General features: G+C 41.5%; 2 protein-coding genes and 1 long non-coding RNA gene across 11 annotated transcripts; 2 read left to right on the top strand and 1 right to left on the bottom strand.

Moving 5' to 3' along the window:
- The first annotated feature begins 1,919 nt into the window (after window positions 1–1,919).
- On the top strand, window positions 1,920–50,837 carry CRYL1 (crystallin lambda 1). Of its 2 annotated transcripts, none has more exons than XM_064645315.1 (8): window positions 1,920–2,107; window positions 4,478–4,585; window positions 12,702–12,828; window positions 25,945–26,106; window positions 30,362–30,556; window positions 38,843–38,948; window positions 46,948–47,054; window positions 48,642–50,837. In XM_064645315.1, the coding sequence occupies exons 1-8, from the start codon at window positions 1,935–1,937 to the stop codon at window positions 48,753–48,755; spliced, it is 1,092 nt and encodes a 363-aa protein (XP_064501385.1). In that variant the 5' UTR covers window positions 1,920–1,934; the 3' UTR covers window positions 48,756–50,837. The 2 variants fall into 2 exon arrangements, with proteins under 2 accessions (XP_064501385.1, XP_064501386.1); XM_064645316.1 differs by having other exon boundaries at window positions 1,965–2,084.
- Window positions 50,838–55,043: 4,206 nt separating this feature from the next.
- LOC135406803 (uncharacterized) lies at window positions 55,044–56,871 on the bottom strand. The gene is made up of 3 exons (XR_010426487.1): window positions 56,692–56,871; window positions 55,799–56,057; window positions 55,044–55,391 (listed from the first exon to the last, which is right to left on the bottom strand). It is a non-coding gene; the product is annotated as an uncharacterized LOC135406803 (long non-coding RNA).
- Window positions 56,872–79,614: 22,743 nt separating this feature from the next.
- LOC135409577 (gap junction beta-6 protein) lies at window positions 79,615–90,591 on the top strand. Of its 8 annotated transcripts, XM_064645313.1 has the most exons (4): window positions 79,615–79,893; window positions 80,326–80,402; window positions 83,537–83,671; window positions 88,804–90,591. In XM_064645313.1, the coding sequence occupies exon 4, from the start codon at window positions 88,826–88,828 to the stop codon at window positions 89,615–89,617; it is 792 nt and encodes a 263-aa protein (XP_064501383.1). In that variant the 5' UTR covers window positions 79,615–79,893; window positions 80,326–80,402; window positions 83,537–83,671; window positions 88,804–88,825; the 3' UTR covers window positions 89,618–90,591. The 8 variants fall into 8 exon arrangements, with proteins under 8 accessions (XP_064501383.1, XP_064501376.1, XP_064501377.1 ...); XM_064645306.1 differs by lacking the exon at window positions 83,537–83,671 and having other exon boundaries at window positions 79,620–79,893; XM_064645307.1 differs by lacking the exon at window positions 83,537–83,671 and having other exon boundaries at window positions 79,620–79,893; window positions 80,323–80,402.
- The last annotated feature ends 13,883 nt before the right edge of the window (window positions 90,592–104,474 follow it).

Here is a 104,474-nt window from a genome sequence, read left to right as displayed (position 1 = left end):
TGAGTTGCAGAAGAAGGAGGAGAATCATTGTCCCTTATTTGTGGAGGCTGCAAATAGTGGGCCTAAAACTCTTATGTTGTTACGTAGAAATGAAACTTGCACTTTGTTTTTAAGTCATATTTTCTTCCTTTGACTTACACTTCTGATAATTTAGTTATTTTTCTTTTCTTCTTGCAAACTTCTCTCTCCTCTTGATCTATTCAGTTTGGACTTATCAGTGTGTCTCATCGCTGTAAACAATGGGGAATATGCCTGCTGTCCTGTCATACCCTAATTATGATTAAGTAATGCATGTGGCTTTGTCACTAGTATATTAATAATAATAATAATAATATAATTAAGAATTAATTTCCACATATTTGTTTTGTTCACCCCCAGAACTTAAAGGTCCTGTAATTGCTTTTATCATGACCGTGATTAGCTCTCAAACCCCTGTGGTAACACTCCTGAAGAGTTTAACTGAGCTTTTAATTCTGCTGAATGCATTCGTATCTGTAATGGCTTTTGTCTCTTATAGTCTGTTGCTAACAACAACTTGAAGTATAAATACACATCTCAGGAGGTCAAAGAGTATTAAAGCAATTGATAAGTACTTCCAAATGGGAGTGATGGTGAAGTTGTTCCAGAAACTATGTTTCCAAAGCCCAGGAGATATTAGTTTTATGTTTTAGGAAATTAATTTTTTTCTTTGCAGTAAAAACTTGAGTTCACAAAATAAATATACATTGATTGGCTAGAGAAAGATCTTTGTGTTTAGAACATGTGTCAAGTCATGCATTTTGAATTAGTCTTCAAAGGAACAAAATTGGTACTTGCTAAAATCATAAAACACTACTTTCTATGCTTTTCTATGGAAACCCTGAGCAGCAGAACTGGCACAGCATCCTGCACTCTTCTGTCCCACTGCCCTAAATCTTCCATGGCCCAGTTACATCCACGTCGCTCCACTAACACTTCCCAGCTACTGGCATGTCTCAGCTTACGTGGATGATATTAAGGTCATGAAGTCAGAGATAGCTTGGTTTTCCACCTGCTACCTGTTGAGTGGTGTTCATGAAGCCTTTAGGGATTTATACTTTTGAGATGTCTGTCTCCTTTTTGAATGTGATTGGAATTAGCAAAGTGCCAGTGAGAGGGACAGATGTACCAAATGATTATGTGGGCCTTTAATTTTTTTTTTCTCATAAACTAGAAGAAATGATAGCCAAACAAAGGTTCACTGAGCTTCATCAGTAACTATTTATTCTGGGAACAAATGTTTTAAGTTTCAACTGATTTATTTTTTTTTCAGAAAGCCAGAAACACAGGAGAACTTGCAAGTATCTCTCAGCTATATTAAGAGTACAGTAATATAATCTTTGATAATAAGCAGGCATTTAAAATGCTAAATTTTGTTTCTTTTCAGGAACATCTGGCATGATTACAGAGCAATATGCAGATGAGTAGGAACTACGCCAAATTGGATAAGGTGAGTAATGATGAGCACGCCAACATGAACAGTACATGTTACAGAGCAGCCTGAAGAGTTGACATTGTAATGTCACATTTTGGCACAACTTTAAAAAGATTTTGTACGAAAATCAAGGACAGCAAAAAAGAAAATTAATTCAGAATTAGAGGATAAAGCATTTTTAAGAATAATAAAGCCTTGCTTAATGTGAAAAAAGCATGGAATTGCTTTCAAATTGGAACTTTGAAATTAATTTGTGCCTTTGTCAAAAGCAATGGGGTTGGATGCACTCTAGTACTGCCGCTGGCCTCTCAAGGGGGAAGAGGTGAGCTGGTCTCGGCTCAGATGAGAGCTGGCAGTGCGGGAGGATCGGGCACAGCCCTCCGTGCCCGTGTGGGGACGGGGGGGGACACCCGGCTGCCGGAGGCGGGAGCTGTGCCCGGGCCCGCCCCGCCCCTGGGCGGGGCCGCGGCGCGCGGGGCCAATGGGCGGCCGTGACCTAGCGCGCGGGGGTGGGTCGGGCGCGCGCAGGGCAGAGGTGTCCCCGGCGGCGGTGCCGGCTGCGCGTGCTGCTGCCAATCCCGCATCTCCCGGTCCCGGCCATGGAGCACTCGCAGGTTGCCATCATCGGCAGGTAACGCCTCTCCTCTCTCGCAGGTGGGGGAAGCGCCCGGCAGCGCTCGCCGCCTTTGGGGACGGATGTCCGCGGCGTGCGGAGGGGCTCGGACGCCGTCCCGGCACGGCCCGGCCTGCGGCGTGGTGGGTTTGGGGACTCAGTGGCGAGTACGGCCCTGCCTCAGATGTCACCGCTGCTACCGGCGTGGGATGTGTCGGGGAGATGCTGGGTCGAGGCAGTCGGTGGGTTTTGGCCAGCTGCGGGGTCGTACTGCTCCTGGATCTCGGGAACCAGGCGGTGATGCACCTGTTGGGCTCCTTAGAGTGCCTTTGCTTAACGCCCCGACAGCCCCGTGCTACTGTAAAACAAACAGCAAAAAAATACACAGCATCTCTACCGAAGTAAGTCATCCTTTAAGCGTGAAAGACTGGTGGCCTTTTTTATTGCAATGCTTTGTGCGCATAAGTGCAAGAGGAGTGGAGAAATCCAAGCACAGCTTTAATGTCCTGTTTGTCAACTGTGTCAAGAAACTTCTAAGTTCCTCTAAGACGCTCCTGAAGTAATGCTTAATTGCCACAAGATACAGCAATATTTCTGGCTTGTGTGGGAATGCATTGTTTCATCCTCTCGTTGTGAGCTGAACCTGAAGTTCTTGAACGATGATCTGGAGGGGAGAGAAAACACGTGCCAGACAGTAGCAGTCCGGTGTACCTTGGCATAGAAGTGTGGGCTGCAGCAAACTTCACTAGCAAGACCACTTGAAGCCTCAAGACATGAGTCTCAGTGCTGTTGTGTGACACTGACAAAAGTGGCTCTTACTGTTGGCACTTCGTAAACTTTTGTTCCCCACGAGTGTGTGTGAAGGGTTGGGAAAGCTGGGCTCTTGCTCGCTGTGGCTGCTGTGGCACTGTTGCAGTGAAGGCAGAAAATGTGTTTCTGGTAGCACCCACAGAAGTTATGTGAGCAGATCTGGTCCTTAAGACTGTCTATCACTGGACTCAAAATGACAGTACTTAAAGTTTCAAAAAGCACTGTCTTGGGGTCAAATATGCTAACATCAGGTTGTAATGATGTGGTTGTGTACAATGATGTAAGAGTGCAGGACTGATACCTACCATTGATTTATTTTGCGTTCTCTGTAATTCAAAAGAAAAAAAGCCCACGATCCTAAAAACCTGTATTGAAATAAACTTTTTTTTTCTGTTGTTTGTCAAACGCTCTTTTAAGGAAACTTTAGAGTGCAATCTAGAGAGATGATGCAAGTTTATAAAGATACTGGCAGCTCGGATTTACTTGCTTAAGGCTTAAGTGATCCAAGTTTTATAAATACTTGTTAGCCAGGAGACTACAGTAGCTTACAAACCTTGACCATACCTTACCTGTTCCATAAGTCTGCTCTGTAGCTTGCCTGAGAACTGATGAAGTCTGGACTTACTACAATGAACTTTTGTGTTTTTACTTTTAAATGTTATGTTTTTAGTGAGACTTTACTGTCTGTTTAACAAGACTAAATGCAAAGCTTGACTTTTTTTTTTTGGTCCCAATTATTTCCACTTATTCTTGCTATTTCCTGAAGCTTCCTGTTTTGATCCTTTTTTAAAATATATACTTAAACCAAAGGCTGAACATGTTCTTGTTTTCTCTTCCTTCTTTTCTCATCTGTCCTGCTGCTTTATCTTTGACTTTTGTTCCCATTTTAATCTTTTATTGATGCCCTCGCGGCCTTACATTTTCCAGTTGCCAGAGATCACTTAAGTTTATTGCTGCAAATAAGCTGATCTTGAAAATGACAGTAAATGCATGTAATTATCAAAAACCCCACTGTAACAGTCATGGATATGGAGTTCTGATCTTGTCTCTATTATGTTTTTTTTTTTTTAATTTTTTAATTTTTTTTTGTGATCTCAGGTTACTTAAACTTGTGACACCGTAATTTGGGACTTTCATTTGAAAAGGCTATACATCTAACTAAGTTAAAACCTGCATTGCTTCAAGAGACATGATAAAATTGTCATTTACTACAAGTTTCCTCTATGTAGTGCTCAGTAATGTGTTTTCACCAAAAGATGTAGGCAGGCTGTTCCTGTGTGCATCCAGCATGTTGAAGTGCTTCACCTAAAAATAAAGGTAGTGCTAGAAGTGGCTAGATGGAAAAGTAGTATCAAACCCATGGTTAGGTGAGGTTTTTTTCCCATTTCATGTGGGTATGGTACTTTCCGAATTGCTGAGGGCCTATGACTTCAGTAACTGTTAGAGACATTTATTTTTTATCGATATCAACTTATTTTTTAGTCAAATATTGAAGAGTCCAAGCTCTTTTTTCCTTTTTGCAGTGCTTGCAAGACCTTCTTCCTCCAAATAAGTGCCATTTTATGAATTGGCTGATATTTATTTTTTTTTTGTCTTTTCAGCGGACTCATTGGTCGCAGCTGGGCCATGGTATTTGCTGCTGGAGGCTTCAAAGTGAAACTTTATGATATTGCACAACAGCAGCTAACAAGCGCACTGGAAAATATTCGGTAGGTCACCTGGCTTGAAATGACTGGGGTTGTAACGAAGTTGTGGAATTGCTGTAACTATGAATGAATAGCCATATCTTATTATGGGAGCATAGATTTTAAGCTTTGAAGAAGGCTTTAATTTAGAAGTACAGGTCCTTTTAAGATCAGAACTGCGTTCCCAAGTGTCACTGACACTTGTGAAGAGAAATTTAATTCTTAAGTAATTCAAGAGCTTAAGTTTAAATTCATTTTTGTTTAATTATGCTTACCACCATTAGGTTATCTATAGGCTAAGTTTAAAATATACAAACATAAGAGGTTTTGCATAGAAAGGCAACAAAAATGCTTTCAAAGTTTAAGGTTAAAAAGTTAGGTTAAAATGGATTACTGAGGAGCTCTGCTACAGTTATTAGTATTTTATAACTAGAGTTTTTTAAACTCTTAAAGTAATATTTTTGAGTCTTAGGAGAACAGGTTGCCACTTTCACCAAAGATACAACTACTAATCAGTTGTAGTTGAAGCTGGGAAGCATCTTTAGAGGGATAGTAAATTTGAGGGTGTGAACATGAGATCACTCACACTGGTTCAGGCCAACAGTCCTCCAGCCCTTTCCTCTTGCCCTGTGGCACTGTGGCTAAAGCCCCATGCTTTTCATATTACAAGAGCTACAAGTTCAAGTCTTGCCTGTCTGCACCCTGCCCCCAACCTTCAGTGCCCAGAAGTTGTAACTCTTTAGTTAATGTATTCAGTAGCTCTTAACTAGATTTCTTCTAAGTATTTCTCTAACTGTCCCTTGAACCCATATAAATCCTTCCATGGCCTCCTTGCCCAAGGACTTTGTGTTCTGCAGGTTTACTGCTCGCTGCATGAAGAGCTACTCCCTTTTGTTTGTTTTGAACCTGACACCTCAGTTGCTTTGATTGACCCCTAGTTCTTATGTTAGAAGGGACTGTGTCTGGTTGGTTGTATGCACCCTCTTCTTGCTGATCCTCAAAATACAGCTTTTATATGCATGTGAGAGAGGGAGAGAGTGCATTTATCGAGTTGTTCTGTGCACAGCCTTATGTTGCTTTATCGGCATTTAATGCTAAAGTTCAGATTGCTTCACGATCAGCATCAACCTAAATGCATCAACTCTCCCTTCTGATGCATTGTAGTGAGGTGTCAGCTGGTATGGGGTGTAAGGTGCACCTAAAAATGGGTTGTGGTGTGTTGCATCCTCATGTCTTTCTGTAACAAGGCTTAAAGCTAACAGAAATGACTTCAGGAGCCCCTTGTAGGTCGGTTCAGTTGTTGGAATTCAAAAGCAAAGCCGTATGTGATATCTAGTGAGATTTGCTAAAAAAGGCTTGATAACAAAAGAAGAGGAAAATCTCTCTCTTACTTTTTTTTTTTTCTTTCCAGGTAGGTGTTAGTCAGACCAAACATCTCTGTTGCATCCCTAGATGACAGACACTTTTGGTTTTTTTCACAACTGCTGTCATAGTAATAGCCATGATAAGATTCGGATTATTGTGGAGGTGGCAGTTTTACTAAACTATGTTACTAAACTATGTTACTAAGCTATTTTACTAAACTATGTTTACTAAACTTTATGTTACTAAAGACAGCATTTGCCCCTAATTTTTTCTTTTTCTAATAACAAAATCATGGAATGAGGATTTTAGCCTTCCAAGGTTTTCAGCTTGAAAAAGTAAAGCATCAAATGTCATGCATAATAGAATAGAGTACAATTTGAGTGGGTCTGTACTGTCCTGTGCCTGCATGTGCTGTAGTATAAGAGCTGACAGAATCAAAAATGGGTAAGTTTGGAAGGGAGCACTGGAGGTCATATAGCCCAACCTCCCTGCTCAAGCAAGGTTCCCTAGAGCATGTTACATCCAGACAACTTTTGAATATCTCCAGGGAAGGAGATGCTGCAACCTGTCTGGACAACCTGTTCCAGTGCTTAGTCACCCTGACAATGAAGAAGTGCTCCCTCATGTTCAGGTGGAACTTCTTGTATTCCAGTTTCTGCCCATTGCCTCTCATTGTATTTCTTGGCACCACTGAGAAGAGCCTGGCTCCATCCTCATGACACTCTCCTTTCAGATGCTTATAGACATTGTTTAGGTCCCCTCTGTTGTCTCTTCTTGAGGCTGAACAGGCCCAACTCCTTCAGCATTTCCCTGTAAGAGATGTGCTCCACTCCCATAATCACCTTTGTCACCCTCCGCTGGACCTGCTCCAGGAGCTCCCTGTCTCTGGTACTGAGGAGCCTGGGCACCCTGCTGGCTCATGGACAGCTTGTTGTCCACCAGGACCCCCAGGTCCTTTTCCAAAGAGATGCTTTCCATCAGGTCAGCCCCCAGCCTGATGCATGGGGGTATTCCTCCCCAGATGCAGGATCCTGCATTTGCCTTTGTTGAACTTCCACTCCGCCCATTTCTCTAGCCTACTGAGGTCCTTCTGAAGGGCAGCACAGCACTCTGGTGTATTGGCCACTACTCCCAGCTTTGTGTTATCAGTGAACTCTGTGGAGGCATCTGCCCCTTCATCTAAGTCATTGATAAGTTCAAGGCAAGTTCAACTGCGTTCAAGGCAGGTTTTGCCTTTTACGTAAGGTGTTCTTAACTCAATTTATAATTAACTTGTGTATCTTGGCTGTTGTAACATTCTAGTTAAAAAAACGGGTCTCAGGACAACATAGTTTTTGTGTTAAGAATACAAGCTATGCAGTTTCTTCAACCACTATTTTAATGATTGCATCTATCAGAATATGGTCAAACTTGAACTTCTTTGCACTGATTTCATAGCACACAACCTGCAGCAAGTCACACTGTGTGCTACCTCTGTGAGAGCTGGAGCTTCAGTAGGTAATGAGGGCTCACAGGAGAACAGCAACTCCCATTGGAGCTGTCTGACAAAGCCTACTGGTGACTGTTTCTCTGGACTTGCTGTGATTTGCTTTCCTTTTCCCCTTCAAATAGCTAATACTTTTGGGGAAGTTTTTAGGCTTAGAGGCTTTTATGGTTTATTTTGTTTTAGTATTACGATGTATTTAGCAGGAAGATTTCCCAGCATCAGTTCTGATGCCAAGATGCCAAAAAGGTTAGATGCCCTAACTCATTAGATGCATTAACAAGTGAACTTACTTAGGTCACTAAATTTGGAGACAGCATTAGAGTTGATATTCAGAGAGCAAGAAGTGACTTGTAATGAGTTGCAAACTCTGATCATACTCCAGTATTCACAACACTGTGTTTACTGTGGAAAAACACAGTGACCGTAATTGCTTTTCCTGTCACCAAGTCTTTGCTCTCGTTGCAGCATCCAGTTTGTGAAGTGCCAGTGTAGACATCCTGGGAGTGCTGTGGCTGGAAAACAGTTTGTGTGTGTGATAGCTTGAGGACATCTCAGAACTTTGATTGGTTTTATGCATCAGCACACTCTTATGGTGCGTCCCAGCTCCTCTGTAGTCCTTTGCTTTGTGCCTCTTCAAAACTGTGTTAAAGGCAGATGTGCATCTGTCCCTCTTTAGTATACTGCTGTTGGTATAGGTGAAGTGCATTTGACAGCTCTGGATCTCTCTTGTCTGGACATAAACATACATACTTTAGTGATTCAGCTTGTACTGCTGTTTCAAGAAGACTTCATGTGTGATGACTTTTCCATGGTGATGTGTTGTGTGTTTGCCTTTGGGAAAAGCAGGAAGAGGAAAGTTGTTGCTAATGCTTTCAGATAGCCAATTGCAACAGAGTGAAGTCTTGTGCTGTGTGCTAAGGACATGGCTGCAATGACCTCAGTTTCTGGTCATCCTAGGGACGAGCCTTTGACTAAAAAGCCATCCACTAGAGGTCAGTGGTGTACCGTTGTATGTACAAGCTGGTCTGGTTTCTGCCTTAATGTATAAGTATCAGGGAACACTCTCTTCCTTTTCCCACACTTTTGTGGCAATCTACTAGCCTAGGGGAATACAAAGATGGTTTAGCATTTAGAAGACTTAAAATTAATTTGTGAAACAAAACAACCAAAATGTCAATAAGTATATTGTCAAAAGGTGCCAAAGAACAGCATTTCCTGGGAAGGAAAGCCAAAATTAAAGTAAAGCACATATTCCCGATAACTATACTAATTTAAATAAATAGCTAACATGAAGATTGGTGATATTAAGAGGGAGATTTTTGTTGAGGAATAAACAAAAATCCAGTCTTAAGTTGCAAAAGATAAAGATGGTGGTTTTGCTGATCAATTTAGAAGTGTTATCAGTGCACAGTGTAGTGTGTAATGGCTTATGACAGAGAAGGAGAAATGACAGGATGGTTATCACTGGCAGAGAAGGAAAGATATGGAACAGGAGACTGTTCCATATGGAGGTGCTACAAACTTCTGTGAGAGCTTGAGGAAGAAAAATAAAAGCTTGGTCTCTTAATCTATACCTCTAGCTTTTTTGAATCAAGGGTTACCAATCATGTGCTGTTACTGTGGAGAACCAGGGAGGATGAGACAAATGTTGTGTGGCATAGATGCTGAATAATAACTTAACCCCCTTCTCCAAAGAAGGAAATAATTCTGTTGTGGTCTCTTCAACATTAAGTTTGTTTGGTTGGGTTTTCTTGGGTTTTGGTGTGGGTTTTTTTTTAAGCAATATATATATCCTGTGAACAAGAGTATGCTGGATTTGGGCAAGAGCAACTGGAAAATGGACTTCTGACAAATGAACAGTTAAGACTTGAATTATTGGCTCCTTATCTTGCCTCACAAGATGTGAGGTAGCCTTGTGAGGAGTTTGGATACTCTAGCTTAGGTGCACCATTTCTTTACAGATGAAGCACTGGCACCTTTATTGTGCTAGAAACCTTAAGTGTTGGATGAAGTTTCTGCCTAGCAAGCTGTGGTGTATATACCCTGTGACCTTGGGAAATGGAGCTGAATATTCCTGCTTCCTATTCCTTGCCATGCAAATTGCTTAAGAGGTAGAATTCTGTGCTTTTAAGCCATTCATTTGCTGTGTCAGTAAGAAACTAAATGGGGAATTCCTCCAGACACTTGATGGATTTCCTGCTGATTTCTGTGGCTTTGCCTAGGGAGGGGTGTGTACTTGAGCACATTTTATTAATATTCTTTTTCTACCTTGAAGTGCTCTTAAACAAAACTTATGAAAAGGAATTTCTGACTACTTTAGCTTTGGGTAGGAAAGGTCTAGGTTTTTGAGTCTATACCCGTATTTGAAAAAAGAGGCAGAAAGATATTTATGGAACTCTTCATCACTTTTAGACTGCATAAATTGGTGAAAATAATTTTAATGCCAAGTCTAAGGGACTTCAGGGAAGCAAACAGGACAGACCTGAGCAGTGTATAAAAAGCATATGACTCTTGGCTTGGTTTTCCAGTTAAGAATTAATTGATCCTTTTCAAAGCTCTTGTCCAGTCTAAACGAAATGCAATGTCTAATGGTTTACTGAGGTAAAAGAGTAAAAGAGTAAAAATTAAATTACTAAAAGAGTAAAAATTCATTGTCCATGATCATCCACGACAAAAATAAAGAGGAAGTATTAGAAGTTGCAGTACAGAAATGATTAGTTGGAGTTAATTGCTGAAGAGATTCATTGAAGAGGAGAAAGTTACTGCTGGTACGAGTTAGCACTGTGTGTGTGCATGCATCTGGATATTTGGTGGTGGTGGTTTTGTTCTTTCCAATCTGGAATATAGGTGTATATTCTGGTTTGTAAGGTGCACTTCAACAGAACGTTAAACAGAGCCTCTGTTGATATCTTACCTGCTCCCAAGTTATTTGAAATGCTTTGATTTTAATGTACAAAGTCCATGGTGATCTGAAGGTATGTGATTTTTAGTGGGGCTAAAGGTTAGATGCCCTAACTCATTAGATGTGTTAACAAGTGAACTTGAACTTGCTCCCAGGATAACATATTGCTGCAAAGCTATTTTGTTTGCTGGGAAACAAATGTTCTCTTTTCTGATACTTGGTGTGGGAGAAAGGACATCAGAATAACTTGCAGAGCTGCAGGTGTTTATAACCTCTTAATAAAGCCATGATAAAACTAGTAGAGCCTGTATTTGCTCCATTTTCTTGGATACAGCACAACAACATGGATGCTGAAGTAAAATTCTGATTCTTTGGAATTTATTGGTAGATACTGTGAGCCAGTTCAAGCTAAAGATCTAAGGGCTCAGTGAATCTTGGCTGAGGTGTGACTTGCTTCTATATAGTTAAGTAGGAACTGGATTGCCTTTAAATAAATCCCAGCAAACTTTCATCCTTGATTTCAGAATACTATGGTCTAAATTCTCATTCTGAACTATATTCTCTTGGGGTGGAAAATAGGTGCTTCCAATGTAAGACAAGATGGATTGCCTACTTGGATGTCTAAAAAAGATCAGACAAATGCACCTGAAACAGTTGTTCCTTCTCTAAAAGAGACCTGAAGATGATTGTCTCAGGTGTGCATTTTGTTTAGGACAGTCTGGAGGAAGAAGCTTAATATTTTTATTTGATCTATGTCAACAATACTTGTTGAGAGGAAAGATTTCTAAATAAAAGGATGGTTTGACAAAGTGTGAGTGCATTATTACACATTGCTTAGCAGATGGTCTGAAAGGTGTAGAGAGAAAAAGAGGCAGTGTGATCTAAGTCCTCTCCCTTCTCAATTCACTTAAATGCTACTTGAAAAGTGTAGACAACACCTCCCACAGCTTCATAAAGCAGCTGAGATCTGGGATCCAGTTAGGATCACTGTCTGTGTGTTTAGGACTGCTGGTGGCTGCAGTGGTGTCATTGGCAGGGGGTGAGGAAGGTCTGCCCCAGGGCGTAAGTGAAGGAGCTGGACTGGAGAAGTAGCCTGGGGCTGATGTTTTCCTGACCCTGGGACTGGGTGCCTGGGTGCCTGCTTCATAAGAACAGTGTCTGTCTCTGGCTGCTGTAGATTGTGACAAACATGTATCTCCTCTGAGGTCTCTAGGTACAAAAGTAAATTCAGTGTTACTGTCTGGACACTTGGAGGAGACTGGGCACAGGTGTATTAAGGTCTGAGGTGTGACTGGGAGTGGAGATTGTCTGGGCCGATATAACTAAGTTCTGCCCATTTAATGTGTTCTATCCTGTAAGGCCCCTAATGAAGACTGTCATGTGTGCTTCAGTGCCAGGGTCACTTAAGAAACACATGATGGGTCACTGGTTATTTCTATGTTCAGTTATGATTTGTGTAGTACAAAAATACACTTTTTCTATACAGTTTTTTTAATCACTACAGCTTTTCTACCCTCTAACTGAGTGGCAAGGGCAGCTTATTTATCGTGTAAAAAGGCATCCAAAAAGAAACCAATGCTTCAAAACTAGGTTGGTAGGGAGAGTAAAGGGGTTTTTTTCCCTGCCGCTATTCATTAGTTCAATTTTCTCCTGTATTCAGGATGAGCAGTTTTTGCTGAATAATAACCAAAGGCTCCGAGGAATTCTGGCTTGAGGTAACTGAACAGATTTAAGCACGATAATGGCTACAGCAAAGACCTTTAGGTTGATTGCAATCAGACAGTTTAATCCCACTTAATTTCTGTGGAAATTGTTCCTCTAAGTGACTTATAATGGTTTTGAAAAAATGACTTGCTTGCTCTGGATGTTTGAGGGCTTCAGACTGTGGAGACTCTTACTGAGAAGGTAAAAGCAGTGTGTGTAAAAGTGAAGGTAAAAGCCCTAGTAGTGGTGTGTACTCAAACATTCATTTCAAGCTTTGGCCACTCAATTTAAGAAGTACTTGAATTTTTTGACATTTGCTCTTTTAGTTACATATTAAAAAAAACCCTTGTAGTGATAACAAGTTTTTTAGGAAGGACTCCTGGCTGCATGGAATGTATTTATTTATTTCTATACAGTTAAAGAGCTGTTCCTACAAAGAGGCAATCCTGCATCTAGGAGTAGATCTTAGAGCTGCCTCTACTTGAAGAGAAGGAAAAGAAAACCTTATAAAAGGGGGAGCAAAGAGAAGCCACTGAAATTAACCTTTATATTTTTGAGTATGAATATATGCAGTGGCGTTGCAAATAGCATAGTACTACTGGTTTGTTAAGAAGCTTTTTAAAAAATTAATGGTGGCTTAACAATTATAAAGTATTGAAATGTGTCTGTGTTGTTTCTGTCAGCAAACAAATGAAAGAGATGGAGAAGTTGGGATCCCTGAAAGGATCTTCTAGTGCGGAACAGCAGTTTGCTCTCATTAGCGTTTGTACAGACCTGAAGGCAGCAGTAGAGGGTGCTACTTTCATTCAGGTAAGCAAAGATTTGCCAACTTCTAGCAAGCAGTTCAGAAAGATGATCAAAAGCTGTGCTATGTTCTTTCTAACCTTGTATCCTGACATGGGAGATCATGCCTCTTTGCAGGATTTCCTACTCGAGACTCCTTGCAAGTTTCTTCTGAGTTGTGTTGGGAGAGGCTGGCAACTAAGCTGAGAGGGAATTGCTGCCCTCCATGTATAAAAGACACTGTACCTGTTAGAAAGATGAATGTAAGGTGCAGTTGGGCAGGAGATTCTTGGGGGAGAAATTATCTCTTAGTAAACACCACACATTCTAGAGCTGAAACTAAAACACGTTTCCTCCTGTCCTGGTACCTAGTGAAGGCAGGGAATATGACTATGTCTGTGCTGACTTCTATTCTGACTGTGAAGGGAGTGCTGTAGCTAAACACAGGTATCTCAGAGTGTTAGAGTATTAAAAACAGGGTAGATATATAAGTTTGGAATGTGTGCTGCTAAGTAAAATTGGAATGGGAAACAAGCTGAAGTACTAGACCTGATAGTTTGTGGCTGCTTACCTATTAATATGCTCACTGGATTGGGCATAGTTTTGGGGATAAGTGAATCTGAGACCATTTCTGGGATAAAGTATGAATGAGTTTTCGTTAGGATTGGCATCTTCTACCCTGCATGGTCCCCCAGTATAGTTCCAGTGTCGTACCATTAGCTGTCCCTACATGTATATGTGCTGCACCCCAGAGTTTACAAATTACATTCTTTCAGTAAATCTCATTGTCTGTTTAGCTCCAACACAACCCTAATATCAAATCAAACTGAAAGGGGATAGACTTCCAGACCTTCTCTTCCTCACAATTTAATGAGGTGGAGGGGAGAGAATGGGAGACAGGGCAAAGCTTCACATGGAAGTCAAGGTGTGAATGGACTCTAGATTTTTACAGTAGTATACTGTTTTGTGTTCACTTCCTTTTCTCTATATCACGAAACTATATACTGTTACCCCAGTATCTTACTCTTTCATCACTAATGAGCTCAGAACTTGTCAGTTCGTATTGTTGTATTCACGTATGTATTGCCTATTTCTACTGAGTTTAATCTGCAAATTTATTGTCTCAGTTCTGTAAAGTCCTTCTGTAAATATTTGTGGTTGTAATAATGATGGCCAACGTAAATTTTATGAGCTAACATTCAAGTCATTTATGAATGGATGTAACAAAGGGCACAGATATTTGTGAAACAGCACTGCCCAGCATATTCCAGTGAGTAAGAACTGACTGTTCTTCCTATCTTCTGCTTACTCTCTCTGTACAAGTTACTGTCCATTAAAGGATCTTTTGTCTCACATGTGACCAGTTAACTTCATTGAAAGCTTTTAGTATTTTTTGTTGTAATACTTCTGGGTGCTCACACGAACGGCATCAGCTACATGATACCTGTGCTTGTTGCTTCCTTCAGAAAATTCTACTAGGTCTGTGAGTTGGGACTTCCCTCCATATTGTTGCTCTTTTCTTCTCTAATATTTCTTCTCTTTGATTCTGCTTCTAATTTATGTTATACTCATTTGGTGCTACCTTTTTCTCTTAACTTGCTTGATAAAGACATAAGGCTTACAGGCCTACTAGTGAGATCTTTCCTGAAGTTCCCTTGGAAGTTGCATCATGATTGCCACTCTTCTCTTTGGTACCAAAATACTGTACATTCAATTTTGTTTCAAGCAAGTGGTTGTATATCATTGTTACTGTGTTGGGGATTTCAACAATATCAAAACATGCCCCAGTACCTTAGTTCTGGTTCCACCCTCCTCTGTTCTATACCTTCAAATTCTTTCAATTTCAGAGAGACCCGGGGACTCTGCAAGAGTTAAAGCTTCAGTTTTCTACAAGGATTAGAAGGCAAAACAGAACAGTTGCAAAGAAATCACTGTTCTGTGTGTATTTTCCAGATGATCCTTCATCATCTTTTGGTCTTATGTATTCCTCTCTGTGCATTTTGAAGAAAAAAGAGAAAACATATTTTTAAGTTATTTTATCTGTAAATTGTAAGGGGGTGCCTTATTTTCACAAATTAACAATCCTATGTGGCCATGTTCATTTGAGTACCACATCAACTTTGGGAAGGCTGCCTTTCTGGTTTCCAGTACTCTTGTAGTTCTCATTTTCTTTTGCTCTTTCAAGCATTATTACTACCTGGTTTCTCTGTATGGCATCTTTACTTTGTATGCTACCTGTAAGGACCTGATACTTCTTAATGCTAATTTTGCATCTCTTTAGCATCCTCACTTCTTTTTACCATCTTCTTTTGAAGCTGAACACAGCTGTGTTGGAGTTCTTGGATCTTATTGCTCCAACAGAAATGTTTAGTCCAATGCCATTGGTCCTGTTAGAGAGGGTCTTTGGCAGTTGTATTTTTGAACATGCCACTTCAGATTAAATCAAGAGCAGCATCCTTTCCCACCACCATCAGTTAATCTATGAAATGGGCATCGAACAAATGTTGCAAAATCAAAGTAATTTTGAGTTGGAAAGAACCAGTGGAAGTCATCTGGCCCAACCCGCTCACATCATCTTGCTCACGATTTGTGCAGTTGGTGTTTTGGATAAACACTTCTGGTCTCTTTGGGTAACTTGCTACAATGTTAATTACCCTCATTGTGCAACTTCTTTCCCAATATTGAATTGGAATTTTTCTTCTTGCAACTTCAGTCTCTTGCCTCTTGTCCTACCACATGGACCTCAGAGAGTCTGTGTGTTCCCTTCAGGTAGTTGAAGACAGCAGTGCTGTGTTGATAGTCTCTGAACAGCAACATTGTATCTCGAGCTGTTTGGTACTATTTTATGTTCCCTTAGCCCTCTTGATGTCTCTTAACGTGTAGTTGTTATGTATATAAATAAAAATAAACTAAATTGCTGCAGTATGCTCATGGATAACAAATCGTACGTGTGCAACATGATTGGCGCTATTTATGTCAGCTCATCAAACCATAGCATTAAATTTTAGTTTGATTCAAAGTGTTAACTAATACATAGTGGAAGTGGGCAGGCAACTTATTTGAACTAGTCTTTAATATTCTCTTGAAAGGAGGATGGTGGAATAGAATGAAAGAATCTTAATCCTAGGCTCACGGCCTTATTTCAGCAACAAGCAGACTACTTTCTGGCTGAACCATATTAAACTCCAGAAACATTGCCTAGTGCAGCTTTGAACCTGGAAGGACAAAATGTATTAATAGTAACTTATGAATGCAAGTGTTCTGACTTTGGTTACTTAAAAAATAAAATATTGGTTGCATTATGTTAGTTGAATATAGAAGACTAAATTTTCTTGCTTAATAGTATAACTTACTGATTAACTTGTTAGAAAACTTCCATGAGAACTGCATTTCTTTACCCTGGATTTCGGATGGTTAAATCTTAACTTCTTTTCAGATTTTGGCTTTTGTAGAGTAAGTCTACTTCAAGCTTTAAAAATTTTCTTGGATGTTTGCACTCCATGAATAAATTCTTCAGACAGTTGCCTTCTTTGTAATTTTCATGGGACATAACATAGATGGGATGATGAAGTAAAAAGTGGAACTTCTTAAATTCTATTAGTGAAGATATAAAAGTGAAAAAGGTGCAAGAAATTATTAGAAGGACTAAGAAGAAAATTTGTAACTGTAATGTCATGAACCTTTAAAAACAAAGTATGCCTCAATGCATATTTTTATATATTCACTCTCCTGACATTTTCATGAAGTAACTTGTCTTGAGTAATGTGCTTTGCATCAACTTCAGAAGGAAGTTAGTCCATATTTTGCTCTCAACCTGAGTATTCACACAGTTTCAGAACTTTTCTGTGCTACTTAAAGTGCATGATGTGCAGTATTTAGGTGAATGTACACTGCAAGCTCTTGTATCACTAGAAGCTTTAATTCTGAAATAAGTTTTCCATCAGCTGAAAACTCCATGAGACAAATTAATGGATATGTTTGTACTATAATGTCCCTGGCACGGGACTGTCATGGGTGAGGTAAATGTTTCTTAATATTGTTCTCTTAGCTTTCCTGCATAAATATGTGATGACTTTTGCCTTTTGTTCTTGTGTGACTACTGGGTACTGAACATCTTACTATGTCTTTCTATATTAAAACCACCTTTAAGTGCATGTGTGTCTATTTTCTAAATAATATAAACTGAATAGAAGTCAGTGTATGATCTCTTACTGCAGCGCTAGTAAAACAAAACCAGTTAAATGGAACAGTTTACTAACTGAATAATAAAGTTTACTGGCTCTCAGAGGAAGATAAGGTGGCTAACTATTGGTGAGATCTTACTCTTGACATCTGAGCTGCTGTGTGTTCTGGTGAGTTGCGAGGGTTGGTTGGGCTAGTTGAAGATGGACATAGGAGGTGGTTGAGATGTGCGCTCTAAACCCATCAGTTGTGCTGTGGCATGGGACCGAGCAGACTGGGCAAGGGGATTAAATTAAGCTTTTAACTTTTACCTTGTGTTCTTGAGGTATTTATCCTTTTTGCTTTTAAAAGAACTCTGCCTAAAAACCTTTGAACAGTATCTTTATCTCCTGTCCCCCCCCTTTAAAAGGAGAGGGGTGCGTGTGTGTGGGATGGTGTGTGGGGGGGTTGTATCCCATTACACCTGCAGGCTCTCTTGAGCTGGTGATAACAACACTAATATAGATCTTCAACCTGGTATCTTTTAGGTATTGCAGGCTCGTTCGTCTCTCCCAGTTAGACATATTCAGAGAAAAACAGTGTTAACAGCTTTCAAAAAGCCTGGTGGTGCCTCAGAATGCAAAACCACCATTGACTTTGGAGCTTTGACAGTAGGTGTCTCATGTCTCTGGTCATAAAAATTAGTTTTTTCACTGTCTGGTACCAATTTCTACCCCTAGCTTTTGTTTTGCTTTCCTGATGGCTTTTCAAGGACCCCTTTACTTCTGAGAATAAGGAATTAGCTCCAGACAGTGGGTGAAGATGTCTTCAGCTGCCCTGAGCTCGTAGGCTAGAAGACCATACCAGTTTGGAAGCTGTGTTAGTGTTTCTACCTCTGTAGAAACAAAACTGCTGAAAGACAGAGTGTGCAAGCATTGCAGTAACATGGCTTCTTCTGGATTGAGCCTTAGACAGACAAACATGGGTCTGTTTACTTTCAGCTGGGTAAATATAACCTTAGGCCTGACTTTACCCTACTTATCTTAAACGCTGGCCTGAGGCACCAGAAATTGTGTTTTGGCTTCTGAGGGAACAGGTTTTAAGCATGTGACCTGACTTGCTGTCTCTGTAGATGTTTTGAGAAAACTCTTCCCCATTTTAGGGTTTGAAACCATCTGATCTCAAGAACTTGCTGTAAAACATTTTATCAAGTCAGTGTTTGAATTGAGCTGAAGAATGTTTAGCTAAAGAGCTTGCCAGTGTCACTGCAGTGGTGCTGCTGCTGAATGGACTTATGTCCTTCCAAACTTTCTAACATTCATTCCCCATCTATTCTCTGCATGTAACAGTTGATGTTGTCTGCCATTGCAGTCTTGAATATGGTTTTGGTCGCCATTTCAGGAGGTCGTCATTGCCAAAACTGTCATTCTGCCTAACAATTAATCTTACTCTTCAGGTTCTCTTCCAGTGCTCCCTGGTCTCTTTTCTGGGGCTGTGTTGTGTTTCCATTGCCTTTCTTAGATCACTTTCCCTGTTTTTCAGGGTGGATGGAATCAGGGTAGAAGAAAACAGAGAAGATCTAGTTCTTTGAGATGTGGGGAGGACATGTCAGTCAACAAAGAGGAGTAAGATCTCAAAGAGGTTGAGGGAGCAAAAAGGATCATCTGTCTGTCTGTCTTTTAAAAGTTTTGTAGGACATGAGAACATCATGGAAAATGGTGGATCTCTTCATGCCATGATACTAACACAAGGTGAAGCAAAATGTCTTCATTTGTTGTATTTGTTTTAAACAAACAAACAAACAAAAACAGCCAAAAAGCCACCCACTTCCCCCAAACCCTCCCAAATCTGTGACTTTGATTTTAGAAAATGTAGTTCTGAAAACTAGTACTTCCTCAAATCCTGTTTTGTGTTTTTGGGTAAAGGTTGAACAGACACTTGTAATTCAGTAATTTATTCTGAACAGTATACAATGGCAGTAACTTGATATTTTTATTGCTCATGTTCTTTAACAGAGTATGTTTCTGAACTGCAGGAAAGTACCAAATGTTTCTATCCAAATGCCAGATTTCACCTCACCTAAATGTTGTTTACTTGTGCAGTATCATGTGGTAGACAGTCTTTCATGTCACTCAAGAGGTAGTGATTTAAGAAGCATCAGATTTCACACTGGTATGAGCTCATATATTCAAGACAAATAAGAAGTTATCACTTCAGATCTGAAGTGATTTATAGCCCTAATTTTTTTTTTAATTAGATTAGCCTGAAATTGCTGGTGCTTTAACTAATGCCTTTACAACTGCTCCATAATAAGCTTACTCATCTACTGTTCTTTTAGTTGCTGGGTTCAAATTCTATTAAAGCTTTCCTGAATATGAACTTAACTGTGTTCTAAAAGCCAGGCACTTGTAGATTTGCTGTAAGACATTTTTATAATTACATTTTGAATGGAAATTTAAAGAAGTTTAAATGCTATAAATAAGAGTTAAACTTGAATGGAGTCTGTGTGTCCCTGCCAGCCCCCAGTGCTCTGTTCCTCAGTTGAACAGTGTATGAGAAAACCCTTTATCAGAAGATTCACCTTTACTTTTGCTGCCATACTGGCTACTGAGTTACGCAAAATCAGGCTGGAAGGGACTGTAGAGGTTACTTAGGCCAACCCTGGGCCAAAGTCAGGCAGGATCAGTCATACCTAGACAACTGTGTGTCAAAAATGTGTTAACCTGTTCTTAAAATCCTCTTGTGGTGTGATTCCTTCTCCTCCCATGTTAAGCATTTTACTTCAGTGCATACATAACCCATAGAAGATCTGTAACTGAAGCCCCAGGATGTGAAGCCCGCATACCTTTATTTTATTAATATTTTTTATAATTGTGTCACATGGTGATAATGTGGCCCTGTCATTCCTTATAAATGGCCAATCTACTTTTCAGTTAAAGGTACTGCTCTCCTTATCATACTTTCTTGCCTTTGGCTTACAGGACAGAAGGGATTAGTAAGATAGTTCAGTTTCAGAGTAAAAGTCTTGGTCGCCAAGGCTGTGTGGCTTGTTTTGGGCTAACCAGAGTTGGTTTACATCTAAGGAGTGTTTGTTGCCTAAGATATTTTTGTTAATGATCTGGTATTTGGACATGTTCTTGAAACCATCTTGGAGGAAGTTGTGTACCCACTTAAGTGGAATGAGTATCTCTAAAGGGGGAAAGGGGCAGACAGCCTGATGAGCTTCTGTTCTCTTGTGTGCATTCCACTGGATTTGGTTTCTGCATCACCTCCAAGGGTTTCTGTGGTGATTCCAAGAGTTTTTGTGGTGGTTCATTTTGTTTTGTTTTTTTTTTCTCCTTCTTCCTCATTTTAACTGATCAAAATGCTGACACTGCAGTGAAAGGTGTGTGGTAGCCTGGGGACTTCCTTCAATAACATCTGTGTGTATGTGTCTCATCCCAAACCCCTGCAGTGGTGAACAAGAGTGTATGTGTCTCCTGGCCAGCTGCTGTCCCTGCTTTTAACCTGAGATGAGGGTAACAACACTTTATAAAAGGAGACTAAAATAAATATGTTTTCCCATCACCATCTTTGCAGTTTGAAATAACGAATTTTTATTTGTCACCTTGTCTTAATTAATGTTTTGGTATACTGTTAGATCCACATACTATCCGTCTTTAAAGTGCTTCAGTTTAAAACTATTTTCGAGAGGAGCATGACGGAAAATTCCAAAATACTTGAAGTCAAATATTTGCATTTGAAATGTGTAATGATTTACCAAACCTGTTCGATGTATGAAAAAATTAGATATTTGAGCTAAGTTGTAATGCTTAACAATAATATCAGAAGAAAAATTGATATTCTGATTTAATAATTTATTCTGATATTAAAAATATGGCTTTATATGTCTGCTTGTTTCAGTAGCTGAACTCCAGAACTCTGCAGTCAAAATGTCACATTTTTTGATTGCAGGTGGTGTAGTTCCCCAGGTTTATGTGTGTGACTTGTTTGCTGAGTAGAGTTCACTTCAGTGTCTGACATGGAAAACAAAAGAAAAAAGCTCCAGTTTCCTTAATAGAAGGTGCATGGAATGGAAATACACACCTAAACTCTGCAGGAGCAGACATGTCAGTACAAAAGCCTAAATAGAAATAATAATAATAATAATAATGATTAGGACTTAAATAGTAGTGAACACTTTAAACACTATTCGGCTTAAAATATAATTTGACTTTGATGTGAATTGAATAAAGTGGTGGTAATGACAGAAACACAGCAGTCTGTATGCAAGAGGGAGCAAATAAATGCAATCTTGTAACCTCAACTTTGCCAGTGATATTGGGGGAAACAGAACTGGTTGTAAAATTGCAGGGTTTAGTTTGCAGAGAGCTTTTTGTAGCATATGAACTTCTTCCAACTAGGCTTTTACAAGAATGTTATTATTATTATTATTATTATTATTATTATTATTATTATTATTATTATTGTTTAGATGTGTTAAAATTCTATGGAATAGTTGTATTTGACTGTACAGTTGCTATCTATAGATAGTAATAATGATTTGAAACCTGTATTTCATTTATTTAAATTTGCAGGTCTCCTCTTCAGGTATTTTTAATGTCTATCTTAAATTCAGGTTATCTCTATAAACAGGTCTCAGGTTTTTGTAGGTTTATGTTAATCAGGCTTTGTTTTAGAAATACAAATTCTGAAGTGATTCATTCAATTGAAAATAAAACAATTATGCCTGTCTTTTTTGAAGTTCTTTTCTAGTGGATTATAACTATAGGAGATAATGGAAGTATTTGTAGAAATGTATTTGGCACCAAAACTTTCAGAAAAGCTGCTTTTCTGAGATGCAGAACTCTTTGTCTCTTAATCCTGTGAAGATCTTTATATTCCTACAAAAGCTGGATATTATGCGGTTCCTGTTGCAGGAGTGCTGACAGTCTGTGTCGAGCTTGTGAGATAGTTCGGTGCTTTGAAAACTGCTGCTACATCCTCATTCTATGAGAAGAGAGAATTGCTGTCACTTGACTCTGGGAACTGATCTACAGAAGTGCCTCGAAATTGTCAGCTAAATCACAGCACTGAAAAGCTGAGGCTGCTTAAAATGCTGTAAGTTATATGTGTATAAGTAGACGAACAGAGCCAGGGCTTCTGGCACATTTGGAGATCCTCACTTAGCTGCAGAAGGTGAAGAGCATCCTGTTGCAATCAGACTGATTATGACTTTTAAGCAGTTTACCTACTACTTGAAACCCTATTGAATTTATTGGGAAGAGGGAAGTCGCAGAACTCTTGAAAAGAATTTTCTACCTCAGTTATGGTTAGGGGAAGGCTACAGAATGCTCTTGCATGGCAGTGAAGTGCAGCTTTTGGGGCTTAGGTGGTGCAAGGCGAAGATAGGAGGGGAGCAGCTGCCTAGGGTGTTTGTTCCATGCTGAGAGCTAGCATGGACAGAGCTCTGCCCTGATTAGATTGAGGGAGTCGCTTGAGCACTTATGGGTCAGGATTAACAGGACCACCACCAAGATATTGTGGTAGATCAGGAAGAAAAGGCCTTCTTCAGACAACTGGAAGAAGTCTCACATTCACAGACCCATGTTTTCATGGTGGGGCATCAACCACATCAATATCTGTTGGTGTGACAGCACAGGAGAGCACAAAGAATTCGGGAGGATTCTGGAATACATTCATGGGACTTCCCAACACAGGTGATTGAGGAACAGAAGAGAGGATATGTTGTGCTGGATCTCATACTTACAAACAATGAAGAGCTGGTTGGAGATGTGAAGGTCAGGGGGAAGTCTTGCCTGTAGTGACCATGAGATGGTGAAGTTGAGGATCCTTAGAGGAAAAGCAAGACAAAAACTGGGATCACAGCTCTTGACTTCAGGGGAGACAACTTTGGCCTACTCAGGCCAAGATCTGCTTGGAAGAATCCTGTGGTGTGGGATAGAGTCCTGAAATGAAGAGGAGTCTAGGAGAGCTCAAGATAGATCAATCTTCACTTGTGGGAATTTATATTATCATAAATCTTCTTATTAAGATTGCCAGGGAAGAAATGCTTTCTTGATTATATTTTGAATTTGCAGCAGCCAGAATCTAGTAAGGAGGTAGGAACTTGTCATTGTGCAACTGTGGCTCAGACTTCTTTATTCAGCAATTCCTTATGCAGTTGACTACCATCAGACTCCATACTCACTATTGAGAGGGCCCCAAGTGCTCCCTGTGACAAGATCTCCAGATGATCTAACAGAAAGTGACTTGCTTGTTGCTGAATGGTTGCTGATGTTTGACCTTCTGCATGCTAGTTTAAATATTTGACTTTCATCTTATATTGCCATGTTTGTGTAGACAATACCACTTATTTTAGGACCATACCACTGTATTTCAGTGCTTTGCTTGAGGCCATGCTTTGCTTCTTTTGCCTCCCAGTACTAGTTAATCGTTTGGCAGCGATTCTTATTGCTAGTGTAAGGAAAAGGTATTTTGCAAGATAGTGTTTTGGGTAGTGTTTTCCCAGAAAGTACAGGTGAGTTGCTACCTTGGCACATTTGAGAATGGATGGGAAGAACCCAAGTAGATGCCAGCATTTAAATATAGATAAATGAAGTTGTGCACTTAGATGAGTGTGGGTGCATGTGGAGCACAGATGGTGGATAGCGTGGTGAGAAAGGCTTATACAAAAACACAGAGACACTGGATTTAAAGAGATAAAATTCCCTAGCTTTCCATGTACAGGCATTCCAGGGGTTGTGTCATATGAGTGCAACTTTTTAATTAGGGGCAACTAGACCTCAATCACCTTTGTCAGGGTATTACTGTTAGCTAGGGGAGTGAGTCTAGTATGTGTTGATCTTTGTGTAGCTCTTTAAGAGTTCATATACTGGTTAAGTAGCTGCTATGTGTTCTCTGAATTCTCTGTATTTGAATAGTGTAATGCCTGTTACCTTTAACATTTAAGCCTTTAATTCAGTACAACTCTTCCAGGAAGTGGGTTTTAAAAATTAGCAACTGTCATATTTTGATTAGGCTGTTAAGAGATGTCTAATAAAGTTTAAATTGGAAGTCAGATTAGTAGCAACCTTGTTTAAGTGATCGGGCCTTGGAATAAAGGTTCACTGCAAACAAGAAGTATGATCTTCCCTAAGAAAAGGGCACAGAAATATACAGTGTCACTTGAAATGTGTAGAGGTGCATGTAACCTTTTTGCACTGATTGTTTGAGGGAGACTGTGGCAGCTTTAAAACTGTATCTTACCTGCTCTCTGTTTGATCTTTTCTTTCTCAGGGTAAACAGAGTAGCTTCAGACCTCTCCAGGCTCCATAACTGACATCAAGTGAGGTTCCTATTTAATGGATTGTTTAGGGTTTAATTTTCCCCCTGTTCTTTAGGGAATTGGTGTCTCTGAGAAAATAATTGCATGCTTGAGAACAGAAACTTTATTGCAGTGGTCCAACAACCTGAAAACAATTGTGACACTATACGAGAAACTTCAAGCAAATGGCCCATTCAGAAACCTTACGTAACCATGGCAGGTTTGAGTTTCCAGCAGATTTGAGTTTGCCTTTTTGATTATCATCTGATGTGAGAGCAGGCTTAGAGTTTCAAGTTCACAAACCTATTCAGAGCAGCTCTTTTATTAGCTTGAACAGTATCTGCAGAGTTCTTGTCATCTTTGGCTTTGCTAAAAGAAACTATTTAAACCTAACCAACAAGCAGGGATTCTGGAACTATGAGCAGAGTATCATTTTGTTTTGATAAGGCCATCTAATACTTTGGGCTCTATCTGAAGTTCTTAAATGACCCTGTTTATCTCTTCTGCATCATGGAACCTTTAGTACTGTTCCATGAAACGTATTTTTTAAGACTTCAAATTACTTTTAACCCATTCACTCATTTAAAAACTCTTGCTCTGGGCGTTCCTGCCACTGAGGCTGTGAAGCTGAAGATGTTAAATGTAAATTTTGGATTATGTCATGTGTGGCCTTTTTCCCTACCCCCCATGTGCATTTCAGCATAACAGGAAAGACAGAATGAAGTACTGACAGGTGGGAGAAGGTTAGAGCTGGAAAAGAGCAGGTATTTTCTGTGTTTTAAGGGGAAAGCTGAGGTTTTACAACTTTGGGATCCATTTTGGATTTTTTTAAACCCTTCCAAAAACCCCAGAAAGCAAGCTAGCTTTGTTCTTCTGTTTTCCTCTTGCAGACAGAAGTATTTTCTGCTGATTGTAGGATCCACTGTAGTTACTCTCCCATGTCCTTGCTGCTCTCAGATTAGTGGACTTCTGCATTCTCTCCTTCAGGCAGCTCCTGGAAATAGTTTTGGAAATCTAGTTACTGTAGATTGTGGCTCTTGGCTCATACATGTGAAATTTCACACAATACTGTAAAGCTGAACATGCTTGGTAGCTTTGGGAGAAGTTTTGATAGCATGCATTCTACTTCAGAAATCTTTCTCACATTAAAACACTTAAGTATCTCCATTCATGTCAACTCTGAGAATTGTTTCAGTGCAGGTTGCAGAGCTGTACCTTGGCATCTCCTGCAGTAGTTCTGTAGATTGTAAGTTTGTCTTCTTTTGAGATACACCTCTTTATTTCTATCTTGTCTGGGAGAGAACACTGACGACTATCATGTGAGATTCTCTTTAATAATAAAAAGGAGGCCTGGTCTTATTCTTCTGTACTGTGTTTTCTCTGTATGTGAGTAAATGTCTACACTTCAGATAAAGTAGAATCATTTGTTTTGTGTTATATCTCCTGTGGTGTGTGGTGGTCCATCTTCTGCTGTAGAGAAACTCTTGGGCTTTCCCTTTCTTTATCAGTGGGAAGGTATTTTTGTGTTATGGCTTACTGGTATACCTAGTTTGATTAAAATAGATGGTTTGTGCTGAGTTCCTAGGTGTCAAGGTGGGATCAGTAGCATCTGGATTATATGGATACATACTATTGAACTAGATGATTTCTAATACTCATGTTTACTTTCATTCCAGGAATGCACTCCAGAAAACCTGGAACTGAAAAAGAAGATTTTTGGTCAGTTGGATCTTATTGTGGGCGACAATGTTATCTTGAGCAGCTCAACCTCTTGTCTCTTACCCAGCAAATTGTTCACTGGCCTTAAACATGTTAAGCAGTGTATTGTATCACATCCTGTAAGTATGATGGCATGTTTTTTGTTTTGTACAAGCTGCATCCCAAACTCCTTCCTGCAGACTGAAAGATACAGAAGGGTTTTTGGAGTGTTTGTGTGCAACTGTCAGTGTGCAGGGACCCAACTTTTCAAAAAAGGTGTAGTTTGTTCATTCTGTGAGCAGCAGCATTTACTAAATTGAGAGAATATATGCACGTTTCCTACTGTTGGCTCAGTATGTCCTGTGTAAGCTCTTGTGCTCATACTGTTGTGTGTTTCTCAAACTACTGGCTTTCAAAATGTTGGAATTCTGTGTTTTGAATACAAATCTCTAACATTGCCTACTTTCTTCTTGTGCCGTGGTTAGTCTTTTGTAGTATCCTTTTTCAGCTGCTTTTGAGTAACAGTAAGAATCCAAACATTGAGCTGCATGTGCTTGTCAGGTGATGATGAAAGATGGAAATGTTTGACTCTGGTTTCTTCAGATTTCTGGTGCAGAAGCAGTATACCTGAAAGAGGAATGAAGGAATGATGAAATGGAACAAATTGGACTTGGAGCTGAATTTGCATGCTTCACGACCAACTGGGACAGGGCAGTGATGCAGAAATGGCATGACTAGAGGTTGCAGCAGAACCTCAAAATTGCAGAGTAATTGTGAGCCTCTGTAGAGCTCTATGTAAAACTTGCAGACAGCAGCTTATCGCATCTCTTCTCAGCATGGAAGAGCATTTTATCTTGATCACTGGGATTCTTACTGCTTTTGTTTTCTACTACTCAATAAGCTAATGGATTTGTTAGCCCAATGTTAATCTGGTGTTTGACAGATCAATTAAGAGGCCTGTGGTTGTGAAGGTGTACAGTATCTGGAGAAAGGTACTACTCTAGTTTCTGCAATTGCATCCCTCAGTGTATAAAATAAATGTCAGTTCCCTGGGCATGCTCAAGAACACAAAAATACAGCCCTACTTTACTGTAGTGTCTGTACAGCTACCTGTAGCCTAATGCTGTAGTGTCAAAGCATTTGATCAGTCCCTTTCTGACACCCCTCCACCACCATCCTTGTACCTTGGAGTGACTGGATGGCAAAGGGAACAAAAGGATTGGTTGGTTTCTATATAAATAGGTTTTGATCCCTTTTAGTTAAAAAACAAAGTGAAACTTCAAAGTATGTATCTGTGCCTAGACTTAGCCTTTCTCCAGTTTGAAATTCAGTAGTTCCTTATGTCATATTTCCAGGGCTATAACTTTCTGTAGTGCAAGAGAAGAAATAGCATTTCTTCTAGACTTCTGTATTAAGTAACTATGCAATTTTATTTTTTTTTAACCTGGCCACCTGACTGTTTGTCAGTCTTTGATTTTATTGTACTCTGTCTTACTGTTTTCCCAAGTTGGTCTGTACCAATTGACTTTGTTTAGTCTGAACTGCAGTCTTTATAGGAGCTGCTCCTGAAACCAGGTTTTATCAGATCTGGAAAGGTAGCTAGTCTCTGCATAAGCATTTCCTAGGTTGCTGTTGTAAGGATATATGTATTTTTTCAAAGCAAACGCTCTGGAGTGCCTTAAAATATCTTCATTGTTCTGAAACGGCTTTGCAGTCCAACTGAGACTATTTTCTTAGTAATCTCAGCTGTACTGAGTGTCCTGGAGAACCTGTAAGCCAGTGTACTCTTCTAGGGGCCTTTCTGCATCTGTTATATCAGGAAATATGCTTGCTTTGTAGTAGTCGATGGCTTTTGGTGGGGGTTTTTTGTTTGGTTTTGGGTGATTTTGCCATTACTAAGATCTCAAACACAACACTAGGACTTGGTGGCTGCAGGAAGGAAGCAGCTCTGGAAGACACTGAAAACAAGAGTAGAATTTGAAAATTAATTAAAAGCTAAAGTTGTAGAGCCTCTGACACAGGTGAGGATGTTGAGATGAAATAAAATGAAGTGCCCTAAGTGCAGAAGCAGCTCATCCCTTTGCTTAACATGGTTCAGTAATTTAAAAAAAAAAGAAATTAAATCCCATAGCACAGCTGTGTGATAGAAATGCACACAATTCTTACAATACAATACAAAACAGGTACAGCTGTTCTTTGAGAGCAGTTTCAGGCAGTGTATCAGTAGAGGTCTGCTGCAGAGTTGTTGTCTCATGTACTATATATGCCTGCTAGGTCACATGACAGAAATATGGAGCTAGAGGAGACTATGCCATTGAGTCAAGTCCCCTGTTGTACAGGAAACCCTTTAATCAAATCATCCTGAAAATGTATTAAATGCTGTCTGTTAGTTTTTCTTTTAACTCCATTAGTCCTGTTAGAAGTTGTTTGTGTCTTCTAATTTTTGTTCCAATCTAATTAACAGTCCATTAAAATTAATTTTTATGTATGTTGGTACCTTTTGTGTAGCTTAATTCTTTCTGGTGTTTTCTTTGTCATATCCTTTCTTAGCTTTCATTTTTGTAGACTAAGGTAACTTTCTGCTTCCTGAAATGCTTCTTATTTTTAGAAATCTTCCCCTATTCCTTATTTCATGTATGTTCTACCACTTTTAGTTTTTACCAACATCTATTATCTCACTCCTGAAAAATTGTCTTCCTGAGTCTCCTCAGTGTGCTCATGAACACACCCATATACTCCCCATGCCAAATTCATGAAATGGAATATTTCAATAAGATCATTGTCAACACTAGTCTTGGAAGAAATTTTTAATAGCTCCAGTCTCCCTCAATAATTAACTTGTCCTCTTTCTGATTGGAACTTGTGATATACTTGTGTGTTAGAAAAGCCTTCAGAGAATGTCCTGGTGCTTGTAGTGTTTTGGGTCTTGCTCAGTTGCCTGACACCACACCTGTGATGGTATCCATTCTTGGCGTCAGTGGTGGCACGGCCAAAGAGACTGATGTGAGAGAGGCTATGTGAGACACAAGGCACTTTAAAGGGAATGAAGTGTGTTACATCAGTAGTTAGAGCAGATGTAATATACGTCAGATTATGCATTGGCCAGACCCTACAGTAAAGGGAACCATGTAAATACTGAGAAGAATCACAGAACCACAGAATATTCTGAGTTGGAAGGGACCCACAAGGATCATTCAAGTCCAGTCCTAGCCCTGCAGAGGACCATCCTCGACAGTCACACCATGTGCCTGAGAGCACTGTTGAAATGCTTCTTGAAGTCTGTCAGACTTGGTGCTGTGACCACTTCCCTGGGGAGCCTGTTCCAGTGCCCAACCACTCTCTGGGTGAAGAACCTTTTTCTAATATCCAACCTAAACCTCCCCAACACAACTTCAGGTCATTCTCTTGGGTCCTGGTCACCAGAAAGAACATGCAGAGAGGAAAGTGTTTGCATGTTGCTGGGACTAAATCCCATACTTGCATTTACATGAGCACAGTAAAGAGTGGTTGACAATAAGGGAGCATGATGAAAGAATCAGTGCTTAGTTACCATCCTTTAAATGTTAATGTTATTCCTAGTAGTCATTTATGATATGCTAGCTTCTTCTATTGCCTGGAAACTAGATGGAAAGCTGAGTTTAACACCTTAGGAGTAGGGCTGAAGAACTGCTACTTTGGAAAGAGCATGCAAGGGAGTGTTTCTCTCTGTAACACTGTGACCTAAAGAGTTTTTAGCTGTTCCCAGAATCTTCTTAACGATTTTTTGGGTTTTACTTCAAAAATACATTACACAAAGCTCTTGATTTGGGAAGAGTCAGGGAGAGGTAATTTTTTTTTTTTAAGTACAGTGTTTAAGGTAACCTGTTCAGCAACATTTTCAAAGTATGTTTTATGTGGTATCTGTTACTGTGTTTAGCATATATTTACAGGCTTGGGCCAGTAGCAGCTTATCTATTAAGTGTTGCATCTTACAGGTGGTATTTAGCAATATTTTTATTATAAAACTCCTGAATATCTAAAAGGAAATGCTTAAATTTGGAAAGACAAGTGGTGACCATATGACTTAAAACAACAAGCAGCCTGAATATTGAGAAAGCATCAGTTACTCAAGTCAATATAAAGTCTTATAGTAGTGTTTGAGTGCTGTCATCTTTAGTGTAGCTCCATGAACTTTGCTGGGATTAAACAGAGTTCAAGCTAGTGCAAGATTAATTACTTTTTTTTAATTTGAATTAATGCACCAGCTTTTATTGGATTGGTGAAGTCTTTCAGGTTCAGAATATCAGGCTTACTGTGTTCACTGGAAAATATTCAAGCTAGTAGCAGCTCTAAAGATGCTTTATATTACCTTGTTCCATTAATGGTTGACATTCTTCTTTTGTGTTTCTTCTTGAGGTGAATCCACCTTACTTTGTGCCGTTGGTTGAAATTGTTCCTCATCCAGAAACAGATCCTTCTACTACAGAGAGAACATATGCCCTAATGAAGAAGATTGGTCAATCTCCTGTCAAACTAAACAGAGAAATTGAGGGGTTTGTTCTGAATCGACTACAGTATGCAGTGATAAGTGAAGCCTGGAGACTTGTGGGTGTATGTATATTTTTTTTTTTGTTATCTACACACACATTTGGTCAGTTTTGTAGATGTGACAAGTAAGATGTATATTTAAACTTCCTATAAATCTGTGTCATCTTTGTTAAACTGTCCCTTATGAACATGAAATATATATTTAACATGTAGATTAAAACCGGAAAGAAGTGATGTCAGTTACAAATAGCAAAGACTGGCAAAAACAAAGTGATATGTGATCATAACAACTATTCTTTATCCTACTTTCTTTTCAGAATGTTGTTATTTTCAGAACAATAAAAAGAAAAATCTTAAAAGCATTTTTCTTTTTTGTAGGCTGTCTCATAATTTCCTTTTTTTTTTAATGTTGCTGGCCTGCTGGACATTGGTTATTAAAATAATATTTGAAATGGTTTTCCCTTTGGCCTTTCAGGAATTGCACTCAGGTTCAACTGTTACTTGATACTTGTAGGTAAAGACAGATTTCTGCTCCTCCTGCCCATTCAGACTTCTAGCTGAGAATCATTTGTTTGTGTCCCTTCAGCTTTTCTCACAGTTACCTGTTCTGTGCTGAAAAGTCTGATCTTTCATCAGCAGGAGCTGAGTTATGAGTCTGTTGCTATTCTCTTGAGATGAGTTTCAACTGGGCTTGAATAGGGCTTACTTTTTTGTTGTAGAGTGTGTTTTGACTTTTCAAGCTGTTTAAAACAACCATGCACACAAATGTATGTTAAGATCTTTAAGGTAATATTATCATAAATAAAGCTACTCTTTTTCCAAAGAAGTATCTCAACATAGTTGCTGAACTGATTTTGCTTACCTGTAGCTGGCTCTCGCTAGCAACATAATACAGCAATATAAAGGAGGTGGTGAATAATAATAAGGAAAACAATATTGTTAGGAAGGAACTGATCTTCTGCAGACATTTATTTAAATTTTAAAAATTGCTTTCGTTATTAAACATTTAATACAAAGTCTCAAGTTTATGAAAAGAAAAACCCCTTCAGAAAGCTGTAATTGTGTTGAAAGACATAGGATAGAAAGGGTAGTAACGCAGGATCACAGAATACTTGGGGTTGGAAGGGACCTCTGGAGATCATCCAGTCCCACCTCCTTACTAAACAGGTTGCACAGGATCACGTCTAGGTGGTTTTGAATATCTTCAGAGGAGAATACTCCACAGCCTGTTGCAGTGCTCCATCACCTTCAAAGGAAAGAATTTTTTTCCTTCGTATTCAGATGGAACTGTCTGAGTTTGTAGTTTGTACCTGTTGCCCCTTGTCCTGTGTGCTGGGCACCACTGAAAAGAGTCTGGTCCTATCTAAATTAACCTCTAAATTATTTTTGAAAACATAGAAATACTGATGAAAAGAAATATTTTTGAGAATAAAAATGTAAAACAACTACTACAAATTGTGGACAAGGAAGGTAAGTTCATGAGAAGAAAGGTAGCTGAACTGCAGCATTCCCTTCTTGAAAGGGAGAGATCTGACGCATAGTAAGTCATTCTAAGAACAAGGTTTTTGGAGGAAGAAAGAGTAAATGAGTAATGACAGACCGTGAAAGAGAAATGGAACTTCTCTGAGGATCATAAAACTGAAATGTGAAGTTGATGAAATACTAATTTAAGTGCTGTTTTACACGTTGTCTAGCAAAATACTGCAGAAATGGAAGTTAGCACATCGTAGGTCTTTTAAAAAAATCACAGAGTCTTTGGAAATTGGAGACCAGTAAGTCTGATAACGTGTAGGCACATTGATATAATACCCTTGGTTAGCACAGGTATTCAGGCAATAATGCCTCAAAAATCTAGTTGGATTCTTTCACATCTCTGAGGGCAAACTCAATTGTGGAGGCTGCTGCCATAGTAACCTAAGATGCTAAATTTGAATGGGATCACTTAGGCACATTCATGTTAGACTGTGCAGAAGCAACCTCCAGTTGTCAAGAGTCTCAAAGACTGGACTGCTGGGAGCTGAGGCAGTACATATCATTGAAAGTATCAATCTGTGTTTGGTCTTCAGCTGTGGAAAGAGTGCAAGAACACTTCATGGGTTACTATTGAAAGGAGGTATTGAATTGAGGTGAACCTTTAGTATGAACCTGTATGGATCCTTTTGTGTGGGTGGTGGTTATGTGAGTAGTGATAAAATAGGGCTTGAAGCACTGACAGATAATTAAAGTTGCTTTTGTTGTGCCTCGTCGAAGTTTTAAAGTTGTTCTGTTCTTGTATAAACTTACCGCATTTCAGGCAAATGTACGTTTAAACTGTAACAGCTTTGGTGGCTGTATTTCCATTCTAGAAGCCTGAACAAATAGCAGCTGTCAAAGCTGTATAGTTTCAGCTCTGTGACTTCAGGCTGCACAGTACCTTTGATGGAAGAGGAATCACTTCGGATAGGTTAGAGCTGCAGTCCTGGGGCAGTTTGTGTTTCTACTGTTGTGCTGCCAACATAGTAATTTTTATTGCAAGTCATGTTCTTTTGGTGTTTTCCACTTTCCAAATGGAGAGGAATACTTCTTGCTTCTAACTGTTAAGTCACTTTTCAGATCTTATTGTTGAAAACATCAGCCTCCCCAACTCTTAGTCTTTGAGAGACTCCTAAAAATCGAGTTTTACTCACATTGATTGTAACAAATGTTTTCCTTACTCTACATAGCAACTGGGGGTGGAAGATAAACTGCAAATGATAGCAGGAGAAACATACTAATAATGCATTCTTGACCAAAATAACCACACTGTTAATCCTGTGAATGCAGGACTGGACTAGATATGGGAGTGGGAATTGTGGAGTTAAGATGATAAAAAATTAAGAGGCCTGAAAGTTGAGATTTGAATTGTAGGAAGGTAGGAGAATGAAAACTGATTTGGAGATGTACAATTAGGTGCTGAGAACTTTGGTCATGTGGACAATTAGGGTTAAAGGATGCAGAAGTTTGACTTTACAAGAACTTAGAAGCAAAGACCATAAATTCATTTATGGGTTTAAAAGATGTAATTCAAGCAAGTGCTTCCCTTTGAGGCAGGAGTGCTACAAGGAGATGTTTCATTTTGGATGTGAGTTACTCTTTTTGTGACAAGATGTCTTTTTGACCATTGTTTTGACTTGCACATCATGAGCACATGGGCAATGCAGGTGTTTGTGGCAGGAACTTTTTGCATCAGTTATCTTTGTCTCCTCATGCTCCACACTTATTCCATGAAAAAGCAGATACCAGGATACCAAAAGCAGATACCAGTCTCTTTAAGGATTGAGAACTTTCTGTAGGACCCCATAGCCTATGTGAGACTGAGGTTCTTGTAGATTTCTTGTTTATGTTTTTAGTCTTTAAGTCTTTGGTAGAAGTGTTGCAAAACTGATGATTATGAGAGTAAAATATGTACTGTGAGGTCAAAGATCTTTATTCCTCTCAACCCTAAATTTTGATATTACTAGTTTGGAACCATTAGAATACTCTGTAGCCAGTAATGAAAAATATCTCAAACTGCTTTCTCTGTTAGTCTCTGTTACCATTTATTTACTTTCTCACATCTCCATTGACAGTGGTCACAGGTCTATCTGATTGTGTTCATAATTCCTTGGAGCAGAGACTTACTACCTTTATTTGCCTGGGAAGCACCCTGTGCACTGTGGACAGTATTACTTTTGTACTGTTACTAGTACCAATACATTTTATAGTAGTTTGGGATTACATTGCAAAAGCTTGTTAGTTAAATAGCTTGACTTTGTCTTGTTCTGAAGGTACAGTTTTGATAGACATAACCCAGAAAATAACAACCAAACGGTTTCACCAACACTTCAGTTCAGATGTTGCAAGCCTTACTCTGAATATCTAGAACTGTCCTTTAACTGTGGATTATTGAGTGGAATCTTAACTTTTTGAAGTACTTTTTTAAACATCACCTGGAATTTGCCAGAAGGTCATAAAATACAGCAGCAGAGATAACAAAGGGAAGATGACAGTTTTTTAGCCTTGATATAATTTAGGAGTTTCAGCTGCTTTTAAGAATGCATTAAAACTGCTTTGCAGGATGGATTGTGTAAATATCTTAAGAGTCTCTGCTTCCCTCTGTATAAGTTTTTAATACTGTCTTCAATATGTTTTTTTTCTTCACAAGCGGGCTTTCTTTTATGTTGTAGTCATTGTAAAAGACGAGAAGAATGGGCAGCCTGCTGTTTTTGTTAATCTTTCGGAAAATAAAGTCACGCCGTTTTAATTTGTTTTCACAACGGTCAGATGCATTGTCTTAAATCCTTAATTTATATACCTTTCCCTTCTCAGGTGATTAGCTTAGCAGTCCTTAAATGCTGGCAAGACTTACTGAATTCCAAATTCCTTACTATTAATTATATTTCATCATTATACAGAGGACCTTTCCAGAAGATCAAAGATATAGGGTTAAACATCTAGTTACAGTGCCCCATGAAAGGGGGAACATCATAAAAGAAAGTTGAAAGGGACAGGGATAAAAAATGTTGATATTAAGTGTTTCTTACAGTGTGAGGTGAGTGAAGGTGCCATGGAAGAAGGAAGATAAAGGCCAGCAAAGTAGGTGTGAAGTGTGTAAGACAACAAATTTCTCAAACATTATGAAATGCACAGAGATGAAGCTGGTAGAGCGATATAGGAGAAAAGTTATCTGCTCAAAATGACAGGACTGGAAAAAGATCTCATCAGGGTGTATGTAGATGGAAGGGACTTCATTGAAGTGATAGTGAAGAGAAGGGTGTAAGAAGTGCTGCTGAGAGAGAATGCATATGTTAGTGGCAATCAGAAAAAAAAGAATACTGGGTTTGGGAGATACAGAGAAGGAAGTGGAATGAAGAATGAAGATTTGAAGACAGAAGGTATGTGGTCCAGGAGGCAGTGGAGTCCAGAATAACTCTATAAACAGACTGGAGTGAGTAGAAGAACATGATGAATTGGTAGAATGAAAAAAAGTAAGATTGGGGGGTTTTGGCCATGCTACATCTAATATAATTGCAAACCAAGTCAGTGACAGAAGTTGCGATGTGAGTGTGAGTCACAGATGTAAAGACTGTTGATTAAAACCAAACAGATTGGGTCAGAGCATAAAGGTGGATACTGCAGAACCACCACAGGTTTTTGGAGAGGTGAAAAGGGTCCTGCATAGAGAGAAGCACTAATAGAATACCAAAGGCTCATTAGGACAGTACTGTGGCATCACTGGAGATTAAAATCTCCAGGAAAATGAACTTGTGATGTCATAAGAAGTGTGGATGATTCTGAGCTGGTCTAGATTTTGAAGTTTGACTGGCCATTGGGACCACTGAGGATTCGGGTGGAATTTTTTTTAAATTAAGAGCTTAATATTCTGTAGCTTCAAGAACTTCTAGTGAGCTCTTAATACACTTCCTCTTCCCTCTGACAAGTGCTGGAGGCGAAGGCTAACACGAAGGGTAATCCAGGATGAAAACTCCCCTTGGGAAGATTATTTCACACCTAGACTTAATGAAACTGGGTTGGAACTCTTTCTTGTTTGGTGCTTAGCATAAACACCAATCCTTGTGGAAGACACTTTGCTAACCTTGCACCCACCCTGCTGAATCATTCCACCAACTTATGATGTCCTTAACATAAGTGGGTGTAGGATTATTCCCTAGGGGAGGACGGTCTAACTTGTTTATCGTTTATGTGTTTTTAATTTCTGAAGAGAAAAAGCAAAAACCTTTTCTTTAAGAGAGTCTATGTGACAAGAAGCTGAGCTTGTGTGTATAAAATACTATATCTCTCAGCTCAAGGGATCTGTCATGTTTGTAGCAACAATTCTTGCCTTTTAGCACCTGTAAACATCAACTGCAGCTATAGTCAAAAGACCAAGAGCAAAGCACTCATGTCATGACTCAGAGGGCACCTGGTCTTCAAATGTCAGTATCAAAGCTGAGGACTATGGTATCAAATAAATAAATAAGTTTTTAATTTGAAAATTAATTTGCAATTATTCTGAAGTGCTTCAAGAGCCTGTTAACTCTTTTAACGCTATGTTTACAGTTTTTAACTGCTGCTGTGGTTCAAACGCTTGTCCGGAATTTGTGGTTAATCTTTTGTCCACAAATACATGTCAACTGGGGTGGGGGTGGGGAGAAACAAACACTCATCGAGCACAGCTTTACCAGCATAACTCATTGTTTGAATGAAGCACTCCCAACAGAAGAGCACTTTTGTTGACTTTGCTGACGTTGTTCAGAGAAGTTGTGTTGCCACGTCAGGAGAAAAAGCTTTCACAGAACCTATGATGCCTGTTTTAGTTACACTGATGCTGGTCTGTAATCTGAATTCTGTCTGAGGTTTTCATTTAGTCCTGGCTTTATGCAGACCTTTCTGTCTGCCTCTAGATGAGTTACTTTACCATGCCTATGCTTTACCTTTAAGTTGAAGAAAATAATGCTTTCTTATCCCTGCCGTTTACTGTCTAATTAAATTGTTACCAGAACCATGTGTTCCATATATAGTGCATAGATCTTAATAATTCTGTTAATGTTTTCTTTTCAAGGTAGAGTTATAAAGTCATTTGCAACAGGGATTCAGACAGGCTTGTTTTTGATAGGAGCAATTGACAAGTTGAGACTTGAGATCATCTTATAAATGTCTCTATTTAAGCCTGAGATGACAAAACGATGTCTATGGCCAGCTGTAGAAGTTATGTTGGTTCTTGGCTTATAACTTTCTTTTAAAGCAACAGGAGATGATGTAGATGATGAACACAGGAAGACACTGTGGGGTGAGAATTAAGTCACTTAAGATGGGATGTCTACAATGTAGACTTTGACATCTAAGATCCTTACTCATCTTTCAATCAGTGAGGAGAATTAGGCCCTTTTAGGACACAACTCATCTATTCTAGGAGCCTGCTTTAGGATGCTGATTTCCTTTTTCTCCCTAGTGATTACAAAGAGAGTCTAGATGTCTAGCTCAGATGTCAGTGTCTACCACAGGTTGTTGTCCTGTGTGCCTGTAACTCTAGCTGATGCCTGTGTGTTATAAAGGGGCATTCAGGCAGGGCCCTGCAAGAGGGAAATTTAACAGAAAAAGATGTGTCTTTGGCCAAGCAAATGTGTATACGTATTTGTATTCTGCAGCTCAAAGGGGCTTGTTAGTAAAGAGGCACTCAGTGAGGACAGCACCTCAGAGTAGGGTGAGAAGACAAATTAGAAGCAGTTCAGAACCTCTTCCGCCTTCCTAAACCTGAAGGAAATGTTTTCATGTCTCTGAATAAAGAGGACAAATTCTTGAAACTAAGCTTTGTCTGACAGAATTGGTTAGAACAAGTTTTAGTTAATTCATATCTTTCTAGTAGGTGAAAACAACCTCATGTAATAAATAGTATTCTTCTCGAATAAATCTGTTAAGGTAATGAACTGTAACTCATTTTTTTACAAGCTTTCCTGTGCTTGCCCTAACCTGATGGAGGCGTTGGCTTTCTTGTTAAGTGCTACCATGTGGGTGGAATAGCAGTGCTCAGGTTTTAACACCAAAATGCTTCATTTTGCATACTCTTTATCCTGCCACCTCGGAAATGGGAGGCTGGCAATGAACTTGAGAACCCTGGGCAGGTTGAGACTGGGTAGGTTGAATGTTTGATGAGGTTTTTGGGAGGGAGTGGCAACTGCATTGCCTGCATGTTTGGTCCCAGCTTTTTTTGCAGGTGGCCTCAGGAGTAGTACCCACTGCTGCACTGCCGTTCTGCTAACTGTGACTCTGCCCCAAAAATCCAAGCCCAAGAGAATATGAGGGAAGGTGTAACATTCAGCCAAAACTCCTGTATTTGAAAGAGTTACTATGGTACTTAGATTTGATATAAACTCTTTTGGTCATGTGCTATTAAGAGTGTCATGCTTGCTTGCTTCTCTGATTCTCAGTTTCTGGGGAAAAAAAGGATATTGGTTAACATACACAGCTCTAGTTTAGTTTTAGTACATGAATTATTGAAAGTAATAAGTATCAGGCAAACTACTGTGTACAAATAGTACATACTATATGTAAAAAGTATATTAATTTATAAATTAAAAAAATACTGTGAAAATGTATCAAAGTGTAGTTGGACTATGAAGTACAGCAATCTTAGAGATATGAATGAGTGCTTATACTGAACCATAGGAAGGTTTGCATAATAGATGGACATTTCTGGCAAGCAGTTTTGTTTCTCTTTGCAAACTAACTGCTATTTCTGACCTCAGTTTTTATTACTTTTTTAATTTTTTAATTATATACAAAGCCTGTGAAATTTTATATTAAAAGCAAATATTCACCACCCTTCCTTCCTGTTCTACTTTTGCTGCTTAGGAAGGAGTAATATCTCCTACTGATCTAGACCTTGTGATGTCTGATGGATTGGGAATGCGATATGCATTTATTGGACCTCTGGAAACCATGCATCTTAATGCAGAAGGTAGGTAGTTTAAAATGTTATGAATATGAAGGGAAGGCTTAAATTGCACAAGACTCTGGAAATGTTGTGTAATAAAACCATGTTAGGATTGCTGCAACTATGGCTTGTCTCTTTCTTTATTGCAATGGTAAGAAAAGGAAAACTTACCTAAAACTTGAGGTTGATGGAAGGAAATGGATATTGACTGTTCTATTGTAAACGATCAGATGAAAGATGACAAATCACTAAAACACTAGCTGTGTAATTAATTTTTTCCAAGATTCATCCAAGTGCTTTGACAGCATTGCTTACCCATAGTTCAGGACTATCTGAGTGTCAGGAAAAGAAAGTATTGAAAAAGTTCAGCTGATAATCCAGTGTCAACAGAAAATCACTTTCCATAGATGAGTGCTGCCCTCCCCGAATTCGTAGCAAGATCTTGGTATAAATATCACTGATGTGCTTTAAGCTGGCTTAGATCCTGAGTGAAGTAAAATTACTTTAGTCACATAATACTGTGCATACGAAGTTGACTTGACAAAGCAGTCAAGTAATGGTTCAATATCTGTTTTGCATAATTAAGACCAATTTTTAGATGTTTTTGGAATAGTATATATGAATCCTGGCTAAATAAAAAGTGAATTTCATAAAATGAAAGAAAAATTGTGGATCAGTGTTACAAAGACTGAGCAAAGACTTTAGCAAAACACAAAAACTTCAAGAAATGAAGGTCAACTAAAAACTAACTTGTTATATTATGGGCTGTGCCTTTATTCTGCTTTTGTATGGTCCCTAACAGGGAGGTCCCTGCAACAGTAAAATAAACAAAAGTATAATACAATAGTAAAATAAAAATAAGAAACCAAGATCATAAAATACCAGTGCACAATTGAAGTGTTATTTTACTTCTATTTCTTGGTTAGTTACTTAGCAGAAGCTTATGTCTCTTAAGGCTGACTAAGCAATTTGCCATGAATGTGGAATTGTGGATGCTCTACCAGAGTCTTTCAGCTTGTCAGTTTGATTGTATATCAGGAAATTAAATGTCACAGAGTGTTTGCTTTTGTGTATTGTTAGGTAAACAACATTCATCCTCTAAATAGAGGCACCTTTCTAAAAGTTTCCCTCTTCTGATATATTAATATCTAGCAGTTTCCATTCTCTCTAGTGATTTTAGACTTACTCAGTATAACCAAATACATTCTTTATATAAAACAGATGCATGTAGCACTAACCTTCAGCACAGCAAACTACCTGTCTTGCAGGGTTGTCCTGTTCAGCCCCTGCCATTCCACTAAGCTCTCATGCCATCCTCTGCAGGAAACATCCATGCACAGGGTCTTCTGTCAGAGTAACTTGTTGAACTGCCTCTACTAAAACATAAAACTGAAACAGAATGTTTATTAATACCAAAAAAATGGCAATCCATTTTAGAGATCAAATCATGCTTGTGAATACTTTTTTTTCTTATCCGTATTTTAGACTCCTGAATTCTAAAACAATGTTTACTTGAGATAAATGGAATCATGTAAGTCATCTGCGTTGGTTTTGAGGCTCTTCCTGGAGTGCTCTTTGGCATTTAGTGTTCCATCATGATCCAGTTTAGCTTCCTTTTTCCTATCAGGAAGTAGTCATTTTTACAGAAACATTTCTGAAATTTCCCGTCTCAAACCAATTTTAGGTAACACATGAAACTGGTAGGTTGTTTATTAATGGCAGAAATTATCCAGCTTCTAGATTTAATGATTCCTTCTATTAATATGTTGGGAAGAAAACTTGGGAAATACAATCCAAGTGACTGATAAACCAAAAGAGTAGTCTGGTGATAGGCTTGCAAAATACAAAACCAAAATACACCTGTAGAGTTATTTTAACATTAAATAATATTCTCAATTAAAAATAACCCCAAAAATAACATATTTAGTACACTTGTGTACTGGACCACTTCCACCATTGTTCAATGACTTGGATCAGGAGAAGTATTGCTTCACTCCTGCCCTTGCAGATGCATTGTCTCCGAGTTTAGAGCTGCTCCTCTGTATGTACTCACAGACTGACTCAGGCTCTTGCTCTCATCAGTTTAAATCAAAATTGCTGATGTCAGGACATGTGATGGCTTATGTTCATAGTTCCATTCCAGTGCTAACTTCTCTTCAGTTGTCCACTATTGCTTCACATAATATGAATAGTATGGACCTCCTCTTGTTTGCCAAGGGTTTTCTGGACTAACCTGATCTTCTATGGTAAGATGACTCACTTAGTGCATGAGGGACAGGCTATGTATGTTGTTTGCCTGGACTTTTAGTAAAGCCTTTGATACTGTTTCCTACAGCATTCTTCTGGAGAGACTGGCTGCTCATGGCTTGGATAGGTGTATTGTTCACTGGGTAAAAAACTGTCTGAATGGCCAGAGAGTGGTGGTGAAATGGAGTTACATCCAGCTGGGGCCCAGTAAATAGTGGTGCTTCCCAGGGCTCAGTATTTGGGACAGTCCTATTTAACATCTTCATCAATGATCTGGACAAGGGGGATCGAGCGCACCCTCAGTCAGTTGGCAGACGACACTAAGTTGGGTTGGAGTGTTGATTTTGTGGAGGACAGGAAGGCTCTGAAGAGGGATCTGGACAGGCTGGATCCATGGGCCAAGGCCAACTGTATGAGGCTCAACAAGGCCAAGTGCTGGGTCCCACACTTGGGTCACAACAACCCCATGCAGTGCTACAGGCTGGGGGAAGAGTGGCTGGAAAGCTGCCCAGTGGAAAAGGACCTGGGGGTCTTGGTTGACAGTGGATGAACATGAGCCAGCAGTATGCCCAGGTGGCCAAAAAGGCCAATGGCATCCTGGCCTGTATCAGCAATAGTGTGGGCAGCAAGATCAGGGCAGTGATTGACCCCCTGTGCTCGGTACTGGTGCAGACACACTTTGAATTCTGTCTTCAGTTTTAGGCTCCTCACTACAAGAAAGACATTGAGGTGCTGGAGTGTGTCCAAAGAAGGGCAACGCAGCTGGGGAAGGGTCCAGAGCACAAATCTTATGAGGAGCAACTGGGAGTGTTTAGCCTGGAGAAAAGGAGGCTCAGGGTAGATGAGCCTCTGCAACTACTTATCGCTCTCTGCAACTACCTGAAAGGAGGTTGTAGCCATGTGGGATCGATCTCCCAGGAAACAAGTTATAGGACAAGAGGGAATGGCCTCAAGTTGCACCTTGAGGTGGAACCCTCAAGGGAAGGTTTAGATTGGATACGAAGGAAAAAGACTTCGTGGAAAGGATTGTCAAGCATTGGAACAGGGTGCCCAGGGAAGTAGTGGAGTCGCCATCCCTGGAGGTATTGAAAAGACATGTAGATGTGGCACCTGGGGACATGGTTTAGTGGTGGACTGAGCAGTGCGGGGTTAATGGTTGAACTTGATGATCTTAGAAGTCTTTTCCAGTCTAAATGACTCTGTGACAACCTGCTCTGAAGCACTGTACTAATACTGTCTATCTTTTATCAGTGGAGGGAAATGGAGGTAGATATAAGAAACCCCCTCTATCCTTTTTGTTAGCCTGTCTATCAGCTTCACCAGCTTCACGGCAGCTGCCTTTCTTTACAGCTGTAAGATATTAGTTACCCACAATCTTAAAACTCTGTTAATCAGTGAGGAAGAATGGTAGGCATGAAGGAGGCATGTGAGAGAAAAATAGTGTTATTTGTAGGAGAGTCTGTCTTTTCTTTTTTTTTTTTAGGGTGATATGACATTTTTGTTTGGTTTTGAATAAGGAATATTATTCCAATTATTTTTTCTGAAGTCAGTGTTTCTTCTTTCCCTGTGGGATGCATACATCAAGATCTTCCCATGAACTTCCTATGTGCTAGTGCCTTGTTTCTGCTGTCTTAGTTCATAAATGATCCTATCAAACCTATTATCCAGGCTACTTTAGGTTACCAGTAAATCCATGCATGAGTATTAGGAATGTTGAATATATGGCAGTGAGCCAACAGCCTTGAACATGAAATAAAATGACAACATCAAGTCATCAAAAGAAGCAGAAACCCCACCAGCATATTAAGAACTGAATTGCAACAGACAGGAAGGAAACTGCTTTGGGGAGGCAAAAAAAGCACATCCAAGTGGTTCATATTGACTCAATTTAATTCCTTGATCCAGCTCACAGACCTGCAGAAATGTTTGTGCATTGCTGTTGAGGTGATAATATAGGAACAGCGAGAATAAAACTTTTTTGTGTGCTACTGCTGTCTTACGGTAGTCAAAAGTATTCATACAACTAGATTTTGAAGTGAATTCATATGGGAATTAATGTAGTGTATGAAGCGTCCTGTGAATTCACACCCTAACTAAGAGCATGCATCTGTGTTAGACACACCTTTGCTGAAGATAGGATTACATTTAGAAAGTTTCCCTTGGAGCTGTAATGTCTAGAAATGTAATTCCTCCATCAGTAAAACAGAGTTTGGGACTGTTGTTTCTCTGAACATAACCTAACCATGATGTTCCCAAAATATGCCCCTTCTTTTCTACTGTCATCCATCCTCATCTTTCAGTGCAGCTGCTTCTTAGATTTTATGTGCTAAAGTCAACCCCACCCCAACCTTTTCAAGTTGTTGATGCTATTGCATCAGTGGCTTGACCATCTTAGCAGCTCTTTTTGAGTCATTACAGTATCTTGTTATGCTGTTCATCAGGTTGAAAGTCATCAAGTTAATACTCAGTATCATGAAGCACCCTCTCTTTGGCGTGTTCCCTGACCATGCCTGTAACACTTGCTCCTGTCTCTTGCTCTCTTTCACAAATATCTCAGTGCCTTCCTTGTTTTTGCCCCATGTGTAGTCTCCTTGTCAGACTGGTTTACCAAGTTTGCTTGCTTGCATCCCTCATGCCTGTTGTCTTTCTTATGAAGAGAAAGGAAGAAGCTGAGGTACTTCAAGATGCTTACAAACTATAATGCATGAATATACTACATTTTATACTGTTGCATTTTCCCTTTCTTCTTGCTACTCCCATCACCTTTCTCTTTATGAACTTCACTTGTGAATAGGTCTTCTTGGGGCAGTGAAGCATTTTATGCATGTTTCTAAGCTAAATATCTGTTCTGAGTTATTTTTTCTTCATCAATGTCATGTTCATCTTGATGATGCAACTAGAGGCATTTCAGCAAGAGCCATGTTTGCACCACACCAGTGCAAGTCCTTCAGGTAAGGACCTGTAAACCTGAAGTGTGGTTATTTGGACAAATTCTTGTGGGACAGTTCGTTAGCCATTTTGGAAACTGCCCAGACTCCTACTGGAGCTGAATAAATAGCACCTTATTCCTTTGGTGGTGGTGTAAAGAGCCTTGTGTGTCCTAGATACATATGGGCAGCTGAAGAGCCTTGAATCAATGCCCTTGTCTAGCCTGTGATAACATGTTCCTGTAACTATACTGCAGAAGTCAGAAATGCTGAGATGGGTTTTGAACTTTCAAGGAAGGTAGGGTATTCCCCTTTTCTTCTCTATAATCATGCATCCATTACTCCCTTAGAACTTTTTGTTACCTCAAGAAGAGGTTCTTTCAATCTCTGCCATAGCTGTGACTAAGTGGTGGAAGGAAGATTCAAGGAATTCCTGCCTTCCCTGGAGGTATTTCTGCCTTGTGTTCATAGTTCCCAATTGCTGCAACATCTGCCTTCTCCCACAGCCTTTTCTCCAAAGCTGATGAAGCGAGCGTGTGCAGGGAAGATGGAGGTTTAGACAGGGAGCCAACAAACCACATAGACAAGAAGAAGCTATCATCCTCTTTCTCTGTCCCAGATGCATCTTGCATCATTCTTGTTCTCCAGTTAGAGGTTGTGAGGCACAGTGTGGGTGCAGCAAGTGGATGCAAGAAGAGATGGTTGTTTTTAACAACCCCATTTGCCGTCTTCTTCCTGTTTCTCCATCTCTAGGGTGCTCTCCTATCTGTCTCACACTGTTTACTAATGCTAATTCTTTAAGATTAAGCTGCTCCCAGGGTAGTATCAACAAGGATTAAAGTTAAAGGGATTCTGTCATATTTGTTTTCCTCCTTCTTGTCCCTATGCTCTAGTCAAGGGCTCTTCTCATCCACCTTTGCAATAGCCCTGACCTTTGAACCAAAGGACTCCCAAGACTAAAGACCTGGAGTCAAATATTTGCTAATTTTGAGTTTGCAGTTGAAAAGCAAAGTGATTTTTCCAGCAATATTCCCCATTGCTCAAGTGCCCTCTTCAAGCCAGCAGCATACAGTTGATCCTGATTGCTGAAACTAAATTAAAATTGCAGTTGTCTCCACTGACATTTCACACCTTGGGTTAGTTATTTCGAAACTATTATTTTTTTAGTCCTTGGCTGAGACTATGTGTGTATTCTAACTTGATCTATTTCCCTCACTTGAGACTTGAAAGATTCTGCAGTGCCCCCTCCCTGCTTGGTGTGCAGCATACAGGCCTGCATGTTGCCATTTCAGCCACAATGTTGAGATCAACTGCACTAATGCTGCTGCTCTTCTCTAGACCCATAACTTTTTTTTTCCCACCTTTTCCTATTTTGCTGACTTTATGTAAGGCTTCTTTTCATTCATACATTATGTGCAGTAAGTAAATTGGATTACCCAGCCTGCATTTGGCATGTCTCTGTTGAACCGATGAGCTACACCCACCCAGAAATTGTTCTGATTCATTCAAAGTGAGCTACCAGTAGGAGCTCAATTTTCAAGTCTAGCTGGCTGAGTGAGCTTTGAAGGCCATATCCAGCTCAGAAGTTCACATTCACCAGGTAAATGGATCAGCCATATCCGTTCAGCATTCCTAAGATACTATCTCTTTAGCTCTTTAGCTTAAGGCTTGTGAAAAAGACTTCTGGCACACAGTCTTCTATTCTACCTTCTCCTGACTGTACCAAAATCAAAACTACCAGATTTATGATATTATTAAACTAGCTTACCAAATGTTTGAAAGGTATCCCTTGACTTTTGGAAAAGTACCAAACCCAAACTATTTAGCACTGGTCTAAGTGTCATAGACCTCTGTCAGCTGGATAAGCACCAGAATAATTGGTAGCTGACACTGCTCTGTTTACCATATCCGTCCACTGCAGCACTCCAGCTGTGTGAGCCATCCCACCACACCACAGTTGCTCCAACAATGTTGTGGTTGTTTGACCGCACTCTTACTTCCCCTGGTTGTTTTCCAGCTGCATGCATTTGTGCATATACACTAGAGTGGACTCCTTCTGCCTTTTTTTGTACTTTGAGATTTTTCTTGTACCTGTTACCCTGGACTCTTTTCTTTCCATCCCCATACACACCTTCCTCTCTTGATTACTGGTTGTAATCTCACTTTTCCAGTGATCCTAATATAAAGCTTTTCTCACCAGATTGGCCAGGTTTTTGGCGACGATGCTTTTTCTCCTCTTTGTCAGGTGGATCCTGTCTCCCCCTACAAGTGTTCAACCTTCAAAGAGGGTCATAAAAGTCAAATCCCTGTCACTAACCCCAGTTACAATATAAGGTATTGATCTGCAAGATCCATCTGTTCCTCCTTAGGTGTTTTTCCTTCACTAGAGGCCACCTGGGTCTCCATGCCTTTCTCCCTGAGCCATGTTGTTCTTGATACACTCCAGGTTCATAAATAAAAATAATAACAGGAATGCTGCAATGGATATGACACATACTGAACAGGAGGAGAGGAGAGGTGAGAGCACTCTCCTTGACACTGGTCAAGGAGGCTTTCTTGTCTCAAGTAAAGCTGTGGTTGTGTACTACACCCCTCACATAGCATTACCTGCTGGTATGTAACATTAACTGGTTTTGCAATAAAGGTGTGTCCTAAATGATTTTTCCATGAACCTTAATGGAAATGTGGTGGTTAGAATCCATTTTTCCTTGATGACAATTAGATGTCTTAATCATAAGAGCAGACCCTTTTTTGGGTTTCTGATATTAGACAGTGTTTAAGCACAGGCAGCCTTACTGACCTTAACTAGGAAATTTTGTTGAAATCTAACTTTTCACTCTTATTTTTAGGTATTGCAAATTATTGTGAAAGATACTCTGAAGGAATGAGACTTGTTCTGAACACCTTTGGGCCAGTTCCAGAATTTTCAGGTGAAATTGCGCAGAAAGTCAATCAGGTAAATACGGAATTAATAAAAACAGTGACACTCAGAACAAAGAATATTAGCTTTTATTTTAAAATTTGTACCATTTCAGTTAACTGCTATAGGTATCTGTAGTCTGTACTTATTGTGTGAATATGTACTTTAAGGAAGAAGATTCCTTGCTGTATAAACCCTGTAGCTTTTTTCCTTCTGGGTGTTCTTTTTCTTGGTTTTGTGTGCTTTACAAACTAGAGTTCCAGTCTGTAGCGCTGCAAATACATGTTTAAGTTAAGCATGTGAGCAGTCTGGTAAGGTTACTTGCATGTTTAAAGATGTTTTAAAGTGCTGTTCTGGATTGGGATCTAGTTTATCTATTAACATTTCTAAGCCCACAGTTTGTTTATACTTACTATGTAGGCTGTTTTGAATGACCACAGGAACTAACTGAAGTGTTTCCTAACTCTGCCTTTTTTAATGCTTCACTAAAGAACGCATGTATGTGTTGGATCATTTCTGATCAGCTATCAGAGATTCATTTGAAATATGGAGGCAGTCTGTCTGGAAGATAGCATGGTTTTGTTTCTTTTTATGTTAATGCAATTTCAACATGAGCTATGTTAAAAAGGAGAAGAATTCTTTTATGCTTTAACAACATAGATTGCTTATAATAACAATCAATAATAATTGTGGAGTCATTCACAATTAGCAGCTTTTAATTTGCATGAAAGACTTTGGGTTTTTTTATAAAAAGCTGGATTCCACTTCAACATCTGTTTCTGTGTCTCTTTATTATCTTCAGTCTTCAACACCAAAGATGGGCTTGCAAGGATCCTTTCTTAGAGTAAATCATTAGACATTTCTTATCTTACTTCTCTCTCCCTCCTGCTGATTTTTTTCTGGAGTGACCACAGCTTGCCAGTCATTGGTAGCAGGTCCTGGTTTTACCCAGTTTCTCAACACTTGATTTTTAAGCCTAAGACCTCAGGTACTCTTTTGGCAAAGATGACCTTGTAATCTTTCCCTGCTCTCTCAAAAAAACTGCTTTTTCTTTGGCACTTCTAAGAACTTCAGTTGTACACTCAGAAATACCTTTTTTCCCCCTGAGTTTATGTGTCTCCCTCTATCATTTTTATTATAACTGGCACTCTTAAGACAAAATGTTTTTAATAAACGTGGTATCCCTCATTACATTTATTGGGAACCAGAAGAGACATCACAGCTCTAAAAACACACACAAGAATGTGGTTTAGAGCACATTTTCAGCCACATAAATGGCCTGGTTGCCTCCCTCCTGCTTGATAAAAGATTATTGTCAAAGAGACTAGGCAGTGGCTGTGTGGAGCAAAATGAGGGAAGAGGCTGATGTTTTGTTGTTTCTGTAGTCATCTTCATTGTCACATTCAGGATAACCTTATACAAGTGGGAACACTTTTCTTCTCATATGACTGGCTCATTTCCAGTCATCCATGTAAAGAATTAGTGACCTGTTGCTTCTGAAACTACACTATAGTTTGTGTGGATGTTGACTTGATCTGACATAGGGAAAACGGGAAAACAATGCTGGTGAGAAACTTTCTATTCAGAATGTGAGATTTAATCATCTTAAATTTTCTGTTCCAGGCAATGTCTGAAAAAATTCCAGTTGTGCCAAAAGTCTTGGATGCCAGGAGAAAATGGAGAGATGACTGTCTCACTGGTCTTGCCAAACTGAAAACACAAATGAAATCCAACTGAGGTGCACCTTGTCTAGCAGAAGAGACCAAATGAAGAGCAGATCTTCATAAAAAAGTGGAAATTTTTTGTCGTGCGGAAGAGGAGACTGAGTGTGCAACCAGTGATATGTGCACATGTAGAGACCAATGAAACATTTGGTCCAAATTTGACAAATTAATGAATAACTAGAAACAGTTATTAAAAAGTTCAGTTAAAATTTATCAAATTACTGTATAAATGCATTAGATGTGCAAGCATTAAGTAGCTTTAGCAATATTAATATTGTGCAATGCTGGAACACAATCGTGTTTTAAATAATGCATTTTTCAGCTTGCTTAGGAATTCAGCACTTGAACAATATTTGCAGGGATTATGCAGGGATCTGAAACAGGCAAACATCAGCTGTTTGTTACTGGAGAAAATAAGCCCACACCCACCAATCACTGTGACAGTGAGGTTAATTTGTGAAGCTCTGGCTGCAGATAGGAGAAGGTTGCATTGAGCAAAGAGTGGATTCACTGGCCAGTGAGCTGAGACCTCAGCAGCAGTAAGGGTCACTTCAACTCCTATCTATTACTGTACCACAATGTATGGGAAAGATTTGCTCCTCCTTTCCCACCCTTTGGCACTTCTGTACTTGTATGGTGATCTAAATGTAAGTAAATAGAGCAGAATTCCCCCTTCATTCCCTACCCCTGGTTCTGTTAGACTTACCAGAGACCTACTTGGTCTTTAAGACCATGCACTTGATACCCCATGGCTTTGCCCACCAATGTTTGATGCTGGCCATTGGCATTGCTGCATTAGTATGTGCCTCATTTTAAGACTTGTCTCTGAGAAATAAGAGATTTCGATTTAGTAGCTAGTTTGGGAGACAGTACCGTGTAGTGGGTCTGTCTCGGCTTTCTCCATGATCATCTGAATGATCTTGGGGAGCCAGTTCACCTGTCTCGTGCCACGTCTGTTTTATACATTAGCTGAAACAAGATCTGCTTCTTTAGGACTCAGCTGTAGTGAGTGTAACAGCTGCAGCTGAAGGGACCGCAGGTATCTGGGTTGGAACTAGGTGATCTTTAAGGTCCCTTCCAATGCAAGTCATTCTATGATTCTGTGATCTGCTATTTTGCTCCCCTGCAGAGGGAAAGATACAGTGGCTTAAATGTAGCATTTAGGCTTTACTGCTGCCCTTCCCTCTGGAGATACATCATCTCCATGGACAAGGAGGCAGGATACACCTGGAAGTAGTATCAACCTCGCGTGCTGCAGTGGCATGTTTTCATCCACAGCAGACAAAGTGTTATTATGAATGTCTGAACCCTGTAATATGGTTGGACTTTGATCTTAGCTGGAACCTTGGGGCATTATTGTTATGCAGATAGTAAGAATAACTTGAAACAGTGCATATTGCACCCACCCTTCCTGAGTTATGCATTTCTGAATTTGTGCTAACTGGTCATGTAACTTCAGTCACAGCACAGATGCAGAAGTTTTAAGTTGTCATTTTGCTAATTCTCATGGTTTTTTATAGAGGATACAAACAAGCTGTTGAAATTTTTTTACCATTTTGAGCTGAACAGCAGAAACGTCTGCATGAACATACCAATACCACTTATTTCTGCTTAGGTCACAGTAAAAGAGATGTAGGATAAATTGTATTGCTTGACACAAATGGTGGGCCGAGAACACATTTCTGGATGTGAAACATAGGATGGGAGGCATAGTGCAGACATTGTCCTGTGCTTCTTTATAATCAGCCAAGAGAAAGGAAAATTTGTAAGCTCAAATTATTTTATTCCAATATAGACTTAAAATTGTCAGATTTCTTCTATTGTTTTTTATTGCCACAGCAACTGGCTCAACCTTTATTTAGATATCTGAAGTTGGAGAGGTCAATCCTCACTCCTGAGGCCTTATTAAACAAGGTTCTGATTACTTTCAAGATTTGACCTGTTTTTCTTATGGGCATATGACATTGTCATAATTAATTAGCTTGCATTGCTTCTGTTTATTCTGAGATATTTTAAAACTGAATCATGTAATGAAATATTTGCCACTGTTTTTATTTTGCTTATTAATAAACTATTTTAATGAGGAAGGTATTAACTTCTGTGCTCCAGTGTGATTGATGTTTTAGTGGTAGCACTACATATACATACTACATACGGGTCTTTAGAAACCAGTGTCCTGGTAGAATAACTTATGGAAGTCAGTGGGAGAAAACAGACAAGAAATAATGCACACTCTCCTATACTTTATGTGTTGGCAACCAGTTGCTGCAGACACGAGGCTCTGCTGTGAGGGAATGGTTTTCTGTGGGGGGAAAAGCTCTCTGAAGAGAGCCAGAGCACTTCTGTGTTGTGAGCAGCTCCTCCACAGGGTCTAGCATACAGCAAAGCTCACCTTGGAGCATCAGTTCCCACATAGGTTCACAACTACAAGTTGAAGGTGGGGGGAGATTCTTGACAAAAAATGTGTTTTAGCTGACATTTGGATAGGATTTGAAGCACACACAATTATTAGTTAGTAAATGCAACAACTGGAAAGCATTAGGAAAAGATAGCTAAAAGAATGAAATGGGCTGTCCTCATCCCAGGGACCTGTACGCTGTTCACAATTAATCCCCTTTACTCATAGTCGTTAGATGGTATCTGAATCCTGCACCCAGCTTAGAGGTCCCAGGACAAGAAGGACAAGAAAGACATGGGACATATCTTGTACAGGGACAAGGGGTAGGGGAGGCCCCCAAGATGGTGAGGCTGGTGCTCCAAGGAGAGACTGGGGGAGCTGGACTTGTACACCCTGGAGCAGAGATGGTGGCTTTGGGAGGACCTACCAGCTGCCCCCAGTGCCTGTAGGGAAGTCATCGAGGAGACTGAGTCAGGCTGTAAATTGGGGCTGGGGGGGAAGGTAGAGACAATGGACATAAATTGAAAGGCAAGAGTTTTAGTCTGGATGTAAGAAGACACTTTTTGCCCCATGAAGATAGTAAGGCAGGGGCACAGGTTGTCCGCAGAGGTGGTGCAGTCTCTGTACTTGGAGGTTTTCAAGTCCCAGCAGGGTGAAGCCCTGAGTGGCCCGGTCTGACCTCAGAGCTCACCTGTTGTGAGCAGGAGGTTACAGCAGAGACCTCTGAGCTCCATCCCAGCCTGCATTTGCCTGATTCCAAGTTTCATTTGATTTTGGACCATTTTGCATCAGAAATGTTGCTCTGTCTTAAGTCAGTTAACCCCAAAGAATGTAAATAGATTAGTTCAAATTGTCACATATGAGGAGAGGACTTTTTTACCCAAATCATAAATGAAATTGAGGATGGTGTTACTGCATGTAAATAAGTCTGCAAAATTCCAATTCTGTTGAATTAATCGGTTTGATTTTTTTCTTCAAATTTGTCTTACTCCTTTTATCCCATTACTTTTCTCCTGAAATGCAATAAACTTCTTGTGATGGAAGATGGAATTTTCTAAGTCTTTGTTGCACTGTGTTTTTCTCTGTTTTACTAATTTGATATTTATTATTTTCCTTATTATGCATACTTCACTATAAGTTACTGCTGCTTATTGGAAGTAGAGACCACTGTGTTCATACCAAAGCCTTTGACTTAATGCTGTTGGAAATCAAACTAAATCATGTGTAAGATAAGGAAGAAAGGACAGATGCAGGAAAATACCTCCTTCACTAAGGGAAGTCCAATACCTCTGTTTCCCAAACCTTTGAGTGTAATGGGAGTAGTTTGCAGCCTGCAAAGCAGCCATGTGAATTTACTTTCCCTATTCTGTAGTTATTCTTCTAGTCATGATAATAGTTTGAAAGTTAAAATGTAAGCATTTTCTGATTGCCCTGTTATCTAATTGGATGGTATTAAGAAACTGTGTTATCCTATCCATACTATCTTTTGGGCAAAGAGTGAACTGTGCTTCATTACGGAAGCAGGATAAGTGCTTGTGGTGCTTGTTATAAAAAGAGAAAAAATAATTTTGAGACAAAGCTATGTCATTGTCAGTCTCACTCAAAAGGTGAGATCTGCTGCCAGTGCCTATATAGTTACATGTCAGGATTGCATTGCCATAGTATGGAGTTACAAAAAGATCTTTGCAAATATGTAACTGGGGCCCTTGCAGAGATGGAGATATGGAGGACAGGAGTTCTCCATGAGAAGAGGAGCCCAGCAGATGTGAACCTAGCAATTACTGTAAGTAGGAAAAAAAAAAAGGTCTTTTGCTTTCAACAGCCTACCAGGCCCAAAGGGAACGTTCCACAAATTAATTTAGATCTAGTTAAACAAGTGTAAGTGAATATGTTTGCTCTAGCTGCCTGCTTATCTGCTCCTGTTCCCTCGAGCTTCAGAGCATGTGTGTGTCTGTGTGTGTGTGGGTGCTATTGCAAATCAATCAGAGTGGAAAGACGAAAACTGACCACAGGGGGAAAACTCACATTTGATTTGGTAAGGCTCTGTATGTATCAAGCCAGCAGCCAAGGATTTCCTTCTGTTCTTTTCTGTGATTTCAGACACAGAAAGGAATTCTTCCCTTCAGCCTGTTATTCAAAGTTAAACAGTGATGCAGCTTAGAGCGCATTGCTTACAAGGAGTTACTCATGGACTGGTATCTCTTACAGTTCATTTTTCAGGTAGAATTTTCTTCTCTAGAAAGGCTACACAGACCTCTTGCTTCTGTTGTAAATGGGAGGTCAGAAAAAAACCAGAAATTTTCTAGTTTGCTAGGGAACAGCTTGACTTATTTTCTTAACATTTATTCAAAGAAGTGCTCCATGGGGTTACATGTCCCTCAGTATTTTCCCTTCTCTCTCACAATTTTTGTTCCTTCAGCAAGGATGGATTGCTCTTCACCAAACACTGAAATGGAGGGACACTTGGAATAAAATGGCACTTAACATGCATGAGATTTCTTCTTGAACCTGAGTGTGAAATGGAGATTTTAACATGTGGCTTTGTAGACTTCTTCCAGCTACATGGATTTCAGACCTGCTCTTGCAAGCAGAGACGTGTAAGATGCAGAATCATCCATAAACTTGTTTCCCTTTATGAGTAAAATACAATCTAACATGGAAAGGTTAAGAGTCCATACTTTCATATGGATGTAGGAAAGCTTTCTGCAAAAGCTGAACTTACTTTTTAGAAGATTTTATAAAAAATAGAGCTGTAAATTTGTCCTAAATTGGATGTTTCATCTGCCTAGCTTAAGCCTCAATGATGACTACCGTTACATTTTTTAACATACAGCCCAAGGTCTCCGTAAGGTTCCAACACCTCTGTGTCATCACAATGGAGATGTTTTCTAACAGAAAACATTAAAAAGCCTCTGCAACTTAAACATTGTGAAAACCTTCCTTTGCATTTGTGATGTGTTTAAACTTTAACTTTAGATCTTGCACTAATTTTTCCACTACCTTAATAGTAGATACTTTGCACACGAAGCCCACAGTTTCTTGTTCTTGGTCTGCTTAAACAGATAATCCTCCTAAGGAATACCATGGGGGCATTTTTGGCAGCCCAAGGAGAAAGTGATGAGGCTAGAAAATCCTCACTGTCACTCTGATCTTACTGAGGAAATGAGGTTGTAGTTTACCAGTCAGCTTTATTCCAAGCTGTGTTGCTGTAGAACTTGTATCTTTTTTTAGTCCTATTTAAAAACTTAATGGGCTGCAATCTGCCTACTAAGTTCTTAGTAGTAATATAGAAAGTATTTCTGCTAAAAAGATATTATTGGAATTGCCACTATAACACAAAGGTAGCAGTCACAGAAATGCTTTTCACATTCCAGAGCACCTTGCAACCACAAAAACAGATTTTCTGATATTACTCAGCAATGTCATTTCAAAGCCATGCAGTAATGAAAAGATATAACTGTGCCATTTCAAACATATGGGCTAGTGGGGACAACAAACTGTGAAACCAGGCAATTTAATGGAATGAGCAGTGCCTGTGCCTGGTCCATGTCATACAGAAGCTTATGGAGTAGCACAAAGTAACATTGTGTAATTCTGTAAACCAGAAACGTTCCTCGTGCTTGCTTTTGGTTTTCTTTTTTTTAGGAAGAAAAGATAATTACAAACTACATCTCCCTTCTATCAAAATCTAGTGCATACTAAAGGGTAATTACAGAAGTCTGAAATAACTTCAATTGCTGAAAGAGACAACATCTCACACTAGTCTGTTGTTTACAAAACAACAGGCATTAAAAATAAGGATATGACTGCAGAGAAAAATAGAAAATATAAATTTTCTTATCAAGATGCAGGTATTATACTATTACAAATAAAATCAGATTTAATTAAGTAGTAATCTGATCTTATGTTTTAATCTGATAGTAGTATCTTAATAGTTTGTTATAAGGAAACCATTAGATAGGGATTAATGCAATCATATTTAATCATTGGTGTAAGTGAGGTATGCGCTTGTTACATTGTGTGAACAGTGCTTACTGCATCTGCATATAGCTTTTGGTTTAAAGTCTCCATTTACAAAAATTACAGTCCAGACTCCTCTGGAGACTGCTACCTCAGTAAAGTGCTGCCTGACCAACTCATTGCATTTATTGCCACAAAACTTGTTGTGACAACTGTCCAAACAGCGGCTGCTGATTGTAGCCTCAGGTAGTTACTGCCATGTCCACCCTATTGGCAGTCCTGTCCCCGTGCCTGTGAAGAGCAAAAGGAAGTGTAATTTCCTGCTGCCACCTTCCCTGTAATCTGCCAATAAGTTTCCTTAATGCCACTAAAAGGACTTTGCTCCAAAACCTCACTCCTGGCTGTGCTGATGCAGTTTCAGTAAATAAACAAGATGGACAGCCTTGCTCACAATCCTGGGGGTTTGTTCCATTTCGTAGGCCAGATCCGTCTGTGTTGGCCTCCAGCATGGCTTGCTGCCCTGTTTCTGTAGCAAAGGAGTTTTGCTTGTACTGCCAAAATAGGCCAGTCTGCCCAGCTCATAGGAAGCCCAGCCACAGCTTACTGCATAGTTAGAAATGGATGTTAACAGCTCATACTCATTCACCCGTTTCCCAGGCTAAGAAGCTTGAACTATTCACCTATAATAGATAATTTACCTGTAAAAGCTAAGTGAGGTCCATCTGCCCCACTGCTGTGCTTGTCCAGGCTCTCTGTTCCGTGATACCTGCTGCAGCTTTTCTGCTTTCCCCTTACACAGGTTACCACCAGCTGCCACCCACCTGATGGCATTTCTTCAATGTGAGGAAAGTTTGAGAACTTGCCATGAGACAAATCTATCAGCAGCATGGGGCTCTTTTGCCAAGTCTTGTATAGTTGTAGGACCTTCCTCTGGTGGTCATATCAAAGGTTCTGAAACTTATGGATGTTAAAGCCCACAAGAACAGCTTGAATATGACCATGGTCATGATTTATGGATAATATGGCATAAAACAACAGAGATAATTTGAAAGCTGCCTAGTTAAGGCAGTGTTGAGAAACTTCTAGAACAATACATGATCACCTTGTTTATAGCAGGAAAGCACAAAGACCAGAACTGAATAAAACTCAGCTACCATGGGAAGACTGGTTTGTTTTAAGTCCATAGCTGTTCCTTATTTTCAGTAATGCTCAGTGAGCTTATTTTCAATGGTGACACTGGAACAGCATTACTCTGTTTGCTTCTCATAACTCCTTCTTTCTGGGTACATTTCATCGAGAAGTTTCTCTGAGGGAGAAACTTGTATTTTCCAGCCCTTTTTAAATATGTGATCCTTTCCATGATTTCCAGGCTCATGTAGACACATGGTTATATGCTGCACTATGTTATAGTTCTTTTTCCTTTTTTTTTAAACCTTCTTTTGAATTGTCCATTCACTGTTTACCATCCACCTCTGTTTCTACTCTGTTTCTTCTGACCCTTTATTACTGGTGTTTCTCAGCTGCTCAGAGGATCATCTTTAATTTCAAAGCTACACATGTGGATTAATTGCTACGCAGATGTTGTACCAACCTCCCTCTCCAGCCTCTACAAGCAAACTCTTTATGGTGACTACTGATTTTTTTCACTCAGTAGACGGGGATCCAAATTCCAATCTCTGGCTGTCTGGACCCTGCTTAATCATAGCTGATGTCACAAGGGCCTGTGTTGGTCATTCCCAGCAGCAGATAGCAGTTCCCCAGACATAGCCCAGCTGCCCATCTGACTCACATTCCTCCAGGAGAGTGCTATGTGCTGGAGGTGCTGGAGTGCCAAACACACCCTTTTCCTAATCCTCTCTGTTGAAGGTGATGTTTGACTTGTCCAATTTAATCTCATGATAGGTTCGAAGATGAAGCTGCTCCCAATTTTATGGCTGACTCAGTATTTAGTTGTGAATTTGGTGCCTGCTGAGATCATTGGTGATCAGCTGCTCTGTGAGCTTTCAAACAAAGTTATTGACAGAAGGTCTTTTTATACAATGGGGGTTTTATGTTTGGACCTAGTAGGCAAAGGGCAGTAGAAGCAGGACCCTTGTGGTCAGCACAGTCCCTGTAATAGGGAACATTATATTCCCTTTTTAGCCTCTCAGAGCAGCTCTTCCAACTCTTGGCTCCTGCCTGTTGCCTTTTCAACTCCTTACATCCTCCCTGAGAAGCAGAGACCCCACAGATGGGATGTGTGGTGGACATAGCAGTGCTCACTGGCACAGCTTTTCTGAGCCCTCATTCCCTCCAGCTCTCACTTCATATTCTTTATATTCTCCAGCCATGGGATATATTTTTGTTGGTTTCCAGGCCTGTTTGGTAAATACTCTCCTTCCACTCTTGGTTTTCTTGGGGAGTCTTTACTCTTTTTTTACTTGAAATATTATTTTCACTTTTTTTTTTTTTTGTGGTATATCCTACAATCTCCCTAGGAGAAAACTTTAGCAAATCTGTGACACATCTTCCTCTTTTTATCTGTTTTGTTGGGAAATTATTACATTTTTAATACATGCTTGTACTTTTGTCGTTACTTTTCTCAGTTTGGATACGGAACCACCAAGAGTTCACATAAACTCCATCCTTGGCTAAAATCCTCAGCTTGCATACCTGGGAAAACCACAGTAGCTGGGTGGAGAAAGTATAGTCTTCACAATTAAAATGCCAGCTGACTAATGAAGGCGAATTTATTAGGGAGAATTTTCTGACAGTACATTTTCACCCTTGGCAATAATCTAATAGGCAGCACAACAGATAGCAAGTGCAATAACGCCTGAGCATAGCCTGGACAGAGGGAGGCTGCAGTGGGTCATCCTTGGATTCATGTGAGCATCTCCCTTCACTGCCCAGGAAGATGGGCAATGTTCCTGGCCCACCCTGTTTCTTTCTGCCATTTGTTCATAGACAGTGAGTTTTCTCCTAGAAGCCTCTTTTTTTTCCATTTGTGTCTTTATACAGTTCCTGCCCTGGTACCCCAATTTGTTAATTTTTGTTAATCCATGCCTGTTCGGAGGTCCCTTGCAGTCTCCCTCATTTTCCAGTTGGCCACTCACTGCTCAACTGCATCTATGAAATAAATTAAAAACTACTTGTCAAGCATTTCCAAGGTTGTACAAAGTTCATCGTAGATGGAAATACAAGTACCAAGAGAGTTTGATCCATAGCTTAGATTTTTTTTAAAAAGTCTTCCTACGTATAAGTTAGGCAACTGAACAAGCTATTTAGAGCAGTTGCAGAGGTCTTTGAGTTCTTCTAGGAAAGATTAGATACACGTCTTGAAGATGGTGCAGATATAGTTAGTACAAATCAGAGATCCTTCATCCCCACAAACATGCAAATTAAAAACAATTACAATATACAACATTGCCTAATGCTTAATATAAGCATACACGCAATGCTCATGCAGCCACAAATTAGTTTACCTAAAGAGACGAAGCGGAAGATGAAGGAAAAGGCAGGGTGACACCTGATCACATTAAGTAAAGGCTAGCTCTGAGAAGGTGGTTTCCAAAGGGATATTTTGGGAGCATTTTAGGTCATTGTGGAAAAATAGAGGTGGTGGGCATCACAGAAACATGGTAAAGCTATGCAAACAATACATAACCCAATAATTTCCGGAAGGGTATGAATAAGCCAGGGCTCTGAGACATCACCATTGCACAAAGTAATGAAGAAATCACCAAGAGTGGACAATCATAACTTTTAGAAAGTGGAAGTCATGAAAGAAACGGGAAATAAAGTCCAGACATGGGGTGTTGAAATAACCAGGGAGCCTGTCAGAAGGAATCAGTGTCAACACTGAGGCTGTGACAGATGAGGGAAAAGAAGAGGGAAACAGCTCCAGAGCAGAACATGGATGTGAAACTAGTGGGGAAAGGCCACTGTAACACCAGAAAAGATCTCCAAAACCAGAAGAGCGCAAAGAGGTACTGACTGCCCTTTCCTGATTTTGTGGAGGGTCACCTCAATGCTTCCTTAGGGATGCAATGGGAGTCAGTATTGGAAGCAGCCTTGGTGAAAGTTGCTGTCAGTGGATTCACATCATTTTAAAGGCAGCAGTGAGCAAGGAAGAGCCAGTCAACCCCAACAGCTGGTCTGGAAGCTGGAGATGCCATGGGCTGGTCGTGCTCATTCCTTCCAGGAGGCATCTGCTTCAGGAGGCAGCACTTTTCCAAGAAAACAATAAGTCATGCAGACACTCAAATGACAACGCTGTTGTAAAACAAAATGCAGTTTTCCACAAGACTGCAGTTTTCCAAGAATTAGCAAACCTTTAGGCCTTTGTCTGAGGTGGAGTGCTAATGGCAGCCAAGGAGCTGTGGAGCTCCTGTGCTTCTCCTTTCCATGAGTAATGATTTGGCATTTGGAGTCTGGGAGAGATATTCTCATGGAAGATCTGAATGCTGTTCCTTGGTCACTGCATGTAAGACAGTACAAACAGCTGACAGGCTTAAATTACTGACAACACTCTCCATTGTCCTGCAAACATTAGTTTTTCCATCTAAGATTTACAACCTCTCAACTCTGGTGTCTTCATCTAATACAAAGGGCAAAATCTTGCCATGCCCAGCAGGAATTAATAAAGAACAGATGGATGCCATGTTCATAGGAGCTGGACTCCACATTGCTAATTCCTCCATGGTGATAACGAAAGGAGATGTGGCTCAGCCACCCATGTTGAACAGACATTGGTACATGGAACCATTCTTTGAACCTCTCTTTGATGTCGAAATGCAAATGTGTCCAATCCCAAGTGCAAGGGGTCCACAGGTGTCATTCCACAGAGTGAGGATGGCTGCAGCAGGCAGAAGGCTGGGTAAATTAGGGACATAAATTTGAACAAAATGGGCAGATTAAAAGGATTGGTTGTAAGATAAAGGGAGTATGCTGTGAGATAAAGGTACATAATGGTCTGCAGCTGAAAAGATTATAGAGGTGATATGTAAAGAATGTCCTGAATTAATCACTTCCTTTGTGTAAGTATTTATGTTTTGCAAATCATTATCACTTAGCAACCTATGCTGTCCTTTTTATTTTTTAGACTTAAAATGTTTCCTGGGGGTATTATCTCTGTCTGGCTCAGTAAAATTAAAACAGTATCTCACTTAACACTGTCTGTAAGTAGATGGAAATAGTTGGCTCCAGATGTGTTATGAATTGAATGTAGAGAATTGACATGGTTTAGATCATAGAAAGTGGAGTGTATTTGGTGTTCAACACTTTCTTATAGAGCAGTAAGCTGTGTTTAGCTTTCTGGATCTTATCAAATGCTTGTTCAAGCCAAGTCACAACTCTTGCCAAGAATACTTAATGCCACGTTTGGCATTACATTATGGAATGCAAACCAGGAAGAGACCTGTCAGGAGTGCTGGGTTCCCCCTCTGCACTGAGACCCCCCCACCCTTGCCAGGGAGCCCTGCCAGACCTCTACCACACCACTGGGAAATATCACAGGGAGGATTGTCCAAGGACTCCTGAAAAATCTTTCTGGAAAGGGATTCTCCAACCTCTCCCTACACTCCATGCCTTGTACATTTTGGAAATGTTCCCTAATAGGCTGTCAAAGCACGCTTTGTTGCAGAAGGAAAACTGATTTCTTTATGTCTTTGTCTACACAAATAATGTAAAATGATCAAGAAGCTTTTATGTGTTAGAGGATTGTTTCCATCTCTGTTCCTAATATTCTTTTCTTGGACTATATGAGCCAAGTTCCTAAGTTTTTCCTTTTGAATCCCTTGGTGTATATTTCTCCTAATTCTTGTGCTCCTTGAATGCTTCTCACTTTATCCAGGTCTGCAAGTGCCATGCCCAGACCAGGACCCAGCACTCCAGTTAATTCACTCAAAGATCATAGCGTATATCAAACCACACCAAATTCACCAATGGTGAAGGTAATGCTCACCTTCTCCCAGTTCTCAGACTGATTTGCTGCCATGCCAGGGCAACCCACATGAGGGTCAGTGGTGATCCCATTCAAACTCTGGCAAGCTCAGACCTCCCACCCAGCCTGCAGCTCTTGCCCTTCCTCTTGCACGCTGTTATTTTCAGCCCTGTCTAGATGAGCAGAGAACAAATCAGCAGAGGATATGGAGTGGATCGTGCGTGCTTTGTCCTTCTCTTCCTCCCTGAAATCTGCTGCCCGGCACTTGTGGCTGCCAGGGAGGGAGGACAGGGTTGGGCTGTGAGTCAACCTCCACTCCTGCTCCCTCCCTGAGCCAGGAGCTGCATGCTCCCTGCTGACTGCAAGCTATGGCCAAGGCCCCACTCTTGCAGGGAAAAAATCTTCTCTCACTGCCCATATCCACTTCTGTGGCACAAACATGGCCCCATGTTTAGAGCAGCACTCCTTCCCATTTCTCTGGCAGATGAGTCCTGCACTCCTCTGTGTCACTGCTGGCAGCAGACTCCTGGTGCATGGCCCAATCAACAGTCTAGCCATAAAGAATTTCAGCATTAAAAATGGGTCAAAAAGTCTGAAGAAAAAAAATGTTCTCGTGACATTTTAATACTTGATGGAGAGTAAAACAGTACAGGTCCGCAACATGGGCATTTACAAACCTGCAGAAATGCAGGTTCCTGAGCTGATTAACAGCAAGAAAAGTTTAAACACTTTAAAAATAGCTGCAGTAACATCAGAGGTACAGACCTAAAGGGAGAGGTGAGCTGAGGAATTAAACACTGGATAGCTTTTAAGCGTTAAAAATAACATGTTTCTGGCCATAGCTTTCCACTGGGAGTCCCCTCTAACACCTGAGCCTCTCAAACTCAGAAGCTATATACTGGGAGATGCTCTCCATCATTGCCTATCCACACTCCAGCTGTGGTAGGGCAGGACAGACCTTGTCTGGGCTGCACTGGAGGAGCCATGTGATTGGAAAGTGGGTGCACACACCTGGCACCACTCCAGCTCCAGGGCATCAGACAGCCAGAGGCCTGGCTTTCATTGTCAAGAACACTTTTTATTTGTTGTTATTAGTTTGTGAGAGTTTTTTAATTAGTTCTTTGTATTAGAGCATTTGGCTACTTTAAGACTACTTTTTGTTTCTTCTATCCACAATCTGCAGAACTAAAAATGCATTTCTGCTTGCCTGTGCTGTTTGCAGAGATCTTTGCACACTCCAGGCAACCCAAGCAGCCTTGGCTTTTCAAAGAGGGAATCTATCATCAGCCAACACTTGTAAAATCCTGCAATACCATGACCAGCATCGCATGGCTGTGCCTTTGGCTTTGCTTGGCATTTGTAAATAATTTTTATATAGTTCTATATGAAGGTGCTATGCAAGAAGTGCCAGTTCGCATGCTGCAGCGCCTCAAAGGAGGCGACTGTCCTGCTCTACTCTGCACTGGTGCGGTCTCACCTCGAGTCCTGTGTGCAGTTTTGGGCACCACAGTATAAAAAAGACATTAAGCTATCAGACAGCATTCAAAGGAGAGTCACGAGGATGGTGAAGACTCTGGACGGAAAGCCTTATGAGGAGTGCCTGAGATCACTTGATTAGTTCAGCCTGGAGAAGAGGATACTGAGGGAAAATCTCAGCCCAGTCTACAACATCTTCACAAGGGGAAGTGGAGGAGCAGGTACAGATCTCTTCACTCTCATGACCAGTGACAGAACTCAAGGAAATGGCATGATGCTGATTTGGGGGAGGTTTAGGTTGGACATAAGGAAGAGGTTTTTCACCCAGAGGGTGGCTGAGCACTGGAACAGGCTCCCGAGGAAAGTGGTCATGGCACCAAGCCCGTCTGAGTTCAAGAAGTGTTTGGACAATATTCTCAGGCACTTGGTGTGGTTCTTGGGGTGTCCCGTGCAGGGCCAGGAGTTAGATTCAATGATACTGATGGGTCTCTTGCAACTCAGCATATTCTATGATTCTATGAGTATTTTCCCATAATTTCTTTCCTGTACAAAATCTAAGCCCTCCTCTCGTATGAAAGGGAGGTGAAATCTGTGCTCAGCATCTCTGAGTAAGGGGAGGCACCTGCCCCCCACTCCAGCAAGAAGCGGTCCTTCTCTCCTGTTCACCAGCGCTGCAGGGACCTACCGGAGCAGCACGTAGCGAAGCTGTCCTGAGTTAACTAGGCCAGTCTGGGGCCATTAGTCATCCACTCATCACATGCCTCATTGCCTGTGCCCTGAACAGACATGTTCCACTGCCTTTATGTAAATCCCACCAAAGAGCTGGTTGCTGATGGGGGGCCTCACTGCCCACCACCACCCACCACCCCAGTGCCCATCAGGGTCCTTGTGCCTTGGGTGACATTGAAGCCTGCCATGAAAAGGCAGAGGTGCATGAGCCAGGTGCAACAGTGCCAGCCCTGAGATGAAAAGCCCACATGCAGCAAAAGCCCTGGTCCTGGCTGGTAGGGTTAACTCTCTCCTCCCACTCTCTCAGCTGGGAGCACACCATCAGGATAGAGGGTTGCCATCAATTTTTATGCCAAAAGACTTGGGGAACTCAGACCCTCCTGGTCCCCTAACTTGCAGGCTCAGCCCCATCTCAAGCCAACAGTCCTGGTGGATGTTTAACAACCATGAAGCACTTGGTTTTGTCTAATCCCCTGTATGTGCAATCAAGCAAGTTCTTATCTTGACTTAACCTACAGGTAAAACCACTCTGGTCATACTGTTGGCATATTTCAGGGATTTATGTCCACACCCCTGTGGCACACGCACCCCTGTATCCCTCAGGTTGCCTTTCATCATCGGTTACGCTTCAATCCTCTGCAATCAGATACGGTTATATGAGCAACAGGGAGAAATATTTACCAAAATGAAATTTAGATGGGGAAGTGGGGAAGAAAGAAAGAAGAGAGGAGAAAAGAACTAAAAATTATAAGTCAATGTTATTTGAAATACATATTGATGTTTGTTAGAAAATTAATTGGTTTCACTTTTGCACATTGGCAGTTCTATACAGAAAAATTTATCTCATGCCATATATTCTTTGCCTTCTAGTTTACACAGTAATTTGATTTTTAAGATATAGGTTTCTTTCCTCCCACACGCATTTAGCTCTTGCTAATGCTGAGAGTGGTCGTTGGTGAGGACCTCAAGAGAACTTGGATTGTGATGAGCTGGGCATGTTGGAAGTCCAGTTCTGGATAATGTTTCTACATTTTTACTGTTATTCTGTAAACATCCACTAATGCTTTCCCAGAGTTTCCTCTTATGGGATGCTCTCTTGGCTATGGTCCACTGGGGATGGCTGAGATTTGGATACAGATTGCTGAGTGGAGGTGCTGCAGCACCTGTGTGCGGGTGACCAACCCAAGTCCTGTTCACCTGCCAAAGCAGCACATTAGGCTGAGGAACACCCCTTCCTCAGGACCCTTTATTCCTAGTAAGAGAAAACAAGACCTTGGTTACTCCTGCAGCCATGACTTTGGGCAGAGCAGCTCAGTGATCTTGTGTTCTTTTACCAATCTTTTTGAGAATGCCTGACAATGTCATTTGTCCACCTGATGTCCTGGTGGGAGGCTATAGAGACATCACTAAAAACAACAGCTTAGTAGACATCACCATCTATCGCTGTCTCTGCATGTGAGTGGTGTTTTACCTGGGAGTCAAGGGGAGTCGGGAGTCAAGATAAACCCCACTGCAGTCTCCTGCAGCACGCAGCTCTGGGCAGGACAGACAGCAGCAGAATTTATAATCACATTTTTATTGTAACTGGGGAAAAAAAATAAGAAATTGTGACAAAATCTGAATGGTCTTGTGGAGAAGGCGACCCTAAGCTTGTATCCCATGCTGTGGACTGCTTCGTGTTAGGGCATTCAAGATGCCTCCTCCATGCTCCAAAATGGAAATTTCTTCTTACTGATGGCAGATTCAGCTGGTTAATCACCATGGGCTTCTCTGAGTTCCAGAAACGGAAAGCTGCATCAAAATTCAGTGTTGTTACTGCTGGTATTGTCCACAGCCCCGTGGGATTCAAGTGGGATTTCTGCTCTCTGCAGAAGTTGTTCATCTAGCTCTTCTGGATGCACCCTGACTTGTGACTGCCACCTCAGCACTTAATGAAGGGGTTAATGGACATCTTCTCCTCCTTCTTGCTCAATGTGGTTGTAATGGCAGTCTGGACCCTTCAAGGAGGGAGAGCAGGAATAGATCTCACCAGGGATCTGAACAACACTAAAATGTATTCCCAAAATCATGATGTTGCCTTGTGAATATCTGATGTGGCATGAGTTATAGAGACATCTTTGTGGACATGGAAAGTGTTAAAATGTGCCTACTTACTGTGCTGCAAATGCCATGCATTGCAAACTTGGGAAAGTATCTCAGGCAGCATGAGTTTTGCCCTTAAGCAATATGTGAATTACTACTTAAAATTAGTATCCCATGCTTGTTAGGATTTGTTTTTTCATTAAGTTCCTTTGCACCCTCCTCAGCATGTGTACATCTGATATGTGTTGTTATTCTTTCTATTACTGTATACTTTCCAGCAGGACTACAGGGATCAGGGTTCTCTGTACTAGGGTTTTACCCTGAGAGATTTGCAGGACAAGAGCTGTGGATGAGAACTGTGAGCGCTTCAAAGCAGTCTGAAAGCCTGTAGGTACATGCTCAGTGGCACCACCAGTCCCCAGCCAGCCAATGCCAAGGTGAAAGCCTCACCCTGACTTTGCAAAGGAGGGAGAGGTCAAATCAAGGTCATACTTAAGTAGCTCATGTAAAATTTTCTTTCTTAAAACTCCTGTCTTATGCCATAGAGTCCCCCAAGGAAAAGTCCCAGGGAACACCTGTTCTCTGGGGTTAAGCTGGGAAACTGAGCAGGGAAGCCAAGTGGACGTATGATTTCCCAGAAGTGTTTGGAAGACCCATGCATTCCCATGGGGGTCTATGGGTGGGAGGTGACATATGTCACAACAAAAGCCACAGAAGCATGTAAAACACAAGCTGGTCTGATTCCCTCTGTGAGCTCTACTCTACACTGATGAGATGGACTCAGAGACCAGTGCTTGGCACAGAGAGGGCCATCACTGAGGGGGAAAATACTGATGTTTCAGAGTTTGGGTTTTATTTTGATTGTATCCACTTCAGTAAGGCTGTTTTCAGGACAAATATTTATTAAAAAAAAATAGGAGAAAAGGAAAATAGAATAGGCTCCTTGAGGGAATAGCAGAAGTGGTAGAGTAGGTCTTGGCACTTTGACAGAGCAAGACTTCAGGTAGCAAACCATCCATACGAGAAAATATTTTCTACTCCTGCTCAGCGTGTGGCGTGGTCCATGGCACAGGCTTTGGAGACGCAAATTTCAGTCCTTTCACTGACCCAATAATTGCATGTGTGAGCCACGGCTTTGTGTCCCAGGAGAAGGCAGGGTCTCTTCTAGAGGTGAGACCCTCAAGTGGTTGCAGCAGGTGGGTCTTGGGTAGGTGGGTAAGGATGGCCCTGGGAGGCTGTGATGGCATCTGGGCAAAACAAACCCCTCTGGACATCTGTGCCTTGCAGCTCTCTTTCCTACTTACACTTGGGATGTGGATTTTATATGCAGGACTCATCTCTCATAAAGACAATGAAAGAGCAGTTATTTACCTTTGCTTTGTTCTCTGGTTTTGCTAATTTACTATTAATTTTGTTTTACAGGTAGGCAATGAGTTATTTTCATATTGCTGTGGTTACTTCATGGCTGAAGAAAGGGCAGAGTTGCATACAAAGTACCAGGTAAAGAAGGAGTCCTTCATGCTCAAGGCCCTGATGATGGCAAATGTACTCAGAGAGAACTCTTCTGCTCACATAAAATACAGGAGGCTTTAACAAAAAAAGTCTCAGGTTTCCCTTTTAAAAATTCAGAGCCTCTTAAACCAAGAAAAATGCATTCATGGGAAGGGAGTGCCAGTAATAACATGCCTGCTCTCACATTCAGTGGTAAAAGAGAAATATGCAGCAGTTTCCCCTGAGGGAAGAGGGATTCTGGAAGTTAAACAGAAATGTTTATGGTTGTGAAGACTTAAAAGGCTTCCTAGACACCCTGACTTCCCTCTTGTATCCTGAGCACCTCAGGGTAATGCATCACCCCTGTGGCCCAGAAAAGAACTTGCTTTCAGTGGCCCCATCTTCTGCTGGGAGACAGAAGAAACACCAGAACAAGGATGTGGGTAAGTGTCAACAGCTCCTGCCCTCCAAAATTCCTGGTGGGGACTATTTACATATTCTTTCTGTGCAGGAGACCGCTGAAGCCTTCACCTGCCCTAGTTGAAAACAACTATTGTTATGGGATTTGCTTTGTTAATTTAAGGCAACTCACATAAAAAAGAAAGAATTCTGAGTTCGATGTGTCATCCTTTACACACTGATCAACTCTCCTGCTCTCATTCCTGCATTTGAATGATTTTGTTAAAATGGCATTTAAGACCTTTCTGTAACGTGGCTTTTGGCTTGGCACAAAATACAAATAATTATTGTGCTCTAATAACATCTTCATTCTATGAGTACTCCTCCCACAAATATGCCATGTAATCTACACAGACAGCATCAAAATCTGAGTCACTTCTTCTACACAGTACTAAGTGTCCATTTTGCTTAAGAAGGTGATGTTTGCCAATCCCATTTCATACCTGCCCTTCCCTTTTTTCTAGTCTTTCTATCCTCCTGGCAGAAGACCATATAGATAACCAGAGCACATTCTAACATGTCTTTGTGTCTGCCTTTCACTTGGCTTTCATATGGATTTTGTCTCATGTCACATGTCAGGCTCCATTCAGTTGATGGTCTCCCTTCTCACCTATGTCTCAAATAACAGAGATCTCAACCATCTGGCCAAGATGAGTGGCTGAAAAATCTTGTACAGAGAAGTTGAACTCCATAGTCCAAAACAGATTTCCTGGCTGTTTTTACTAGGTAGAGAATAATATACAACCAAAGCAAATCTTGTTTCATGGCTAAGATGCAAATCTTTCCTCCCCTGGAGCCACAGGAGATCCTGAACCTGGTGGAAATAAAACAATTTTGCTGAATGGGGTGAGGGAAGGAAGAGCACAAGGCAACTTCCAAAGGGTGACCTCCTTAGCTGTGCACAACAAGGCAGGAAGACCCTGTGGTAAGAGGACACCCAGGACACCGGAGGTTTGCAACCACCGGAGATCATAGCCAGGCCCTCCAACCATTCAAACTGCTGAATGCCAGAAATGCAGAGATGTTAGTCAGTGTATACCAAGAGGGGGATGACTGGCAGGATGAAGTAAGCAGGAGCTCATTCATTGCTAGGCAGAATGTTGGGATAAATGGGAAGAGACCTTCTTTAGGAGGAAAACTGGTTTGCTGGATGATGATGAAGGAGGTTCTCCTGTAACATAAACATGTCTAGCACAGTCTCAGTGGGGACCTTTAAGTGTCATGAGACAAGAAGGCTTCCCACAACCTGAGTCAGTGCTGTAACCCTCATGCTGTAGATTACCACACAGATGTGCACCCAAAGCAGCAGGAAAAATTGGAGATTGCATCCCTCCAGAGCCACAGGTGCTCCACAGATCTTCCTGCTGCCCCAGAATATATCGTCATCATGGCAAAGCAGGAAAAGCAGAGGGTGTGACTGTCCTGCATTGCCCAACCTCTGCCCACTCAGATGACATCTGCTTGGCCATGCTGGTGAAGAAGAGAGGAGAGGGCTGGCTGGGCACTGGGGCAGGAGGAGCATGTTGGCATGTTAACCCATGGTTAGCTAGGATCAGCTGTGACCTCGGGGAGGGTTTGATGGGATGGGCTGTCCCTAGGTGTAGTCCTGACTGCAGTGTCTGATGGAAGATGCTGGCTAAGCAGAGACCATTCCATTCTACTCAGCAGGAGTTAGATGAGAGGCACCAACTGGCCACTGAAAATCAACAGTGTTGGCTGAATGAAAACTCTTAGATAATACTAATGGGCTCAGCAGACAGGCCAGAAAGGTGGTAGTAGTCACCACTGGCTGATCTCAGCATCCTCTCTCTGACAGCAGCCCACACACTTCAGGAGGTAGAGGACTCTTCATGGGATTCCTGTAATGATGTCCTATGGGACAAAGGATATATTTCTCACCTCTTCAGGTAGGATCTCATAAAGGTCATGAAGTATGAGTTCTACTTGACCAAATTAAAGAAAGGCTATGACTGGGGCTTGACTTCTCTGGCACTAGAGCAGATATTATCTCAGTGGTTTCAATTGACGGGAACTGAGGAATATCTCAGGAGGGATGAGAGCTGGGAATATCCCTTCCTCCTTTCTCTTCCTTGAGGGAATATAAGGAAGAGGGGAGGTTTGTCAAGACCTTCTTTAGTCACTCCATCTCTACAACTTAAGTCTTTCTAAAGTTAGGCAAGTGTTGGGGCTGGGGGACAATTGTCCTTGAGCTGGAAAATGCTGCTAGCTTTCTGCTCAGCCCGTACCTATGTTGCAGAGTCCAGTTTACTCGCTTGCATGATGAGTGATTAAAGAATTTTGCTTTAGAGATGCTTCTGTGAGCACGTGCTGGGAATGACTCCTGTTCAAATCCAGTAGCTGACATAGCAAAATCTTGCAGTCCATTGTTGCAAATTATTAATTCAAAGTCACAATCCATTTGGAATAACTCATGGAAACCCATTATTATTTTGCCACTGCTTGTTGAGCTGCTGAGATAATCAAAATGCTTGTGAGAACAAGGAAAAAAATCTTGCTCTTGGCCTAGAAGATGTAAAGAGCGGTGACACACCCCAAGAGAGAAGCAGCAGGACATGTGGGAGCAGAGAAAGAGGACTTGGGAGGATAGGATCCATGAGACCCCCCTGGAGCCTCAGTCACATGGACATCATCACGGTTAAACCTAACACTTTCAAGACAGGCTCTTACCTGTTCTCTCATTTCATTGGTAAGGTACAGGGGAGGTAAAGGAGGAATGTAATGTGAAATAGTTTCTTTAAAAAGCTAGTAAGGCAAAAGCCCTTGTTATGTTTTGGAAGCCCGGCACTCCTTAAGTTAGAGCCAACATAGGACAGCTGGCCCAGCTGTCCAGGGAGACCTGGGAATCTCTGGGAGACCCTGCTCCTTTTTAACCAAGAAGTCTGGGAATGGGCAACAAATTAATGGGGAATATTTCCTTTAAGTAATGAGAAAAAATGTGAATTATTGCTGAGGTTTCCATTCGACACCAGTAGGGAGCCATTTTTCTACTCTGGCCAAAAATATTATAGAATATTTGGCACGTAGGTTAACTGCTTATCCAATGGTCCCTGTGAATGATTTTGTGGGTGTATGAAAACATCCATGTCAGACCCTCATAGCCCCAGGGGCATCAGGGAAAATGCACACCAGGACCTCCAAAGATTGACAGTAGTTGTAACCCTTCCAGTAGGAAGGTATATAACAACATTTCATAGATATGATCATTTACAAAATGAAAATGTCAGTGTAACTGATAATATTTGAAGCTATTTTCCCATGACTAATAATACCTCTGAAAGTGAATATGCAGCTGCAGTTACCAACTGATGGGCCAAAGTTAAAGGCCCATAAATATATTCTAACCATAATCATTCTTTTTGCCAATAAAAAGCATGGCCTTTCACAGACAAAATATACAAAAAAGCATAAAACATATACGAAAGCAGTGACACTATGTAATTATGCAGCTTCTAAACAAAGCCATGGAAGAAGAGATTACTTGAAGGAGATAAGTCATTTGGGAATTTAGCAGCTAATTCATTCTGACTTTTGCTCTGCATTTCATAAGTTTCCACTCACATTGTGTCTCTAAGGCTAAAACCTGTAGGCTCTTACCAGCTCACATTTAAGGGCTAATTTACAGAGCCTCTGTCCTGCAGAACACGGTTTGTTGTTCTTTGTACAGCTCCATAAAACATTGTAAACACTTAAAAGCATATAATGTTGGAGTAAAAAATAAAAGGCAAATCTTAGAGGAAGACCAGTTTTTTTGCGGTAAGTTTGGATCCTGTGACAGTGAAGTAGCTGAATTCAAGGGTTATACATATTTACTCTATATGACTGAGCCAGTAAGGTAAATGGACAATTTGTGTGTTTATATACCTCTGCATTTATATATTCTTTCCCAAATTCATGTCTCTTACTGGCAGTCAAACAGTAGCAGATGCAAATAGTTAAATTCCTTTGTCCAGACTGCTGCTATCCATATTCATTAATTTTCTACGACCTACACAGAACCCCCTGACCTAACCCCTGAAATGTTGCCTCTACAAGATGCCTCCTGTGAGGGCCCTTTTACTTCTTGGAAGCTGGCCTTCTTTCCGAAGAATCTAACAAATACTTTCAAAATTAGGACTGTTCAACCAGGGGTTGCCAGAGTCACAGAAGATAACTATCAACATAATTTAACTGGAAAATTTTCAACTCTTGAACATACTGTTCAAGATGGTATTCTTAGCATGCATGGGAGGAATGGGGCTTTTTGTTAATATGTATCTCTAAGGTTATGTGTGTAGGATTTGGCCTTTTCAGATTGCTGTACTAACATTAACTATGGGTTGGCATGTTAGTGTCCCATGCTTATAAAAATCACCTGGCATAGACAATACTAAGGAAAGTCAGAAGGATGCTGTAGCTGAAAATGATGTTGGCAAAAACTGTTGTTGCTGCCACTGGTTAGCACGAGGGGAGCTCCCATAGCTCGGGAAACACGAGATGAAGCCAGACACTGACCCAGTGGATCCTGATTCCCATTAGGACGACCCAGAGAAACATCTTGTCCTTTACCACAGCTCTGTAATTCTCTGGGGAGGAAGGAAAACTACAGGACTAAGAGAGAGGAATACAGAAAATTCTTCAAATTTCCAAATGTAGAGGAAAAAGACCTCAACTACCTCCCAGTGCATAACCAGTACTGCCTTTCATGGCTATGTAACGATGAGCATCTCACAATGCACTGCAATTCTTTCCTGCATGCAAGTGCATCAAAATGGTTACATCTGATTTTGTGTTTGTTTCTTAGTTTGAGATAAAATGATTTGCATAATGTTGTAAAATCTTTGGGGATTTTTATCTCTATACTTGCCTTTATTAGAGCATACTGACACCACAATAATTACATTGGTGCAATGATAACTTCTCATGGATGCAATGTAAACTTCTGGTAACCCTGCATTGAAGTGAGTTGCAGAGATTTAGCTTAATTTATAATTTCTGAAGCTGCCGGTGCTTGATATCAGTGTTTTTCCAAAGGCATAATTATCTGAAGTGCAGGGTGGGGCTGAAAAAGGGAACGACTTCAGACTGTCACTAACATTTTAGAAAAGGACAAAAGATTTCACACCAAAAAAAGGTAAAAGGCTACAAATACTTTTTAAGCATCTATGCAACTATTGTTATTGCAATGGGAGTGCTTTGCAACTACAAATGGAAAGACAGATTGTACATTGAAGTGCAGCCCCCAGTTCTCTCTTTTTTAGCATGTGCTCGACACTATGAAAAGCCTGGAGCATCCATATTCTGTATATATCAGCTCAGAGAATGGAATCATTAGCACCAAGATGCCTTACCAGATGCAGAAAATGAAAGACGGCAAGAAGAGCCTGGCACCTGCTAATTCTATTGCTTATTTTAATGTTATTTTAATTACCATTATGGAGAATGGAATGAAGAGTCTGAGGCCCAATACTGTTTTCATAACATTTTATGAGAGGTTTGGCACCACTTTCATGGGAACAGGAGTGGGTGTCATACCTTCATATACTAGTAATTTGAGAGGGATTGCCAGTATCTGTATCATCTGCAAAGTCAGATGGCCTCTGTAAATTAAGCGAATGAGCTGAAGCCAATAACAGGAGAGGACCTGCAAAGATGAATTCAAAGAGGAGAGGGAATGGATGTTAAAGCAGCGGAAATATGACTGCATTGCTTTAACTAGGGTATATGCAGAAGCTGTGTATCCTGCCTACCATGCCGGGAGAAACTTAGAGAACCGCATTCAGGTTTAGGAGACTGTAAGAAAAAGATATAAAATGAAATGTGGCTGACTAAAAAAAACCAACAAAACAAAACCAACCAACCAAAGCTCTCCCAAAGCATCTTCCAAGGTTCTTAGGTATTGGAAATCAATGGAGTCTGCCATATGAAACCAAGAAAGGTCTGAGCAAAAATGCCCTAGGAATATAATGGCTTTTCTGTGCATGAATAACAATGCAGAGACAGATTAACTCACTGCAAGTGAAATTGAAGACCCTCAGCCATGTAGCATAGGTTTCTTCATGGAAAGGGTAGTCAGGCATTGGAATGGGCTGCCCAGGGAGGTGGTGGAGTCACCATCCCTGGAAGAATTCAAGAAACAACTGGATGTGGCACTTAGTGTTATGGTTTACTTGACAAGGTGGTGTTCTGTCAAACATTGGACTCAGTGATCTTGGAGGTCTTTTCCAACCTAAATGATTCTATGATTCTATGAGTGAAGGTTCCTTAAAGACTGGAGGGGAAGAGAGGTGTCTTTGTAAACAGTGAGATCTTTTCTTCAAGAAAACATTGACACACTAGTCAAAAAGAGAGAGCCAGAGGAAGGAGGGGCAACACACCCTGAATCTGTTCCCAGGAATACAGAATCCAAATGTCAGTTGGCAACCTAATGATGGGAGATTACACTGGAGAGACACTCAATCATTCCTGGACTTTCTTTCAATAAATGAAAAAGAAAAAATGAGTAAATAGTGAAGATTGAACAGAAAGTATAACATGGCCAGCAAGGCCTGGAGGGATACCTGCCCACACAAGATGTTGTGCATACTGGATTGACAGCACAGGTAGAGCTCACTTCACCTGTATGCACTGAAGTGGCCATGGGGAAGCCTATGCTCATGCTGAATTCATGCCATGAATTCAGACTTACAACTTGACAAAACTACTTTGCAAAACTGTAATTCTCTGCTTACAGAAGTGCCTACTCCTAGATTGACATCAGATGGACAGTGGAGCAGAACAGCAGAGAAAAGAGGACAAGATCTACCTATATCTCATGTTTCTGCTGAATGGAGACAGAGAAACACAGAGAGATATAAATGAAAGAGATCTGGGGAGATTGGGGAATGAAATAAGAACCAGAAAGTGGAGGGTCAGTGAGAAATCTGAACCATCATCGGAACACCTTAGGTGAAAACAAAAGGCTAAAGAGATAAGGAGCAATCAGAGAAGATATCCTTACAGTGGATGCAGAAATCTCAAAGCAAGCAAATGGATCTGGGGCAGGGAAGGAATTAAAAGGAGCCAAAAGTCTAGAGGATGCTAGCTAACATGCAACAAGGGGAGGGAAAGGCTTCTGGATGATACCTTGAAGGAAGGAAAAAATGGCTACAGGCAAGTAGTGGAAATGAAGGAAAAAGGAGAGGACTGGACAAGTGCTGATACTTGCTTAGGATTGTTAGGCAGAATAGGATAAAAAAATCCCACTATAGGAAGGGCAATGTGGGACACATGAAGTAAGTGAAATTCAAAGCCTTTGGGAGAGTTCAGGAGCAGCTTTAGAGGAATCAAAGCAGGGAGCGTTACTGTGGGACAGTGGTGAGAACTCTGGGAGGAAAACTGGAGGTAGTCAGAGGGCTAAAGACAAGAAAAAGCAGAGGAGAACAGAAAGGAGGATTAGAAGATGAGTGAGAGAAGGTCTTTGGGTTAGGGAAGAGCTACAGGAACAGAAGGGAGAAGCAGCAGGGGGACAGAGGATGTGGCTAGAGAAGATCAGAGACCGGGTCCCAGCAGAAGAGCAGGTTAGTATAGAGCAAGGGGCAGAGGTAGACAGCACGGATTAGGAGTCATGAGCCATGCTGGCAGTTGGCAGAAGGAGCTTGCTTAGTCAGCAAGTCAAGCGGTAATTAATTAAATCAAGTCAGGCAGCAATCAGTCAGTTAAATCGGGTAACAATGACTCAATTAAGTTGAACTGGGGAACAATGAACTTATTACATCAAACCAGGGAGAAATGAACCAATTAAATCAGCTGGAAGCGTCTGTGGGTCCATCAGGAGCCTGGGCTAGGTGCCACCAGAGCGGGGGACTTGATGCAGCTGCCTGCTCCAGGGGAAACATCACCACAGCAACTGAGCACCACCGCTGACAGCCTTTCTTGTCGCCCTTTGCCCACAGCAAAGAAGGACACGGTAGACTACAGCTGGTCTGATGAAATATTTGTAATAAACCAAAGGGGTGGGGAGATGGAAACTGTCAGCTTTCAAATTAGCAATAGTGTTGCAGAAATTACTGGGCTGCCTAAGGATGAAGAAAGCTCTGCCTTTCAAATCGAGCTGATGGTGGATATCCGGAGCTGTCATCTTAAGAAAATGAGAAGCTTTGATGGGTGCCTGACGATGACTTAGTCTACCCTAACTAGCATGCAGGAGAGGTATGCTTTCCAATGGCATCCTGGAAGAGCACGGCAGTGTACTGAAACAGCTGCCTATGTCCATTTTGAGGTAAAAAGTGTAAATTCTATGGGTTGTTGTGAGACAGGTTGGTTCATGTACTGGAAGTGCTAGGAACCATTTTCATCCCCTTTTGTTGGTTCCCCATATCATTTGGAGTTCAGATGGGGTTTTTTAATTTATTTTTTTTAATTTGTTTTTTTGTTCTTTCCTGTTCCTTCTATCTCCACAAGCAGGGAACATAACTAAGATCACCCAGTTATCTTAGCAGGAAAGCACCCGGTATGTTTCTCTTGGGATATTTCATGCATATCAATTAACTAAAAGTAAAAAAGGGAAGGTCTGATTGATGAGGACAACCTGAGGCCAAAAAGATAAGGCAGACAGCCATCTGCCCACTAGTTGAGGGAAGCAAAATCCCAATTGTTCTCTAAGAGCACCTGTAAGGCCCTTGCAGGTGGGAAAACAAGGCAGTGTGCTTTTCAAGGCAGCACAAATGCTTGAGGAGCTGTAATGAATAATAAACAGTGACGTTACATGGGTAACCTTTATCATACTACACATTATCATTAAAGTAATTATACTGAAAAGGAAATGACTCTTTAGGTGTTATTTCTGGCCAGATAAGTTCCTGGGATTTGCCCAGAGTATGTAAATCGGGGCCAACACCATCCCTGTAGGAATGATGACCAGTAAATTAAACTGAAAATAAAAGCTGAAGAAGAACAGCTTCCTGAGCAGCATACAACAAAGATGGGGCTTGATCCAAGACTTAGTATATATTAACAATACCACATGTACACCTGTTGTCCCCTAATAAATGTGCCCCAGGACAGTGTGCACTTTGAGACCAGCACAACAGTTTTACACTGAAGGACTGGACTTAATTTTCTTTCTCCCACTCTGAACTGCTCAATAGTCAGAAGGCAAAGAGAGTCTAATTAGAGATGTGAAGGTTTGGAAAGGAACCAGAAATTTTCCAGACGAAAAACCTCCTGCTTCCAGTCTGCACCACAGTGTTAGAGCCGTCTGCCATGGAAAAATGGAAAAGAAACTTCCTGGGGTTTGGTTTTTTCTCCTCTTTTGGCCCTTCTGAATAATAAGAGTGAGAAGTTGGATTTGCTTTTGTACAAATCTTCAGTCTAATCAAATGTATGCAAATTAGTTTAACATTTCAATCAAAAGTTCTAGTCAGACTCTGGTTTATTAGTCCTCAGAAGGAAAACTTGACCTATGTCAGTATTTTCAAATGGGTACTCATGATTTAAATGGTCTACAGGATAGTTAGCCTTGTCTGTGATTATGACCCTATAGATGATGAAATGCACTATCAAAGAGACTGGCCTTATCCTGAATTTAGGTTTTATACCTAAAACTATTCTTGGTCCTTAATATCATGTTGTGACAACTATCTCTATTTATTTGCAAAAGAAAAAATATTTTTAAAGATGTTTCTTCACTATCTGCATTATTGTGCAAGGTATCTATCTGAACCCTGTAACTTTCATTTTCCTCTTTGTTTATATGTCAATAATAGGTGGATTCTATGTTTATCCGTCCCCTTCTTCTCCCTTTTTAGCTTTAAATTATGTCAACAAACAAAATATACTCATGTGCATTATAGTGCACAGCTGCAGCTATTACAGGAGAAGGGGCTGTCATAATCCAAAAATAATCAATTCATGTCTATTTATTTTACAAGTTTATTAAACAGTACTTTTTATATGCTTGTAAATAGTACACAAAACATTCAACATCTGTAAAGGAATAAGTACAGCTTAGTTCTGTTTACTAGGTAGTCAATTACTAAATATTTAATTTTATCCTCATAAAGAGAAAACACTGTGATTAAAACTAAGACTCCTACTCCTTAAATTTCCATCACTGACACATCTCATTCTTTCTATCTAATATCCCTTGCATCATCATTTATAATCAAAGAGCATGCTGACACTACCAGGTCAGAGGAGTAGCACTAAACACATGAGAGATGAAAAAATTACCTAGCAGAGGAGTACATGGTGCTCCCCACTGTGTTTCCAGCTAGTTTGATATCATCTAATTTTTGAAACACAGAATATCACTAAAGACTTCTTCTTTGCTGCCAGAACTATGTGCTTCTGCCTTGGGAGGTGTTGGCCTCCAACTGTGACATCCTCCCAAAGGCAGTGCAGTGAAGACCTGATACAAGGCAGCTCAGAGAGATCCATCCTGTATCTCTGCCTGTGGCTCACCTCCTTCAGTCAGACCCATAGGGTCTTGTTTCCACTAACTTTTCATAGAATCACAGAATCATTTAGGTTGGAAAAGACCTCCAAGGTCATAGAGTCCAACCTTTGACTGAACACCATTTTGTCAACTAAACCATAACACTAAGTGTCATGTCCAGCTTTTTCTTGAATGCTTCCAGGGATAGTGACTGCAACACGTCCCTGGGCACCTCGTTCCAATGTTTAACCACCCTTTCAGTAAAGAAATTCTTCCTGATCCCAACCTGAATCTCCACTGGTGCAGCTTGAGGCTAGGTCCTCTCATCCTGTCAGTTGTTGCCTAGGAAAAGGGACCAACCCCTACCTTGCTACAATCTCCTTTCAGGTATTTGTAGAGAGCAATAAGGTCACCCCAAGACTCATTTTATTCAGGCTAAACACCCCCAGCTCCCTCAGCTGCTCTTCACATGACTTACAATTTTGACTTTTATTTTCCTAATACTTCTCTTACTGAAAATGTTTAAAGTACTTTGACCTTGGCATGACACATTTCACTTTTTCAAGGTCACTGAATCAAGTTGGAAGGTGACTGGAGAGGGAAAAACACATGAGTTCCAGATGTCTCATCTAAAGCTTTTCTTCCATTAGAAGATAGGCTTTCCCTTTTGCAAAGTGCAGGTGTGAATCTGGGTCCAGAGCCACCTCTCTTCCTCATGCACGTCATACACATGAACCTTGAACGTCATCTGAACACACAACTCCCTCGGAAGTCAGTGAATGCAGATAAACTCAGGCCTCAGGTATTTATTACTTGTCTAGGTCATCGTCACATCTTATACCTTGGGCCTGGTCCTACCGCTGCTGCAGTGAACTGATTTCAGCTGCTGCAAGTGCTGGGTTCCCCATGGATGGGGTATAACTGTTGAATGGTCCCGGATCCAGCTTGACCAAAAGGTTGGATTAGAGACCTTCTCAGATCTCTTCCAACATGAATTTTTCTATGGTCCTAACACATAGGTTCCACAGACCTAAGTGCAGGGGTAAGAAGGGGTGGCAGAGGAAAGATGAGCACCACAGAGGCTAATATTTAAACCACAGCTGATGATGATTTCTTATCTTTCAATTATTAGATTGCTTGTGCAAGAAATCTCTATGTTTTTTTCCTGAAGATGAAATCAATTATTTGTATTCTAGAAAGTGGAAATACAAGGCTGGAAATTTAGCTGGAAATTGTTTTATTTATTCGAACCCTTATACTCTAAACAAGCACAAACAAACGCGTTTTTCATTTGAAGTCTAAGCAAATGTCCTGTTGTTCCAGTTGTGCTGTATATTTTCCTTGGAAATTTAGTTCAGAGGTTTACAAACCGTTTATTTAGTTTGATGTGCCTGTGTGCAAGACAGAAAACGCAGTTTTGGGCAGGGATTTTTGAACCTAAGATAAATTGTTTCCTCAGCAACTGTATTCCTTAGAAACAGGAAACTTTCCAAAATAGGTCTTTGCACCGACAAATATCCGCAGCTCCGTGAAAGCCTGCGAGTCTGCAGGGCATTGCTGTAGCATTTCAATCGTACTTGAAAACAAACCTCAAAAAGCCAGAAACGACTGGCTCGTCCTTCTGTGTTTGGCCAGCAGTTCTTTAATGATTTCCAGGAGAAAAGACCTGCTTTTTTTTTCTGTCCCAAGGCCCTTCTGAATACCTGGATTTGTCAAGATGGAAACACGAAACTCTTATCTTAAATAGATATGCACTTCCTCTGAAAAAAACCACATACCTGCTCTTACCTTGATCTCCCTACAAGCTCTCCCCCTACAAGCCCAAACCAGCCCCTAGGCGCCGGGAAGCGACAGGGGGTGTTCGCCCCACCCTTTATTTTGGCTGTTTCCTCCTCACATTCAAAACCCCGCTCGCCGTAGAAGCCCCTTCCCGGGGCACAGCGGTGGGGATGGACGCCCGGCCCGGCCTGGCCCCGCCCCGGGTTCCCCACAGCCGCCTCCGCGGGCGGGCGGCCGGAGGAGCAGGGCGCGGGCGGAGGCGGGAGAGGGGCGGGTTAAAAGCGGCGGCAGGTGAACAGGGAAGGACCTTAAAGCTCCGGGGTGGCGAGACTTGGACTGGCCGCTCCGCAGGCACCCACAGAGTCACGCTGAGCCCCGCAGCCTGCCCGCCTGCCTGCGGTGCCGGGTGCCCCGGGTGGGGCGGATCGCGCCCCGCAGCCGTGAGTACCGCCGGGGCAGGTGAGGGGCGCGGCGGGCGGGAGGGACGGGCCGCGGCGCAGCCGCCGGCGGCGGAAGGGGCGGGGGGCGCGGCGGGGCAGGTGTCCGCGTACAGGTTCCCCCCGTACAGCTGCCGCCACACTTGTTGCGCTCCAGAGCGGGGCCGGCACCGGTGTAGCGGAGCCGGGAGCTGTGGTGGCGCTGCCCGCCGTGGAGAGGGAGCGGAGGCCGGCGCGGCGGCGGCGTGTGCGCGGCTCCCCCCGTCCCTGACAGGATTTACCCTCCCTTGGCACGGGAGTTCTCGGGTACTCTTCCCGAGCTCAAGCGTCACGGGCAGTGCTTGAACCCCGAGACCAGTTTTAATTGGGAATGCTCATGTCTCTGTTAATTACGCGCTTAAATTCTAACGATGTCTTTTATTCGCCTCCCAGCAGCTGTCTCTAAGCGCGTTATGTGAAGTACGTACGACCAGCTAAAACACCAAGCAAAATCAAGGCTCCTGCAATTACAGGTAATTTGCGACACGCCTACAGATGTTAAGAGAGCTGCGGGAAGGTAAACAGCTTGCATCAGTAAAACTGACAGGTCTTGTGAGTGTCTGATCGCACACTGGAAACATTCCTCAGAATTACAGGGGGAATAGGAAATGAGAGATGTGAGTCAGAAATAAAAGTATTTCTGAGTATCAGGGTTGGATAAGATTGCACAAAGAACGAGTACTCAAGCCCTTAAGTAAATGCGGGGGATATGCTGGAGTAAGGGCATGTGTGCTTGCCTAGCTTGTGGCAGTAGCTGGTGGCTGTGTGTGTTCTTATGCATGCTGGGCATGACTGTTTTTCCCGTCATTGGGCTTTCCTAGGTTGGGTATTATTTTCAGAATCCTTTGTGTTGAAGAAACTATCTTTTTTTTTTTTTTCTTCTTCTTTTTATTAACACCACCCACCCCCCCCCCCCGCCCAAATAGAGGAAATTATTTTCTTGTCTTGTACTCCATTAGTTTTCACCATGTAGCCTGGAAATATTCTTAAGAGAACAGGCACAGGGTTGAAAGAAGGAAGTGGCCTTTTCTCTTAAGAATGCTCCTTTAAACTCCAGTTTTTATGACTTCAATCACTTATTGCATTTTACTGGCTGTGACCTGTATGAAATGATATGAGGGTTTGGGCCCAGATTCTCTTAGAGATTACCACAATGTGCATGTGTACGTTGTACATTGAGTCAAGAGGAGAATAAAATACATTTTTATCCTTGATTTTGTTAAAGGAATTATGTAATTTCTAATATCTCTTGGCCTCCACTGTTCAGCCTGAAAAGCCTGCTTCTCAGCTACAGACCTTGAAGAGCCCCAGAGAAAAGGCAGTAGGCAGAGGGATGTGATTGTGTTAGATGTAGCTTGGAGAACAAGGCAGTGGTGGGACAAACCTCAGCCTGGTAAATGGAGGTGCCTCCTTGTGTCAACTAGGCATTGCAATGTAGTTTTCCAAGTGGGCTTTCCAACATGTTTTGCAGAGCCATGAGGTTACATCTCTACTTCGTGCATCAGTGTTTTTGGGAGACTTCAGACAGTCCCCAGAACTGTCAGTCTCGTAATCAGTAGGACTACGCATTGCAGAGCTTAAGAATGGAACAATAAAACCCATGAATTAAAATATTTCTCTGGAGAAATTGATTCTGTCCTGACATGGCTAGCTCTCTATGCTGAAGCTGGGGCCTCTGAGGCCTCTGGCAGGGTTGGTGTTTTGCATCCCTTGATGCACAATCCCGGTAGATTATTTTGGCAGCCTCATTTATTTTGTGCAAAGACGTAACTGTACAAGGGAAAAGGTAAAGCAGACTATCTCAGTAGTTGGACAAATAGCAGCACTTCGAGATACATATACAAGTTCTTCCTAACAGTCATTGCATAAACTCAGTTGCTGCCTGTGAGTAAAGAGGGTGCATTTACAAGGTGATTCTTGTGAACAGTTCCAATGAAAGCAGTGGTACCAGAGACTGCATGAAACAGGAACATGGGTCGAATCTAATTTTGATGTTTTTTCTTGTTCTGTTCCTCACTGCTTTTAATTGTTACTTAATGATGACTGATGAGTTATCTGAAAGGAGAACTGTGACTCTTGCCTGGCTAAACACCAGTTTGTGTAAGGAAAAGCTTGAAGTGATGATATATGAGGCAAGATAACATGCTCTCAAAACAGAAGGAATGTGGAAAAAGAGAAACACATCTCCTATTAGTTGATAAAAGAATGTTGAAAACTAATTTTATTCCTTATCTCCTACCAGCATTTCTTCCTGTAATAGACTTTTAAAAAGGAAAAAGTTGTTTTTGTCTTTTGATGAATGAAATAACAAAATACATGCTCAAGGAGAAGCTGCACTGCAGTATAAAATCTTAATGTTTATAAATTCAATTAGTGTTTCTGAAAGGGTGCAAGTTCTCTGTGTGTGTGAAAGAAGATAGTGGCTTACCAGCTTTATAGAAAATGTTACATTTGAAGCAGGAGTGGGCAGATTTGTAGAGGGGATGTAGACCTTTGCCTAGGTGTAGGGGAAAGGAAATAGGAATTAAGTAACAGGCTTTAAAAAAAAATAAAAAGCAACATAAGTGTCATAACTAAAAAGTTCTTTTGATGAGTGGGAGCAGGGCACAGTATCCCTAAAACTTTCTTTAAAATTTGGGAAATAGGACACTTGTATCAGTTAAGACACAGTCCACGGGAATTTGGTTTTTGTCCAAAGCAAAAAGCTTTAAGCACATTTTGAAGGAAAGATTTACAGGGGAAAATGGCTGAGATGGGCTAAATTCTAATAGGACTTGTGCTGTCTTGTTATGCCTTCAAGTGAGACTGACACTTCTGATTTCCTGTTTTGTACCAGTGGAATGAATGTTGTGCAGGGATGTTCTGGAAGATGGTAATCCTCCAGTTACAGTTGCAGGCTATTGAAACAGCTATGGATATTTCCCAGCATTCTTGGAAAATGGCTTAAAACATATGTGAGGGCATGAATATGGGACAGTCATCAGGGGGTTATTGTGGGTAGAACTGAACCCTTAATGGTGTTGATATTTAACTAATGCAATTTTTTTTATAACATTTAACTACATACATATTGGGTCCTAGTCTGTTGAGTTTCTCTGGGTTTCACACTGAATTTAAGTAGGGCAAAGAATGCCTCCTGTTTCCATAAACTTGAGTAGAATGACAGAACAATGCTTGCAGTGTTCAGGCCTGCAACTGTCGGGTTTCCTGTTCCTGATTAGTCTTTGCCTGTTCTTGTGTCAAATCAGATATACTAAAATCCCTCTGTCACAGCTCTTCTGCTCTCCAGTTTCCACTCTGATCTGGAGATAGGTGTTCAGAACAAAGTTTAAGAGCTACTAGAGAGAATTGCACAGGCTTTTGTGATTGTTAGACTTCTCTTTTGATCTTTATTCAGCTTTTTAGGAAAGAAGTAAAGTTGTTGATATTTCAGAGCCTTCCAGCTGCATGCTTCTTGAAGTTTTTATATACACTGCTGTAAAATTAGAATACCTGCAAGCTGCCTATTAAAGGATTTTGGTTGCCAAAGTCAAAGTTCAAAGCTTTGTCTGCATTTTGAACTCTGCTTTAAAGCTACAGCAATGCAGGGAGTTGCATTCTTTTCCAGGTATCAGAAATATCCTGGATGATTGAATTCAAGCTCTGTGCTTCCAGCTTTGAGATGGTACTTATCTCTCTTGGTCCACTCAGCCTGTGAAGCTTGTAATTGCAGTGGAGCATTTCAGAACAGCCCTGTGAGATGGTTATTGCTAGTGTAATGTCTGGGAAACTGAGGCACGGGGCAGACTGACAGATTAGTTAGGAAGTCTGAGCAAGTTAGCAAGTAGCTGCTGAAGCCTGCATACCAGCCTTTCTTGATGAAACAAAAAGATGCCGCCTTTGGAAGATGTTAATCTGTATTTATTAGAAGCTTCCTTGCTTTGGTCTTGGCAATGCTGCTGTTGTGGTATAGCACCAAAACTAACTCAGTAATCAGAATAACAAAATCTACACCCTAACATTTAAGTACTTGCTGTAAACTGGATGCCAGGTTGGCAGGGTGGAGGTATGCTGCTGCAAAACTACTGAAATCCAGATTTGAATGTTCTTCAAATCTGGGTAATGAAACAGCATATACAGCTCTAGGACACCTTGATGCTGGTTATCAGCCCCTATGTGAGTCAGTGCTCCCAGTGTGATTGTTGAGATGAAGACCTGAAGGAAATGCTGTCTCAGAAGCATTTTTGAATGTGTGCTGGACCTCAGCGTGCAGCAATACTTCTTATTTCAAATTGGGTCATAAAATAAATTTGGTAATGATTTTGCCTCTGATAGTCTAGATATTCTAAATGTTTTCTATGGCAAAAATTCTGTATTAGAACTGCCACTCTTAGGCATCTGAGTTATCTTTGTCCCCATCTTGGGGGCTGGAAAGTGACACTTGAGACCAGTGCTTTTTTGCTTAAAGACTGTCTTGGTTAACACATTCCCACATGGGACAAAGTGACTTTTGATTTGGCAGATTGCTGATCTTGTATCAGCATCTGGAGGGGCTGCCGAAAGGGGTGGAATGTCACACCAAACTGGTAACTCCTGGTACACTCTGCACTAAAATTCTGTTAGAAGTGGAGTCATGCTGAACACCCTCTAAGTTTCTGTGTAAATCCAGTAGAGTAAGTAAATCGGTATCCAAATTGTAGCTGTGGGGAGAAGAGTATACTCGTGCTCTGAATTTATGCATAAGGATTCTGTGGACCTCTTCTTTAATGGGACTCCTGGATATTCCTACAGCATAACCAAATATTGTAATACTTGCTAATTACTAATTTTTTTGCTTGATAATATCCTGTAGCAGCCAGCACCATATGTGTATGTGAAAGAGATGTATCTTGTGTTGGTTTTTTTACTTTCCCTGTATTCTAGTTGTGGATTTAGCCACTGACTAATGATTTCCTAGTATAACAGTCTTTAAGGGGGGTGGGGGTGGGAAGTGTCTGTTAACAAGCTAGCTGTACTCATAAACATGGGAGCTCAGTGATAATTGTCCTCTGTTTTGTGAATTGCAGGGATTTTCACTGGGTGTATTCAGCTTGCTGTGATTGTGGTTTAATATAGGCTTACAGGAGCTAGCTTTAAAGTAGAAGGCAGTCTAGCCATGGCAGCACACAGCTCAAAATACTGCCCAGAAGCTGTAGAACTACAGAAATAGTTAAGCTGTAGTTCTTCTCTTGCTGCTGCCTAGCTTACTAGTGGAAAAAAACCCAAACTAACAACAAAATAAAACCCCAAATGAAACACCTACTTATGTGACTCTGTTGTGTGATTGTATAGAACCATTTCCCGTGTAACTTAACTTTTCAGTGGAGCATGGTGATCTTCTTTGGGTGTTTTTAACTCCTACTGGAACAGCCATATACTTCTGTGGTCCTCTAGTTGTTGAAATAAAACAGAAGGTGCCACTGGTAGTAGAACAAGGATCTGTTCCAAGCTGAGGCTTGGAAAGGCTTTATTTTCATGCCCAGTTGCAATTTTTTGAAGGAAAATTTAACACTTAATATACTCCCATGTTAGAAAGGATTCTAAATGCTTAGTTACTCAACCTCACTAAGTTCAAGTATCGCCTGTTTTCCCAGCTTCTTTCTTTATAACCAATCCCTATCCTCATTCCTACTTTACATTTTCTCCCCAAAAATCCACCTAAGCTTTCATATCTTAAATGTGTTCTTGTACTGTGCTGTACGTCTAAGACCAGCAAACTGAGTAAGTCCTTGACTGTCTGCATACTGTTATTTCTGTAGGCATTTGGCAGGATTTGCTCCCATAGAAATATTATCTGGACTGGCTCTATAAAAATAAGAGTTATCAACCCATTAAAGGGATGTAATTTTCCTGCTTTCTTCTCCTTTGGTCAGCAAGGCAGTTAACATTTTACTTGCTAGTAAAAAATAAAACAAGTACCTGGAAGAAAGATAACCTTTGATCCACATCCTAGCTTTTGAGTTAGGAGTAAATGAGCCATCACATCAGTACAGATAGTCCAAATGGGATGTTTAGCTGGAGTGATCTGCACTGATGGGTTAATGGTTTGGAGGGCCATACTTGGTTAACTTAAATTCTGCTTGGATCACTGTGTCTTTTTATTGGAGAGAGGTGGACAGTTTGGCAGTCTCTGAATTACTTTTGTTGGAATCCTCTAAATTGCATTGAGGAGAACTGTTTAAAGCCAGCTGGTAGGAAACACTGTTGGTTGGAATTCAGACTGCCTGAATACAGCCCTACAATTATAATTGTGCCACCCTTCAGGGAGCAGATAGTGAGACTTCACTGGTATCTGATCAGTGCCTGTAGCACTCTGGAGTGTTTCCAGAAGTCATGTGACTCTCCACCAGTGTCAAAACAAGCCTCAGAGGTCATAAGCAAGAAGGGGCAAAGGTTGGTGACTACCTCGGCAAGCAGCGGGAAGAACAGTGGATGGTGGCAGGAGGAGCTGAAGAGATAGCTGGAAGACTTGAAAAGGTGTGTGGGAAGTCTGAAGGGGCGACTGTTTGGGCACAGGTGAAAGACAAAGGCTTTCTTTGGAAGGGAGGGGAAATCTCACTAGGAGACTCAGGGCAAAAGACTGTTTCTTCAAAGTGTGGTGGCTTTCTCTTCATTGATATAGATGCGGACATGCCTTTGCTAGAATTGAAGCACAGTGTTTTGGCTTAACAAGCACAATGTACTCTCAAAGGAGATGGAGCAAGTCAGATGAAAAGTGTGTATTGTCCTCAGCACTAAAGCTTTGCCAACCCCTCTTCCCCACTGACTGCTCATTCTGCTCTACAATTTGCAGCCTGTTTTTTTTAACAAAGCTGCCTTTTCAGATGCTCTGTGGGTCTGTGCTGTAGAGCAGGTTAGTGAAATGGATCAGGTTTAAAAAACAAGCAAAACGTACTAGTCCTGGGAATAACTTCTGAACTTAAGTCACCTGGTTTATAATGCACCTTCACAGAGTCACAGGAGATGAACTGCACTGTGACCTCAGGAGCAAACAGGGGTAGAGAAGTCTCTTGAGCTAACTAACTACACACTGGGGCACTCGTATTTTGAACCTCCTTCTGCACAGAGAGACAGGAAGGAGGAAACAAATCCATGTGAAGTTGTAACAAAAGGGGAGCGGTATTGGGTGTGCGGTGAGAGGTGAAGCTAAGAAACAGGGCTTATGAGGAGGGAATACGCAGGTTCCACTTCTCAGCCTTTTCACGCTGTAAGAAGGTGGTTGACAGGCAGGGAGAAGAAGATAGAACAACTGGTTTTTATGTCCTGGAGTATAACGCCACACGGTCAACCAGCAGGATCTGAGGAAAATGTAGTTTATGGAACTTGTGAAGGGACATCACACTTTTATTCCAGTAACTCAAGGAAAAGATACTGTTGCATTATCTAATGTAACAATTAAGTGCCCTCATTTTCTCTGGGCTGTTGTGTACTTTGACTGATGCTCTGTATAATTGTACGTGACCTACTGATGATATATAAACTCACTGTAAACCAGGAAGGCTTTTGACATTACTCAGAAGGGAGTGTGACATGGAAGACAACTGCAAGAACTGTCGTAATTTTCTTCCTCACGCAATGCGATCATCTTGTGATAGATATGATGGCCTTTGTGCCAGTAGCTGCTCTGTTCTAGAAACTTAGAAAACGTGATTTTGCTTATTGGTGCCTTGTGCTGTAAATGCCAAAGAAATATGGTCTCTGAGATGCAAACAAATTAATGAAGCTGTGAAATAAAAACCTTCATGAGGAATTTCAGAGCCAAGAGATCTGTGAGCACTCCTGGAGGGTCCTGGCTGATTCTTGAATACTGAGAAACTAACAAACTAACTTTCTGTAAATCCATCTGATGCAGAGCAGGGGAGGTGGGCTGAAATGAAATGTCTCTGAATTGTCGCTGTGAATTACAGTCATAGTACTTTTAAACTCACCCACTGGAATCTATATGCTTCTGTTGAAAAGTCTCTGAGCTACTGCTGACCTGTCTGAACTCTTAAAATGTTGATTTTAGTACTCTACCAGCCTCTGAAATGTCTTTGCTAATCTAGGAGTAATGCAGTCTGTGTTAAGAGGGGGCGGGGGGAGAAAATAACCTGACAGGCATTGACAGTGAAGGAGTCTTTGTCTAGTTACCCTATGCCCTTTTTGTAGTTAGTGGAGAGAAAGCAATTTTGGTATGAATCTTTAAGCATTGATTTTAAACATCCAACTCAAGATGGATAATGACCAAGACATTACCTTCATGGTCTCAAGCTATTGTGGAATTTGCTTCAACTAAGAATACAGTCACATTTTTTAGATTGATGAATGCAGGTTATCTAGACCTCATGGAAGGTGCAGAGTATCAGCAGGAGTTACTCAAGGTCTGTCTTTATTGCTGGAATGTACTCATCTGAACATTATTTACACTCTAAGCTAAGGATAGACCAATCTGCCTTGATTTATATGGGAATTGTATCTGTCTAACATGTTACTTTTTAACATAACATCTACCTTACTTCTGGCTGATATCTTCTGTTATTTTGTAACTGTTATCCAGCTGCTAGAAGTTGTATCTTTTGATTTAAGGCTGTGTTCATCAGGTTCCCATCTGCTTTTCCTACTTAATGTGGCATTGGCTAATACACCTAGAAGCCAAATGAATGTGGTGCCATGTGTATAATCAAGTAATGAATTATTACCTGCTGATATGTGATTAGATTATTATTTATGACTAGTTGTAGGCAAGCCCACTGCATCAAAATGTTACCACATGGGTATGGTACAATTATGATATTGCCTTTATTTTAAACTACATGCTTGATGGTATTTGTTTCCTGTCTTGATTAATCTTAGTTTTGTTTATTTGTCTTGTCTTAGGTCAGAGGATTGAAACAAGACAATGGATTGGGGAGCTCTGCATACCATTTTGGGAGGTGTAAATAAGCACTCCACCAGTATCGGGAAGATATGGCTCACAGTCCTATTCATCTTCCGTATCATGATCCTGGTTGTGGCTGCAGAGAGAGTCTGGGGAGATGAACAAGATGACTTTGTCTGCAACACACTTCAGCCTGGCTGCAGAAATGTATGCTATGACCACTTTTTCCCCATCTCTCACATCAGACTCTGGGCCCTGCAGCTGATCTTTGTCTCCACACCTGCACTGCTGGTGGCCATGCACGTGGCCTACAGGAGGCACGAGAAGAAAAGGCAGTTCAGAAAGGGAGACCAGAAATGCGAATACAAGGACATTGAAGAAATCCGAAGACAGAGGTTTCGTATTGAGGGCTCCTTGTGGTGGACGTACACCAGCAGCATCTTTTTCAGACTGATTTTTGAAGCTGTCTTCATGTATGCGTTTTATTTCATGTATGATGGGTTCCGAATGCCTCGCTTGATGAAATGTAGTGCTTGGCCCTGCCCCAACACAGTAGACTGCTTTGTCTCTCGACCTACTGAAAAGACAGTGTTTACTATTTTCATGATTGCTGTGTCCAGCATTTGCATTCTGTTAAATGTGGCTGAATTATGTTACTTACTGACAAAGTTTTTCCTCAGAAGGTCTAAAAAAGCTGGAAATTCAAAACAGCAACCCAACCATGAGAATAAGGAAGAAACCAAACAAAATGAAATGAATGAGTTGATATCTGATAGCTGTCAGAACACAGTTATAGGGTTTTCAAGTAGCTAAGGTGGTGTCAGTGCTGATGCTCACTCTTTTTGGAGTGAATGTTTTATTTAGAGGCTGCAAATGAAATTTGTTACATGAAACACAGTTGGGTGAGACTTTGATGTGTAGTATCAGATGTAAAGTATGTAAATGTCTGGAAAAAGTCAGGGAAGCCTAAACATGTGAAAATTCCGTGAGGATTAAATAGGAAAGTACACTTTCCTATGAGTACCCTTACAAGCTGACTGACAAGTGGGAAGCCCACCACTTACCTTCATGCTGACCCATGAAAACTAAATGCAACAGCAATAAGAACAAAATTCGTTCCAAGCTAGGTATTCTAGTATTAAAAGATGTTTTGTAATAGTGATAGTTTTTACTTGTGAACTGACAATTAAAATATTTTTCTAAAATCTAAGATTCCATGTTACTTAAGGTGTTATAGTATGCAACTGATTGTGTTTTGTTTCTTAACCAGGCATATGCAGATGAACCCTGTAACACCATGTTCATATGGAGGAGACAGCAATAGGGTACATCTTTACAGCTTTGCAAGTGCTGCTTGAGTCTGGCCAGGTAGTTTGAGATGCTTGCATACACACTGATGGCTGTAGAGGAAGTTGTATGAAAGGTAGCTAGATCCTGAGTGCAAAGTCATGCCTAAAATCAGCATGAGAATATAGATACAGCCTATGTAGGCTTGCTTTAAACATCTAGCAGACCTGGTAATCTTGCTGATCTTTTAATTGCATACTGCCAGTTTTATAGCAACTTACATAACTTAATGTAGATGTTTATTTCTCTAATGTATTAGCTGTATGTGTTTATGCTATATCACATCATGGAACTTTTTTGGTTTTGATTTGTTCTGCTTTTTTTGTACTTGACTGATGGTGCTGTTCTGAGACTAGAGGCTATCTGGTTTCAAGGACATGGGAAAGTATTACTGGAAATGGGGCAAGTTTTCTGAATAAAAGGCAAACACTTCAACCTTTCTCAGTGAAGTGAGAGTCTATATGTGAATGCTAGTGAGATGTTCAGTAGGAACTTATGGAACTTTTTCAAGTAGGGACTCTACATCCAAACATAGCCCCTGCACACCCCTCATTCCCATCTAGAGCATTGATGCCCTAATTCTGTTGTCCATACTCCAGTGAAGATACACTGGTAACTCTCAAGTGCATGGCAGTATGTGTTTGTGGGAGGGGTATGCTGTTGCAGGCAGGGGAACCTGAAGGTGGAAGAGGTGCATGCAGCGCAAGACCGTAACTATATTGTTTTGTGTGTTTCCTGTTTTGGGTCACTTCTCACCACTGACCTTGCTAGAATTACTTTTCTTTTTTCCCTACACTAGTACAAATGGATTAGCCTCATTGTTTTTGTACAATGGAACTACTCTTCCAAGGAGCATAAGAAAGAACAGGTATCCTTAGGACACCTGCTGGCACAGCTCTGTGTGTGTCCATGCTGTAAGTGGGTTTGGGTGGCTTGGCTGGTTTATCTGTGACTAGTGAAATCCTAACAGGGAGCAGGTGCAAGCAATAGGAGGGAGAAAATACCTAGAGTCAGCTCTGTCCCTGCATGAGGGCCTGAGCTGAGCCCTGTCATTTATCTAGTCTCTTCTGCTGGCAAACTCCTGATCTTTCCTGCCTTCACAGCACATTTTCCTTTTTAATCGCTGTTGTGAAAAGAAATTGCTGCTAGTCTTCTGAATGTGTCCACCAGCAAGCTTGAGGAAAAAGTATACACAAAACTGTGTATTAGTGTGTATTGTTCTCTCTACAGACTTATGAAGCTGCTTCCTTAGGGTCAGGAAGGTGGATGCTCAGGCTGTACCTCACTGGATCCCCCTCCAGTCATCCTGAGGGGCACAAGTGTCGTGGTGTTTTCAGAGTGTGGAGACACAGCTACTTCTGCTCTAGAGCTGTGTTTCATGGAACAACTTGAGACTTGAGCTATGTGCTCTGAATCACATACCATATACTGAGTATGAATGGAGATCAGTTAATAATTATGCTTGATCATGTCTCACCACTTTTAGTGATTAAATTGAAATAGCCCCATGCTGAATGCCAGTAAACCTGCAAAACACCTTAACGTAGATATGTTTCCCTCAAATGGGAGAAGGGGTTACTTTTTCTTGGTCTATGCTAAAGCAAAGGCCTGCAAAACCCCAAATGGGGATATGAAAGCAGCTCTCTATATGGTGGGGGGTTTTCCTGCTTACAAGTTTTCAAACACTGGGTTTCATTCCAGCAGTTAGCTTTTTCTAGAACCTGAGTTCTGTGTCTGTTGTTCTTTTCAGCCTGGATAAGTAGGCAAAGTCTCAATGAAGAAATGGTCATCCTTTGTAGGCCAGCACAACTATGTGTGTGGCCATGCTGTAAATGAGTTTAGGTTGGTTTAATGATTCCTGTGTGGTAGCAGGACTGGGTAAGGTGCAGTCTGGCAACTCTGCCCTGTTGCTGCTGTGTCCTGGCAGCCAGATAGGTTGGGAACAAATGTGCCAATCCCTGTCCAATTTACGCCAAGGGCAGCTGTAAATCAAAAAGCCAGAGCTGATCCAAGGCTTCACTAGCGCTAAGTCACTGATTGGCTCAGCAGGGAAGACCAGTTGTGATTGATGTGTTTGGCTGGAATATTTCTTCTCACACGGTGTGCAATCCTAATTATGGACACTCACCTTTATCTGAAATATCCCCTGACTTCTGTTTACTGCCAAGGAGAAGTCCCTGACACTATCAGTGCCCTCTTTATTCCTAGTAGATGGCATTCTGATGAAATGGCAGCTTTAGTGATTTGTTTCTCCAAGTCAACTTCCCACTGCTGCACTTTGTGGCCAGGGCAGGGGAGGCAGCTGTGTTTAGCAGGATGATACTTAACCCTTTCTGCAGAGAAAAGCCAAGCTGCTTTTCTTGGTTTCCAACTTCCTCTGTCTTCCCAAGCTGTGTGGGGCTGCTCAGAACTGCTCCTATACATTCTCTGCACCTGCCCTTGCTCCTGCACTGCAGCTATGGCCCCGAGGAGAGGGTGTCACCATTCCCCCAAATCTCTGACCCACTGGTGACCGGCAGTTTGTACTGTACTGGCACCACCATTATCCTATGGTAGTTCAGCCAGTTTTCTCTGATGGCAGCTGGCTTAATTGTTTCTGCCCATCCCTGCTGCAGCTCCCCACCCTGTGATTTCTCCTTTGTTATGCCTGAGGTGGAGACTGCTTAAATTTGTTGTGGTGCCAATTAATCAGAGCCTCTGGAAAAGCTCTCTTGCAAATTCTCTGCATCCCCTTCCACCCTCTTGTCTTGCTTTCCTTTCAAATAGGCAGGAGCCCTGACCACCTACAGGTGCAGCAGCAGTGTCTGCTGGACTCTATTACTGTTATACATTGCAGCCCTTGACTCCAGCCCCACTGCACACTCTCCTGCATCCTTCACTCTTATTCTCAGGCCAGCCCCATTGCAACTTTGACTTTGTTTTTCCATTGACCCAGGCCCTTGCCAGCAACCCTTCATGATAAAGCACTTAAAGCAAATGAGAGCAGTTGTGGGATGGTTTGAACCTGCTCTCCTCCTTCCGCGTAGTTAGGCTGCCTACCCTACCCCACGTACTGCAGCTGTGAGCTCTTTGCTGGCAGGTCAGACTCAGTTTGGCTCCCCCAGCCCCTTGACTGAGCAGAAACTCTGCTGGTGTGTGCAGTGCCAGCCCAGTGCCTCACCCACCCTTGCCCTACAGTGGCATCCTGGGAAGCACTGCCACAGCCAACAGGAGGGAGACCTCTTCTCCTGATTGCCTAGCATGTTTTTCTATTGCCACTGTTACCTGTATTCCCCTTACTGAACCAAGGCTGTATTACAATGCTTCTGAAATAAATCTATTTCATAGAATCATAGATTAGTTTGGGTTGGAAGGGACCTTTAAAGGTCATCTAGTCCAACATCTTTGCAATGAGCAGGGGCATCTTCAACTACATCAGGTTGTTCAGAGTCACATCCAACCTGACCCTGAATCCTTCCAGCCATTGGGCATCTATCACCTCTCTGGGCAACCTGTTCCAGTGTTTCACCATAATTTTTAAAAAATGTCATTCTAATATCCAGTCTGAATCTACATTCCTTTATTTTAAAACCAATACCCCTTGTCCTATTGCAACAGGGGCCCTGCTAAAAAGTTTGTCACCATCTTTCTTATAAGCCCCTTTTAAGTACTGAAAGGCTGCAATAAGGTCTCCTTGGAGCCTTCTCCAGGCTGAACAACCTTAATTCTCGTGGCCCTCTTCTGACCCACTCCAACAGGTCCGCAACTTTCCTGTACTGAAGACTCCAGAACTGGACACAGCACTCCAGGGGCATCTCATGAGGGCAGAGTAGAAGGGCAGAATAATCTCCCTTGACCTGCTGGCCACACTGCTTTTGATGCAGCCCAGGATACAATTGGTTTTCCAGGCTGCAAGGACACATTGCCGGCTCGTGTCCAGCCTCTGATTCACCAGCACCCTTAAGTCCTTCTTGGAAGGGCTGCTCTGAATCCCTTCATCCTGCAGCCAGTATTGATACTGAGGGTTGCCCCAACCCAGGTGCATGACCTTGCACTTGGCCTTGTTGAACCTCATGAGGTTCCCATGGGCCCACTTCTTGAGCTCATCCAGGTCCCTCGGTGTGTCAACCACACTGCTCAGCTTAGTGGCATCTGCAAACTTGCTAAGAGTGCACTTGGGTCCCACTGTCTGTGTCACTGATGAAGATATTAAGCAGTCTAGTCCCAATACAGATGCTGAGGGACACCACTTTTCACCACTCTCCATCAGGACATTCAGCTGTTGACCACTCCCCTTTGGATATGACCAGCCAGCCAATTCCTCATCCACTGAACAATCTACCCATTAAATTCATTATCTCTCCAATTCAGAGAGAAGGATGCTGTGAATGGACTGTGCCAAAGGCCTTAAAGAAGTCCAGATCAATGACACCTTTAGCCTTTCTGTTGTCCACTGATGTAGTCACTCCATCATAGAAGGCCACTAGGTTGATTAGGCGGGGCTCGCCCTTGGTGAAGCCCTGCTCGCTGTTTCAAATCACCTCCCTGACCTCCATGTTCCTTAGCACAGCTGGGCTGTCAGGGAGCATGGCCTCTGAATCCAGAGCGACTGTTGGAGCTGAGATCCTACATCATATTGGCCACTGCTGTCCCCTCAGGTGGGCCCTTGGGCAGAGACCATCCTCACCTCAGTGAACTTCCACACAGAGACCTTGTGTCTGACTGCAGCGAGTGCGCAACTGGTGTAGCAATCTTTCCCCTGCCAAAAGCACTGTGTACAGCCATTTCCCTGCACAGGCCTGTATTGTCAGGCTTGTATTTCTCAGCTTGGCCATGTAAAGGTGAATGGCCTCCTTTCCAACTTCCACAAAAGCCAAAAATTGGCCAGCTTCACCAAGAAAGATGGGGGTGGGGTGCAAACAACACTTCTGCAATTTCCCACCTACTCAGCTCTACTCCCTGATACGTGTTTTGGAGTAGGAATGCTTCTCCAGCGCACATGCACAGCTGGATGGCTCGCGTGGGTTTCTCCACACGAAGCCTAATGCTTTGTCTGACGCACAAAGCAATGGACAGGTGGGTCTGTGGGAGGAGGAGACAGGGACAGGTTCTTGCAGAGCCCTGACTCAGCCATCAAGTCCTAGCAAGGGCCCCTGTCAGCACCCTGTTTCATCCCTGCCAAGAGGCATATGGACAACAGTGCCGCTCCCTGCATCCTGTCACCACCAGGCTACCACCTGCCTGAGCCACTGCAGCACCTGTCAATGCCAGAATTTCTACTTCAGCCTCCCCACACCCTCTGATGCTGTGAAAATCATGTTGGCACTTTCTGCAAGCTTGTAGACATTTCAGGGCCAGATCCAAATCTCCCCACTGTCACTCAGCAAATCCCTGTTGATTCCAAGTGGGCTTGAGCCGGGCCCTTAGAAAGGGCGTAACTCCTTAAAAACACTGCAATATCACCCAGCCACTTTCTGCACACCCCTTTTGCAACATCAGGTCCCATTTCACACAGTAGCTATTATGTCCTGGCAGCAGATCTCCAAACTAGATAAATAATTCCCAGTTCAGGCTGTGCCCATCCACTGCCCACCCACTGGGCAGCAATGCTTCCCCAGTACTGTGCAGAATGAAGAGCCCATGTGTGTGGTCATGCTCTCACAACCATTTTACCTGTTTCCAGTGATTTGCTGCAGAAAAGACTTTATTACTTAGAGGAGGAGGGGAAGAGCTCCCTAAAATATTTTGGCTCAACAAATCTGAGGGCCTCTTTAATCCACTGTTCTGGATGTTGGGTAGCAGTTTAGTTGTGTTTGAGCCCACAAATCAGAGAAGCTTGGGACAGCAAGATCAGTAAAGCAGGAAGATTTTACACCCTGCTGGCTCCCGACCCAACAGGACTCCCAGTCCACGAGAATCAGGCTATTTTACTTCCTTCAGAACCAGGGGCAGAGCTGGTTCTGCTCCTAAATCTCCAGAACAGCACGGTGCAGCCTTTCTGTATTACCAAAATGATAGTGGAGTCCTGGCTAATCTTATTTCTCTCAGTACCTTACACCACCATCCCCTTGTTATATTTTACATAATGCACTTCTCAGGCCAGGGACCCATCTCAGTGATGTCTTCGGGACATCTGGGAAATTCAGGCAAGTATTAAATAGCAACAGCAACAGCGATGACATCATATAAAGCATGACAATGACCTCAAGAAAGAATTGTTTTCTGTCCTTTATTGCCACTTATGATATACAAAAAGCCTGGAAAGAAAAGCAGCTGGTGAACCCTCTGGCCCAGGTAAAACTCTCTATATATCCCTGGGGGTAGAGTTCACAATAATAAAACCTGGAATGACTCTTGCAGCTTTTAGCCAGATGTGGGTGACACAGGAGGGAGAATTTAGTCTTGCTATTAGGGATGATGGCTTGGGTTTAATCAAAACATGTCCCAGGTAGGCACACAGTGTGTGTTCAGTTGCGGATAATAAAAAACAGTTTAAAAGCATCCAACAGAGGCTGTCTGAAAAAACTGCCACACTCACAGTTACTGACTCAGTTTCCAGTTTCTTATCTAGTAAAAATTTAACTAATTCACCAGTCCCTGCAAAGTTGCCCAGTGCAGATAAGGCTTGTGCAGTTAGCTGGAACACTCCTGTCTTGCACACCACAGCTGTCTGCATGGGGCCAAATCCAGCTCTGACCCTGCAGTTCCTTGGCCAAAGGGAAGAATAATGAAAATAATAACTTGCATTAATGCAGAATAAGTGAAGCAAAAATTAGGATTCCCAGCAGATGTTTTAAACTCCAGGTTAAAGATTCAGTTTTATTTTGGCATCCCTGATAATTATTTATATTTCAAGGGATATTTTCAGCAGAAGAGTCTGACAGAAGGCAAAATCATCAGATGATTAGAGAGAATTAGTTTAGATCAGAGGAGAATTAAGGCACATTGGGGAAAGAGCCTTCTAGCAGTCACACTATGGTAGAGGGAAAATAAAATTAATTTCAAGGTAAAATTTGAACTCCTCATCCAACTCTCTGGTTTCTAGTGGTCTGAACTGCTTCAGGAATGAGAGCTGCCTGGGCTGGCACTTAGGTCAGCTCTGCCCTGTGCCCAGAGGTGATAGAGAAAAAACAAAAAAATATTTAGATATATAAAGATAAAAATTAATAATGAAATAGATAATTATATCACCCAGTTGTGCTGGCAGGTGGGAGGCAGGTTAAGCTATCCATGAGAGTCACAGACACAATGGGTTTGCTCCCAAAGACATGCGTGCCTTCTGACACAGAGCTGGAATGTGTGCCCACACTAAGCAGAGGTGATTGCCAGAGGTACCTTCCTATTTCTTAGTCACTGTAATGAAAAAAAAAAGTAGTATCAATAAAAGTAGTCTTTTTTACTTGTCACAGACCCATGAAACTGGTAACCTAGAACTGCACTTACTGTGTGTTATTTCATAGGAATTAGAGATGAAAGGGGAATGCTGCATAATTCAGTGTTCCCTCCCTGCAGCCAAGAGGGATAAGCTTGATCCCAAGCTTATTTTTGTGTTTATCCCCTGCTTATTGTAAAATTTAAAGTCATGCTGAGGCTTCCCCTGGAGTGAGAGAGCCTGACCTGCCAAACTGCTGCCCACACTTTGTCACTCGGGCAGGGCATTTCCCGCTTTTCCCCACTCAAGTGGGGTTGATATCGGGAGAGTTCCCTTGTCCACCACCCCCCCCACACACCCCTCCCCCGGTCTCTCCAGTGACACCAGGGAGAGGAGTTTCGGGTGAATTTGCAGGTGATAATGGAAGGCACCCAGTGAATTTAAGTGCCTGGAGGGCTGGGTGGTGGGGGGTTTCTTTATTGCAGACAACTCCGAACTGAGGTGTCTGACATTTATGTAAATCCTATCAAGTACCTAAATAGGTTCTTGGAACTCATCCCAAAACCTATCTAACCCCTTTATCACTGTCTAGGGAAACCTTGATTAGCAATCAAAGGTTTGGCAGTCAAAGGCATCCTACCGGCTACTCCCGAACCAAAGGGAGCTCTTCACTGCCTCTGGAGGATTGACTCATACAGCTGCAGGTCCTCCCTACGAATGGTCTTGCGACATCACCTCGTTCACACACAATTCACCACCTTAATTTACTCCTCAGCAAGCTAACTCTTACTCCTTTTTTAGTTTTGTTTTTGTTTTTGTTTTTTTTTAACAGTTCTGGTATTTTACAGCCACATTCACCTGTGAGGCATTATCCACTTGATCGCTGAAGAATAACCACCTATTTACCATGATTAAAAGATAGCAGAAAACATATTGTTTCCTGATGGATCTGTTAGGAAGAAATATTACTTTTTCCACACATACCAATGAAAAAACGTGAATATTAGAAATTAGAGGTCACACAGCGCAATATGAAAATCTGAAGCAGAATCAAATTCACCTGTGTCATACTTGAGGTGTATTTGATATGGCATGCTTGAAAGATAAGGGCTGCCTGGTTTTGCTTGAGAATTTCCTATAGCTGTTTGGATTAACTAAATTAATCTTATATTTATCTTGATAAATTCCTGGAAAATTCCTGTGGTAGATATACTTCAATTAATCTAAAGCTCTAAATCTAAATTATTTTAGCTTATTTTGGTAAGCTGTCAGTGCTGCTAAACCAATTTGAACATCGGATAAACTCTCAGCGCTAGCCACGCCCAGCAACACTGACAGCAAAAGCCTGAATACGTGCTATTTTGGGGTTTGACTATCAATCTTGGAGGGTGGAGAACACTGCTGAGGACCGGAACGTGTTGTTGAAGTGATTCGTTTAGACTGCAGCGTTCACTCCCACATCTCCATCTAACCTTAGGAGAGAGAGGTGAGAGTACCATCCCCCGCCACCACTGACACAGCTCACAAGCCCTCCCCAGCTGTCTGGGCTGTGGTATAGAAATGTAAGGCTTACCAGAAAGTGCTGGATTTCAGAAATCTGGCCAGTAGCTTCTATGGCTGATTGGATAGTGTTTAGGCAGCTTTCACCATACCTTCCTTTGCTCTCTGGAATTTCAAAGGGAGCACAAGTTTTTTTATACCTGAAGCCAGACTGTGGGCACAACTCTGTCGTAGCACATGTCAAATGAGCAACAGGAAACCGAAAAATTAATTTAGCTGTTTTTAGTAATCTTGCTGTGATTTTTCACATCAGCAGGCAGTGCCATTACATTCGTGGGTAGTGCTGGAAGTGTATCGAGTGCCATAGAAAAGAAAAAAGATATGTAAATCCAATTAAGCAGGCCTACTGGAGCTATGCATAGCTAAATGGGCACGAGAAATTTTGGGTTTTATGCCCTTATGTTTTTTGTTTCATGTCTCTGAAGTTATAGACATGCGTGTGCACTTTGCTGACTTACAGGCAAAATACCTCTTCCCTGGATGTACAATGGGCTACATAACAATGCAACATGTCTTGACACAAGGAAGAATGACCTCACCTGAGGCTGTGGGTTGCAGTTTGGAAATAAAGTGTTTCAACAGCAATTGCAATCCCTGGCAGAGAACAAACTCCGCACGGCATGTTTTGAACTTGAATGGAATTTCCTTCTGGCTTCACATAATGCTGTCAATCAGAATAATTTCCAGTAGATTCTATCTCTTTTGAAATAATAGAAACTACTACAATTGATTTATGAGCACCCTTGCCTGATGCTCTACCCATAATGATAAAATAACTAACAGTAAAACACCTGGTATGGTTTAGGCCTGATTTATTTTACACTTTTTCCACAAGCTAGACATGTACAGAGTTGCTGTAAGGTTGTTTTAATCCCATTTTTCTGTTGTCCAGACAACGTCCCCTGTACAAGTCAGGCCATCAGGCCATGCAAGTGCCAGCAGGACCACAGTGTTCCCCCCGCCAGTCCGAAGAGGTGAGTCCCACTGTGAACGCCTCCTAGCACTGCCTGCTTTCACTTTGGTTTGGAACCTCACAGCCTGTGCATCACTAAGACCTGAAATTTGCCTCTGTTCCCATCCTTTCCATTTTCTCTGAAATCTGGGGAATGACTTTTCCCTGCTTTTTACTTTTGCAGAAAAGCAGGCATAGCTACGTGCTAAGACAGCCCAACACCCAGTTCCCCTGTGCTGCCTTGACCAGGAAAGACATCCCAGTCCTTCACTGTGCCATCCTGAGAAGGGACTGCACACACAGGGTGGGAGAAGGAAGAAGTAGAGGTGTCTGCAGCAGAGGGACTGCGAGCCCAGGGCTGCTGCTGGGATCAGACGTAGCAGTGTGGGACAAAGGTGAGTCTGCCAGAAGTGTTGGGAATTACCCTGGAGCTCTCCTGGGGGGCATCCTAGCACAGCTATGGTCTCCCTTTTGGCAGCTGTGGACACCCCAGAGTGTCTGTGACCAGTGGGGAGCAGGTACACGGGAGGGTGCAGGGCACAGCTACGGGCAATGCAGCTGTGTGCTGAGCCAAGAGGGGGTCTGGTAAGGAAGCCCCAGCTACCAAAGCTCTGCAAGTACTTACTGTGTGGGGTTTGGGCACTTTCCCTTGAGCTTGCCTCAAACTCCTCCAACCTCTTTTTCAAAATGCTACATTTTTATGTAGTCAAATAACGAAGGAATAATGGGGTTTTTTCCCCATGGTAAATTTATTCTGCCACCCACCATTTATTCATAAAAACATGAGTTCATATAGGAACCACTTAGCAGCAGGCATGTGGTGGTGCTGAAAAAGTATCTCAAATAAGAAGGAGCAGCAACCAGTCAAAAATTTGTTTGTTAGCAAAAGAAATGATCTTTTGGATCACTGACCCATTAAATAACACCAGTAAGTCACCAAGCACCTGCTTAGCTGGAGCCCTTGAATTTTAGCCAGACTTTAAGTACTGAGAGTACATGGGTAACGCAAAAGACAGTGGTTTTGTTGGATGTCCACCTTTCCCTTTATGGTATACTTGAATAAAGTGGAGAGCAGAGGCAGAAACATTCCTGACCCAAAAGGATTTGGCTTTCCTTCTTTTGGGGTGCTGGTTGAAAGGGTTCTTGTGTCTGCCTGGAGTTCTCGTAATCCTGAATACCTACATTGCTTAGGAAAAATCTCAGTGGCTTTCTGAGGAGATGTTGTGCAGCTCTTTGTAATTTATTGGCATGATGGCTCTGTTTCTTCTGTGTCTACAAGATCCCTTCCCCCAGATCTCTGCAGTGGGCTGTGCTGGAACTTCTGTGGATAGACAAGCAAGGAGGAGACACGTTGGTACCTGGAACATTGTCTTCCCTGGGGCTCCACCACACTTTGGAGACAGAAATAAAGGACTCCTTCCTTATTTTCATTTAGCAGTAATTACTGCTCCACTCCTAAATTATCTAGTCCCTTTGACTTGGTCCAAATCCAGCTGATTCAATCTATGTGTAGACTTAATAGCCACCTGAGCTCCTTTCCCTGGTTCTGTGCAGCTCAAACACACTTGCAGCTGCACATAAATCCTGAAGAGATCTTTCAGGGAACATCCTGGCAGTTTGCAGCTTATCTTCCTTTCAAACCAGGCAGTACAACAGTCTCCTCAAAGGACTTGGAAGTCACCTTCCACTGTCTGAGTCAGGACCTGGGAAAAGCCTTTCTACTCTCTGGGAGTATTCTGCACACCAGCAACTTCTTGGTACTCAAAAAAAAGAAAAAACACAGAAGGAACACAAGTTCTCAGTTTTTCCAGCCTGTGGCAGCTGCTGGCAAAAAGACGGGGAGAGTGACAGGGCTGAAAAGACACTGTCCTTCGGGCAAGGAAAAGGGGTTATTAGGAAAATCAAGACTGGGAAGAACAAATGTAAAGTTTGTAAGGATGTCAGAGAGAGCCAAAAATAGCAGACACATAATTCAGACTAATAGGGGAAGAGTTCCAGGAATTTCTTCACCAGCAGCCATTGTACCCCAGGGATACTGCCATGTTCAAAGTCTTCTCCACCTCTTATTGCACAAAGCAGGGGAAGAGCCAACATCCTTATCCCTTTCCAACCTGTTACACACAAGAGCTATGAACCTTTGATGAATACAAAATCACCACTTCACCCTTCCCATAACTGTTCATAATAATTTATACTGTCATAAATTACTGACTCTTTTCATTAACTGCTGGTTCAGTCCCTAACTGCTATTTCCAATTGTAGTTCAAATTTATTAGTGAGGGTCCTAAATTATAAACATCGATCACTGATCACTACTTAGCCCTTAAATATTGAAAGTCTGTCTATTTATACCAAACATTTGTTTATCACCTCTAGAAATGCAGGAAAGGAATGTAGTAAACCCAGCAAAACTTGCGCAAGAAAAGGGTCACACTGACCCATGAACATTTTAGTCAGCTGCAGAAGAATTATTTTAGTAAAAAGTTCTTTTTTGGCTTGGCTTGGTTTTTTGTTTGTGGTGGGTTTGTTTGTTTGTTTGTTTGTTTGTTATGTTAGCAAGGTATCTAACATTTTCCCTGGTTTAACTCATGTGTTTATTTTTCATGTTTTACATATCAATACACTGTCTTAGACTTGTGCTACTAGCCTGGGGTTTGCATGTGCCATAGAATGCAGAAGAGTCCTTCCAAGCAGCAATGGTGGGCTGTAGTCCAGTCCCACCTCCCCCAAAAGCCCAGAGAAGCAGGATTTGCCTTCCTCTGACAAAGGACGCTGCCCTCAGCTCAACAGCATTTTTGTGTGCTTTGCTATTTGTTTTTGTGTCTGATTGTTTCAGGTCAGCAGAATCATTCCAGCAAGCTGACTTCACTCCCCACTCTGCTGGTAACATTTCCCTCTTAGGTACAAGGTAGTGTATAATTTGGGTGTATATCCTTTTTTACTAAATACTAAGTGGCCCTTGACCAAACAAGCCTTCCTGAACCCTACTTCAGCTTTCTTTATTAATTCCTGTACAAAGCAGAGCCTCACAGTCTTGCATAATTTCTGTTAACTTTCCAGCTCCAAATAGTTGCCCATTGACTAACAGCAGTCAAGCTTGAGCATGCAGCTGCCTGCTTGGTTTTCTGTCATGACAGGAGCTCTCCTAATGTTGTCTCTGCACAGGGGCACCAGTGCCAGCTTTGCATACAGTTTTGTGTGCTTCAGTGCCCAAGAGATGCTGTAGATTTTGCCCAATCAGCATCACTGTCTCACTCTGTCACCCTGTGCTCTTTTCTAATCTGCCCCACTGAATATAGGTGGCTGCCAAAAGTCAGCAGATTTTGAGCATTCTCCAAATTATTTGCATAACTCCCTTGCAGAGTGCTAAATTTTCTAGACCCCCTCAGTGGCAATGGAGCCCTTGCTCTTAGATACCCACAAATAAAGAGAGACCCACTTGGCTTTCACGTGTGAAGGAGCCATCTGATGGGATGAGTGAGAGGTGTTGTTTGACAAGTAGTTGAATTGCCAGGAAAAAAAGTCTTAAAGTGGGGAATGAAGGAAAACTAGGGAATGAAAAAACAGAGTGGGCATTTGAGAATTTGACTTGTCCTTATATCCTGGGACACTGCCCAGATACATCCAAGACAGCTCCACAAGCATGTTCCCGGGGGCATTGCTCCAAGGAGTAGCACTGGGCATAGGGATACCATACAAAGGGCCCTGAGATTGCTGCTGGCTGTGTGCCACACAGTGATCTGCAAGGTCACAGCTGTAATCCAGCTCAGGTCTGTTGGTGGAACATGCTGCTGTGGGCTTGACCGGAGCTTCTGCCTGGAAAGCTCTTTGTAATACTTACTGCTTTTCTTAATTTTGTTGACAGCATGAGGTTTCAACTGCATCCCCTTAGTTCCTCATGACTCTTCTCTCCCAAACCCAGTTCAGCTCCTTTGTCTCTGATTAGTTTAGCAAGAGGAAATGATTCCCATTATAATTTGCATTTAAGAAACTACCTGGTTAATATGATGCATACATAGGTGCAACCAGGTTGTTACTGAATCATCCTATTCTTGTTTTTAATCTGATTCAGGACATGAATTTCAGACCTTGGCAAACTGCTGGATTAGTCATGTAGTCAGTGATTTGAATATTGACAAAAGGAACAAGAGAATGTACTTTGTTCAGATTAAATTAAAACAATGCGCATATATATGTGAATATGTGAATCCAGCCCACTTTCCATGGAGGAATCATATGTCATTCTCAGATGCTGCCTGCTCTCCCCACCATTCCTCTTGAGCTCCTGTCACTGAGTCCAAGGACTCACATCAGAAATTTTAATCCCAACACTCCCTACCCACATCTTCCCCTTCTCTCTGTGAGGTGAGCAGAATCAGGCCATCTCCCACTGTTGGCATCCATCCTCTCCACAGGATTCATTAGCACTACCCTTTGTATTTAGCAGCCTTTATGGCTGC

Source organism: Pseudopipra pipra, chromosome 2 (assembly GCF_036250125.1).
Source record: "Pseudopipra pipra isolate bDixPip1 chromosome 2, bDixPip1.hap1, whole genome shotgun sequence".
NCBI classification, from domain to species: domain Eukaryota; kingdom Metazoa; phylum Chordata; class Aves; order Passeriformes; family Pipridae; genus Pseudopipra; species Pseudopipra pipra.
This window is presented reverse-complemented; position numbering and strand designations above follow the sequence as displayed.

Excerpts from the sequence above, each read along its gene's own strand:
- LOC135409577 (XM_064645313.1), top strand. The coding sequence starts at position 88,826 with ATGGATTGGGGAGCTCTGCATACCATTTTGGGAGGTGTAAATAAGCAC.
- CRYL1 (XM_064645315.1), top strand. The coding sequence starts at position 1,935 with ATGGGCGGCCGTGACCTAGCGCGCGGGGGTGGGTCGGGCGCGCGCAGG. Across the intron at positions 38,949-46,947 it reads CATGCATCTTAATGCAGAAG|GTATTGCAAATTATTGTGAA; the intron begins GTAGGTAGTTTA and ends TCTTATTTTTAG. Across the intron at positions 47,055-48,641 it reads TTGCGCAGAAAGTCAATCAG|GCAATGTCTGAAAAAATTCC; the intron begins GTAAATACGGAA and ends TTTCTGTTCCAG.